This window comes from Armigeres subalbatus, unplaced genomic scaffold, assembly GCF_024139115.2.
Source record: "Armigeres subalbatus isolate Guangzhou_Male unplaced genomic scaffold, GZ_Asu_2 Contig1491, whole genome shotgun sequence".
Taxonomy (NCBI): Eukaryota; Metazoa; Arthropoda; class Insecta; order Diptera; family Culicidae; genus Armigeres; species Armigeres subalbatus.
The window spans coordinates 55914-200092 of NW_026942277.1; the positions used below are offsets into that span (position 1 = coordinate 55914).

The following is a 144179-nucleotide window of genomic DNA, read 5'->3' on the forward strand; positions in this document are numbered from 1 at the left end:
GAGACCGGCCGGCATTGGTATCGAGCCGAAACAAGTTGAAGAAAATCAAGAGAAAGAACTGCAATGTTCTTGGAGAAATCGCGTGTGTGTGTGTTTTGGTTTCGAGTAAAGAAACCCCCTCGGTCAACCAGTTCCCCGAAAGGAGTTAATTTTCGGCCCTTATCAGGGCCAAGAGAGTTAATAATAATTTTCGCAATTGGGTGGCATTCGTCACTGGTTCGTTGCATGCTGCATTAAAGCAAATCGCATTCCGCTGGTTCCATTGAAGAAACAGCACACGTCAAGCGGATACGCTGCATGAAGATAGCTTTGGTTTTGCGCTCCACCCAGGAGCACCCAGTATCAGCCTTACAGCCCGCTGCAACATGACGCAACAGATGGACATAGAAAATGTTTATTTTCAAAGCATACGGTTCTTCTGAGAGCCATTGATAGACTTACTAAAGAGTTTTTAAAAATTATAAAATACTCTAGAGATAAAATGTTATACGCGAATAGCAGATTTTCAAGATTTTTTCATAACCGTTACATAACAAGAACTGTGACATATAATGAAATAAATCACAAAAAATTCCACTATTAGATGAAAAATCGATTGAGAGCTTTTCTTTTTGAGATATTTTTTCCTATATTGCTCATGAAAATTGTTATAATAATGTTTGGGCTGTTATCGCTGATTTTTTATACAAATTAGGTGACGTGAGAGATTTGGATATATTATACATCTTCAAAGAAAAGATATTTTAGTTACTAGATAAAGATTGTCGCTTCGGTTCCCTTTGTTCTGCTGTCCGAAACATGTGTGGTACATACCTGTCAAATCGTATGGATTTTTGACATTTAGCTTCCCTATCCTCGCCAGCAAAAGATGTTCCGGGCAGCGACGACAGCGACAATCTTTATCTAGTAACTAAAATATCTTTTCTTCAAAGGCATGGTCAAGTCAAGTCCTACGTCCACTTCGCGGTTATGTCACAGACATTACCCACTGTTCGTTTTTTTCAACGGCTTGTGAAGTCGAAGGCGCTATGGAAGAGCGCCGGATTGATGCATCGGTTTCAACGGTTTTGGTCTTCATCGGTTTCGACTTATGAAAGTCCAAGGCACTCTGGAAGAGTGCCGGATTGATTGCAACGGTTTTGTTTTTTATCGGTTTCGACTTGTGAAGTCGAAGGTGCTCTGGAAGAGCACCGGATCAATTTCAACGGTTTCAACGGTTTTGTATTTTTATCGTTTTCGACTTGTGAAGCCGAAGGCGCACTGGAAGAGCGCCGGATTGATGCATCGGTGTCGACGGTTTTGGTCTTCATCGGTTTCGACTTATGAAGTCGAAGGCGCTCTGGAAGAGTGCCGGATTGATTGCAACGGTTTTGTTTTTCATCGGATTCGATTTTTGAAGTCGAAGGTGCTCTGGAAGAGCACCGGATTGTTTCCAACGGTTTCGACGGTTTTGTTTTTTTATTGTTTTCGACTCGTGAAGTCGCTCAGGAAGAGCGCCGAATTGATTGCAACGGTTTGGTCGATTTTGTTTTTCATCGGTTTCGACTTTTGAATTCCGAGGTGCTCAGAGCGCCGAATTGATGGTTTGGATTTTTTTTGGAGCTGGTTTTCAACTACGATGTGGATGACGCTTAGTAATAGCGGTGGAATGATTTTTGGTAGCAAATGACTCAATAACTTCTCAACTGACGGAATCTATAAATTTTCAATAGTAGTAGTACGCATGTTACACACAGAACTCATTCTAATGGATTTTTTCTTCTTATTTTTGATGAGAGAAGAAGGGGAATGTGAGGGTAAAATATATGTTGCAAAATGGGCAGTTCAACTGCTGTGTGTGTTTAGTTGACAGATGGAAGCTTCTCCCGTATAACGAAAGATTTCATGATGTTCGATCAGCCAACAGCAGGCCATGACTGGCCCTTCTTCATCATCGGACAACCAGCAGGTGCGGACGCGAGCAAGCACTCCACCAATGGAGCTATCCATGGCCAAACGAGGCCGCACAGCCTCTTACATGTATAATAGCTTGTTGACTTGTCCAGTGTGTCAACACCGCCTTTTGGCGAGTTATACATACATACCACTTTTGGCTTTTCCTTGCTTTGTGAGTTGTGTTTCAGCTCTCGTCTACTTGGCATGTACGTAGGGTCCGTAGACATAAGTAACACTGTTTTGATCTTTTTTTCAGTCCACGAAACAAGCATAAGCTTTTCTTCATGAAAACCGTAAATTACTGTTCCAGGCTGCTTAGATTTGCCTGGTAGAAACTCGGATGGAATTTCCTTTTTATTGGCCGCTAGTGTTCCAATCGCCATGAACCCCAAAGCAAGGAGCTGAATCATGAGGGCGAAGCTGGTGAAAAAGTTGTCAAAAGTAACACGACGGTTTGTGTTGTAGTATGGTTCCAAAAGCTGGATTACTACACGCTTTCCTTGCTGTTTCTCTGGCTTGTTATCAATTTTTCCTGCAAAAATATTAGACTCTTCATTCCAACTAAGGTGTAGTCGACCAGCAAAACCTACCGACATAAATATCAAAATTACACTGCACAGAATTTGCCGGATCAACGGCGCACCACAGTTTGATACCGTATCGACATGGCTTATTTTTCATATAAACCCTAAAGCAGCATCTACCTCGAAACGGTATCATGCGCTCGTCTACAGTTAGGTCCTTAGACGGCGTGTATGTTTTTAATATGTTTTGCCGCACACGTTCAGTAACCTGTCGAACAGTTTGTAAACGATCTCTTTTTGTTACACTTGAAGAGCTACCGGCGTTTTGTGGAGACCTAGATCGATGTTGTTGACATTGGCTACTCAGTTGAGCTTTTCTTACAGTCTTTGTCAAACGAGGTTGGCGTCGTGAAATAGAATCGTCAAATCTTAAATACCGATAAATCATCTCGAACGTACAATACACATGATATAACCATGCGGCATAAGTATTCGATTATTCATAAATCTCACCTAGATCTACTCATAGCAGCTGAATGGAATAGACGACTTGAAACTTCGTCAGTACTCCACATATCTTTATAGTTCGCTTTGGAGTCATGGTTCTTTCCTGCTGCTATAGCAATTGCATACCAAGCCCATATTTCATCTACGACAACGTCGTGGAAATTAGGGTCAGCATTTGTGTATTGACAAATATTACGTACAATGGAGTCATCGAAAAATACTCCGAATGAATCAAGGGGTGTTTTGATTTCCTTCAAATCGACATTGAAATGAGGATCAACGTAATTCGGACTTGCTTCGGCATTCGATTCAGGTGGATGTTGTGTCCAGTTCACTGTACCACATTTTGATAAAAATATATCCTCAAAATTACTTCCGAATAGAGATTCTTCAAATTCACATAAAATGTCATCCTCCAAATCGAAGGTATCCGGATCCAAGATACTGGAACATTCTGAATTATCTTCTTCACTTACGAAACTCATGCTAAAATTAATGTTTTTGTTTCAAGCTATTTTTTCAATTTCCATTTTTATACGCCATTGTATATGCTATTGACATAATTACCTGATATTCACACATGAAATCTCAAAATAACAATTTTAAAATATTTATCAACTATCAGAAATTTGAATCACGCAACGCAATCAATGCAATCTGCTTCCGGACAAAAAAGCACGCTTACAGAGACCTTACCCATATATAGACGTTCGTGCCGAAAATAAGTCCTGTTCAATAAGGCACCCGAGAAAACTAAAGTGTGTGTGTGCAAATGCAAGCAGAAACACAAAATATATCGGAAACAGATAAAAATCACGCAAACGGGAGATTGTTCTCTCTTCTCATAACATGAGTTAGTACTATCCCATTTTAATTGAACAATCGATTACAACCTTACAAATACGTATTTCGACTTCAATAGTAAGGCCGTATTGACGTGAATTTTATAGCTTAAACATTTTTTATTGATTTCAGTTTTTTGTGCTTATTAGATGATCAGTTAGAAATCGTTATAGTCCATGCTTATCCTGTTCAGAATTCCGAATATGAATCCAATTTTACAAAAAGAACAAAGAATTATATTCATTGGCGTAACTAATGAAAAATTCTAGGGGGGCTAACTTTTTTTTAACTTTTCAAAAGTTAAATTCTTGATAGGTTCAGAAAACCATAACACACTTACTTTTTCTATTTCGAGCTCGGAAAAATTGGGCGCCGCTGTAGCTCAGTAAATTTCTAAACTGAACTTCGGCAGAAAATTTCATTTATTACTGATTCTCAGCTAAATATTTGCTGTATCTCAGCAACCGAAACGTCACTTTTACTGAGATCTCGGCATAAATCATGTTTGCTGAAACTCAGCGGTGCCCACCTCGGGAAAATAAACAAAAAATGCTGATATCTCGGCAAAAAAAATAAGTGGTAGGTGTTGCGCTCGTCGTAAATAGAATGTGAAGCACGATCCTGATTTTAAAAGGATTTTTTGATTTGCTTCGAACCTAGAATACATTATAAAATAAATATTGGATAAATTAGTCGGTTAAACTCTTTGCGCCAGCTTTCTATTCAGTGGCCTGACAATTCCTACGAGTTTTCAAACGGCAATCTGACCACAACAAACTTACCTGTCTTTTCTGTTAGAATAACTTCTAGGATGATTTAAAAAAATCAGTTTCACATCACAATACAACTTCTTCTTCTTCTTCTAATTGGCATTACATCCCCCACTGGGACAGAGCCTCCTCGCAGCTTAGTGTTCATTAAGCACTTCCACAGTTATTAACTGCGAGGTTTCTAAGCCAGGTTACCATTTTTGCATTTGTATATCATGAGGCTAACAGGATGATACTTTTATGCCCAGGGAAGTCGAGACAATTTCCAATCCGAAAATTGCCTAGACCGGCACCGAGAATCGAACCCACCCACCCTCAGCATGGTCTTGCTTTGTAGCCGAGCGTCTTACCGAAGTAGCCTGTGCGGTATATAAGAGTCTTCTCCATTCGGCTCGGTCCATGGCTACACGTCGCCAACTACGCAGTCTACGGAGGGTCCGCAAGTCATCTTCTACCGGATCGATCCACCTTGCCCGCTGCGCACCTCGCCTTCTTGTGCCCGTCGGATCGTTGTCGAGAACCATTTTCACCGGATTACTGTCCGACATTCTGGCTACGTGCCCGGCCCACCGCAGTCGTCCAATTTTCGCGGTGTGAACGATTGATGGTTCTCCCAACAGCTGATGCAACTCGTGGTTCATTCGCCTCCTCCACGTACCGTCCGCCATCTGCACCCCACCATAGATGGTACGCAGCACTTTCCTTTCGAAAACTCCAAGTGCGCGTTGGTCCTCCACGAGCATCGTCTAGGTCTCGTGTCCGTAGAGGACTACCGGTCTAATGAGCGTTTTGTAGATTGTCAGTTTGGTACGGCGGCGAATTTCTCTGCTGGTGTCATTTTCGGCAGTCACCAGTGAGCCCAAGTACACAAATTCTTCTACCACCTTGATTTCGTCACCACCGATGCAAACTCGCGGTGGGTGGCTCACATTGTCGTCTCTTGAACCTCTTCCTATCATGTACTTTGTCTTCGACGTGTTGATGACTAATCTGATCCGCTTAGCTTCTCTCTTCAGTCTGAAGTAGGCTTCCTCCATCTTCTCAAAGTTACGTGCCATAATATATATGTCGTCGGCGAAGCAAAATAGCTGGACGGACTTATTGAAAATTGTACCACTCGTGTTAATCCCTGCTCTTCGTATTACCCCTTCCAAAGCGATGTTGAATAGCAGACACGAAAGACCATCACCTTGCCGTAACCCTCTGCGGGTTTCGAAGGGAATCGAGAATGCCCCTGAAACTCGGACTACGCACATCACCCGATCCATCGTCGCTTTGATCAACCGTGTCAGTTTATCCGGAAAACCGTGTTCGTGTATTCGCTGCCATAGCTGGTCTCGATCGATTGTATCATATGCGGCTTTGAAGTCGATGAATAGATGATGTGTGGGCACGTTGTATTCGCGGCATTTCTGCAGTACTTGGCGAATGGCGAACACCTGGTCCGTGGTGGAGCGTTCGCCCATAAAACCCGCCTGGTACTGCCCCACGAACTCCCTTGCAGTTGGTGCTAGTCGACGGCATAAAATTTGGGAGAGTACCTTGTAGGCGGCGTTCAGCAATGTGATTGCGCAGTCACATCTTGTCACATATTGATCACAATACAACTTATTGGTCGTTAATCTTCAATTTAGTTAAAAAAAATGCAAAAATTAACTTACAGGAGCACTTGTCATAAGACGAGTTAATACAATCCCATTGAATTCCACCACTTAATTGTATCTTGACAGATACGTATTTCGACCTCATTGGTTAGGAAGGCTAAGATCATACGCTCGATTTAGATAACAATTACTCACAAAACCTGGAAAAACTTGAAAATCTCAAGAAATTGTCCATTATCCATTAAGTACTTGTAATACTAATACATAATATATTTTTTAATTCACTTGATGATGAGGTGTTTCCTTTGGTATCATTAGTTATAACGTGTTTTGAGGGGTCCAGATTTTGTCGTGAGCAAGCCTTATAACAATAGCAATCGAAGTTCAAAAACTTGAGCGAATAGATTCAACGTGCTGTAGTGTTTCGAAGAGAGGGATTGGATCATGAAGACAATCCTTTCTCTGCATTTACCCGTATATAATCAGTGAACTAGATATGTGCAAGCCAGATCCTAGGTGGGGTAGTAACGCCAATGATTATATTTATTTGCAACAATCTTAGTACATATTCAACAGTTTAGGTATCTTGGCTAGAAAGAAAGCATGCAAAAATGATACGATTTGTATTTGTATTCATTTCATTTATTAGTTTACATCTAAACAGATAACACTTAACCCTCTAAGACCCGGGACGAACGGATTTTTTTCAAATGGCTCGCATTCAGCACCTGATCGTTGGAATTCCTCGCGGTTTCGTTTGTGCTCAATGGGAATAACTATATTTTTGCTCTAATACATTTTCAAATAAAAATTTTTGTTCAGGTCCGAATTATTGCTAAAATTAAGTGTGCGCGGGGGTGTTTTTTCTATAATTCAAACATCTCTTCAATATTCTGGACGTGTTCATGCCCAAAATTTATCAAATCACCCATCAAACCAACCCAAAAAGATATTTGTAACGATTTTCATTCGATTTCGATGTTTTCACCATTTGAGTAGGGCAGGATTGACTGAATTCAGGGCCGCATTCAGGGGTTATAATGGTAGAGTATGGGCTAAAAATTCAATTACAATGAAATTTGCATGAGCATGCGGCTGCACAAATTTTACAAATCAGGAGTTTTAAATATTTAATTTTCAATTGAAATTGACCTTCTGAAATTCTTATCAGGGCCGGATTTAGGGGTCGAAATGGGGGTGACCAGGGGCCATATCACCAATTGCAATGAAACTGGGCATGCGACTGCTCAAACTTCATGAAAACACATCAGGAGCTCAAAGAACTCTGTTTGAATTTGAAATTGACCTTCTGTAATTTTGACCAGGGCCGGCTTCAGGGGTCTAAATGGGGAGAGCAAGGGCCATATCACCAATTGCAATGAAACTGGGCATGCGACTGCTCAAACTTCATGAAAACACATCAGGAGCTCAAAGAACTCTGTTTGAATTTGAAATTGACCTTCTGAAATTTTGACCAGGGCCGGCTTCAGGGGTCCAAAAGGGAAAAGCAAGGGCCATGTCACCAAAAGCAATGAAACTGGGCATGCGACTGCTCAAACACCATGGAAACACATCAGGAGCTCAAAGAAATCTGTTTCAAATGGAAATTGATCTTCTGAAATTTCAACCAGGGCCGGATTTAGGAGTGAAAATGGGGAAGGCAGGGGCCATATCACCACTTGCAATGAAACTGGGCATGCGACTGCTCAAACTTCATGAAAACACATCAGGAGCACAAAGAACTCTGTTTGAATTTGAAATTGACCTTCTGAAATTTTGACCAGGGCCGGCTTCAGGGGTCCAAAAGGGAAGAGCAAGGGCCATGTCACCAAAAGCAATGAAACTGGGCATGCGACTGCTCAAACACCATGGAAACACATCAGGAGCTCAAAGAAATCTGTTTCAAATGGAAATTGACTTTCTGAAATTTCAACCAGGGCCGGGTTCAGGTGTGAAAACATGGAGAGCGAGCTGCTCAAACATCATGAAAATCCATCAGGAGCTCAAAGTATTCTGATTGAACTTGAAACTGCTCTGATACAAATTTCAGGAATTTCTCCGGAAAATACTCCAGGAATTGCTCTAGAAGTTCCTCCGGGAATTCCTCCAGGAATTTCTCCGGAAGTTCCTCCAGGATTTCCTCCGAAAGTTCCTCCAGGAATTCCTCCGGAAGTTCCTCCAGGAATTCCTCCGGAAGTTCCTCCAGGAATTCCTCCGGAAGTTCCTCCAGGAATTCCTCCGGAAATTCCTCCAGCAATTCTTCCGGAAGTTCTTTCAGGAAATGCTCCGGAAAATCCTCCAAGAATTTCTGCCGAAGTTCCTCCGGAAGTTCCTTCAGAAATTCCTTCGGAAATCCCTCCAGGAATTCATTCGGAAATTCCTCCAGGAATTCATTCGGAAGTTCCTCCAGGAAATCTTAGAGAAGTTCCTCCGGGAATTCCTCCGGAAGTTCCTCCAGGAATTCCTCCGGAAGATCTTTCAGGAAATCCTCCGGAAAATCCTCCAAGAATTTCTGCCGAAGTTCCTCCGGGAATTCCTCCGGAAGTTCCTTCAGGAATTCCTTCGGAAATTCCTCCAGCAATTCATTCGGAAATTCCTCCAGGAATTCATTCGGAAGTTCCTCCAGGAAATCCTATAGAAGTTCCTCCAGGAATTCATCCGGAAGTTCTTCCAGGAAACCCTACGGAAGTTCCTCCAGGAATTCCGCCATGAATTCCTCCGGAAATTCCTCCATGAATTCCTCCGGAAGTTCCTTCATAAATCCCTCGGGAAGTTCCGCCATGAATTTTTCCGAAAGTTCCTCCAGGAATTCATCCGGATGTTCCTACAAGAATTTCCCTCAAGTTCCTCCAGGAATTTCCCGGAAGTTCCTTCAGGAATTCCTTAGGAAGTTTCTCCAGGAATTCCTCCGGAAGTTCCTCCATAAATACTTCCGAAAGTTCCTCCAGGAATTCTCCGGAAGTTCCTCCAGGAATTTCTCCGGAAGTTCCTCCAGGAGGTTCCTCCAGGAGGTTCCTCCAGGAATTCCTCCGGAAGTTCCTCCAGGAATTCCTCCGGAAGTTCCTCCAGGAATTCCTCCGGAAGTTCCTCCAGGAATTCCTCCGGAAGTTTCTCCAGGAATTCCTCCGGAAGTTCCTCCAGGAATTCCTCCGGAAGTTCCTCCAGGAATTCCTCCGGAAGTTCCTCCAGGAATTCCTCCGGAAGTTCCTCCAGGAATTCCTCCGGAAGTTCCTCCAGGAATTCCTCCGGAAGTTCCTCCAGGAATTCCTCCGGAAGTTCCTCCAGGAATTCCTCCGGAAGTTCCTCCAGGAATTCCTCCGGAAGTTCCTCCAGGAATTCCTCCGGAAGTTCCTCCAGGAATTCCTCCGGAAGTTCCTCCAGGAATTCCTCCGGAAGTTCCTCCAGGAATTCCTCCAGGAATTCCTCCGGTAGTTCCTCCAGGAATTCCTCCGGAAGTTCCTCCAGGAATTCCTCCGGAAGTTCCTCCAGGAATTCCTCCGGAAGTTCCTCCAGGAATTCCTCCGGAAGTTCCTCCAGGAATTCCTCCGGAAGTTCCTCCAGGAATTCCTCTGGAAGTTCCTCCAGGAATTCCTCCGGAAGTTCCTCCAGGAATTCCTCCGGAAGTTCCTCCAGGAATTCCTCCGGAAGTTCCTCCAGGAATTCCTCCGGAAGTTCCTCCAGGAATTCCTCCGGAAGTTCCTCCAGGAATTCCTCCGGAAGCTCCTCCAGGAATTCCTCCGGAAGCTCCTCCAGGAATTCCTCCGGAAGTTCCTCCAGGAAGTTCCTCCAGGAAATTCCTCCAGGAAGTTCCTCCAGGAAGTTCTTCCAGGAAGTCCATCCAGGAAGTTCCTCCAGGAAGTTCCTCCAGGAATTCCTCCGGAAGTTCCTCCAGGAATTCGTCCGGAAGTGCCTCCAGGAATTCGTCTGGAAGTTCCACCAGGAATTTCTCCGGAAGTTCCTCCAGGAATTTATCCGGAAGTTCCTCCAGAAATTCCTCTGGAAGTTGCTCCAGGAATTCCTCCGGAAGTTCCTCTAGGAATTCCATTGCAAGTTCCTTCAGGAATTCCATAGGAAGTTCCTTCAGGAATTCCTTCGGAAATTCCACCAGGAATTCCTTCGGAAGTTCCACCAGGAATTCCTTCGGAAGTCAAAAAATCCTAGAGGATCTCTGAAAGTTCCGAAAGAATTCCTGAATTCGCGAAGTAACTTCTGCAGAAATTCCTGCATGAACTTCTGGAGGAATTCCAGGAGAAACTTCCGAAGGAATTCCTGGTGGAACTTCCAGAAGAATTACTGGTAGAACTTGCGAAGGAATTCCTGGTGGAACATAAGAAGGAATTCCTGGTGGAACTTCCGAAGGAATTCCTGGTGGAACTTCCGAAGGAACCCCTGGTGGAACTTCCGAAGGAATTCCTGGTGGAACTTAGGAAGGAATTTCTGGTGGAACTTCCTGGAGCACCTTCTGGAAAAATTCTTGAAAGAACTTCCGAAGAAATTCCTGGAGGAATTTCCGAAGGAATTCCTGAAGAAACTTCCGGTGGAATTCCTGGAGGAACTTCCGGAGAATTCCTGGAGGAACTTTCGGAAGTATTTATGGAGGAACTTCCGGAGGAATTTATGGAGGAACTTCCGGAGGAATTCCTGGAGAAACTTCCGAAGGAATTCCTGAAGGAACTTCCGGGAAATTCCTGGAGGAACTTCGAGGGAAATTCTTGTAGGAACTTCCGGAAGAATTCATGGCGGAACTTCCCGAGGGATTTATGAAGGAACTTCCGGAGGAATTCATGGAGGAACTTCCGGAGGAATTCATGGAGGAATTCATGGAGGAATTCCTGGAGGAACTTCCGTAGGGTTTCCTGGAAGAACTTCCGGATGAATTCCTGGAGGAACTTCTAATGCATTTCCTGGAGGAACTTCCGAATGAATTCCTGGAGGAATTTCCGAAGGAATTCCTGAAGGAACTTCCGGAGGAATTCCCGGAGGAACTTCGGCAGAAATTCTTGGAGGATATTCTGGAGGATTTCCTGAAAGATCTTCCGGAGGAATTCCTGGAGGAACTTCCGGAAGAATTCCCGGAGGAACTTCTATAAGATTTGCTTGAGGAACTTCCGAATGAATTCCTGGAGGTATTTCCGAATGAATTCCTGGAGGTATTTCCGAATGAATTCCTGGAGGGATTTCCGAAGGAATTTCTGAAGGAACTTCCGGAGGAACTTCGGCAGAAATTCTTGGAGGATTTTCCGGAGCATTTCCTGAAAGAACTTCCGGAGGAATTGCTGGAGGATCTTCCGGAGGAATTCCTGGAGGAACTTCGAGGGAAATTTTTGTAGGAACATCCGGATGAACTCCTGGAGGAACTTCCGGAAGAATTCATGGCGGAACTTCCCGAGGGATTTATGAAGGAACTTCCGGAGGAATTCATGGAGGAACTTCCGGAGGAATTCATGGAGGAATTCCTGGAGGAACTTCCGTAGGGTTTCCCGGAAGAACTTCCGGATGAATTCTTGGAGGAACTTCTATAGCATTTCCTGGAGGAACTTCCGAATGAATTCCTGGAGGAATTTCCGAATGAATTGCTGGAGGAATTTCCGAAGGAATTCCTGAAGGAACTTCCGGAGGAATTCCCGGAGGAACTGCGGCAGAAATTCTTGGAGAATTTTCTGGAGGATTTCCTGAAAGATCTTCCGGAGGAATTCTTGGAGGAACTTCCGAAAGAATTCCCGGAGAAACTTCTATAAGATTTCCAGGAGGAACTTCCGAATGAATTCTTGGAGGAATTTCCGAATGAATTCCTGGAGGGATTTCCGAAGGAATTTCTGAAGGAACTTCCGGAGGAACTTCCGGAGGAATTCTTGGAGGATTTTCCGGAGCATTTCTTGAAAGAACTTCCGGAGGAATTGCTGGAGGAACTTCCGGAGAAATTCCTGGAGGAACTTCAGGAGAAATTCCTGGAGGGATTCCCGGAGGAACTTCTAGAGGAATTCCTGGAGTATTTTCGGGAGAAATTCCTGAAATTTGTATCAGAGCAGTTTCAAGTTCAATCAGAATACTTTGAGCTCCTGATGTGTTTTCATGATGTTTGAGCAGCCCGCTCTCCATGTTTTCACCCCTGAATCCGGCCCTGGTTGAAATTTCAGAAAGTCAATTTCAAATTCAAACAGAGTTCCTTGAGATGCTGATGTGTTTCCATGAAGTGTGAGCAGTCGCATGCCCACTGCCCAGTTTTATTTCTATTGGTGATATGGCCTTTGCTCTCCCCATTTGGACCCCTGAAGCCGGCCCTGGTCAAAATTTCGGAAAGACAATTTGAAGTTCGAGCAGAATTCTTTGAGCTCCTGATGTGTTTTCATGAAGTTTGAGCAGTCGCATGCCCTGTTTCATTGCAAGTGGTGATATGGCCCCTGCCTTCCCCATTTTCACTCCTAAATCCGGCCCTGGTTGAAATTTCAGAAGATCAATTTCCATTTGAAACAGATTTCTTTGAGCTCCTGATGTGTTTCCATGGTGTTTGAGCAGTCGCATGCCCAGTTTCATTGCTTTTGGTGACATGGCCCTTGCTCTTCCCTTTTGGACCCCTGAAGCCGGCCCTGGTCAAAATTTCAGAAGGTCAATTTCAAATTCAAACAGAGTTCTTTGTGCTCCTGATGTGTTTTCATGAAATTTGAGCAGTCGCATGCCCAGTTTCATTGCAATTGGTAATATGGCCCTTGCTCTCCCCATTTAGACCCCTGAAGCCGGCCCTGGTCAAAATTTCAGAAGGTCAATTTCAAATTCAAACAGAGTTCTTTAAGCTCCTGATGTGTTTTCATGAAGTTTGAGCAGTCGCATGCCCAGTTTCATTGCAATTGGTGATATGGCCCCTGGTCACTCCCATTTCGACCCCTAAATCCGGCCCTGATAAGAATTTCAGAAGGTCAATTTCAATTGAAAATTAAATATTTAAAACTCCTGATTTGTAAACTTTGTGCAGCCGCATGCTCATGCAAATTTCATTGTACTTAATTGAATTTTAAGCCCATACTCTACCATTATAACCCCTGAATGCGGCCCTGAATTCAGTCAATCCTGCCCTACTCAAATGGTGAAAACATCGAAATCGAATGAAAATCGTTACAAATATCTTTTTGGGTTGGTTTGATGGGTGATTTGATAAATTTTGGGCATGAACACGTCCAGAATATTGAAGAGATGTTTGAATTATAGAAAAACACCCCCGCGCACACTTATTTTTAGCAATAACTCGGACCTGAACAAAAATTTTTATTTGAAAATGTATTAGAGCAAAAATATAGCTATTCCTATTGAGCACAAACGAAACCGCGAGGAATTCCGACGATCAGGTGCTGAATGCGAGCCATTTGAAAAAAATCCGTTCGTCCCGGGTCTTAGAGGGTTAACAATTTGACGCCACAATACACGGTTCGAGGCCGCATCTCTCCATCCTCGAATGCTCCCCACGCTCGCCAAGTCGTTTTGTATCTGGTCACCGAACCTCGCTCGTTGCCCTCCACCCCGTCTCGTACCTGCTGGATCGGAAGCGAACACCATCTTTGCAGGGTTGCTGTCCGACATTTTTGCAACATGCCCTGCCCATCGTACCCTTCCGGCTTTAGCTACATTCTGGATACTTGTTTCGCCGTAGAGCTTGGCGAGCTTGTGGTTCATTCTTCGCCGCCCCACACCACCAAAGATGGTCCTAAGAACCCGTCTCTGGAATACTCCGAGTGCTTGCAAGTCCTCCTTCTTTGTATTTGTATACATAACTTGTATACCCTACATATTTGTATAAGATTCTATCAATTCAAGTTTATACGCAGAATTGTAAGAAAACCTTGGACATGCCTCAAGGGCAAATGAAGTAAACAACATTATTAGTAATCAACTTAAACAAATATTGAAGCTTGATACGTTACATATTACGGTTCTATACAAGCCGATAAGTGGCCATTTCCCCACGAGATAAATCATTCTAGTCGGGTACATGCACACGTGTAAACAAACATAGGACATGTTGCACGAATGTCGGACACAACCCTTCAAAGATGGTGTTCCCTTCAATACAGGGTATTCAATAAGTTCGAATACAAATGTTTGATCATTGTGTTTGTAAGTCCAATGTACATATTCTGTATTAGTATTGATGTCAGCGTTTGCAGTATATATACGCTATCGGATGTGTATGGTGTTGACATTCTGTCACTTGTTTGTTTAGTGCGCGCGTTGAAAATGGATTGGGGTATCATAAATGGCCGTTTTGGAAAGTCAAAATCATGGCGGCGTACTACAAAACTGAGGTTTTGGGGACGATTGATGCCCCCAGTGGCCCGGTGCTTAGACGGAGATGAGCCTTACGTGTTCCAATAGGACGATAACCCTTTATACAAGGAAATTGCGATTTTAGCCTAATATGGGGACAATTTCATCGACATTTTGGACAAAACATTGCGACCTCTCAACTTCCCGGATTTGAACCATCTTAACTATTTTATTTGGTCCTTTATTGTGTTAAAGCTGTACGAATACAAGGTCAGTAACTTGGACCAGTTCAAGACGTAATTCTCAAACTCTGGAACGAAATGCCCATGCAGACCGTGCGTGCCGCTTGCGATGGGTTTTAGAAACGTTTGAAGCTCGTGAAGAAGTACAAAAAAGAGGTCACTCCAAAAGAAATGTTACAAACGTTCCTTATAAACAAATTTAATCTCAATTTTTAAACGTTTTTTGAAAGTGTATTCGAACTTATTGAACACCCTGTATGTGTATTGTGGTGTAAAATTGTTTATTCAGTGTTATCTGTTTAGATGAAGGCAAAATAAATGAAGATTGATATGTAGCATTCGCATAATATAGTATGGATCAGATTTTTAGGTAGTCACTTCCTTCAGAGCACCTAATCCGGAATATGTTCCAGTGAAAACAACCAGAATTTATTGCACGAAAAGACGACCACTGGTGCTACAAAACCTTGAAGTTCAATTAGTTAAACGACACAATTTAAATCAGATCGATATGTGCATGGGAATCTTTATGACGGTGTGCGAGGAAACGGTCTACAGTGGCGAGCGGTCATGAGCTCACCTAACTTTACGCCAAACCCACTTTTTAGAAGGTGACAGAAGCTGGAAGTATACTATGGGCAGGGCATGTTCAAAGAATGCTGGACAGTAATCATGTAAAGGTGGTCGCTTGATGCTGATAGGAACAAGAAAGTGTGGAGCGCAGCGGTAAATGTGGATGACTTAGGTACAAATTGATTTGGCAAGCTTGAGGCGCAACCTAAGATTGGTAGATCTTGAGCAATGTATTGTGGCATCAAACTGTCCACTGCCCTGCCCTGGTGGAAACATACACATAAACAGTGTACCAAATGACCAGCAATGAACCGATATTGCAAAATCTTGAAGTTTGATACGTCGCATGACATGGTTTGGATCAAATCGGTATGTGGCCACTTCCGTCAGGGCAGTAGGGCACCTAGTCTGGAACATGTCCAGGTGGATACAAACATAGAAATATAACACGAAATGGCCAGCGATAAACTGGTGTTGCAAAAGTGTTGAAGTTTGATACGTCGCATGACATAGTTTGGTTCTGATCGATGAGCGGCCACTTCCCCCAGGGCACCTTATCCCTAGTCTAACCAGGCGCTTCTAAAGGGGCCTGAATAAGCACAGGGACTATTTTTGCTCATTTCACATAATGTACTAGGATATGATTGAAAATTCTATTTTGTAATCATCAAACTTCTGTGAAAAGTTTGATTCTCCATACAAAAATAATTTATTACCCCAACGGAATCCGGAATATCTCCGGAACCATGAAACAGACCGTTTTCAGATTCCGGGAACAAAAACTATACGAATTTCTGGATCGAACGGTACGCGACCGCTTACATAAGGCAATCAAACTCATCAAATGCTTTAGCCAAGCAAGCCTTTGGCACAGCAGAGTGCGATTGATTCGCATTCTATACCATCCTGCCCAGTCCGTTGCTGGAGGGCATGGAGTGCGATCCTCTCGTTTAATAAACAATGTGCACTCGCTTGACTGTGGATATACAACAGTAAAGCACATGTGGAGATTGGACAAATCAAGCATCCGAAAGATATTCAATTTGTAAAAAAGAGAGCTAACCGCGGTGGAGGTTGGTACTCGGATTCTGATGGCTTTTCCGCAAAACGTGACCTCTAAGTGGTCTTGTTGTGTAGGGGTTATCACGCCTATCTAGAGAGTAGGAGGTTGAGGGTTCGAGTCCCTCCAAGACACTTTTTCGCAAATTTCATATCAATTTGTCCATTTCGAAACATATGCTGTGCATATGCACAGCCAAGATATTTATCAAAAAAATGGTTTTCGTACGGCCGAGTTGCCGAATAATATGCAATTAATTGTTAACGAATATAATAGTTTTATTCGCATGTAGTTACACTAGCACACTCTAGTGATGTCTAGCAACATTTTTGTCAATATTCAAAAGGACGAGACCAGTGGCATTCTAGCTAAAAATCCGCTGGAGGCCCTTTCAAATCTTTTCAACAATACTAGTACATCTGCTGGTGTAAATAGCGATATTGACACTATCAGGCATGAGGTGGCGATGCTGCGTATTTATATCAATGTGATTTTGCATATACAGCAGTGACAACTGTCGTTGAATGGCGTAAGTTATGAATGTTACTTTTGTACACTCTAGGTGGAGAGCAGTCATAAAGAAATTTAGTAAATAGTAGTAAATCGCTCGAGTTTAGTTTGGAGCTGTAATCAGATCTAATTTATTGTTAAAGTTGCAAAATGCAATGAGGGTATAAAAAATCAGAAAAATATTTGTAGCTTTTCTACCTAGGTCACATATCGCTGTGATGCGTAGTTAGTGAGAACGGGTGATTTGTCCATACAAGAAAATTAATTTTACTACAAATGTTGTGGCGCCATCTCTTTCAACCAGCACCTTTGGCCCTGTCCTATTACAGATCAAATAATCTTTTTGTTTTGTTTGAACTTGCGCGGAAAATAGAAGCACCATGGGTGGGAAAAGTAAAAAGATGAGTCCAAATGAAAAAAAAAACTTATTCTACGCCTGCATAATTAGTGCAAGTTGACTTATGACTTTTCAAGAAATATGGGTAGACCAAGGGTAGCAAGAATTCAACCATTTAATTAATGATTGATCGCATCAGAGCCACAAATTCTATCAAAACGAATAGCAGAGTGGTCGTCAGCAATGGTAAACCGATAACGATGAGCGATTTATTGTGCGAAAATAAAAATAAATCCTTAAAAACGAGTTCACCCATATAGACAAGTGAGTTGGAGAGAAGAAGTGCTCAGATATGAACTAATACGAACAGAAATACCTGTGAAAAGTATGGGTATAATGGGCGAGTATCACGGAAGAAAATTCAAGTGAACCATCAAATTATCAAAAACAGCTCGATTTCAGCTAAAAATATCGCTGCAAGAAGGATGACTTTCAGAATCAAGTTATGTTATCTGACGAAAGCACACACTTAACTCATTTCACCGTATTCGGTAAATTTTACCGAAATCTCAACAGCTGAACTGTTCGGTAATTTATTTTACAGATTTTTTGTAATTTTTTCCATTGCTCAACTGTCAAAATCACCGAAAATCGGTAAAATTATTTACCGAAAAGTTCTGCTGTTGAGTTTTCGGTAAAATTTACCGAATTCGGCGATTTATTTTAAGTGTGCAAGTACAGCATATTTGGATCAAATGGCCGATGTATGGTATGGCGGGAAATGAATATTGAGATACAGCCGCAGAATCTCTTTTGAGCAGTAAAGCATGGTGGGGCTCCGTCATGATCTCTGAGGTGCTTGAGCGCAACCGGTGCGGGAAAATTTCACATTATTGAAGGAATTATGAATCACAAAATGTTCATCCGCATTTTGAAAGAAAATTTGAACGCCAGGGCTGAAAAATTGGGCTTACAGGTAACATACATCTTTTGAGGTTACTAGATTCTATCTTTGACATTTTCTAGAAAACACACAGCTAGACGAATACTTTTTGGACTCACCGTATGCAATTTGTATGAAGCAGTGGGGCGACAACGGATTTTTTTCATATGGAATATTGGCAAGTATGACAGTAATCTCTTATTTGGCGCATAAATTTATACTCCAATGTCAAAATGCTCATATACTATCATAAATTGTGGTGGTAATTGTGAAAATGTGTATTGTTTACCGTTTTTACAAGAGAGAGTGGTGTCGAAAGCACATATTAAATTAAATATTGCAACGAACAAAAATACACCAAATCCGTAAAAATGTAGTGTTTTCACTTAATTCCTTACGCGTAATGTGCAGATAGGTAGCAGAAACTCTGTGCTGAGCAGAAAGAGTTGTTTCTTGCATTATCCAAACTTTGTGCGTTTTAGAATATTCTCACTCACGGCAGTGTTTTTTTTTCATAGACTACGGCGTAGTATTAGTGCCGTCGGCATTCGCTCGATTGGAGGCAACAAATATTTGACAGCTTAGCACCCGCCTGGTATGAAATGAAGGCACAACATGAGGGCTGGAACATGTAGCCTTTTTGCAATTGGAGTTTTTAAAACAGTTTTCATTTTTCTAAACTTCTTCACTTACAAATATGGTAAATATTTGGGAAATAAATTTTTCATATAATAGTAACCCGTAACGCTGGGTAGACACCTTTACGTGGTGAGTTACGGGGTAAGATCTACCACGGTTACATTGCCAGCTGCAGGCATTATCCAACTTCCTCATTATCCAACTCCGTGGTACTTATGAGGGTGTCGCTAAGTCGGTGGCCTCTCGTTAAGTAAGTACCACATCAACACTTCCTTTCTCTCCTTAGTTACGGTGAAGATGGGCGTGGCCTGGAGTAGTAATCCTCATGCTTATGTTATTTTTGTTTAAGATTGGAATCAAGGACCACTCCCCTTCTTGATTTCTGATAGCATTCTAGATAAGGATCTCAAAAGTAAAACATGAGTATCACTAGTGTCCAATCTACGAATTACACCGTAACAATGCTAATGCTAATGCTAATGCTAATAAATTTTTCATATAATAGTATTTTCGTTAGCATGTCCTTGGTAAGCGTGCTTTGGTACGGCAAATGCTGCGTAAAGCGTACCATTGGTCCTTCGCGTACCTGAAGGAATAAAATAGACCCCATCTCGCGGTCCTTAGCCTCTTACCCAGCAACTCCTATCCCTACCTCCCCACGGTGCTGGCCGGGATTCGAGCAACCTTAGAGAAGATCGGGTAACCAACCCCGGTGGGAACTATGGTCTCCGGAGGTGCAAATCTTATTGAGCGTCTGCTCTCCATGTCAGGATCGGCTCACAACTGCGTCTGTTCCCCATGTTAGGGGCGGCTGATCTTCGTCCGAGTGCCAGCGAGGGACTCTAAGTGAAACTGTGCACCATGATCCACCGGAAATAAGGAGGAATGGTCCTCCGGAAATTTAGGGGGTTTGGTTTCAGGCCCTGCAAGCCAGCCAAAAAAAACTCACGCAACGAACAATCAACAAGAGAGTATGGACCGGAACCATCGGCGAAGACCACTGTGGCGAAAAGGGACTAGCGAAAAGGACTAGCACATGCATACTCGCCGATGTGCTCAAGGACCGTGGATTCGGCATCGTAGCGCTGCAGGAGGTTTGTTGGAAGGGATCAATGGTGCGAACGTTTAGAGCAGAGGTTCCCAAACTTTTGGATATGCGACCCACCTAGCAGAATCCCATATTGCTTGCGACCCACCAGGTACCAAATGCATTGATTTTGTGAAATGAGATAAAAATGAGTTCGCGTTCTATTGGACAAATTATAATAAATTGCTTTATATCCCATCATTGTATTTGTCAAAAATTCGTCCACATCCAATCCATAATTTATTCAGATTAGGATTTGAATTGGATTTCGATTTGATTAGGTTTGGTTTTGAATTAGATTTGGATTTGATTTGAATTTTTTTTATTAAAGTGATTTTTAAATCATAATTATAATAAAATTAGATACAATTCGAATTGAATAAGGATTGGTTTTGGATTGGGTTCGATGCTTACATTTGGATTGTATAGGACTTCTTTCTACTTGCCCAAATATCGTATAACAATAAAAGCCGTTGACCTCGTTATGTTTGTTGTTCTTTAATCATCCAATCATTAGTAAGATCATAATTCAAAATATGGAATAGATTTGTGGGACAAAATAGTAACAAAGTCATGAATTAAGATTTGTCTTTCGCGACCCACCGCTGAATAGCTCAACGCCCCCCTTGGGGGTCGCGACCCACAGTTTGGGAACCTGTGGTTTAGAGGTAATCATACCATCTACCAGAGCTGCGGCAACACACACGAGCTGGGAACAGCTTTCATAGTGATTAGCGACATGCAAAGGCGCGTGATCAAGTGGTGGCTGATCAACGAGAGAATGCGCAGGTTGAGGATCAAAGGCCGGTTCTTCAACTTCAGCATGATCAACGTCCATAGCCCACACTCCGGAAGCACTGATGATGATAAGGACGCATTCTACGCGCTGCTGGACCGTGAGTACGACAGCTGCCCAAGCCACGACGTCAAAATCATCATAGGAGATTTGAACGCTCAGGTTGGCCAAGAGGAGGAGTTTAGACCGTTTATTGGGATGTTCAGTGTCCACCAGCTGACCAACGGAAATGGCCTACGACTAATTGATTTCGCCGCCTCCAAGAATATGGCCATTCGCAGCACCTACTTCCAACACAGCCTTCCGTATCGGTACACCTGGAGATCACCACTGCAGATAGAATCACAAATCGACCCAGTCCTGATTGATGGACGGCACTTCTCCGACATTATCGACGTCAGGACATATCGTGGCGTTAACATCGACTCTGACCACTATCTGGTGATGGTTAAACTGCGCCCAAAACTATCCGTCATCGGTCGTACCGCCGCGGTACGACCTAGAGCGACTGAAGCAACCTGATGTCGCCACTGCATACGCGCAGCATCTCGAGACAGCGTTGCCGGAAGAGGGTGAGCTCGATGGGGCCCCTCTTGAGGACTGCTGGAATACAGTTAAAGCAGCCATTAACGACGCAGCGGAGAACAACGTCGGGTATATGGGACGAAGTCGACGGAACGATTGGTTCGACGAAGAGTGCAGACAGATTCTGGAGGAGAAGGACGCAGCGCGGGCGGTCGCGCTGCAGCAAGGTACCCGGCAGAACGTGGAACGTTATAGACGGAAGCGGAGACAGCAGACCCGCCTTTTTCAGGAGAACAAACGCCGCCTGGAAGAAGCGGAGGGGAGGAGATGACTACGTCAGTTCAGCGGACGATGGAAGCCAACCAGCCCCCACCTTGAGGGAAGTTATGGATGCCATCCAACAGCTAAAAACCAATAATGCAGCTGGTAAGGATGGTATCGGAGCTGAGCTCATCAAGATGGGCCCGGAAAGACTAGCCGCTTGCCTGCACAAATTGATAGTCAGAATCTGGGAAACTAAACAGCTACCGGAGAAGTGGAAGGAAGGGGTTATATGCCCCATCTACAAGAGGGCGACAAACTGGAGTGTGAGAACTTTCGAGCGATCACCATCCTTAATGCCCCCTACAAAGTGATATCCCAGATCATCTTCAGTCGTCTGTCACCATTAGTGAATGAGTTCGTGGGAAGTTATCAGGCCGGCTTCGTTGACGGCCGCTTGGCAACGGACCAGATCTTCACTGTATGGCAATGGATGGTGGACATGGACATTCTCGGCCGAACATTTGCAAAGGTGGCAGAACTGTACACCCGCCTGAAACGTGAAGCAACAAAAGTTGGACTGGTGGTGAATACCTCAAAGACAAAGTACATGCTTGTGGGCGGAACCGAGCGCGACAGGGCCCGCCTGGGAAGCAGTGTTACGATAGACGGGGATATCTTCGAGGTGGTCGAGGAATTCGTCTACCTCGGATCCTTGCTAACGGCTGATAACAATGTCAGTCGTGAAATACGAAGGCACATCATCTGTAGAACTCGGGCCTACAACGGGCTCCAGAAGAAACTGCAGTCAAAAAAAATTCGCCACCGCACCAAATGTGTCATGTACAAGACGCTAAGGTGCCTGCCAGAGTAGACACGTCTACGCGACGTAGCGCGAAAATTACACGCAAAGGAATAACAGTCAATAATAAGGAGCTGTCAAATCGTATGGACGCTTCGCTTCGCACTTCGCGTCTACTCTGGCCGCACCCTAATAAGACCGGTTGTTCTCTACGGACATTAAACATAGACAATGCTCGAGGAGGACTTGCAAGCACTCGGAGCATTCAAGAGACGGGTGCTTAGGACCATCTTTGGCGGTGAACCATGAGCTCGCCCAACTCTACGGCGAACCCAGTATCCAGAAGGTAGCTAAAGCCGGAAGAGTACGATGGGCAGTAGGGTGGTTCAAAAAATCGATTTTGCTCCACAGTGCTCATCTGATTCTTTACCATGTTCTGAGTGTCCTCTGAAAATTTGAGCTCATTTGGATTAAAACTGATTTAGCACAAGCCGTTTCAAGTTTGCATGCAAATTAGTATGGGGAAATTTATTTTTTCATTATACTGTTAATGACGTTTCCCCATTAAGCGCAGGTTAAAAGAAAACCTACATAGCTAAAAGGGATACTCAACAGCTTGATTCAGTGTTATCTGTTTAGATGTAGACTAAATAAATGAATGAATGAAGCGTGCTATGGGGGGGATCTAAAATGCACTCTCACAATCAGTGTGGTAGTATTTTACACGGAACCAATTAGAATTCACGTTCAAAAAGATGATTTGATTTTCTCTATTTGTTTGCATGCTGCCTTTATTCAACGCATGTAAAATGACTGGTACTATAAACAGAAACCCATCTTTATCTTTCGTATGTTCGAAATTAACAATCACTCGTCCCAAGTGGGCTGAAAAATTATCCACCTGATAGGGACAAGGATGCCGACATTTTGTCCATTTCTCTTGAGACTTTCGCTGGTTTAAATGAGATATTGCGGACATTCATTGTCGTTTTTTGCTATTTGGCGTCAAAACCAAATGTAAGCAAGCCGGCTGGTGGAATAATTCTGGTTGGAAATGCAATATATGAAGATTTATAACGATAAATGTGCTCAACCGTAGCATAATGGGCCAAGGTTTGAGCCGTTACCCCTATGTTAAACTTATGTGGAATTATTAAACACTCATGGGTTAGCAGAAAAAAAACCTAATGGGTTTATTTGTTTAGTTTTTTTTTATTTGTTGTGAATCTCATGAATGTCACAGTTCTCCGTTCGGTCGAAATTTTAAAGCTCGCACTGAAAAAAAACTCACTTCAAAACAGCAACTTGAATTAAATAGTAGAACAAAATAATGATAATAAAACTGTAAAAGAGTAGAACAGGCGACAGATGTAGGAATTGAGACGGGTATGATATATATTTTTTTTTTCTTGAGCAAGGGTAAACGGAAATTTGCAACCAGACACCTGAGGAGGTACTCATGTAGTGTGGGGATGGGTATGTCATGTAACTCTTACCCGACCCACTAAAACCAAAACCCTTTCGCCAGTCCGTACCACCGGCCCGCAATTAAGCAATACATCAGGGGGGACTATTGAGAACGCTCACGCCTATGCTAACGCACTTGACGTCAATACACACAACATCGACTTCAAGGGTGGCTACCTCAACACCCGTCGATCGCAAGCTATGATAGTAATCTAACGGTCCGTATCATAATCTCACGTTGTAGACGAGCACCCCGACAACAACCACCGCGCGTGAACCGCAATGACCTCTATATCTACATACTGAGGTCCCCGCAGCCCACCCGCGACATGTTGGTTGTCGGGGTGAGCAAAGTGTTCACTGCATCACAGGTGCCCTTACTGCACACGTTGGTTTTGTTCAAGACGCCACCACCGCTGCAGTTTCGACATAATCGGTTGAGATGCTGTGTTCACCGCATTCCATATAGCTTCCTCCCGGCAAATCCTCTCGACGAGCAGCATGGCATTGCGTTCTATCTCGAATCGCGGGCATGCGAACATCACATGCTCTGCCGATTCTACCTCACCTACACATTCAGGACACTCCGCTGAATCTGCGAAGCCAAACCTGTGTAGGAATTTCTTAAAGCAGCCATGCTCAGACAACACCTGTGTTAGGTGGAAGTTGACTTAACCATGCTTCCTATCAACCCAGTTGGACACATCTGGAATCAGTCTGTGGGTCCAACGACCTTTGACTGCGGTGTCCCATGCTCTTTTCCATTTAAGCAACAAAGCTGCTCTCTTGACACGCACTTGCATTGCACCGAGTCCCTTTCGTTGTAGCACTCCACATCCTCCTCTAAGAGTATGTCGATCGGCATCATTCCAGCTATAACGCACACCGCCTCATATGATATGGTGCGATATGCGCTCGCGACACGTAAACACATCAGCCGGTGTACTCTGATCAATTTCTTTACATTGTACTCGGCTTTTAGTGCTACGGCCCATGCCGGCACGCCATAACGGATGATAGACAATGCTACGCCAGCTATCAGCCTACGCACTTGACTATGCACCGCCGATCTGTTGGACATCATTCGTGATAAAGATTTTATCGCCAATGAAGCCCGCTGACATGCATAATCGACGTGGCTCGTAAAATTGAGCTTATCATCGATCATCACGCCCAGATGCTTGAGAGACCTCACGGAGTTAACTGTGCAGGTCCCTACTCTTATCCTCGCCTGTTGCAGCCCATGACGGTTATGCACTACCACGACTTCCGTCTTGTGATGTGCAAGGGACAACCGCCTCGAGTTGAGCCATTCCTCCACTCTGCCAATCGCGTATGAAGCCTTCAGTTCGACTTCGACGAGAGTGTCACCTGCTACTTCTAGCATTACGTCATCCGCGAAGCCTTCTATCTTCACTCCGGCCGGAAGACTTAGGCGTAATACTCCATCGTACATAATATTCCACAGAACCGGTCCGAGGATCGATCCCTGTGGAACACCCGCGGACACTACGATCGACTTTTGACCGGCATCAGTGTTGTATAACAGCACCCTATTCTGAAAATAGCTTTTCAGTATCCTGCACAGGTAATCCGGAACTCTCAATCGGTGCAGGGAGTCAGCAATTGCTGCCCAGCTAGCATTGTTAAACGCGTTTTTTACATCAAGTGTAATCAACGCGCAGTACCTTATACCTCTTCTGTTTAAACCTCTCGCTATCTTGGCCGTATCCGTTACCGCTCGAATTGCTTCGATGGTAGAACGGCCCTTACGGAAGCCATACTGGTTGCTAGATAAGCCACCAGCACACTCTGTATAAGCCGACAATCTATTCAGAATGACCCTCTCTAGCAGCTTTCCAGCTGTGTCGAGTAGGTCTGTATGCCGAAGGATCCCCAGGCTGTTTGCCAGGCTTCGGTAATAGCACCAATTTCTGCCGTTTCCATCGATATGGGAAGTTTCCTTCGTCCATGCATCTCTGGAGGCAGCTCCTGAACATATCTGGATTGGCAAGAATGGCGTGTTTAAGGGCCAGGTTTGGAATACCATCCGGGCCTGGCGCCTTATTGAGCTTAAGTTTTCTTGGGGCTACGATAAGCTCTTCGTTAGTCACTAGCGGTACCACGTCAACTGACTCGTACGGAGTAGCGGGCCAGTTCGATGATTCATGCCTCGGAAACAACCCGTCGACTATTTTGGCCAACATCCCCGGAGATTTCTCAGGTGGCGTGGTATTGATCCTAGCCATCACCATCCTGTATGCATCCTGCACAGCCGCTCGAAGCAGGCTCTCTTACTACATTTGATCTCGTAGTTCAGAGCTCTGCTCGCTGTCTGGAACACCCTGCGTCTCTCGACCTTATCAGCGTCTGTTCTGGCACGTCGCAGCATTCTCTTTGCTCGAAGACAGGTTCTACGAAGGTCTGCAATTGTGTCAGTCCACCAGTACACAGGTTGCCGGTTTCCGGGAGGTTTGGTCCTCCTAGGCATCGTCACATCGCATGCACGTGTTAGTACATCGATTAACTCGTCGCCACTTAATCCCGTTGTTCGCGTCTCCCATCGTAGTGATTCCTCCAAGAGTTCTGGGTTGAACTGCGAGGTGCGCCATCCTAGATCGGCTTTGCCGATCCGCCTTGTGGTTGCTATGGGGGTATACCGGATCATAAAACGAATTTCCTGATGATCGCTAGAGGTATGCCCCTCATGAACCTCCCATTCTGGCTCCACCGTTCATCCCGCGCTGCAGAAGGTCACATCGATGCATGAATCACCGTTCGGTCCCCTGAACGTTGGCACTTGGCCTTCATTCAGCAGGACTACGTTCAATACCGCTAGCGACTCTAGCAGTGTATGACCTCTGGCGTTTGTGGACCGGGATCCCCAGTCCACTGCCCACGCATTGAAGTCGCCTGCTACAACTTATGGTTTTAAGCCAGTTAGTTTTGCTGCAAGAATATCTATTACCCTAGTAAACTGCACTATACTCCACCTGGGAGGACAGCAGCAGCTACAAAAGTAAACACCGTTTACCTTTGCTATAACGAAACCCTCATCATCAGGTGATGATACTATCTCCTGGATGGGATATCGCCCGCAAGTCCAGATGGCCACCATCTGAGACTTATCCGCAATCCAACTACCGTTACCGGCAGGGATGCGGTATGGATCGGACAGCAAAGCTACATCAGCTTTACACTCAGTAACCGACTGTTGTAGCAGCAATTGAGCCGCCTTGCAGTGGTTCAGATTCAGCTGTGTTACCTGCGTGTCTGGATCCTTCTAGAGGCCGGACAAGCCTGGACACCGGTGAGGTGTCTGTTGTCTGTACCCGGGGGACAGATCAGACACCTTGGTGCAGCCTGACAGGTGCGAGCTTGGTGGCCTTCAGCTCCACACCTACGGCATAGCTTACTGCGATCAGGTCCTTTACAGTCATAAGACTTATGACCGTTGCCAAGACACCTGAAACAGGTCTGAAGCGGTTGGTTTATACTTAGCGGACATACCGACCAACCCACTTTCAGTTTAGCCTTATCCATTACCTTTTTGGCCTCAGCCTGAGGTACTTGGAATGAGGCAACCTGCATTCCCGCGTAGCTTTGCGTAACCGAACCGTAGATTCCTGGATCTCGACATTGCACTGATCTCTCAGTGCGTCGACCAGGTCTCTAGCCTCGGTTACTTCATCCAGGCCCTTGCACTGGATGTTCGAAACTGGACATAGGGCTCTTACTTGAACCCCATCGCCCAGGACTTCCTCCGTCAACTTTTTGTACTCAGTACTCTTCTGAGCAGCATCCCGCTTCAAGACGAGAATCATCTCGCCTCTCCGCGTCCTTCGGATGCAGTTGACATCCTTTCCTAGGCCAGCGAGTTTGTCATTAACTCTCATGGCCTTCAAGACTTCGGCGTAGCTCTTGTCGTCAGTACTGACGATAATCGCCTCGCCTCTGTCTTTACGCTTATCACTGACATTGGAAGGCGCACCCGTCTCCTTCTGGGCTCTACCCTTCTTAACAGTGGCGCGTATCGCTCCGCCTGCCGCTTTCTCTGCCGCCTGCTGCCGTTGCCTTCTCGCCTTCTTGGGATTCACGACCTCCCTCCACGGTAGATCTTCCTCCCGGCGAGCTTTAGTGGTCCTCGATGGTGGAGGCACTGGGTTCACCAGCTTGGGATGGCCATCCTTCTGCTCGACCTTCTTCCTTTTCTCTGGCTTCGGGGCTGCGGACTTCTCGACAGCTGCTTTCAGGTTCGCCTCCTGCGTAACCTTACTCAGCTTCGGGGTCGCCCCTGTTACAGCCATCCTTTTGCAGAGTTCCTCGACCTGGCTCTCCGCCAGTCGTTTGCCCTCGGACAGGAGACGAATTTTCGATTCTGCCTCCTCTTTGTCCTTATCCGCCTGCTTCCGCTCCTTGACAAGTTTGCGGAGCTCTCTCTCCGCACTCTTGCTGGCCTCTAGTAGGGACCTCCACTCCGATTTGGCCTCAACTACTAGGGCACAGAGTGCCTGCACAGCAAGTTTCAGATCCTTGCTGTACTTAACCCGGTTGTCTAGGAACGACATAATCACGTCGGATACCTCCGTGACTACCTCCATCGTGTGACCACCGCGTTCTTCGTGGTTCGCCATCACAGATTTGATGACGCGGGTCAGGGTGGGGCCGTCCATCTTTACTTCAACCGGCAACTCCTCAGACCCTCCACGGGCTTCTCCTTCGCCTTCCCCCGGCGATCTTTGGGGAGACCTTTCAAGGCCGCTACGTCTGGTGAAAGGGTTCTCCTTACCACCATTCGCCTCACCTGCATCCCTCGACGTTTTGTGTTTTGTGTTGTTAGAATTCATCGCTGTTGGGTCCCCCTTGCGGCTGCTGTCGAATCCTGCTGGTGTAGTCGCCTTCGCGATCCCATTGTTATCTATACATACCTTGCGGCATGCAGGGAGGCCATGCGAGGGTTGACACTTTCGTGTTCAGAGCCAGATCAGCGCTAGTCAGGAAAGAGCATCTGAGCCTACTCCCACTCAGCTGCCAGCTGAGCGACAAGATTGTACCGCGTGCTACAAGGCCCGCCACGGTTTTAGGGGACGGAAGACAGCCTGGCCATTAGCCCATTCGCCGTTTCAGGTCGGTGCCGTCCGGCCTTACTAAGAGAATAGAATAACCAGACTACCAGCCCTCGCATTCACAATACCTCAACATCCAACAACACGACCAATAACATGCAACCAGTATACCATAATCAGGATCTTACTGGGATCAATCCTGATGTGCCAATGGCACTCCTGGGCTTGTGCTTTTGAAGCGGCACACAATCGCTTTGATAGAGTCTGCTTACGGGCGCTTGTGGTTTTTTGGGAGGGATTTTAGCAGAGCCCACTGCTAAATCCCACCACGCCCTAGGCAGTTCTCATTGACTCACAGACAGCTGGGGAGGGGTCGTCAAGCCCTTGGACATGGTCCCTGCTGCGGGTATGATATAAGAAATATAAACTGAATAAGAGGGCATATACATTGGACATGAGTGCCAGATGTGTGAGTGACAGATGAGCGGAGTTTGCCTTCAGTTTTGTGATGTATTTCGCGGGAAGAAGAAATACTTCCGAGCTGCTGAGGATCGGGCAGCAGCAAGAGATGGCTGATTCGGATGAAGCCGTCTCCTCCGAACACGACACCAGGCAAACAAACTTTTTCTTGGGAGACAACAACAAGAGGAAGGCATACGAAAGGGATTATCGACAGACATTGGAATGGATAACAAAACGACACATGATTCGAAGCTATAATTCATTTGTTATATTTTAATAACATTAGAAAATAATGTAGGTTTCGATACTTATAAATTTTACACAACTGTTAGCCAGACGCAGTAAAGAATTTTACAAAAAAAATAGTGTTGGAACGATGTATGCCCTACCACGGTGAAACCCAGAGAAAAACCAAAGATTCCTGGAAGCAGTCAGTATCTTCGTGAATCATGATTTGCTCTTGATGAAACACCATGAGCAAAGATTTGTCGTAAATCAATCGAATTATAATTAAAGCGTATGTTGATTGAGATTTCTATCAAACACTTAAGAAACCTGCAAAGTTGATTTTCTGGATTTTTCTGAAGATTAATGTAAACGAATGACTAAAATGAAATACATGTGATTGTTCTGCAAAATATTGTTAGACCTGCATTGGACTGCAGGTGCAGCGTGGCGCTTTCAACGGCAACCTGATAATTGGCGTTGGAGCTAGAACAAAATCGAAATTCTTCGCATGTTCTCCACTAAATTTCCTGTCATACTACGTAGGATTGTTTGATTATGTCGAAAATTAAAAAAAAATGACAGAGGTAACAGAGTGTTTCATTAACCGATCGGGTCATGCTTATGATAAAGTAGACACTTTTTTTAATTTTAAAATTCAGGCCACGAATAAAACAATCGCAACTTTGCAGAGTGTTCTTTTAATTGTTTGATATGTGTATGAAACTTTAGCTCGCGTTTCAAAAGCATCACATAAACTCCATCTGTTACCACTTGTTTTATTCATTCCCATGCTTTAGTTAGTTCTAGCAGTACTCCACTATACTGCGCTGTAGTGAAAGCTCTGAATGTGAACTTTTCGTCGATTTTTTACGCATGCGCCTCGTCCGTTCATCGATCCAACCGTTACCACGCGCCAAGAAACATATTCTACCCCACTCACATATTGGCGGTAAAGTTATAAATCAAATGTAAAGCAAAGCTAAGTGAAGTGTAGTGGATATGACCGCCAGCCCGTCCCAGGAGAAACTCATCCACTCGGACGATGGCTTCAACGTGTACCTTACGAAACAAACGACCTCGACCATCGGCTTCCGGTGGGACTTTTCCGCACCACTCGAATCGCCCTTCGATCTGTTCAAGGTGGAAAAATGCTACAGCTGCCGGCGCAACCAATGGCAAATGGTGCACTGGGGAACGGCGTGGTCTGTCACGGTTCGCAACCTGGAGCAGAACCTGTGCTACTCGTTCCGTATCACCGCGATGAAACATAATGAGGAAGAGGAGATGTTTGTGCACGTGAGAAAATCGAACATTTTTAAATCGTTCACTCTGCCGGACGTCCCGTCGACGATGTCGATTTTTCGGGCAGTGAAGAAAAGCCAACCGGCGTTGATACGGAAGCTTTTGAGCTTGAAGCCGGAACTGGTCAATGTTCCGGTCAATGGAGAGACGTTTCTTTATCAAGCGGTGAGAAACAATAATCTGGAGGTGATCGATTTGCTGTTTGAGTTTGGAGCGAATGTGAATCTTGGGGTGCCAAATAATTCGGAGACTCCGTTGCATGTGAGTATATTGAATGGGATAAATAATAATACGTCATTGACAATAATTGTACGATTTCAGTTGGCAGTCTACAACAAGAACATCAAGATCGCTCGTCATTTGCTCGAGCATGGAGCCGACATAAATGCGGCGAACTGCATTGGGATGACAGCTGGACACTATGCAGTAGATACGAACAACTTGCACATACTCAAGTACGTTTTGACCCACGGAGGAAGCACCGAGGCTCGCGATCGTTGCAGCTGGACGTTGATCTTTCGCGCAATCTACATGCACGCCAGTACCGAGATCATCAAATACCTGCTGGAGAAAAAATGTCGACTGAAGATTCGGGATAAGAATCGGCTGATGCCGCTGGACTACGCCCGTCTCACGGAACAACAGGAGGTCATCAATTTAATCAAGCGTAGGCTTAAGATCTGAGTGGAACGCCATCAAACGGCATATTTACTGATATTTACAGTTTGTTTGTAAAATTTCTAGCACAATTTTGTAGCTCACTTTTACACCGGTGTGCGTGTGTTTTTTTAAATAAAACTTAACTAACAATACTTAATCCAAATCATAGTGTTCAGGAGGGAAACACTGAGAGCTACCAAGGGGGGATTTCACGCTGCTCTCCGGAATAATACTAAAGGTGCAAATACAGAAAACAAGGTGGCCATCACCGCGGTTGACGCACTACTGACACCTTTGCGTTGCTCTTCCCAGCCATCATCGTGACTATCTCCGTGGTGGTCTGGATGGTGATGAGCTTCACGCTTCTTTCGGGACTCTTCCGGCTGTTCTTCGACTGGTTTGATGATGGACAGTTTCGTGGAAATAGGTTTCACGCTGAGATCTTTGTTGTCGTGCGCATTAATGCCACCGGGGACCAGGGGGTTGGCGTACTCTGAAACAGGCGACTGCACAGAATTGGGTCCACGAACTCCGTAGATTGGATGTGAGTCCGGTGCGACGTAATCAGAAATAGGAGGAATTTCTCCACGGAATGGCCCGAATTGAGGATTGTCTCTGATGAATTGCTCAGTTTTCGAGACCGATTTTATGGCTTCCTGTCGAACGTTGCTTGGCGAGTTCAACAGCGATACATCGAGTACAGCCTTTCCGTCGTACGACACGACAGATCCCTCCGGATAAACCTTTACTACATTTTGCGTCGCCGGTGGGAGGTAATACGAGTCAACTCGGTCGTCGGGCATTGCCATTTTGTCCTCACCCTCCTCAACGTTCATTTCCTTCAGGTCCCCTGTCAACCGTTCCATAGCGGCTTTGCGTTCTTCAACTTCCGCCGATTTCTGAGCCAAGGCCATACTGTCCAAGGGCGACGGAATGAACATTGGTTCGAAAGCCTGCCTTTGTGGTTCACCGCTGCCGATCATCAGTGCGTCGCTTTCGATGGCTTCGTCAATGTCGTAGTCCTGCCGCCGTTGGATCATATCGCCGTGATGGCGCAGTAGATCGTCGTACTCCGCATTCATCATACCGTTTCGGCGGTAGATTGGCTTGAAACCGCTTTCCACCACTACGGAGCTGGGTTCGAATCCGGTGCTCGATTGAGGGTCTATCGGGGTTTTGTTTTCGTGAACATCATAGGGGGCTTTGAAGATGGGTTTCACGTTTTGGGGTGGTTCCTTCATGATCGGCCGCTTGGTGAGACGGATCGGTAGAGTGATCGGCGCTGGTTCGATTTTCTTGAGACCCATGGTCAGATGGGGCGATACATCGGGGACCATGTAGGGTACAGTTTTCATTGGCTTCACCAGCATCATTTCGATTGGTTGAGGCGCCATCGATTGTAGTTGGGATAGCGGTGGCGGTGGAGGTGCTTTGCGGAATGGTTTGATCTCCGTTGGCTCTCCGAGAAGTAGGATTGGAGCTATGGCTTTCACGGGAAGCTTACTTTTGGGCATGAAAGGTCGCATCAGAGGGCTGACTGGTTTTTGATAATGGCTGATGATCATCGAGGGCTGTGGGATGTTGTATGGGCGGGAAGGTCGACCGTTGATGGGGCGTCGTTCAACGGCGATTGGACGCCGCATGGGAAGCTTCACGGGTCGGAACATTGGACCGTTGCTTGGAGGACGGAGATAGACCGGTAAACCAGATGAGGTAAGAATTGGCTTGCCATGGTGCATAATTTCCACATGGGACAGAGGTTGTTGTTCATTGGTGGTTTGGTTCACGTAAGTCTGGTTGTTTCGGAGTTTTTCTTCAAGGTCTTCAGCAGCTCGGATTCCTTCTTCAATGATTTTAGACATTTCTGGGTCATTTTCTAAGTCCAACTTGAAATGCTCGGTTGGTTGATCGGCAGTCATTTTATGATTTTTTATCACATCTTTGTCATTCTTGTGAACAAAATTTTCGTGCTGCTCCAGAAATGTTTCCGACGGAAGTAGTTTGGATTCGTGCCGGATTGAAGGTTCCGCATTGATGCTTTCATCACTGGGATCAACAAAGACCTCATCTATTTCACTTGAGGAGGCTACATCGCACGAGTCGTGAACATTGATGCGCCATCCAAGATATCGATGAGTGAAGCACTGATAGTAGACTGTATCAGGAGTATCGGCATCTGGCGTCCAGGTGATGACTCCAGGCTCTCCGGGGTCACATTTCAAAGTGAGACTTCTTTGGTAGGCACCAAACGAGGGATACGAATCGGCCGATGGACCGTCGGGATTTGGAGTCCAGTTGCAGATACGACCAACGCCTGTCGGCATCAGTTGTCCATTGCGGTTTTGATGAACTCCAGCAAAGATTCGAATGTTCTAGAAGAAATGAAAAATCTGTGTAATACTTTTATCAATCACAGCAGAGATTGCATGAATACCTTCCGAACATCTTCCTCTTGGTGTTCGTAGCCTCCAACGGAATCATCGGTGATGTAGAATGGATGGTACTTGGCGGGTGTTTCCGGATCGTTTCCTCCCTCGACTACAAATGTGTAGGTCTTGCCCCTTACCACATTGATTTCCGGAATAAGAAGACCATTGATATACCACGAGATTCCCCATCCGACATGACCTGAAGCAATATTAAAAATAATATTAATTAATACTATTATTTGAGGTTTATTTAAACTCACCGGTGATGGCTGGATAGCCTTGTTTTCCTCCAGTGGGACCCATTTGAGCATAGAACACTCCATCTTCCGGCTCGTAGCATTGAATTGGAGGAATCTCCCAGGCACCGGCCTTCGCAGGGGGACGCGCTGTGGCGGGCGCATTTGGTCGTTTCATGGAATCAGCTCGACGATTGGGTTCTACGCTTTGTAGCTTTTGTGGATTATCATGCTGCTTCTGTTGATCCGATTCCGGAGTTGGACAATTCCAGTACGGTTGACGCCCAAAGTCAACTTGTTTGGTATTTTTCAAATACTGTGAGTGGAATGATACCTCGTACCGTTGGTTTAGCGGTCCAATGGCCCAAACGATTGCTTGCGATCCGTTGGTGAAAATTGGTAGATCCAAATGATCTGAAGCCCGTAGTGGTCGTTGATAAGTCACTATCGAATAACCATTCACCATAGCAGCGTTCAACAGACGAATTGAGCTACTGTTCTCGTTGATCCTTGTATCCGGACAGCTTCCACGTGTTCCCGAACACTGCGATTTGGCATCCAAGTAATAGTCCTGCGCGTATCCCTTTCCGGTTGCTTTATCGACCCAAACGACCGCAACATCAGCTCCCACCATCACGCTGCGAGAATGATCCGGAGACACACCGAAGGACATGTATTCGCCATCCTCTGTAATAAATTATTTAGTGAATAAAAAAGAATACGACCCAGCATGTTTTCTTCATAATCGACATAAAAGTAGTATCAGTTAAGTAACAATTAGATAACCAGCACCTCTCGCCAACTGAAGTCAACGGACTTTAATTACAATGTCGTTATGCGCGTAGCTCTCGGCATTCTGCTTTTTTTCCCTTCCCTCCTCTGAATACAGGTCACCGGAGTGCATATAGCATTTAACGACAACGCGCTCACATGGCACTTGACTTGTTGGTTGGGCCAGCCAGCAGCGCGCGGGGGTAATAAATTTGCACTATGACTTGCACTTAGTGGAAGAAGAATGACATCGTTTTGATGTTTCGATTACGTTATACCGTCACTTTCTCAAGCTCGCTTCTCAACACTGACCCAGTGACCTTTCGGTAGTGACGCGGGACTTTCAGATCTTAGTCAAGTTGACAACCGCCGCCAGGTTGCGAAAGAGCTCGATCTCTCATTCATAAAACCGTTACCAACATGCACGCATGTCGGCTTTGAATTGCAGAGCATGATCTGAGGTCATTCGTTCTTCATATTTTTCTTTACGTGAAGCTTACTATCAAATGGGGAATCCATGCTAACTACTCACCTAGTTTGGCAACCAGTTGGATTACAATGCTCTCGCCGGCGACGGCCCATCGCACTTCGAATGCCAGGTCATCCAGCAGCACTTCGCAGTTCAGTTTGGACTGGTCGAGTCGAGTGTGGCCGGGTTCGGATTGGGAAGAAAGTGGAGCAGCATATGAGTAATGACATGCAAGGTGGCAGCGGAATCAAGGGAAATGTAGGGACGAGACTGGTGTCGCTGAAACCTGAGTTGATGGGAGGGGGGTGTAACAGTGAACCCATTCGCGACACAATCGGTTCGAAACCAACAAAAATCAAGGACAAACAAAATAATAAATTGCTAATCGAATGCTATGTAAAGTTTATTAGTGTGTGATTTTTACAAAATGAGTTTTCTTAGAAATAAAAATTAGTATCCTTCTGCCGGATGATATTAATTGGGAGAAACATGTTTAAGCTACAAGCAATATTTCTTACGGAGAATGAAGTAGCGCATTAATGACCAAAATGATTTCGCCAAGTTAACAAGCTTTTGAAGGGTGTTATTTTTTATAACTGAACTGAATCTGACCTATGACGGTACTCAATCGTAGTGCAAATATCATTTTTAGTTACGACGATAGACAACTGCATCTCTGATTGAAGTTGAGCAACGTGTGGAATAACAATAAGTACCTACATTATTAAACTTGGAATGTTATTTAAAGTTGCCACTACCGGCAAATAATTGGGCTTAATTGGGGTTCAAATGAAACAAGTTCATAATCCACGCAAGGGTTGAAGTTTCGTGAACTGAAGTAACATTTGCCGAAATCAAATTTATTTAATACGAGTTCATGAGTCATTGAGTTGAGCAAATACCATAAAAAGTTTGTAAGTATTTCAGGAAAGCTGCAAAGATAAATGAAAAATAGTGAAGATAACAGCGATCCATTGTTGTTCTCCGAAAGTCCGTAACCAGTCGATACTGTTCATTGAAATCCTTAAAGAATTTAAAACTTCCAAGAATAAAAAATAAACTTTGTGATCATACGAGTTGAGAAAAAATCGAACCTAGTTTTGAAGATCCACAATGATTCCTTGAACTATGTGGGAAAAGGTTCAAGAAAGTCCATAAGACTGCAGAATTATTCACGTATTCACGAGAAATATTAAATACTATCAATCTGAGCATTAATTATGCCCATTTATGGATAAAACCACAAATCGTTTCGAAAATCTCCCATAGTTTCCAAATAAAATCTATAAAATCTCCACAGTCCTAAATCTTTCATTGCACTTCTTATTTTTCAAAGAAGCTCTCAATCCTACTGAGAATCTCATAGACCTTAAACAATTCTACATAAGTATGGACACATTGATAATCCTCATAATGTCTTCAAAAAGTTCAAAGAATCTTTGAAATCATAAAACGATTTAACACTCTTGAAGGAATCTCCATTTGAAGCCCATAGTGATTTTTATAATATAAATAACATTGCATTTTCAAGCAACTCCCGAAATATTTATACAATTCGAGAGAAGGGGGCTGTCTCCGGTTGTGGGCTCTTGATACTTGACAGATAAGACAAATCTGAGCAATGTCAAACTTGTACTTTGACAGCACAAAATAGTCAGAGCCAAATCCAAAGCGTGACTTTTTTTCAGGCATTGCAAGTTATCCCATCATTCGATCTTCTGAGCAAAGATACTGATGATATGCTGGGATATCGATCTTAGTTATCTATCTGTTCAGTAATAAAAGCACAATGTTCGCCATGGAGAAACGTTTTTTCACTGCTTTTGTTGTAGCAACGCCCTCGCAACGTGAACAAACCCCGAATCGCGCTCGATATCAGGATCATCATCAAATGCTCTAATGATAATATCTTTCCAGAGTGCTCTTTGATTAGGGATAATATCTTTGCAGCAGCAAAGATGATATCCTGTGCTCAGATGATATTGCAATGCCTGCTTTTTTTTGTCGTTTTTTGAGTGCGGTAAATCGAAGCAAACATTGAAAACAGGTACGTTTTATACTTTGTCATTTGATACATTAAAGTATACCAGTTTCCACTGAAATGTGTATGTCTTCTAAATTTAGGGAAAGTGACCCCAAAACCGTGTTTACGGTGGCAGTAACAAAACAAGACCTAAACTTATTTAGGTTAGACGAAAAAAGTGCTAAAATAATAGATGAGAAGGTAGGCAAAATTCGAATTTTTTTACATTTTGATGAAGCATCTAACATTTCGGCGAGACAAAACGCCATAGCGGGACTATCCTACAATGAACCAGAATTCTGCTTCGCCGAAGCGTGGTGCGTTGTTCCCCTAAAGCTGCCAGTTGAAAGGCGTTTTGCCTCATGACTTTCCGGCAACGAAATATTATCACTTTTTTAAAATATGAATGTTATCAATATTATTGAGATTTTCTCAAATTTTATGATGACATCGGCTGGTTATATTGTTTAACTCTTGCATGAGGAAAAAATTTCCATGAAAATCGTTACTGCTAAGGCATTGAAGCAGTCTTTCCTTAGGTATGGCATATTGCCCCCCTTCCCCTATGTCTACCATTTATGCCACTGCAAACTGAATCCGTTGCAATGGTTGCGTTCTTCCCGTGCATTTGAAGTGCGCATTCATGGGAATTAGCTTTTTCACATTCAGAAATACTTTTCTCCATTTTGTTCCTGAAAGCCATTATTTTTTTTCTCGATTTTTTGTCATTGCAGGTTCCAAAAATAAATTACCGTTCTTTCTTAATCTATTCAAGGGCCTTTTAGTACATACTTTTCCATTATTAGCGACATATAAACGTGGCCCACAAACGGGTACAAAAAGTTGTTTGGCCAAAAATAAACACTTCATACAAGCAGCTGTATTTTTTTAAAAGTTTGGGCGATTTGTCCGAATGCCGATTGTCCTAATGCCCAAACAGTTAACATATTGAACCTCGAATTACAAGTTGTGAATGAGCATTAGCATTGCATTAGCTTAATCATTGAACAATTCGCACAAATTCGTAGGTGGTAAGCCTGGATTATTGTATGAGAGTAGCATCACTTTCATCCTTTACCACAGATATTGATTTCGGACTAATCACTGTCTCTTAGATGAAAGCAATGCACTCCCCCAATAGTCGAGATCTGTCCTGATCACTTCCTTGCGAATGCTGAGGAATGGGAAGAATGGTTAGTTGGACACCTAATTAAGAAAGATGCAGAGAACTCGACGACTTCTCATAGGAGCCACGGAAGGTTTTTTTTTTTTAAATTTTGATACTTTATTCCTGTGATTTTTTTTGCAATTGTTAGTTTGAAAGATTATAACAGTAGGAATCTTTTTGGTGTAACGTGAAACACAGAAAGAACTAAGATGAAAATACATAGTAGAAAAGGGGCGAACCTGGAATTGAACCTACGACCTGCGTATAAGGTAGAAGCGGTAACCACTTAAATGGTTAATGGTTACTGCTTCTACCTTATAAGCAGGTTGTGGTCAACTCGATATCTCTCTATCTCGATGTGTTCTGATCATATTTTGCTCAGGATTCACTCTCCTTATGTCGATGTGCTTTAAAATTTTAGGCTACTAGACCATCTTTGGACAATAACAAACACATCAACAACAGGAAACGACATTTGTTTTGTTGTCGTTTTTCATAGCAAAGAGCTTTTTTGGATCTAGTACCCAATTCAATTTTCCTTCCATTCCTCGATCTCTCCCTATCTCGATGGTCCCTTCAATATCGAGATGTGGAGAGGCGACTGTAAATATAAAATTTCCACAAATAAAACAAAATTTCCATAAACAATTAAAATTTTTCCACAAAACAAAAATTAATAAGCACTTTTAAAAGCAAAATTTGCAATTATAAAAGAAGAATTTTCCTTAAAAAAAAAAATGTTCCACTGAAAAAATACCAAATTTCCATAAATAAATCAAAAGCAATAAAAAATTACAACATTTTCCACAAAATAAATATATTTTTTACAATTACAATTACAATTTTCCACAAAATGATCAATAAAGAGCAATAAAAAATAAGAAAATTTCCATAAAGAAATATAAAAAAGCAATCAAACTGTGCTTTGTTCCATAGATGATCCCTTCTTTAAAAGCGTTTAAAGTTCATGTAAAATTTCATCAGCTTTATTGCTTTCTTGTATGTTGGAAATTTTCTTATTTTTTATTGGTCTTTATTGATTATTTTGTGGAACATTTTTAATTTTTTGTAAAAAAAGAATATTTATTTTGTGGAAAATTTTGTAATTGTTTATTGCTAATAGGGTTTCTTACCCCATTCCCGGCCTAACATGCGCACGACTGCATTATTTAATTGATATTTATGACTAGGAGCTACTTTTCCTGAATTTTGTGGGCCGTGTAATATTGCGATGGGGTTCACCTCTGCTTAAAAAATAGTTATTCTTGCTAAAAACCGCTCGGAAAAGCTTTTATTTGATTTAAATTAACATGGTCCAGCACTCATTTCAGTCATAGGCGATTGCTTATCCGGCATACGCAAGTCTCTTCGGCATACGCAATATTTTACTCAATCTCTCAACATCTTACTCTCATTCTCTCTCTCGGGACGGTAGAAAATGCGACGTAAACAAAAATATGCACGTTCCACGATAACGTGATGCCAGATGGTATTATTAATAATAATTTTTATTTGGTTGAGAAGATATATGCACTCATCCAAATTCTTTCCAAATACTTGAAAAAATATTGTTTTTAGTCTTTGAAATTGGGATAATTATAAATAACATAAAAGCGTAAACGTTTTAGACAGTTTTCCTATTAACGACGAGGGATTATCTTCATACTAAAATAAGACTAATGGCCTTTTGGCAGCACTGTACAGCTAGAAGCTCTTGGGCCGAGGTGATTTTTTGTTCGGTTTGAGGATACATTTTTAAATGTATTCTAATATGTTTATATAAGATCTAGTGATAAGAACAATTAGAAAAGATTGAAATGCGTGATTTTAGCATTATTGTGTGGTGATAACCAGCCTGAAGCAATGGTTGTATCGAGCACTGTGACGATTTTCAGGTAGGTGTTTATTTGATGATACCGTTTTGTAAAAGTGGAAAGAATCACTCCGGCTCAGTGGTGTTGCAACAAAGAGCAAAAGTTTGAAATCTACATTTTTATTTTCTATAATTGGATCGATTAGGAGTGAAATAAATGGTTGAAAAATATTGAGTATCGTGCGCGATAAATAGGAGACTTTTTAAAAATTATCAATCATAAGCCTACAGCTACCAAACAGTATAAATCATTAGTTTTCTGTGCAGTGAGCCGGGAATGGGGTCCATAGGCCCAAGTAGTGATTTACCCTATTGATTTATTTATGGAAATTTTGTATTTTTTTCGTGGGACATTTTCATATCTTTATGGAAAATTCTTCTTTTATAATTGCTATTTTTGCTTTCAAAAGTGCTTATTTATTTTTGTTTTGTGGAAAATTCTTAATTTTTGGGAATTTTGTTTTATTTGTGGAAATTTTATATTTATTTATTGCTCATACCCTGATTTCTTTATTGGCAATTTCCTAATTGTTTATGGAAAATTTCTAATTTTTAATGGAAATTTTATTTTGCTGTCAACGGTCAGCCGGTCACCGAAATTTTATTCAGCTTTGTGCGGTATTTAATTAAAATTATTAGTTTAATTTTCATCGATCAAACTACACGCAATACACGGCATACCGTTAACCCAAATGAACCATGCCACACTATCCAACATCCCGGTGATTTTTCGTGGAAGTGCAAATAACTCGTCGGCTTCTATCAAAGTGAGAATCATGTCAACATTTTCCTATCCATTCCTCAATTGCGCTACATTTGGACACGGCCGGCGCTGGTATTGCTTATTTTTAGGTCATAAGTTTTTGCTATGTCTTTTTTTTTTTCAAATATATTTGTTTATTAAGTTTCATCGCAATAGTTCATAATAATAATAAGATAATAATACATGGCAGATTGACAGCTTGTAATTTGAACATTTCCTACTGAACCTATGTTCTTCTAAAGGTTTGTTCGCTACTAAACTATAAACAATTTTAGGGGAAAGAATACAGATCACTTAATTTCATTCAGAGACTACTAGTTAATTATCGTATTTCTATAGTTATTACATATGTGTTGTTTGAAATGTTGCTTAAAGATAGCAAGACTGGGAGAATTTTTAATGTTTTCGGGAATTTTGTTATATAAACTTGGTCCTAAGTTGGAAAATCTTCGTCGTCCCCTCTCAGTTCTAAATCCGGGTCGCTGAAGATGATGCGCGTTACGTGTACTATGTCGATGAGAAGCGTTAGTGAATGACCAGTTATGATGAATGTCTAGTCGATTGATAATTTTGTACATAGAAGTACAAACATGCAGCTCATGTATACCTGCTGCTGGTAGAGTAAAGTTCACTTGTTGGGAAAAGGTAAGGTAGCTTAAAGACTGCTTTGATACATCGGTTTTGCTGGATTTGTAAGGGTTTCAAATGCGTTTTATTACTAGTACCCCAGGTGGAAATGCCGTATTGGTAGCGACTGTGGATGAACGAATGATATATTTTCATCAGCGCATGAGTTGGGGTAAACTTGGAAAGTTTCCGTAGCATTCCGCAGAGTGAGGAGCATTTGGATATAACTTTCTGGATATGCACATCCCAATTTATGCGGTCATCTATGTGTATTCCCAGATACTCATACTCAGATACTCTTTCGATTATAGAACCATTGACTATTAAATTTGGACATGTAGCTTTATCGCGTTTGAGCAAACTGAATATCATCATTTTAGATTTTTTCAGATTGAGGGCCAATAGGTTGTTTTCCAGATAAGCAGAGATAAGCTTCATGTCTTGTACCATATCTTGAACCACTTTTTCCGCGTTAGGGCCTTTCAAGGAAATAGCGGTGTCATCCGCAAATAATCTAGGTTTGCCTATAAGTGGAAGCTTGGACATGTCGTTTATATATATGAGGAAAAATAATGGTCCAAGGTTACTGCCTTGCGGAACGCCGCAGCTTATACTACATGACTTGCTCTTCACTCCTTCGATTACCACTTGTTGATTCCTTTCTGACAAATAGCTTTTTATTAAACGGAAGGGAACTCCTCGAACGCCATATGCGGATAATTTTTTTAACAGCATCCCGTGATTAATCGTATCAAACGCTTTGGACAAGTCCAGGAAAATAGTTCCTGCACAGTTCTTTTGATCCATAGTACACGAAATTTCATCAATTAGCTCTAGTACCGCAACCTCAGTTGAAGCTCCTCGTCTGAATCCGAACTGATGTTGATAGAGCATGCCAGTAGAATCAAGAAAGTTGTTGAGTCGCATGTATAATACCTTTTCAAATACCTTATTAATAGCAGGTAATACTGAGATGGGTCTATAGTTTTGGTTGCATCCATGGGATCTCCTCCTTTAAAGATGGGATAAACCAGCGAACGTTTCAGACAATCTGGGTAGTTCGTTCCGCAGATGCTGTCGTTGATGCATTGAGCTAACACACCAGAAAGAACTAGAGAATGTTTCTTCAAAGCTGCAACAGGAAATCCGTCAATTCCTGTTGCCTTTGTTGTATCCAGGTTGCTTATTATAGTAACGATCTCCGCTGCAGATGTTGGTCTGAGGAACATCGAAATGCTACAGCTCCCTATTGTGTTGAACTTATGTATATCGCCATCAGTTTTCAAGCTGCGTGCTAGATGCTCCCCGACCGTCGAGAAAAATGTGTTAAACGCATCGCCTACCTTCGCAGGATCCTTATGTTCTGTTCCATTGATTCGCAGTTGAATATTGTTACATTTCTTTACTTTGTTTCCGATCAGCTCATTAATTTTTTTCCAGAGATCTTTTGGATTATTTGTTGATAGAATCTTATAATAATACGCTGACTTGGCCTTCCTTTTACAATCAGCTAGTTCCTTATTAGAATGGTCCAGTAGCAGTTTCAAATGTTGGTCATGACGATTCCGCTTCCATTTCTTATAAAGCTTGTTTGACTTTCTACTCAGATCTTTTATTTCTACATTGAACCACGGACAGCAGTTATTTTTAACTTTGATTTCAACAGATATAGTTGTTGAATTCATCTGACGAAGGTTAGCGTAATGATCCGTTATTGCTAGTAGGCGATCATTGGGGGACATCACATCAAAATCCGTTGAATTTAGGAACAATACAAACTGTTCATCCAGACGATGATAATCTGTAAGCACTTTGGTGAATACCCGTGTTTCTTTGCTTACTTTAGCTTGGAATAGTGTCAGAATATATCGATGATCACTTAAGTTGCAGTCCAGGGTATAATTGTGAATTTGGTTACAATGTTCCGAATTAACGATTACATGGTCTAATACGTTGTTACTTCTCTAGCAGCACACATGTTCTACCTAGGTTACTGCAACTCATATATGACCAGATTCAGTCGCAATCAAGTTGCTGCAACTATTTTTGCCTGAATTGTGCTACTCGGGTTATTGGTCGAGTCACATCAGTGTTAGACACTACCATATTGTATGATGCAAGGAGCTGCAGATATGCTTGAACCCCTCTTGAAGCTGTATTATTTATCGGTAGATTCATGTCCCCCAATACGAATTGTGGTGTCAATGGATCTGAAGAAGCAATAATGGTTTCCAACCATGTGACTAAACGACAAAATTCGTAATCTGGCGGTCTATAAAATCCATGTATAAAGAATTTATTAGCTTCGACAATCAGCTTTAGACCTATGTGATGGCATCCCTCGTCAATTGAATTTCCTGTCACTTCATACTACAGCTTTTTCTTGACAAAAACAGAAAGTCCTCCAGCAGACGAAGTACGGCATGAATGTATGCTATCATATCCTCTAATATTGTAAAATGTAGACCGATCTTTCTTTATCCAGGTTTCTCCAACAATCAACACGTCGACCACCACCGGTAAATTTTGCACGAATTCGCATAGTTCGTCGAACTTTTCCAGACGATTTAAGCCACGAACGTTAATTTGTAACAGGCTCAATCCCTTAAATGAAGATGGTAATGCTATATCATCCGTCGAATCCAAAAGGACGTTGGTTGCTCGCTTGATTTCTATAGTTGTATGATAGGATACTTTTTACCGATGTTCGTGAGGAAAAATCTTAGATTCCCCTGATCAAATTATTCAAATCTTCTCTGGACCTTACTGCTATTGGTTTAGACTGTTCATGGTATTTAAGAAAAATAATACCGTTCCTACCAGGCCAGATGTAGCGAATTTTCAAGGCTGCTTGGTGCTTTTTAAGTGCATGCCATATTTCCAATGGTAGGGGCGATAAATCATCCCGAATTATAACTTTATGAGTCTTTATCAAGGAGATTTTCAGCCCAAGGCTGGCTCGTCTCGTGAATGGTCATAGGTTCTTACACATTGAAGATGATATTAGTCCCAAACTTCATCCGTTTGTTATCTGTGTAATTACAGCTGACCTGAAGTAGCAACCGTGGGCGGTCAATCATGCTCATGCTCATGCTACCTTCTTCCTTCTTTTTTCATTCTTCTTCCTTCTTCCTTCTTTTTTCTTCCTTTTGGCTTTTTTTTTCTTTCCTCCATCTTACTTCCTCTTTCCTTCTTCCTTCCTCTATTTTCCTTCTTCTTTCTTGCTTCTTCCTCCTTCTTTCGTCCTTTTGCCTTCTTCCTTTTTCTTCTGTCTACTTCCATCTTACTTCTTTCATCATTCATCTTCCTTCTTACACCCTCCTTCTTCCTTGTTCTTTCTTTCATTTTTCTTCTTCTGCCTTTCATATTTCTTCTTCTTTCTTTCTTTTTTCTTTTTCCTACTTTATTCTTCCTTCCTCCTGTTTCTTCATTTCTTCTGCCTTTTTGCATTTTCGTTTTTCCTTCTTCCTCCTGTTTCCACCTTTCTTCTGCCTTCTCGCTTTCTCCTGTTTTCATCTTTCATCTTACTTTTTCTTTCTTCCTCTCTCATGTTTAATTCTTTCTTCTTTCTTTTTACTTATTCCTTCTTCCTTCTTTCTTCTTCCTTCATCCTTCCACCTGTTGTCATCTACATTATTCTATGCTTTTCCTTCTTCTTTCTTCCTTCTTTATTCTTCCCTCCTCCTGTTTCCATCTTTCTTCTTCCTTCATCTTTCATACATCGTCCTTCTTGTGGGCTTCGTGGCCGTGCGGTTAGCGACGTCAATCGTCTAGACGCACGTGCTGTGGAGTGTGGGTTCGATTCCCGCCCCGGTAAGGAGAAAACTCTTCGTAAAGCGAAAAAGTTTTCCACTGGTCCACTGGGTGTTGTGTGAATGTCCTGTCCGTTGTCTCATGCTAGATGTTAAGTGTTCAGTCTGTGTGACCTCTGGTCGAAGACGGTGATTCTGTCTTTTTCCTCCTGTCTCCTCCCCATTTCCTTCTTCCTTCATCCTTCTTCTTTCGTTCTTTTTCTCCCTTCTTCCATCATATTTCTATTTATTTTTCCTGTATCCTTCCGCCTGTTTCCATCTTTCTTTTTCCTTCTTCCACCATCCTACGTTCTTCTTCCTTCGTTTTTCTACCTTCGTTCTTCTTCCTTCTTTGTTCTTTCTTCTTTCTTTTTCCTTTTTTATTCTTCATTCTCACCTCTCGCTTTGTATTTCTTACTACTCGCTCCCCTCTAATTACTTCTCACATATCAAATCTCACTTCACAATATGCATTTCGCATTTTTTTATTTGTCACGTATTACTTCCCACTACTCACTAATTACTTCGAACACCTCACCTCGCTCTTCTACTTTTCACTACTCACTAATAATTTCTCACTTCGAACATCTCATTTCTCACTTAAAACACTTAATCAATCAATATCTCTCATGAGCGAATAATGAACTTGAAAAAAGTATTGAGTGATAAACGCAGCCTGGCCCAAACCCCCTATTATTGAAAGTTATGAAATTAATTTTAAACTCTTCAAGGACTTTCCAAACAATAATCAGAATCATTTAGCAGTAATCTTTTAACATGGATGAACGAGAACATCTTTTCCGGGAAGTTTACCAAACTGCTAAAAGTAACGATTTGCAAATTTGTGAGTAAATTTTGAATCTCGTTGGGGACTATGACAAGATGATGGACTTTCGTGTTTAATATTGCACTAGCAATCCAGGCAAATTGTTTGCTTCGCAAATGGTATGGACATGGAGAAACCCGCTGGAAACGTGAGGCTAAAAAAGTTGAGCTGGTTAGGACTTGCAAGCACTCGGCGTATTGTCTTTATTAGCGAGACTTTCAGCCCAAGGCTGGCTCGTCTCGTAAACGACGTCAAATTGTTGATCCAAGGTTATCTGTTCAGATCAGTACTATAATTTATCATTTTCAATGAGAGATGTCACGCGATGTTTACATATCTGCTTTTTTCAATATCTATAGAAACGTGAAGGATGAATGGCATGCTACAAAAATCTCAAAAAATATTTGTTCCGTGACAGGGCATGAAAGTGTGCAATATCTGCTTTATTTTTGTGTTCATTACCCCTTTCACATCGGTGAATTAAAAAACATGATTAATTTATCGATTAGTCACTATTTTTTGCATATATCTATTAAAATAACTTGGAAATTTTAATTTCAAAATAAAGAACAACGTCCTTTCATGACTGCCTTTCATGCGAAATTGATCAAAGAACCCACGATTCTTTCATTTGGTCGCCTGAAATAGAAAAAGGTGCTTTGCTCTCTGTCTTATGACGATCACGACCTATTCCAGTACTGGTTCAGATGTAAGCAAAATAAATTGAATGAATATAACAGACACCGTAATTGGGCACCCCTTTTGATCTGTGGAATAAGACGTTTGGCCGAAGAAGCCAAGAACATTTAATCATTTGGCAGAAAGCAAGGTTTGGCGGCGCAGATCATTCGTTCAAAAATGTCATTTGGGTAAAAATGACTTCCGTCGAATGGATCATACGACCAAATATGTCGTTTTGCCGATCGGATCATTTGGCCGTAAATGACGCTCAGCCCTGAAGGTATCCGTAACGCGTTGTTAGTATGCTGAAAATGATGATTAATATTTGGCACATCTTACTCTTAGCGCTAATGTATATCACAAATTACTGTTTAGCGTAAGCATCGATTTTTCGCTTAACTTTTCAAAAGGACCTAAGTAACATTTTTCATAATTTAATTTGAGTACTGCAATTAATATCTTTCATGTCGTTCTGTTGATTGCGCTATTCAAATTAATTCTTGAAAAAAATGTTACTGAGGTCCTTTTGAAAAGTTAAGCGAGATTTTACCACATGGTTCAGGGGCGTGTGGCTGAATACCCTTTCACCAACATTGTTAAAAATTCTTTCAAATTGTGAGAATTGCTAAACGGGTTGTGATTATTGTGATAAGTGATTTGTCTCAAGTCCCACTTTCATTTCAAATTGCACAGCGAGAATTGCAATGTGAGAAATGAGGAGTGTCACATTCATTCATTCATTTATTCAGACTAAGGCCGAAGTGGCCTATGCGGTATATAAGAGTCTTTTCCATTCGGCTCGGTCAAGTCATCTTCCACCTGATCGATCCACCTTACCCGCTGCGCACCTCGCCTTCTTGTGCCCGTCGGATCGTTGTCGAGAACCATTTTCACCGGGTTACTGTCCGACATTCTGGCTACGTGCCCGGCCCACCGCAGTCGTCCGATTTTCGCGGTGTGAACGATGGATGGTTCTCCCAACAGCTGATGCAACTCGTGGTTCATTCGCCTCCTCCACGTACCGTCCGCCATCTGCACCCCACCATAGATGGTACGCAGCACTTTCCTTTCGAAAACTCCAAGTGTGCGTTGGTCCTCCACAAGCATCGTCCAGGTCTCGTGTCCGTAGAGGACTACCGGTCTAATGAGCGTTTTGTAGATTGTCAGTTTGGTACGGCAACGAACTCTATTCGATCGGAGCGTCTTGCGGAGTCCAAAGTATGTACGATCTCCAGCCACTATGCGTCTCCGAATTTCTCTGCTGTCATCATTTTCGGCAGTCACCAGTGAGCCAAAGTACAAAAATTCTTCTACCACCTCGATTTCGTCACCACCGATAGAAACTCGCGGTGGGTGGCGGTGGGTGGCGGTGGGTGTCTTCTCTCGAACCTCTTCCTATCATGTACTTTTCGTATTACCTCTTCCAAAGCGAGGTTGAATAGTAGACACGAAAGACCATCATCTTGCCGTAACCCTCTGCGGGTTTCGAAGGGACTCGAGAATGCCCCTGAAACTCGAACTACGCACATCACCCGATCCATCGTCGCTTTGATCAACCGTGTCAGTTTATCCGGAAATCCGTGTTCGTGCATTAGCTACCATAGCTGGTCCCGATCGATTGTATCATATGCGGCTTTGAAGTCGATGAATAGATGATGTGTGGGCACGTTGTATTCGCGGCATTTCTGCAGTACTTGGCGAATGGCGAACACCTGGTCTGAGGAAAGTCACGCTGAAAGCTATTTAAGCTGGCGGCGTGGATTGGCGTGGCGACTTTTTTTCTTACGTTCGTTTCTCAAAGATTCTTTCCAGATTTTTTCGGGATATGTTCAAAATATCAAAGGGAGAATTTTTTTGAATTTTGCCGGAAAAATCTATTAAACCTCTCCAGGATATTCTTCCAAGTTGTCCTAAAATAATAATTTGGACTTTTTCATATTTCCCACGAGAAATAGTTCAAAGCTCCTATACTTTCAAGTTACCAAAGAAATTATATGGAGGTTCCAGGGAAAGCTTTGTGCAATTCTCAAGGAAAGTTTTACGGAATTTCCAAATGAACATGTTTATAATAAATAAATTATTTGGAATTTCTGCCGAAAGTTTTGTGGAATTGTCATGGGAAATTCTTCAGCATTTTTACAAAAGACTGTTCCGAGTTTCTTCGTTTTTTTTATTTCAGAATTTCCGCATATTGTACATTCCGTTCTTTGAAGTTTCCGTGGGAAATGTATTAAAAAGTGGGTTTCAATGGGAAATTTATCAAAATTTATAAAGGTAATATTGTTTAAAAAAGGGAAGGATCGTTTTACCGAATGCTATACGGCGGAAAGCCGTTTAGCCAAAAGACATCTAGTCCAGCGGTTTCCAACCTTTTCCTTGAGAGGTACTTCTTCGAACTTTTACATTCATTGAGGTACCCCTATTTTTTCGTTGTAAATAAAAATAACCATAGCCCATGAGATATATGTAAAACGGTTCTGAAAACTAATAGGATATAGGTTCTCCAAAAAGTTGTCTGAAACTTTTTTGAGTTCAAATTAAGTTGAAATATCAAATTTCCTTTAGACTTTCCATTCTGCTGAATTTGACGTTTGGATGTAACGATTATTGGGTCAAAAACGGTTTGGTCTAAAATCACATAACATATGGGCTTCTTTGCCATGAAATGTGGTTCTTCCATGATTTTAAAACGCTAGCGAACCTCGCGTTAGAAGTGTTTTTATGTCTCTATCTTTTGCCTTGGAGTGTCGTTCGTAAATTGTAGATATACAAAGAGTCAACATTGAAATATGCAGTTTGTTCTATGGTGCCTATCTGTTTTGTGCTAAAATGTTATAAGGCCGAAAGTGACCCTTTCGCCGAATTGGTCAAACAGCCGACAATGTCGATTGGATGAACTGTTCTTTTGGCCGAAAAAGCCGTTTGAGCTGAAATATTTGGCTGAACATGTCAACCAACGGCCAAATGTCATTTTCCGCCAATAACTCTTTCAGGCAGACGACCATTTCAGGCAAATGGCCTTTTTGGGCAAACGATTTTTTCGGCCAAAGGTCCAAATCGGTCTAGGAAAATTTTCAGCCAAATGTACATTACGGTTAAATTATATTTTTTAGCTTAAATGCCCTTTCTGTAATACGGCCATTTCAGCCAAAGGTATCTCGGCCAAACGATATGATTGTCCAGATGAATTTCTGTCTAATGGATCGTTCGGCCAAATATCATATTCGGCCAAATGACATATGCTGGCCCTCTCTGTGGGTTGGCCGAAAGACAATTGTAGGACTGTCTTTTTGGCTGAATGACACGTTAAGCCGAAAGTCATGCAGCCAGAGCTTTAAATAATCGAATGATTTTGGTGAAGCTCATTGGCCTTCTTTGTCACTATCACTTCGTAACACATTCATATTCGGCAGAACACTGACAATTATCGATCAAGTATCAGATTTCGAAAACTAATAAATTATTGTCAAACTGAACACTTGAATGATGATTTAAACAATTCTCGCTTAACTTTTCAAAAGGACCTAAGTAACATTTTTTTCATGAATTACTTTGAATAGCGCAATCAATAGCTTTCATGTTTTTCTGTTGATTGCGCTATTCAAATTAATTAATGAAAAAATGTTACTTAGGTCCTTTTGAAAAGTTAAGCGAGAATTGTCCACATAGAGCTGACCCCAACGTTCGACACATTTTTAGCGCCAAATGTCAATAAAACTGAGGCCAATTATGTTTTCATCGAACGCAGTGACCATTTTCATTACCAATCAAATGAACGAATCTGTGAAGAAGAAAACTGAGTAAGCCATTCTATGTGTTGAATAGTTATGCGACGTTTGTCGAAATTCGGGTCAAAGTTACTTCGTGAAGGTAAATATGTTAGGGTAAAATGCCCAATAGTGGACCCCCTAGTAGCGAAATTTTGCTCTTCCTGGTATAAGGAATGGAAATTTTCCAAATATTAATTCTGCGTGATATCTAATATCAAGCTCTGCATCTCCTCTTCACGATACATACATGAAACACGCAAATACTCGACGTTATTCGTTGAAATTAACATTTTAAAGTCTGACTGAATTCGGCCTATGTAGACCCCCTGGGGGTCCATAATAGGAAATTGCTTCCCTATAGTCGACTCTTCATTTGATTTTTATGTTCCGTTTCGGGACGTTCTTCTTCCCTATTATGGACCCCCAAAAATATTCCTATGATGGACACTCTCGTGTTTATTTTTTATAGAATTGTAAAAAATCATCTATTTTTACTTTCCATAGCATTTCCAATGCATGTAATCAAATCATAGAACTGTAAGGTAGGTTCTCCCGATGGAATTTCATAGCAAAATGTTTACATTGTGCTGTAATAATGCAAAAATGGCTGGAGGGTCCACTATTGGTTGGGGGTCCACTATTGGGCACTTTACCCTATTTGCTGATAAAGCAATACGGTCATTTGGCCGAAATTTTTTGGGTTACCAATCGAATTTTTACTTCGTTTTAGATATTTCCATCAGGGTTTTAAATAATCGTTTTTATTTCACGAATTCCAAGCGGATACTCACTGAATGATCTTCATCCATAAAATAACTTCCTATAGATTACCTTCTCATCTAAACAACTATCCCTTTCCTGTAGCGCTCACGGAGATGCCGAGGATTCCTCGGTCTCTTGTAGCAATGAGTGTCGTACTAATTTACCTCCCTAAATCCTTAATTGACAGTGAAGATGTGACCGGCATTGTTATTGGCCTTGAATTTTTTAAATAACTCCAAAGCATGTACAGTGAGAATAGTTTTCTAATCCCAAGAAGGCTATTCAATTGCTGAGCTGTGCAAATGCTCGGTCAATCACGACTAGCAACTACGAAGTAAGCAGCCAATCAAGATAATTTTAGCTAAGCTAAGCTAAATTAACAGTCGATAAAATCATACCATTTTGCGTAGATTTTTTGACGTTAACTACGTCTAAAGGGAAGCCTTGGATACAGGGTGCAAAATGAAAATTTACAAATTGGGGACCGTCACGAAATCATGTAAGATTTCAAACGGTAATGGCGACTTTATCTTTCGACGGATTTTCGAGATTTTGTTATTAATAGATCCGGAAACTTTCCACCAATTTGCTAATTGTATTAAAACTATTCATTATCAACGGCAAACTGTTGAAAATGTTATTTCTTTCCAAACCGGGTGAAAAATTCAAAAATAATCAATCCCGTTCATAAATCCCCAACACGGACATCAGATTGCAGAAAGGTACGGGCCATTTGATCCACTGCTTCGTTTTTCTTGTGTATGAAAAGCCCCGTGTATCGCGTGCGCGCGTTATTTTCATTCTGGATTTCATGGAAAGCGGACCAAGGCGTCCAGAAGCGGTCCTAGCGACAACGGCTGTGGTGGTGCGGATGAAAATTTTTCGTTCGATAGTGGTGGCGGCCGTGGCAACAGCGGTACATCTTTACATCCGTGTTACAAGCAGCATTTTTGGATCTGGCAATTAACGGCGTGCGTAGAGCCGAATCATCAGATGGCTGTCGCGCAGTCCAGTAGTTGTTGTTGGTGAGGTACATAATTGGGAATGAATCGGATCTTTTCAGAACCACCATTATGTTTGGGAGGATGGTTGAGTTGAAATAATTTGTCTATAGTGCAACCGCTAGGAACTAGAAAAAATTTCAGTGAAATATTCTAGCGTGATTCTGAGCTCAATTATATGATGTTAGTCTAGCACCTAACTACTCTTCTTGCTGTGGATTTAATTTTGAACAATGCTTCAGTGATTGATAAGTGATTGAAAAAGTTGATATAAGACGAACTTTTTTCATAGATCAAAGCATAATTGTTCGGTATCGGTAGCGGAATCATAGCATTATTGCCGGTTAGGGTGGCTCAAATTAGTATGGGAAAAACTTTTTTCAATTTTTTTGATAGGCCACCATCTTATTTATTCGGTTCTATTTGATGCCCTGATGCTCTGGACAAATTTTCAGCCAAATCGGTCAACGTTTGGGCGATGCTAAACTCGTTGGAAGTTCATATGCAAAAATGTATGCAGAAACATCCAAAAACAGTAAATTGCAGTTGGACGGCAATACTTACGATGAATAACTATGATGCTCGTTCAGATCTTCAAGAATTTAATACAGAATGTTATGCAGAAAACCGCGAGAAGATTAGAGTTTGCCCGGCTAAGTTATTAGCATTTCTCTGAAGTGGCGTTTGAGTAAATTTCGCTTCTTTTACTTTTGAAAAGAAATAAATTCACCCCTACTACACTCCAGTAAAATACTAATATCTTTGCGTAATAAACTCTAATCTTCTCGCGGTTTTCAGCATAACATTCTGTATTTAATTCTACAAGAACTGAATGAGTATCATGGTTCTTGATCGTAAATTGTGCCGTCCAACTGCAAATCACTGTTTTTGGATAGTAAAATAGAACCGAATAAGAGGGCGGCCCATCAAAAAATTTTAAAGTGTTTTTTGAGCCACCCTACTGCCGGTCCGAGCGCGCGTCAGGAGAAGCTGCAAATATGTATTCGCATGGATGGAAATAGAACCTTAAACAAGTAGCAGGCTACCTACTAGAATTATAATCTTGATGGGAAATTTCACTTGACTGTTACTGCTATCCACGCGAATAATTATCGGCAGCGTCTTTTTATAACGCGCGCCTATGATTCTGCTACCGATGGAAAACAATCTGCCATCACCAAGCAATTAAGTTTTACTTTGAACAAAATTCATCTCGCCTCAAGTTGTGACTTAAGAGCTATTTTCTCTGATGGTAGCCAATCATAAGTACTTCAGACAAGAAAATTTAATCTGAGCGCGAACGACCGCATGAACCACACCATCGATGAGAATGAAATTTCCGGTAGCAGCTCCGGCGAAGCCGATGGTGGGACTACGATCTGCTTTTCGCGACATCTCGAACGGAAGAGCTGCTTTCTTGTAATCAATAAAGTTAAACCTGTAGCCACGCCCCTTTAGTAAGTGTGTGACGGGTACACAATTTTTGCAGCCATACCGGAGAACAGAGGCGGGACTAATAAATTTCGATTACTTCGATTAATCGATTATTTGTTGTGATAATCGATTAATTTTTAAATCGATTACTTCCCAAAGATTAATCGATTCAATAATCGACAAGAATCGAGAGTAATCGATTAATCAGGATTTTACGACAACTATTAGATTTCGATTACTTCAATTAATCGATTCATCGTTATGATAATCGATTAATTTTGATGCGATTACTACTCAACGATGAATCGATTCAATAATCGTCAAGAATCGAGAGTAATCGATTAGTTACTAATCGATTAATCGAGATTTTACGACATTTTATTCCAAATACTTATGGGATATTGGAAAATTCGGTTCTTCTCAGGCCTTCCATTCTATACAAAGGAAGATTGGGGCGAGGCGAACTTTTTTCAAAGTGCAAATTAACCGCTTGGAGACGCCATAAAGTTGCCTGGCGTCCGTAGCAGAATCACGAGCGCGCGTCGTAGGGAGATGCTACAAATATGTATTCGCATGGATGGCTTCAGTGGCAGTCAAGTTTAATTCTTTCAAGATTCTTATTTGTGTTTGTTATTCCAGCCAGCCACCCACGTCATGGTCGTGTGGTCGTTAGTGATTATTGGGAATTAATCGATTCTTCTCATGGACACCATTTTAAACATAGGAAGATTGAGGCGAGACGAATTTGTTCAAAGTACAACGTCGTAGCAGAATTACGTTGCCGTTCGTAGCAGAATAACGAGCGCGTATTGTAGAGAGCTGCTGCAAATATGTATTCTTGCACTGGCACTAGATTCTTCATTTCACCAAACTGTTTTACGTAGTTTACGTCGGGCGGTCGTGTCTTGTACAAAACCCTTATGATTTTTGTCGATAGAATGATAGATACGCAGTTGAAATTTTCAACAATTATTAGAAAATAATGTCATGATCATCTGGCTGGGTTTCTGCCAAATCGCAACAAGCGCCAACAATTTTTTTTTCGATTTTTCTGTCCAAGCTGAAGATATCCTAAAACAAAAGTACGTATAAATTGATATGAAATGGTTTCCGTTATCCTTTTACGAACAAACTATCTCAAGTCAGTCAAAAAGAATTCCGACCCTCTATTCAAAAGACAAATATAGAAAGAAGAAGGGTGAAACATCTATCAAAGGCGGCCCGTCGTCGGTAACTTGTCGTGCTAATAGAAGTTCCACTGCCCATAAAGAATGATTTGAAACGTGAAATCAAAACAATTTGTTGCTCTATACACTTCTCTGCATCGCTAATAACAAAAAATAAGAATTAGAATATTTGGAGTAATGAAACTCAATAAGTGATTCTAGAAAGCTTCGTACGTTTCATACAACCGACAAAAATAAAATTCTGCCAAAAATGATATGATTATGACCTTACAAGGTATAAACCACCACCACCCCCTCCTCCCTTAGCGTACAAAAAATACTTTTCTCAATTTCTGAACATTTCATTTTATATTCTGAGCGATTTGATTTATTTTGAATGCCTTTTGTTTTAGAAAAAAAGGCTCGAGGCAAGACTTGCAATGCATAGAAAAGCTGCGGGGAAAGGTCGTTTGGCGGAAGCTCATTCGGCTGAAAGCGAATAGGTCATCCGGCCTAATAGGTCATTTGGCTGAATATGACTTTTGACCCAATATGACATTTAGCCAAATAGGTCATTTGGCCGGATAGGACATTTGGCCGAAAGGGCATTTGGCCGAATAGGACATTTGGTCAATAGGTTGAATGACCCATTCAGCATAATGATCTGTTTGGCAAAATAACATATTCGGACAAATGTTCCATTCCGCCAAATGTCCAATTTGGCTAAATGTCCTTTTCGGACTAATGGCCTATTCGGCCAAATGTCCTTTTCGGCCAAATTACCTTTTTGGTCAAATGTCCTTTTCGGCCAAATAGCCTATTCGACCAAACAGCTTTCGGCCTAGTGACCTTCGGCCAAATGGCATTCAGCCGAACGGTATTCGGCCAAACAACCCGTCCTCCAAAATAAGATTCCGTTACGTTACGTCATTCACGTGGATTGAAACGAAAAAACATAAGCCGCGACCCCCAACATCGTAATTTTGTCGTGCCACCAAACAATCTCGGAATTTCGTCAATCAAACAATTGTCTACCAGATTATTTATATAGCCTGTAGCCATTGTGACGCATGAGCACCGGGATCTTTCGAACTTGAATTGGTTTTTCTCGGTGAAATAAAACCGGGATGTTTTCTTCTACGATTATGTGGAGCAGCGTTGATTAATGTTTATGATAATGACTTTAACCGTTTTATTTTGTTATTTTCACAAATGTTTCAAGCTACAGATAATATACCTTGCTTTATTAAGTTTGTATGATTTAACTTTTATAACAACGTTCATTCGCTCTTGCTCTAGGATAGACCAGGGCTAGACTACCATTCGAGAGCGTACTAGGCGGTAGATGTGTTTGACATAAATGCGACTCTTTCAAATGTACCTAAGTTAGTATTCCATTGAAACATAAGACTATTTTCTAATACAGCAGTCGGTAGAATGTCGAATTTACATGAATATAAACTACGATGACCCACTTCCGAACCTCCACCACCGAATGCAAATCTAGGAAAGCCGCATTTGAATACTTACAAAGCCCCGAAAAATGTACAGCCAATCCACTACACGACGAGCGCGCACCGGTCAGTAGGCAGATAGAATATGTTTGTGAGTTGTGATGCTGTCCAGCGAGAATGGCGTTCTCACCGCTGTCATTCAATGAGAGATCCCAACAGCAGCAGCGGCGGCGCAGCACCAGCAGCAGATTGTAGGCAGAGCAGTATGGTCAGCGTGGAGGTAGTGGGCTATCTAAAGGCTGCTAAATGAATGGGTCTCGTTAAGTACTCAACAGCTGTGAAATGCCGACCATGCATACCGAAAAAAAATACGCGAATCTAACCTCTGTTGACTGTTTGGCGCGTTCGCGTTCGTTAATTGTCTGTTAATGGTTGTCATCGTGTACTAACTGAGCTGTGCAACGCGGGTTGAAGTCGTTTGTCGGTCAGCCAATTATTTATCTCTCCCCTGTTAATTACCGTCATCAATGAATGCGCGGCGGCGCGTGTCACAATCGGGCTTCACGTTCGAATTGTGTTGAATTGAATGTTTACATGTGACAATAATAATCGAACAATGCACCACCGTTTGCCGTTTGCTGTCACATTAAAAGTTGGTGCATTGTCAAGCAGGCAGTCCAAGTGATATCCTTCAGTAGTGCACAGTAGACGAAATGTCGGATAAAACCATCATGCTGTTGAGCCGCGTTTTGAAACTGATTTTTTGAACGAACATCGGATTGAAGCGATTAGTTGATATGCTTTACCTGCACGTGTGTATGCAAAGAAGGTTTTATCCGACTTTCAGTCATAAGTCGGCCACTATCGGTCGTGTAAGCACCCAGCCTATGTGCGAATGGTTTCATCCATTGTTGGTTATGATGCGATGCATTGGTTTAGTTACAAATGGCGCTATTTGGGTGGATTGATGCTTCCGTTGATGTCGTTCGCTGGCAGTAGTCGACAGTCGAGTGCAAATTATCATGATCGTTGGTTATGCGGTTGGATTGGTTAATTGAGGGTACTGTGCTTTGTGTACAAGTGAGAAGGTGAAGTGATTTCGATTTACAACATGATACCATTAGAGCAATAAAAACGAGCCTTTTCTTGGTACACGAAATCGTACAAGAACTGTTTATTTACTTCACTGTCATGAATTTCCTTGCTGTTTTAATGTGTTCAGGAGAGTTATAAAAATGTCACTTTCAAATGCTTACAACGCTAGGATTGGTATTAAAATGGTTACTAAAATGAGACTCGATGTGAATTGTTTACAAGCTATTTACAATTGATCGTGCTGAGATTGTGTGTTGCGATTTGTTGCTCTGCCAGTTTCGCGGTTTCTTTTCCTTTCTAGCCAACAGCTGCATGGCTGTTGTATGTTCACCTCTTTTCCCATCCTAAAAAAACTACAAACTAATAGTGTAATTACCGCTAGTATTTATCGTAATCTATTTAATTGATTAATGGTACCACTTTAAGACATTTTTTTCCGTAGAGAGCGAAGCTGAACGAAAGTTGGCCCTGCCGTAGGCAATTAATCAATCTCAGCCGTCGTCGACCGTTAGTGGAGATTGATTTCAACGCTATTACCTACAACGGAAACGATCGAACATGGGGAAGTGATACCAGAGTTGAGCTCATAGTCGCCGTTTCCGATCGCCATCTACTTCAATCAATAGAACAGTGATCCGACGTACTCCAAGACTCCCGGATCGTTATTTTGTTGCTGCTGTTGTGCGGCCGGTTGACGGCGCCGATTGACGTTGCTGTTGTTATTGTTAGGATTCTTTACCTGGGGGCTGATGCCCAGCATCTTCAGCGAAGGAGGCACGTTGACCTGGTCCGGGATGCGTACGTGCCCGAAGTCGACGGTGAACGCTTCGCACCACACGCCGAAATGTCCGATGTCGAACACGGTCAGGTCCCCGGGTAGAGTTAGGACGATTGTCTTTTTATCGTAGCGACGCAGCGGTGTTTCCTTGCCGTTTTCGTCTGGAATTCGGATACCCTGAGAGGTGGGCTTTGGGCCACGGCCAACCCAAAATTTTGCGTCTGTTGATGAGATGAAAAAAAGTTACACAATGGAACAATTCGAAAAAAAAATTAAATATATGAAATTCATGACATTGCACTGTTCGACCGTATCAAAATTATACTGAACGGAATTTTTAATAAGCCTCTGTATTTTTCACACGCCATAAAAGCTATATGTCAGCTATTAGCAATTGCAACAGTGTAAACGACGAAGTAGGTTCTTTTGCAATTATAATTTTTAGGCTGAAATTAGATTCCTAATTTTTATCGTTTTTTCTTAGATGGTTAATAAGTTAATAAGTTAATAAGTAAAAACAATGGTTGATAGAATTCTTTTCGAAAAACTTCATTTTCCTACAATTCCTATTGGATAGACATAGGGTGCCAATGGAATGTATGAAATTGTCATCGAATTTCAAAAAACGACATTGTTCACGAGTTCCATTACCCCAAAATTTAGGGGTGCTCAAAATTAAAACCTTGTTTTTTCCCCATTCTAGCTTTTCTTATTATACCAGTATTTATTTGAACTTCTGAAGTGAAAACGGTCAGACTGTTTATTTTTTTTTTCATAAAATGGAGGATATTCTGTTTGTTGGGGAATATTTGCCATTGTTTCCCAAGTCATCTAATTTGTCGTTGTATGGTGAAGTTCTTCGTAAGTTCATATTTCATTTGCGAGCTGAGAAACAAACTGCTAAACAAAGTGCGCAAATAACAACAGAAACGTTGATAGCTGTATGGACAGGAAAATAAATTAATAAAGTGATTAATAATAGGGCAATTGAATTTGAAATTTTGTGTTACCATAAAAATTGGAGAGATCTACAGAAAAATAGGCTGCTAATGTCGACAACTTGAGAAGAGGCAATACTTTTCTGATTCGATGGGAAATTAATTCGACATTTGCAAGAAGTGTAAAGCGAAGAGCAAATTGGAAAAGCAAGCAATGCGCTACTTGCAAGAACAGCGACAGCGGACCAACAATCAAGAAACGAATACACGTGGACCCACAGATACTATTTCATGCAGTTACTTTGAGGAGGCAGATGAGAATCCTGGAGACACGAATGAACTGTACCTTACAGAAACTATCTCGACCAGTACCTTCGAAGAAAAACAAATCAAACAAACAAAATTTGACGTGGAAAATGTATCAGATCCAACCAAAGCTTGTGAGAAAAGCCAACAAAGAGGCTTTAATGTATTAACAGCAAGTGCTTTTGAATCTTCGTCACAAACTGAAACACAAAGCGAGTCCGTCCCTTCAGTTTGTACTAGTGGAGAAAGTTTACAGATGTTATAGCAAGTTTTGCTGATTTTATGATTTTAATTGAATTATAATTCTATTATAAATACAAAGCATTCATGCAAACAGTTTTCTCTATTTTCTTTGTGCTTTTCTTATATGTGTTTTTAGGTCTTTCAAAATCAACCCGAAGTACTGAACAACAGTGAAAAGATGTAGTCACGATCGAGGTTGCTGCTTTGGACCGTTGCAAAGTTAGTGACCGAAATGCAGTTTTTTTAATTTCGTTCATCGCTAAATCCTTGGGACATGACGTTTCGACATTATTGTTGAACAAAGAGTCTGTCAGAAAATCAAGGAAAGAAATTCGTTTTTTTACGTCGATCTTTTCCAATGTAAATCAAAAACCGCGTAAAAATAAACCACGTCGTTTAAAAAAACGGCATGTTATTTCAAAAATCCGCTAAAAAAATTCATTAAAATAAAGTTCCGCTATGATATGAATCGTGTCTCTACATAATCAGTTTACTTTAGGTATACTCGTTGTATTTTGAATTCATGCGGTACCGACTACCGCGTAATAATAACAGCGTGGAAATAAACCTCAGTGTAATAAACATTGCCTAGCAATCTGATAATTTTCTCCGTAAATCTGATCTAAAAAGTTTTCAAAGTTACAGAAGATTCAAAATTTTGATAGCAAGATTTTGAGCATCCCTAAATCATGTCCGATGGAACTCAAATTTTTCATAGGGCCATATTTTAGAGCTAGGAAAATGTTTGCGTAACGTCCGGTTTTAAATTCGATGAAAAATTGTTTCCGCTATAAGATTTTTTTCGAAGTCCCAAAACAGTCGATTCCTTTTAAAAAAAATAATTATCAAAGTTTCATGCATTTTAAGTCCTTTTGGCATCAAAAAACAAAAAAAATATTTTCCCCTTTGTGAGAATAAAAGTAAAGATTTGATTAATTTTGAGCAACCCTAAAACATGTCCGATTTAGCTCAAATTTTGCTTGGGGTCATATTTTGGGGTAATGAAACTTTTTTGAAATTCGAAAATGTCATTTTCATTAGGCACCCTAATAAACATATTCACTGCCGCTGTTCAAAGAGAATTTGCTAATCCATATGATCTTACCATGCCAAAGCCTATGAAACTTTTTTTTTGTGGCGGCAGGTTGATGGGTTTCATAAAATTGGATTACTTTTTTAATAATGACTATAAATTCATTTTTCTCGGACTAAGGACTTTTCAGTCTGACGAAGGACTCGAGAAGCCAAGTTTTTTTTAATTTCCAACAGTTCGGCCTGTGGTCTTGGCCTTCTTCAGGAAGTCAAAAGAGTACTGTCTCTCGTACAGTGAAACAAGCCTTGCAAATTTTGTCATTTATCGATTTTTGTCATACAGGGTATAGTAACCAGTCATACGGTTGCGTTGGTGGATACATTATTTTTTATGTTATACACTTATTCAGGTCTACCACATTCTACACTTCAAAATGGACACTGGTTTATCTGATAATCCAATTTTGTGCTAATGGCCCCTAAATCACCGGAGCTGCGGCCGATCCGAGGATACTGGGAATTAAGATTAGAGCTTTGAAGGCATTGGTTTCGCGTGGTAACATTTTTTATTGGCCAATAATATCAACGTCAACATTTTTAATTCTTTGACTAATTTCAGGTAAGTTTTCCGAGGCCCAATCTGTTTTGTCACTTGCTGTCACAAAAAAGTGCTGAAACATAATTTTGGACTGATATTCGTCTAATTTCGGGAGAGCATCAATTTAATGGTTCATGCCGATTCACGCTGCAGCACTTTTTTGATTTTCAAAATATTTAGAAGCGTTTAAATGTGGGTTCTTTGGAAAAGTTGACCTTAATAAAGTCAAAAAATCGACTGCGACAATAAAATGAGTTAATTTGTTTGTTACGGACGATTTAAAGCGGAAAAAGTTGGTTAGGGCTCCATCCTTGAATGCTCGCCAAGTCGTTTTGTACCTGCTGGATCGGAGCCATTCACCACCAGTCCAACTTTTGTTGCTTCACGTTTCAGGCGGGTGTAAAGTTCTGCCACCTTTGCAAATGTTCGGCCGATAATGTCCATGTCATCCACGAAACAAATAAATTGACTGGATTTGTTGAAAATCGTCGGCTTTTACACCAGGCTCTCCGCATGACACCTTCTAGCGCAATGTTGAATAACAGGAACGAAAGTCCATCACCTTGTCTTGGCCCCCGGCGCGAATCAAACGAACTGGAGTGTTCGCCCGAAATCTTCGTACAGTTTTGCACACCATCCACCGTTGTTTTCATCAGTCAAGTTCCCAGGGAAGCTCTTTTCGTCCATAATTTTGCCTAGCTCTACGCGGTCTATACTGTCGCCTTGAAATCAATGAACCGATGGTGCGGACCTGGTATTCACGGCATTTTTGAAGGATTTGCCGTACAGTAAGCGGCCGTTTACAAGAGTCCGTTTTTGAACGGCCGTCAACGAAGCCGGATTGATAACTTCCCACGAACTCATTCACTAATGGTGACAGACGACGGAAGATGATCTTGGATAACATTTTGTAGGCGGCATTAAGGATGGTGATCGCTCGAAAATTCTCACACTCCACACTTTTTCCACTCCTCCGGTAGCTGTTCAGCTTCCCAGATTCTGACTATCAGTTTGTGCAGGCAAATGGCCACCTATTCCAGGACCATCTAGATGAGCTCAGCTCCGATACTATCCTTACCAGCTGTTTTATTGGTCTTTATCTCTTAGATAGCATCATTAGCTCCCCTCAAGATGGGGGCCGATTGGCTTCCATCGTCCGCTGAACTGATGTAGTCCTCTCCCCCTCTGCCTGTACTCTCAGCGCCATTCAAATGTTCCTCGTAGTGCTGCTTCCACCTTACGATCACCACACGTTCGTCCGTTAAGATGCTCCCATCCTTATCCCTGCACATTTCGGCTCGCGGCACGAAGCCTTTGCGGGATGCGTTGAGCTTCTGATATAACTTGCGTGTTTCTTGAGAACGGCACAGCTATTCCATCACAGTCCGCTTCTGCATGGCAACGTTTATTCTCCTGAAAAGGCGGGTCTGCTGTCTCCGCTTCCGTCTATAACGTTCCACGTTCTACGGTGCCCCTGGCTGCAGCGCGACCGCCCGCGCTGCTCCCTTCTCCTTCAGAATCTGTCGGCACTCTTCGTCGAACCAATCGTTCCATCGACTTCGCCCCACATAGCCGTTAAAGCGTCGTTAATGGCTACTTTGACTGTATTACAGCAGTCCTCAAGAGGGGCCCCATCAAGCTCGCCATCTTCCACCAACGCTGCCTCGAGATACTGCGCGTTTGCAGTGGTGACATCAGGTTGATTCAGTCATTCTAGGTCGTACAGCGGCGGTCGTCGGTACCGAACATTATTGATGACGGATAGTTTTGGGCGCAGTTTAACCATCACCAGATAGTGGTCAGAGTATATGTTAGCGCCACGATATGTCCTGACGTAATGTCGGAGAAGTGCCGTCCATCAATCAGGACGTGGTCGACTTGTGATTCTGTCTGCAGTGGTGATCTCCAGGTGTACCGATACGGGAGGCTGTGTTGGAAGTAGGTGCTGCGACTAGCCATATTCTTGGAGCTGGCAAAATCAATTAGTCGTAGGCCGTTTTCGCTCGTCAGCCGGTGAGCGCTGAACTTCCCAATAGTCGGTCTAAAATCCTCCTCTTGGCCAACCTGAGCGTTCAAATCTCCTATGATGATTTTGACATCGTGGCTTGGGCAGCTGTCGTTTTCACGTTCCAGATGCGTTTAGAATGCGTCCTTATCATCATCAGTGCTTCTGGAGTGTGGGCTATGGACGTTGATTATGGTGAAGTTGAAGAACCGACCTTTGAACCTCAACCTGCAAATTCTCTCATTGATCGACCACCACACCACCCGATCATATTACCCATCACTATGAAAGTTTTTTCATACTGCTACTTACCTGGTACCTGGTTGGCTATAGCGTCGATACACCTATACCTGGCGTATTGTAGAACTTCATAATTGTCGATCTTGGTCTCCAGGTTCGATTCCACCGCGTGTAGCCAGCGTCTTCGTGGCCTGCCTTCCTGCCAACACGTGAAGTTCTGCGAAAGTGACATTTGTTCAGGGAATATGGCCAATCCCGTATCGTTTTCACGGAAATGGCCATATCTCTGCGTATACCTAACGGATTTTTGATCTGCAGCCAGCATTGGTCAGCATATTAGTTCTAGTTTCTGGGGAAAGTATAAAACATGATGGCAGTAAACGTCATATGAAATGACAAGCAGCAGAAAAAATGCATTTTTAACATACCCTCGGAAAATCCGGAACACCCCCGGTGGCCATGGACCAATCAGAGGTTTTGCATAAGGCCAGTATACTAGAAGAGTTTCCGCGTCCGATGGTCCCAGTTTGATCAAAATCGGATCATTCTACGCAAAGTTATGCTGATTTGAACTTTGACAAATTTTTGCCTATCTCAACCTTTTTATCAAACCCCTGTAGATCTAGGCTATTCGGGGCTATAATGACTATTTTGACTGAAGTTGAGATATTTCTTGCATTTTATCATATCAAAGTAAGGGAATTAACCTTTCCCGTCAAAAATTGTATCTCGTTTTATTGACGACGGCATTTTTTTGGCTCTATCAATCTTAATGATAAGCTAAAACGGGTTTTGCGTCAACTATCTGACGTTTCGGTGTTTATTACACCTTCTTCAGGGATTTAGAGGCTGCGTTTTGTTGTACTTATGTGTGTCATGCTCAGTTCGACTCAGTTCGACAAATTGGGGTGATATCTGTGTGTGCGTAAAGTCCGAATATGGTTTTCCTGCGAAACTGATTAGACTGATACGTGCAACGCTGGATGGCTCGAAATCAAGTATCCGGATTGCGGAGGAAGTGTCAACCTCGTGTGTGACCTTAAACGGATTGAAGCAGGGTGATGCACTTTCGAATTTATTGTTCAACATTGCACTCGAAGGCGTTATTGGGAGATCTGGCATGCAGAGGAACGGCACTATCATCACACGGTCGCATATGCTCCTGGGCTTGGCGGAAGACATCGACATGATTGGAATCGATCGCAGAGTAGTAGTGGAGGCTTTTGTCCCACTGAAGAGGGAGACGGCGAGGATAAGCTTAACCATTAACTGTACCAAGACAAAGTACATGGTGGCAAGTAGATATAGGGGAAGACCTAGTGGTGTTGGTGCAGAGGTAGTGCTTAATGGGGATGTGTTTGAAGTTGTTGAAGGATTTGTTTACCTTGGAACGCTTGTAACATGTGACAATGACGTTTCCCGTGAAGTGAAAAGACGCATTGCTGCTGCGAATAGGGCCTTTTACGGATTGTGTAACCAGCTTAGGAGCCGCAACATGCAGACGGAAACGAAATTTCTTAATACAAAACTCTGATTCTGCCAGTGGCCCTTTATGGACATGAAGCATTTACATTAAAAGACGCTGTAGCCAACCAGGTATCCAGATAGGTATCTTCCGTATTCTGTTTGCATTCTGTCAATCTGTGATGGTAGTGAAGTAGTTAAGTAACTGTGGCAAAATGTCGAAATCGGAGAAGAAGCTGGCCGAGTATATGATGGAGCGGTAGGCGTCCACCATCCATAACCCAACCACCATCAGTTCATGAATCCGTGAAAGGCTTTATCAAAATTTCTTTTGATAAAGCGGCCATCCGATCCAAATCAAACCTTGTTGAACTCCTCGATGATGGCTGACCAGAAGCAGGTTTCGCCAGGTTTTCTTCCACGGTTGCCCAAGATTTACTTATCAAGCGGCTCCTGAAGCGTCAGCTGTTCCGTGCCATGTACGACCTCGCATCACTCAAGAGGGAGTCACCGGAAGAACTGCACGATCTTGTTGATGACTACCAAAGGCATGTGAGAGCACTTTAAAATCTGGATGAACTAGTAATTCAATGGGATACCTCGTGAATCAACCTACTTAGCCACAAGCTGGATCCAATGACCCTCCGGGCCTGGGAGGAGAGAACAAGCGGCTTGGACACTCTATCCTACCCGGAGTTTATCGATTTTTGTATCAACGGGTCCGAATGTTAAAGTCCGTAGTATCCGATCTGCAACTGCGCTCCAGTCAGTCAGGCCAAGTCAAAGTGCCCGGTCCCACACAAGTTTCGAAGAAGTTTGTCAAGATGGCATTCAATTCTGCCAAGACCGAATCCAAATTGTACGCTCAGAGCTGTATAGCTTGTCCAGAAAACCACTCCCTATTCCAATGTCCAGCATTCTCCAAGATGTCCGTTCGCCAGCGCTGTGAGCTGGTATCCCAGAAGCGTTTGTGCTGAAAATGCTTCCGTACTGGACACCAAGGCAGAAATCGTACATCTAAGTACGACTGCCGAAGCTGCCATTAAAAACACCACACTCTCTTGCACCGCACAATTTTCCTCCACCCTGTTGCTGTACCTGGTCAACTGTCCCAGCAACCGAATCCAGCCATATCGAACACCGACGACGTAGTCCCTGGATCAGCGAATCCGAACTCCCAAGTTAGTATGTCGGTAGAGTCGTACCAATCCAGCGTCCAGCTGGAAAAGGTTACTATTCTTGTTATAGACCAGAATAAAAAATATTGTATTGTATATTGTTATAAATCTTAAAAATGTCATTTTTTGCCTTTCTCGTACAACAAAGTTGTACCGAAAGGCTATATGATTGCTTCATAAAAGAACTTTTGATAGAAGGCCCGGAGACCCATAGTGTTATATACCGATCAACTCAGCTCGACGAACTGAGGTGATGTCTGTATGTGTGTATGTATGTATGTGTGTGTGTATGTGAGTATGTGTACAAATTTTGTAGACACACTTTTTAAAACTTAGCATTATCCGATATACTCGCAACAAGTTGCATTCGACGGGGAATGCGGTCCCATTGTTTGCTATTAAAAATGGTTTCGATCGGACATTGCATTTCGGAATTATTAAAAAATCATTGTTTTTTCCCAAGGGTCCCCCCTTGGAAAAAAAAAAATTCAAAAACGAAAAAAAAATTTTTTTCCGTAGATGGTGGCAATACATTTTAACTAATGCAAAAACATGCAAAATTATCGAAAAAATGTGATCTATTCTCCTAAAGAGCTTTTTTGACCTTTCTAATGTGATTTTTTCAATATGTTTTATAAAGCACGAGAAAGGCATCATCACTGCTAGGTGGATTAATCTGGGTTTTTTTTTTAATATTAGATTGAAGCTGAAACGTTCGATATAATTATTTAATACTAGCAGACCCGACGAACTTCGTTTCGCCTATAACTGATTTATTTTCTGATTAATTCTCGAGCTATGAAGAAATTGATGTTTCATTTGTATGGACGCCCCCCTTTTAAAGGGGTGAGGGGTCTCGAACCATCTTAAGAACCTTCCCAGGCCCCAAAAACCTCTGCATAAAAATTTTCACGCTGATCGGTTCAGCAGTTTCGGAGTCTATAAGATTCAAACAGACAGAAACTCTTTTTTATGTATATAGATTTAAAACATGTAATGAAATCAATAAATTAAAGCTGAAAAATGAAATGATCTCGCATTCAATGACGGAATCATTTATATAGGGGAACAGACGGCTTTTGCAGGTTTTGTTTTATTATTGGCAGGGGGGTTTTGTCGATCGAATCTTATGAAATTTGGCCACAATATTCTTTGATATGCAAAGAATGTTTGGGCCAAATTTGAGCATAATCAGTCATAAAAAAACCCCTGACAATAATTGAACAAAACCGGCCAAACCCGTCATTACTCCTTCTTTTATTTGAATATTTTTATTGCTGTTTTAAGTGAAATAATTGGATAGTTTTCTTCCCAAACGACTAGAAGATATCACACACAAGGTTTCTTATTTTCAAAACTTTCTCCAAGGAAGGAAAAGCTTGGTTCAAGTCAAGATTATGAAGAATACAAATGTACAAAGTACACCCGATTCTGTTTTTACACGGATTTTTTTTTACACGGCCGTGTAAAAAAATCCCATACAAAATTTTTGCAAAGTTGCTCCATTTTGCATGATTTGTCGAGGAATCATAAAACTTTTTTCACACGGATTTTTTAATTTTGAACTGAAAACTTTTTTTACACGGAACGCATCCCCCGTGTAAAAAAGAATCGGGTGTATACAGTTGCAATAAAAGTTGTACGTTTGTCATTCAAATTAATTGATTTTTTCCAAATTCAACTTTTTTTCAAAAATATTCCATAATTGTGGATGTTCCAAATAAAATTATTTGTCTTAGCACATGTACAGCCAGTATTTAGCAAGCAAGTCTTTTGATACGAACATTATTTCAAAAGACGAGTTTGTACTATCCCATTTAATTCCACCACTTAGGTCAAGTAAGAAAACCAATAACGGCCTTACTGTTGAAGTCGAAATACGTAACTGTGAAGTAAGAATTAAGTAATGGAATTAAATGGAATAGTATTAACTAGTTTTATGGCAAGTGAGATCATCTTTGTTGTGAAACAATCTGTTTTCAAAATCCGAATTTAGCAGTAGAATGAAAGCATTTACTATTCACAGAGATGCCTAAAACGGCTGTATATTGCCAAAGTAGTGCTATTAACACTCACGTTCAAGTCTGTATGTGACAAAAACCATCAAAATACCATAATACAAACATAAGGGATATTTTTTGGGACATTTTGAGGTTTTGGTCGACCTTTGTTGTGGAGCGAACCACTGTGCCGTGACGCCGACTGGGGTACGCCAGCCTTTTTAGGAAAGATCGGGTAACCAACCCCGGTGGGACCTTTGGAGGCGCGTATGCAGACAGGGAAGGGGGCTTTCGTCCGGTTAGATTTCCAGAAAATAAATCTACCCATATGGAGTTACGAAACAGAATAATATTGACCATGTGATTGCCTGAGGAAGGCAACCCAACTGGAGCTGTTCCTTTGGCGAAATGTGAGCGACCAGTGGCCGGAATTGCAAGTGCAAGAGCGGGATTCCAGCCGGGATGAACCCGAAGAGCTACCGCCGAACAGAAGACGCAGCCATCGAAATCACAATAACAACGCTGCGCCCGTGGGAAGTGTTGCGATTGGCCGCCGTCAATCGTACACGCTTACGGGCGCCGGATCATGTGGACGTCTGAAATGAATCGATTCGTGATTCGCGCCTACTACATCTGTACATCTCTAGAGACGGACATGAGCGGAAGGCCTCGCATCGTTGAAATGTTTGACGAGGCGTTTCCACAGTTCGCCGGGAGAGTCGGACTCAATGCAATGAACGCAAGAAGGAGGGCAATCATGCGTAACAACATGCTCTCCCAAGCCGAAATTGATGAAATTCGACAAGAGGTGGAAACGGAACTACGAAGAAGGGATATGAGAGCAAGCGATGTGTCAAGACGAAGCTCAGCAATGTTCAATGCTACTAGTGCGCGGAGGGGGGGGGGAGCCATATTTTGTAGCATCAGTGGAGCCACCTGTACAAGTACCCAACACGCCAGAAGACTCACAGCTTGATCAGCAGCTATTACGATTACGTGATCTATATGGACGAAGCATTAACGCAATTTCGTGACACAGACTCTTTGTCACGTCACAGAATACCGAAGATGCAGTACTCCCGCAAGTTAACGGATGCAGTAAAAATCATGAACATTCACGTTCTCCCACTGCATCTGGAGACGGTTCAGCACCTAGAGGACTTGCATTGCATAGTATACTGTGCTGCAATTGCAATTGCCAGGAGTCTCGGTCTCCGCATAACGCCAAGAAGCGAAGTGTCTCAAGAAATTCCAGAAAGACAACATCAGCCATGGAAAAGGAGACTATAATGACGAATCGAGACTAAAAGAGTCAATATTGGAAGTTTAATTGCGTACAGAAATGGCGGAAGATCGTCAAAGTTATGCCGTCAAGTAGCTGCCATCATGGATCTGATTGAGCTTAGACAGCTGGAAGCTCACCAGCTTACCGAGAAAATTGACACATTAGTACAGCAGCTGAGTGTTTTATCAAAGAGGATGCGCCGTTAAACTGCATCGTAGAAACGGCGTCGCCAAAAGCGGATGTTCAGTGACATCGAAAAAGCCTTCTATGAGCACATCAGCCACGAAAAGCCCCACTACAGTGAAGGTCTACCAGAAATTAACCATATCACTAATTTTTGGTCTGAGATCTGGGAAACCCCAGTACAACACCGCATCGGACAACCGTGGCTAAGGAGAGAGGAGGAAAACTGTGACGACATCGAGAAATGCAAGCCGTTGTCGTTCAAGGGGAAGACGTTTGCGAAGCAACGAGGTATCCGATAAACTGGGCAGCCCCAGGACCTGATGGAGTTCAAAATGTCTGGCTAAAGAAGCTATCAGCAGTGCATCTGAAGATGGCGGATTGCTTCATGAAGGTATTACGTGAGCCTCACACGCTACCAGAGTTCGTCACCCGAGGCACCACTTACCTCATCCCAAAGGACAGCAATACAGCAGATCCATCCAAGTACAGGCCAATTACTTGCCTTTCAAGCCTTAACAAGACCTTGAGTAACATCACTGCTAAAATATCCGCTCACTGCCCAAGTAACCAAAAGTTCCATTAAGAGTACGTTTTTCGCTTAAGCAGCTCTGTTAAGATGATTAAGCGAGTAATGTACTCTTATAGGAACTTTTGGTTACTTGGGTGTGAGCGCAACAATTTCTTCACCGAGGAGCAGAAAGGATGCAAAATAAAAAAGTTATTGTAGGACAAGCAGTGTATAACCAGCGAAACCTCAGCATGGCCTTCATCGATTACAAGAAAGCATATGACTCAGTACCCCATTCGTTTCTTCTGGATGTACTGAAGTTGTATAAAGTAGACTTGCCGGTGGTGAGGTTCCTGGAAAGTGCGATGGGTCACTGGAGCACTACGCTCCAAATAAGTGATGGGAAAACTGTGTTACGCTCTAGAATGCTTCGCATTCGGCGAGGGATATTTCAGGGTGATTCATTCAGTCCACTCTGGTTTTGCCTTTCGCTGAACCCTCTCAGCAGAACGCTCAACCGAAATGGTCACGGTTTCAAAATAAGGTATGGAAGTGATGAGCACGAGGAAATCACTCATACTTTTTTCTTCGACGATCTCAAGGTTTTTCTGGTTTACTCTGATAACACAGAACGACTAGGAATAGCCATCAACACCATTGAAAGGATCAGTAGCGACATCGGCATGCAACTAGGGCTGGATAAATGCCGATCAGTCCAGCTACACAAAGGCCAGCTAGTGCAGTCAGGTGGTTATGAGGTCTGTGAAGGGGAGATGATATCAAGATAGAGCTGCGAGATAAGTTCTTGAATCGCGTGAACTGTGTTCTTGTCTAAATGCAGGAAACATGATCCGGGCAGTGAACACATTTGCCATTTCTCTTTTGACCTATAGTTTTGGAGTTGTCAAATGAAGCAAAACTGACCTAGAAAACCTTGAAAGAAAGTTGAGGAAAGCGTTTCGAGAAGCAGGTATGCGCCATCCTCAAGCAGCGCTAGAGAGATTCACCCTTCCACGTGAAGAGGGAGGGACTGGAGTACTTGACATCCAGACACTGTGTATCGAACAGGTTCGACAGCTGAGGAGTTACTTCGTAGAAAACAGTACACGACACGGAGTATATCGAGCAGCTTGTTGTGTTGATAGGTGATACAGTGCTCTGCATCTTGCACAGGAGAATTACAGCATCCACTGCAACTTACAGACTGTGGTAGAGAAGATAGTGTGAAACTAGTATTCTACAGGGAAGAACCGCTCCACAGGCTTTACTGACACACAACCTCACTGGACGACCTCCCGATAGAGAAAGAGGCAGAAACGTCAACTGCTGCCTGCTTGACTTGTCGATGGAGTGTGTATGCAGTGCTCCCAATAACATTTACAGAGTGCTCGCGTTACGCTTATAACACCAATCACAACTAAACATTCATCTTACATCAAGAGACACTTTGTGTATCCCACATCCTCCGTATTTAGGAACCGACTCACAAAAGGCACGTTAACGAACCAATACTAAACTTATAGAAAAAATAGTGTGCCTCTGTCTTAACAGAGCATCCTACACTGTTTTCGTTTTTAAACTACTAACAAATAAAACCATGCTTTTCTTGGGATGCTTTTGCATTTCAAATGTCAAATATTGCAGCACCACGCTCACAATATGTGTGCATTCCTAACCCTTAAATGCACAATGTTGTTTAAAAACAACAAACTGAAAATGCGGTTAATGTTAATGATTTCAATGGTTCTTCTTCTTCTTATTCTTCTTCTTCTTCTTATTGGCATTACATCCCCTCACTGGGACAGAGCCGCCTCGCAGCTTAGTGTTCATTAAGCACTTCCACAGTTATTGACTGCGAGGTTTCTAAGCCAGGTTACCATTTTTGCATTCGTATATCATGAGGCTAGCACGACGATACTTTTATGCCCAGGGAAGTCGAGACAATTTCCAATCCGAAAATTGTCTAGACCGGTACCGGGAATCGAACCCAGCCACCCTCAGCATGGTCTTGCTTTGTAGCCGCGCGTCTTACCGCACGGCTAAGGAGGGCCCCAATGGTTCAATGGTTATTTACGTTAAAAATATTTTCGATGATTTCTAAAAATAATGCCTTGCGCCTTTAAGGATTAACTATTCGCCAGTTTTTTTTTTGCATTGATTTTGAACAGTTATTTCATCATTCATGTCATTTTTTAGTAACATATACACACAGCTCATTTTGAAAATAATCGAATCAGGCGACAATCATCGGACCGGGTGCCAATCCCTTTTCAAGTGTACAGAAAACTGTCGCTAATTCAGTTATCGCTACTAGTTCTTACTAGTTCTTTTTACCATTTAACCTGTGCCATCGTGAAAGTCGCACATCAGCAAAAACTCAATCGACCAAGGAATTTGCAAGTGTTTAAAATTATCTAGTATAACATGTAGCATTGATTCCCTTTCTTTTTCGATGTGCCGATTTAAAAGCCGCTTGTCAGCAAATCAACGGCATTGGACAGTGAGTGCGACATTTGCTCTAGCAAAACAATCTGCACTGTTATCCGATGTGATATTTGCGCAGCGGCTCAAGAGCCGCACTACAGCAAAACACCCAACAACGATCAGGGAATCCGTCAGTGCGCCATTTGCTCTAGCCATAAAATCTGCACTGCTTCCCTTTCTTTTCCGATGTGACATTTGCGTAACGGCTCAAAAACCGCACGTCAGCAAAACACCCAACAACGATCATGGAATCCGTCATTGCGCCATTTGCTCTAGCAAAACAATCTGCACTGCTTCCCTTTCTTTTCCGATGTGACATTTGCGCAGCGGCTCAAAAGCCGCACGACAGCAAAACACCCAACAACGATCAGGCGACAATCCGTCAGTGCACCATTTTTTCTAGCAAAACAATCTGCACTGCTTCCCTTTCTTTTCCGATGTGACATTTGCGCAGCGGCTCAAAAGCCGCACGACAGCAAAACAACAACATCGATCAGGGAATCCGTCAGTGCGCCATTTGCTCTAGCAAAACAATCTTCACTGTTTCCCTTTCTTATCCGCTGTGACATTTGCGCAGCGGCTCAAAAGCCGCACGACAGCAAAACACCCAACAACGATCAGGGAATCCGTCAGTGCGCCATTTGCTCTTGCAAATCAATCTGCACTGCTTCCTGTTTCCCGTCAAACCAATCTGCACTGTTTCCCTTTCTTTTACGATTAGACATTTGCGCAGCGGCTCAGAAGCCGCCCGTCGGCAAAACAACAACATCGTAAAAATTGATTAATGCCAATATCAATAAATTTACCTGTTGGATTCTGCACATTTTTGGTTGGATTGCAACCTTGATTGCATTTTGGAAAACCCTTTCTGGACAACCTACTCACTCACTTCGATGGTACAAAACACACTGGTTTGTTGGGTATGGAAAATGGAGCGGTTCTTCCGCAAAGCAAAAACAGCCAGGTAATTAATCTTTTCCTTGATTTGGTTTCAAAGAAAAGACTGGCAGGATCGCCATTATGTGAAACTAGTATTCTACAGGGAAGAACCGCTCCACAGGCTTTACTGACACACAACCTCACTGGACGACCTCCCGATAGAGAAAGAGGCAGAAACGTCAACTGCTGCCTGCTTGACTTGTCGATGGAGTGTGTATGCAGTGCTCCCAATAACATTTACAGAGTGCTCGCGTTACGCTTATAACACCAATCACAACTAAACATTCATCTTACATCAAGAAACACTTTGTGTATCCCACAGATAGCAGCATGGAAAGCGAAAGAAGTGCACGGTGCCCACCCTCACCAACTTGAACAAGAGCAAATTAATAAAGCCGCATCAAACATGTGGCTGATCCGAGGTGAACTCTCGGCGGTAATCGAAGGATTGTGCACCAACAGCTGACGTTGCAATGTGGTCTTTTTGAGCAGTTTGAATCAAATTACCGGTACCGTCCAGACCCTGTTCTTGAAAACGATCGTTACGAGCTGTATTGGGATCGTACCATATTGACGGATCTAATTATTCACCACAACCGCCCAGATATTATGGTTTACGACTAAGTTTGGAAGAAAGTGGTCATCATAGACATCGCCATTCCACTAAACCGTAACCTGAAGGAAACTCATGGCCGAAAAATTGCCAAGTATCACCCGTTGGCCGTTGAGTTGAAGTATTTATGGGGATTGATAGAGGTCCCGAAGATTAACCCTGTAGTTATATCAATCACTGGAATTGTACTTGTGTATATTACGTGTAACTGTATCTTGTAATTGTATATTGTTATGTATAAACCAACAAATGTGAATTAAAAAAAAGACCAGAATAACATGGATCACTCCGCTAGTGTACTACTCGGTTCAGGTTCGATGTGTAACTTCATTACCAATAAATTGGCCGATGCACTTAACCTCCACCATGCGAAGGCAGACCTTTCCGAGTTTGGAATCTGCGAATTCCCCAAGCAGATCAAACGCAAATTTATTGCTACAATCAACTCCAAGTTGCCTTCGTGCAATACCACGCTCGAGTTACTAATCCTGGAAAGGCCCACCGGTAGTAACCGAAAAAGACTTTTGTAAGTGATGCTATTCATGGGATGGAATTATTTTATTATGAAAAGTAAACGCTCCACATTTTTGCTAATTCACGTTTTCGGGATTTTGAGCCTCCTGATACGACTCAGATTTACCGGACGTTCTGAACAAAAACACGATCAAGCGCGTACTAATTAATTTGCTTAATTACCGCAACCGAGCATAACAAAGTATTCCGGATCTCGCCAATACATGCTAATCAAAACTGCGATCAACGCACGCACAATTTATCAGAATTTCACATGCGTTGTCATCAAAATCATAAAAGCTGGTCTTTACTTAGGCAAAGGCGTGAGAGTAGAATGTAGATACGTAGTGGAATACATAATTAGCGAAGATATTTTGCCTATTTAAACAGGCTGAATATTATGTCATCTTTTAGGCCGATGCTAATAGTGTTTGTGCGTCTCTTAACTTTGCCAAAAAATGTTCAATTAAAAAAATAATTGAAATTTTGTTTTGGCTCTACTCCAGTTGAGCATTCATTCTGCTAGATCTATCAAGGTTCGTGTCTAGAATTTCTCCAAGAAATATTTAAAAAAAAATTTTCGTCTAAAATGTCATGAATTTCAACAGTATTATGTTTATTCCCCATAAATCCATACCTGGCGCTTCTCCATCGTAGTTGAAGTTCGGTATCAGCAGCGTCTGCGCATCGACGATCACAATGTTGTCCGAACTGACGTCGTGCACTCCACCCAACTGTCCGATCTTGGTCGGCCTAGGAAAATCCAAATCGTTCCGAATGACGACATCGCCGAAGTTGACACTAAAATCGTCGCACCAAATCGAGAACCACCGGATGTCCCGAAGGGTTTTGCCCTCCGGCAGCGACAGGGTGATGTCTTCGTTGCGGTACTTTCGCAGCACCCCGGAACGACCGCGCTCATCCCGCAAACGGTGGGCCCCTTTGTTGCTGGGTGCACGAGTGTTTCCCACGTAGAAGTACGCAGCTTAGGAAGTGATTAAGATGACTTATTTGATTTGACTATCTTACGACTGGTTGGGAACTTACCTGGGCCTTCACCGTCGTAATTGAAATTCTTCAGAAATATGGTTCGCGCATCGACGGCGTACACTGAGCCTGATACTCCATGATGCAGCTGGGTTAGATCACCGATTTTGGTGCCGTAATATCCCTGGAGGGCATCTACGCTGGACACGATACCACCTGTGAAATAGAGAAAGCGTTTTCGTGAGATAGTTTCTGTTTCCTCAATTAAACATCTACTGGTTTACGAAAATTATCGAATTCCAAGTTACATTCTCTCCTTTCACTTTTTCATGATCTACATAAGTTGCTCTACGCAACATGACAACATACACAGGCATTCGTGCTCGGTCCCCAAAAAAAATAACACTCTTGCCTAATTTAGTGTAAACATAGGGTTCGGGCTCCAACGATGCTAATAAAAACGACAAGGTTAACGACTTCCAGCAATCAGCTACTAGCAGACCCGTCGGAGACAGTCAGTCGTCTGGTGAGAGTGTGAACAAAGCAGGGCGACAGCGAATTCAGTTTGAAGACCCCAAAGCGCCACCGCACTCACGCCTTGTTGATTATGGGACAGCGCAGCGCTCGCTTCGAAGCAATTAGTCACGTGAGGTATGATGAACGATCCACCACCACCACCACCAGAGGGAATCACAAAAGAGTCAACCCTGGAGAATGCATGCTCGGAGGGGTGTGGAGGAAATGCAGGCTTTCGCTGATTTTCCGCTTCGGAAAGGAACCCAGTCTAGCGGAAAAGAGATGCAACCAATTGAAATAGGAAATGGGGTTCGACAATAATCACACGTTGGATAGTACGTGTTTGTGGAAAAAAATTTGACTGGGAGCCTTCAAATGAGTACGTAACGCGTAATTCACGGAGGAGAATTTTTGAAAAAAAAAAAATCCGGCGTTTGGTGTTTACGCAAACGTTTTTGAATTCTTCGAACCACATTTGTATGTAATTCATAGTCGGGGTACTTATAATTTATGTTTCAGAGCACTATGGAAACATGGGTGCAATAGAGGAAAAAATAATAATGCATGGCTACATATTGACCGACAAGTGGTGAGAAGAATAAATTGGCTAATGTTAATCGCTTGGAGTGATTGATTGTGGCGAATAATCAGTTAGCGAGTTGTTGATTGATGCGATGTTTGTATGGATTGGCTATGGATATGATTGGATATAGCTTGTAAGAGTATATTTGATTGTTGTTATGTAGGTAATACAACACCTACGATAATTAACTGCATTCAAATCAAAGTGAAAATCGTGCGAATTGCACACGACGATTGTAAAAGGAACGTATTGGACAGGGTAATTGAAAACTAGCAATAAGTATTGCCAGCGCTTGTGGATTTTGGAATACGAGACGTGAGAAATTTCATCTTCAAGAGGTGCACATTGGGACTTACACGGTCGTGAACTCTTCTCCATAAATATTGCGCCACATGTTTTCCAAACGAGAATAGTGAACTCCACTTTGCACACCGAAATTGCATAATTAATGATCACGAACAACACCGAAAGCGGTGAATTTCGGTCACCATCACGCCCGTCATACATTCGTTCAATCCGTTTCCATCGCACCGTGACCAACCGACACCATTTCCATTCCGAGTATGGTGCCGCGAACGCAATTGCCGAAATTCTGTCCTCCGCCCATCATCATCCGGCGGCAGAACTGGATTCCGAACCGGTTTCGCATTCTCGCCAGCATAGCAGTCAGTGTGGGATCAACAACGCCAACGGTAGACAAAATGACGCGACCGCAAAACTGAAATTCGAAGTGAATCTGGTAGACCTTGACTTTTGCGGCCCGAAACGGTGACTAGTGAGGCGGTTGTTGTTGACGGTTTATCAAAAGGATGAGCCGATCGATCTTGGATGGTAAGCGCAGCCAATCCTCTGTTATTGGATCGCATGCGCGTAGATTGGACAGCTGAGCTGATGCGGGGTAGGAGTCGGCTACTTTGTAGTTAAAACGATAGTTGATAATTATCATAATGGAGCCGGGAGCGTTTGAGGGATTAGCTTTTATTTAATGGAAAGTTGTTCAGAATCTAACAGGTTTGTATGGTTTGTGTTTTCTTCACACCCTTTTATCTATTTAATGCTATTTTCGCGTTTATTTCAGTATTTCAATTTTAACTAGTTTCTCAGAAATTCGCCGCTTTATGACCTCTGGATATTATTTTAATCCCTGGGGACAATTTCAGCAAATGTGCAATTTGTAAACACCACGATTGAAAGGCCTCGTCAATTTAACATTTTTACATTTGAATTCCAGTCTATCCTACTCAGTAAAAGATGTTCTGGTAATGATGAGAATAATAATTCACTGATCTTCCTTCTTGGTTAATCTTTTAATTCGATTTATCTTTTTTGTTTTCGAATTGAATCTATGAATCGGTAATCGAAATTTGATCTAAAAACTCTAATTCCACATCAATTATCAAAATACGATTTTCCATCCACAGTCACCAAATTAGAATCTAATAAGTTTCAAGATTGGGTTACGATCCAGTTGTTCGGTTAAAAGCTAATCTTTTCAGCATAAAATCCCTCCTAACTGTGCTCACAGGTGAATCCAATTAGTGAGCTGTTAATAATAAGGGTATGCGATAATACATTTTTTTCTGACGAAAAGAAACGAAACGAAATTAGTAATGTTATTGTTGATTCGAAACGAAACGAAACGAAATTCAGATTTACTTCCGAGACTTCGAAACGAAACGAAATCGAGGTCCATTTGATTCAAAATTTTACGAAACGAAACGAAATTTAACTTTTTTTCCTCGGATTTTTTATTGAATAGTTTTTTGTTTTGCATTATAACATAATGCCAAAAACGAATAAAAAAAATCCGCGGAAAAAATAAATTTTGTTTAATATTTTAGAGTCAAATAAGGCCGATACATATATTTAAAAAGAATCGTCTCCCCCTCCCCCGGATTTTTTCGCCCTAAAATAATATTTTAAAGGGGCAACAAAAAAATCGGGAAACTATAAGGATTCTTTATCAAATCCGAGAAGTTTTTTGATTTTTTTTCGTTTTTATTAGCCCCCACCCCCTTGACCTTTCCGGGATCAGTAAGACATAATTTTTATTAAATTTTGTAACGGCCCAATTGTTATCCATATACCATAAGAACTAGGGAGAATCTAACTTAATTTTACCAAAGGACATAACTAATCATAGATCAGTTTGGCCCTGTTCACCATTTTCGAAAGTATTATTATTATTATTATTATTATTTATTCAGACTAAGGCCGAAGTGGCCTGTGCGGTATATAAGAGTCTTCTCCATTCGGCTCGGTCCATGGCTGCACTTCGCCAACCACGCAGTCTACGGAGGGTCCGCAAGTCATCTTCCACCTGATCGATCCACCTTGCGCACCTCGCCTTCTTGGGCCCGTCGGATCGTTGTCGAAAACCATTTTCACCGGGTTACTGTCCGACATTCTGGCTACGTGCCCAGCCCACCGCAGTCGTCCGATTTTCGCGGTGTGAACGATGGATGGTTCTCCCAACAGCTGATGCAACTCGTGGTTTATTTGCCTCCTCCACGTACCGTCCGCCATCTGCACCCCACCATAGATGATACGCAGCACTTTCCTTTCGAAAACTCCAAGTGCGCGTTGGTTCTCCACGAGCATCGTCCAGGTCTCGTGTCCGTAGAGGACTACCGGTCTAATGAGCGTTTTGTAGATTGTCAGTTTGGTACAGCGGCGAACTCTATTCGATCGGAGCGTCTTGCGGAGTCCAAAGTACGTACGATTTCCAGCCACTATGCGTCTCCGAATTTCTCTGCTGGTGTCATTTTCGGCAGTCACCAGTGAGCCCAAGCACACAAATTCTTCTACCACCTCTTTTTTTTTTAATCTTTATTTAGGTGTTTTTTTAATTCTAGATTAAGTTCAACACCGCTTCTACCACCTCGATTTCGTCACCACCGATGCAAACTCGCGGTGGGTGGCTCACATTGTCGTCTCTTGAACCTCTTCCTATCATGTACTTTGTCTTCGACGTGATGATGACTAGTCCGATCCGCTTAGCTTCCCTCTTCAGTCTGATGTAGGCTTCCTCCATCTTCTTAAAGTACGTGCCATAATATCTATGTCGTCGGCGAAGCCAAATAGCTGGACGGACTTATTGAAAATTGTACCACTCGTGCTAATCCTTGCTCTTCGTATTACCCCTTCCAAAACGATGTTGAATAGCAGACACGAAAGACCATCACCTTGCCGTAACCCTCTGCGAGTTTCGAAGGGACTCGAGAATGCCCCTGAAACTCGAACTACGCACATCACCCGATCCATCGTCGCTTTGATCAACCGTGTCAGTTTATCCGGAAAACCGTGTTCGTGCATTAGCTGCCATAGCTGGTCCCGATCGATTGTATCATATGCGGCTTTGAAGTCGATGAATAGGGCACGTTGTATTCGCGGCACTTCTGCAGTACTTGGCGAATGGCGAACACCTGGTCCGTGGTGGAGCGTTCGCCCATAAAACCCGCCTGGTACTGCCCCACGAACTCCCTTGCAGTTGGTGCTAGTCGACGGCATAAAATTTGGGAGAGTACCTTGTAGGCGGCGTTCAGCAATGTGATTGCGCGGTAGTTGCTACAATCCAGCTTATCGCCATTTTGTAGATGGGACACACGACACCTTCCATCCACTACTGCGGCAAAACTTCCTCCTCCCAAACCTTGGTAATTACCCAGTGCAGCGCTCTAGCCAGTGCCTCACCATCGTGTTTAAATAGCTCTCCTGGTAGTTGGTCAACCCCTAGGGGCTTTGTTGTTCTTCAGCCCGCCAATCTCCTCCTGGATTTCCTGGAGATCCGGAGCCGGTAAAATTGAGTCCTGCGCGCGTTCTCCCAGGTCCATCCCTATACCGCCATCTTCGTCTGCCACATCGCCATTCAGGTGTTCTTGGTAGTGCTGCCGCCACCTTTGGATCACGTCACGCTCGTTCGTAAGAAGGTTCTCGGTTATGTCCTTACACATATCAGGCTGCGGCACGTGGCCCTTACGTGAACGGTTTAACTTCTCATAGAGCTTTCATGTGTTATTAACGCGGTACAGTTGCCCCGTCTCTTCCCGGTTTCGATCTGACGCTACTGACGCTTTTTCCTCCGGAAAATCGAGTTTTGTCTGTTCCGCGCCTGTTTATGTCGTGCTTCGTTCGCCCTCGTGCGGTGTTGCAGCAATTACGCCCATACTACATTATTCTCTTCTACTAACTGCTCACATTCGCCGTCATACCAGTCGTTTCTCAGATCCGGGGGCACCATGCCAAGTGCAGCGGTTGCGGTGCTTCCAATGGAGGATCGAATATCTCTCCAGCCATTTTCAAGAGACGCTGCGCCTAGCTGCTCTTCCGTTAGGAGTGCCACTTCCAGCAGCTGCGCATATTCTTGGGCTAGTCTACCATCTTGTAGCCGCCCAATGTTAAACCGCGCCGTCCGACTTCGACGCGTGTTGTTCACCGTCGACAGTTTTGAGCGCAGGTATACTGCAAAGAGCTAATGGTCGGATTCAATATTTGCGGTAAGTGCGGACGTTTGTGATGTCGGAGAAGAATTTACCGTCTATTAGAACGTGGTTGATTTGGTTTCCTGTTTATTGGTTAGGTGATCTCCTTGTGGCCTTGTGGATATTTTTGCGCGGAAAGAAGGTGCTTCGGACTACCATTCCGCGGGAGGCTGAGAAGTTTATGCATCGTTGGCCGTTGTCATTCGATACGTTGTGCAGACTATCCGATCCGATGACCGGTCTATATACATTTCCTCCCTTCCTACCTGTGCGTTCATGTCACCGATGACAATTTTGACGTCCCGCTGTAGGCATCCATCGTATGTCTGCTCCAGCTTTGCCTAGAACGCTTCTTTCTCGTCGTCGGGTTTCTCTTCGTGTGGGCAGTGCACGTTGATGATGATATAGTTGAAAAAACGGCCTTCAATCCTCAGCTTGCACATCCTTGCGTTGATTGGATGCCACCCAATCACACGATGGCGCATCTTACCCAGCACTATGAAGCCGGGTCCCAGCTCGTTGATGGTGCCACAGCTTTAGTAGAAGGTAGCCGATCGATGCCCTCTTTTCCACACTTTCTGTCCTGTCCAGCAAATCTCCTGCAGCGCCACGACGTCAAAGTTCCGGGGATGTAATTCATCGTAGATTTTTATGTCGCAACCTGCGAAACCTAGCGACTTACAGTTCCATGTTCCAAGCTTCCAATTCGTCGCCTAGATCTTTACCGATTATATCGAGTCGCATTATCTCTTATATTGTTCGTAATCATTAGTTTTCCAGGCGGCTTATTGGACCTGCGCAAACCTCCTGTCTCGTCGGAGGGTCGTCGTGTTAGGGCTGTTTAGCGTCCCACCTAACACCAGGACTTGGGCTTGCGCGCTTTGAGCGGCACACGGTCGCTTTGGTGGGGCCTACTTGCGGATACATGCAGCTTTTTATAGAGGTTTAACAGGGCCCACTGTCAAACCCCACCACATCCTAGGCAGGCGCCACAACTCGCAGATGGCCTGGGGAGGGATCGTCAAGCTCTTGGACATAGTCCTTGCTGCCCAGATGGGATATAATACGTTAATTTAGATATTATTGCATTTGACTCGACCTTGTTCGAGATAATATCACTAATGGCTAGATACCATCGCGTGTTCCCGTCGTTCATTCAATGTTTGTATACTAATTAGCTTGCATCGTGCTTTATAAGACGGGAGTGGAAGTTGAGTCCACCCCAACTTGCGTAGTGCATATAATAAAAAATGCTTGTATCATCATGCATGACTGTGTAAGGTGACCAAACTATGCTGCAATATTCAAGTATCGATCTGACATAAGCAATATATAATGTTTTTATAGTGTAAGGATCGTGGAAGTTGTAGCCAAACCTTTTTTTTATGAATCCTGACATATTATAAGTTTTGTTTATAATAGTATTGTAATGGTCAATGAACGTAATCTTGCCTAATTTCGTAAACTTTCGTTTTACACCCTGTATCCGAGCCTATAGAGCCTGTATCCATAAACTTAGTTTGCGTTAAAAATTTTGTAGGATCTTGAATATTATGCGGCGACATACAGCTTTACATAGCACACATACAACTTTTTGGAAAATATAGCAAGAAATAAAGAAAGAAATGAAAGCAAGCTTCACATGGGTCATACTTCATTGCCAAATAAAAACAAAAAAGGCATACTACAGCATCTAAAACAAAAGTTAATCTTTTGCTGTTCATTGAAAGCGTCAACTGGTAAAAATGTAAATACTCTACTCATACATGCGGAGGTCAAGTAGACATTAGTTTTCATTAATAATAACAATAAATCCGATCACTATTTTATGATGCATAATGTTTTGCTAGCCAAGATTTTGCACAGTAATTTCACTTTACCTACTACAATCACACTAAACTTTTACTTTCTAACAACTTGGCTCGCTGAAAATGTAAAACATGCGCACAATAAATGCATCGGATGAATAACGGCCAATGATGACCATTCACTTGCTACCGCGCAGTTGCTCAACAGGTCCTGTCACTCGTAAAGCTTCCCACCAAACCGTCGTCGTGAGAATCATCCAACATGGGGCTTAACCTTTTGACAAATCACTTTTTCTCGCCGATCTACAGCCACCAAGGCTCTATTGCATCCACACGTAGTAGGATAGTCATCATCATGTCGTGTGGGCCGCACGGTCACCACCGTGTGTGCGCGATCATAAAATATTCTTCTTTCTGGCTGAAGGCAACTACTCGCTATCATTTGGTTTATCGACGGTCGACTAGCGCCAACTGGCTTTGCGGCTGCACTTTACTGCTGCTCGGCAAACTGGTTTGGTTTGATTGCAACTCCCACCGGGGGTCGGTTTGAGTCAATGCAGTGTGGATAAGGCGATTGTGGTTTTCACGGATTACGAATGATAAAGGGAATCTAAAGGGTGAATGTGCATTCCAATGTATTATGCTTGCAGTTAAAAGCCGATGTCATCACTTACGAAATTTACGCTGCTAAAACAATTCGCAGCATTCTGCGAAATTTCACAGATTTTAAACAGAATTGTTCAATAAATAGTTTTGGAGATTTTCGTTGATTCAGACAGTTGAAAAATAGGAAGATGGCAGAAAATACCGAATATATCTCCTGTTGAGAATTCGATAAAAAATGCTCAGCAAAAAAGAACTTTCATAATTTGCTTCGGACAGTCGGACTGCGTAAAACACACATACTAAAAATCGCCCTAAGTCAGTTGCTTTGTCAATCCGCTTTGGAGTTTGACATACACAAATAATTCAGTACTCACATACATTAATTCGCAGATTTCTCAAACATTTTATGATTCGTTCCAACCGTCAATCAATCCAAACCAAACGAAAATAACGAGCGACACCGTGGTATGAGGAAACGGAGGAAACCGCTCTCCCACAATGCTCAATTCCGCTGAAGTAAAGAAGCCACAACTGAAGCCGATAGAAACGTGAAAAATATGGGTCAGATTTTCCTTTCGTTTTTGGAATGCTGCCGCTCAACAACCGTTTGCGATGGTACAGCCAGACTACGCACACCATAACGATCGCATTATTGGACGACTTGGAACGCGGTAGCCTCGTCGATTCCAGATGCGGAAAGAAGAACCGATAATAGCCCACAAAAGTTGAAGCAGCAAATTGATCTTTTATTCAAATTTTTCGTAACTCTTAATTTCTCTAAGCGGGCATAACCAGGGTTGTAGCTTTCGACAGCAATAAACATTACATTCGATTGCTCCCATGTGTGATAAAATTCAGCAACCAAGACTAACTTCGTAAAATATTTTGGCACTGGGACACATCTCCCCACACCGAGTTATAAAAATCAGCTAGTTCGATAGGATCATTCGGTGATTGTTTGGCGCTACATCTTCATCCGTCCGGGAGCAATGCTTCCGACAACAACCGACAGCGGCAGCAGCGATTACATGTGTGGTAGGGGTCCATGAAAAAATCATAAGCGAATGAGAAAAAAAAGCTCTGAAGCGGTATAAGGAACAGATAATGATGCACTCGGTCTACCAGTTTCCGATCGGACTACTAATGAGAGAGGAGAAAAGATAAAAAGTTGACTTAACCTCGATTTGTTTTGATGGTTGGTTTAGCGAAACCAGTAGGGGAAAAGGCTCTAAAATGTAACTATTCCTAGTGTACAATAGTTCGATATGTACATCGAATGGCCTAAGTAAAGTACAACCCGTTGAGTAAAGCTCAATGATTTTCCGTTTTTCGGCATACTCATAAATTTAAATCCATTCGCTGAGATAAGCATTCGATGCAGCGCCATATCTGCATGTTGATTTGATTGCGTCTTGCGGGACGGGATTGAGAAAGCAAAGCTTGGAGGTGCATTTTGAACCATCTTCTCCAAAGTGCGTTTTACAACACAGGCGATACGTATTAGTGCAGAGTATTTTCGTTCGGGCCTTACGTTTATGTTTGATATTGTGTATTTTTAAGCAGAGTAGATAGTGAATTAACTACAATTTGGATAAGCAGGTCAGGAAAGCGAAAAAGTCATGTTATCGATAGGAGGGTATGTGTGTATTTTTTATCAACGTTTTTCGCCAACTTTTTAAGATGTTTGCTCAGACGAGCTCTGAGCAAATATAATTTTGCCAACAAACGTCATTGGCGCCATCAGGAATTAGATTAGATGCGGCACAACACAATGCCAAAACAAAATGTTGTGTGATGGCTCCTATGGCGATTGAAGAAGTGTGTGAACTGTGGATTAGGCCACAATTATTGACGTTAACATGTTGAGCTAACCTTCGTTATCGTATTGCGCAGAAATCGGCAGATTTTGACCGGCTGCTTCTTTATTGGGATAATCGCCGCCTTGCACTTTAGTGCTCATTAAGTACAAGCACTTATATAATGATTAACTGCGAGGTTTTGAGCCAAGTTATCTGTATTCCGTGATTCTGGAATCATATCTCAAGATTTTGAAATCAGAATTTGAAAAAAAAAAAAAATATTTGCTGTGTTGCTATATTCGAAATGATCATCTCTCTTAGTTTTGATACAACCCCAGACATAATAATCAGGATCGAAATCTCCATTTCTGACGATTAGAATTGAGGACATTTCAAAGTGATCTTCGACGATTAGTCGTATGGACATTTCGTCGAAAATTATTTGCAGCAAAGATTTTGTATTCGTTTTATGTATTCTCTTTCTTTGACTATTCACACAATGAGCAATTAATTAAGCATACAATTCACTTCCAACCATAATTCGTTAATGATCAGACGAAAACTTTTTTTGGTCGTTTGATCTAGTCCCTTCTACGCAATATCCTTTCGATCGGGGAAGAGCCGTTTCGTCGAAACTTTTTCGGCCGATAATAATTTAGCGGAAGTCCACTATGACCAAAGTTTTCTAACCGAATATTCAATTTGATCGAATGAGCCATTAGGTCGCAACCAAACTGTCCGAAGGCTATTTGATCGAAAATGTCGTTTCAACGTAATGGACATACAAAATCGTATATGATGCAACATAAGATTCTGAAGTGGAGGCGATATACGTACATATTGTATGGGGAAGTACATATATGGCCTCCACTCAGGGCCGAATTTAGCCGGAAAGGGGCCCAGGGGCCGACAGCTTGTAGGGACCCCAAAATGTACAAAATAGGTTGGTTTTAGTACACAAGATTTGTGGGGGCCCGGGGCCGCGGCCCCCCAGGCTCCCCCTAAATCCGGGCCTGCCTCCACTTTAGCATCTTATGTGACATCATATACGATCTTGTGTTGGCTGGGACAGTCAAATACAGGCATACCTCGATAGTACGTACCCTCGATTGTACGTACAATTTATCTCGATAGTACGTACAACGAAAAAAAAATTGTTTTTGTTTAGTTTTCAGCACAATTTTAATAAAAATTTTATTATGTTTTAATCTTTGCACGCACATGCGTGGGGCCCTTCATAAGCTACGTAATAATTTTACATCTGATTTAACCCTTTCGGGACGTTTGAGTCATATATGCCCAGCGTTTTAGATTGGCTGTGAAACATCACAGATGAAACTAAGTCCCCACTTTCTTCAGCAAAAATGCATACCAGGCTTTACAGGAAAAATATCAGAGGCCAAGTTTGATCATACAACTCCGTCACTCTTTCGTTCTAGAAATTGGTTCGGTATGCCCGAAGGAGCTCAAAATTGCAACAAAGGTGGTTGATATGTTAAATGTTAAAGATCAATTCCCCAGAACATTATACGATTATTAAATAAACTTTTATATAGTTTTTGGTTGATGCATTGGGAGTTGGATTGAGAAATTTGGAATTCATTGAATGCCATGAAAAACATGCGCATGCAATCAAAGGTGTCTGTGATGTGTGGTTTGGCGCGCGCTCAAACATATGTAAATACACACGCGAGTTCCTCCAGGATTTTTTCCGCAAGTTCTCCCAGGAATTCCTCCGCTAGTTACTCCAAAAATTCGACTAGGACTCATAGGAGTTACTCCAGAAATTTCTCCGTTAATTATTTCGTATATACTCAAAAAAATCTTGATTTTTTCAACAATTCACTTAGGCAATCCTTTAAAAATTTACACGTCTGCTTTTCCAGAACTTCCATCAGAAAATCATTCAGAAATTCTCTCTGAAGGACTCTTTCGGAATATCCTCCAAAAATTCCATTGAAATTCCTCAGGAAATTATTTATAAAATTCTCCCAGAAGATCCTGCCGGAATTCACAATATTTCAGCCGGCACTTCCCCAAAAATATCCATTCAAAAACCCTTCAGGATTTTACGAGATTTTTTTTAAGTAGTTAACAACAATATCTCAAAACAATTACCCCGAAAATTCTTCTAGAAACTCTCACCCTTTTCTTTTATTTTCTCCCCCTACCTCAAGAATTCCTCCAGAAATCTCTTTAGAAAGTTTCTTCAAGAATTCATTGAAGAATTTATTCAATTTCCTGAAATAATTCTTGAAGGAGTTTGCGATGGAGAAACTTCTAGAAGAATATCTGAAACAAAACTATGAGAAAACTAATTTTTAAAGGAAAATATTTTTGAATTTCCAAACAAATTTTAAATAATAATAATAATTTCAGACAAAAGAAACTCTAGTATTTCAGGAGGCATTCAAGGGGCAATTCCTTAGTTTCCTGAATAACAATTCCAACATTTTCAGAAAAAATATCTTTATGTTTGGCCAAGAATATGTTTAATAGAAAGGGATCTAGTGGCCATGTTGCCAAACATAAAACTGGGTCCTATTGGTCTGTTGTGTACTATATGAAATACAAATTTGTTTGGAGTACAGAGCCTACTATCAAAATTTTTGCTTCCGGGTGGTTCTATAAACATTCTGCTATTTCTTAATAAACAAAAAGGCAAAAAAATATTTTCTGATTTTTTTGCTTCGATAGTACGTACGCTTCGATAGTACCAAAGATGGCAAGAAGCAACAAGATACCCGACTTCTATGATTTTACGGAGACACGATAAGCGCCGCAAGTGGACAAAAACCGAACTATTACACTGTTAATTTAAACGATGCTCTTTTGAAGAAATGTCAATAAAATAAATCAATAACATCTGAGCCATTGCACCATACATCCATCTTATTTTCATTTGATGAAGTGCGTATATTAAATTATGTTTAGGGATGTGAAACCCTGGAGCGAGCTTGGCAAAACCGGATATCAATGAGAACAGTCAAATCTGCTCAAACATTTCGCCAACTCTGATTTAACAAATAACAGAAATAAATCTCAAGGGTATGTTTATGAGAACAATGATAACAAAGTCCAGCTATCAAATCAATTTTAGTTCAAGACATTTCGCAGCTCCATCGCTTTTACCGGCTAATCCAGCAGCAATAATATCATCGATCGTTGTTTGTTTCATGTTTCATCGATCGAAGATGCAAATCCTTTGGATTTTGACCACGAATATGAGGGTAACGAAACTGATGTTGTTGGAGAAGTTGAATTGGGAAATGTCGATGATCAGCAAATACACCTAACTAACTAAAATCCAAGGAAAATTCGCGAAAAGCATTTGGCCCATGATCATGATTACGCATTGGGTGTGGAGCGAGTTATTAATTCTATGGAGCGACTTGATATCGTGGAGGAGGAGAACAGAATTTTAAGCTATCAGAAAAATCTGTCTAAACAGATGTCAGGAATCAATCTCGTTTTTTGAAAAAAAAAAAAAAACAACAAATACAGATGGTGTTGCCGAGTAACTGTTACTGGCGTTTGTGTTCTTTTTTAATTTACATTCTTGATACACGATAAACAAAAACCTTCAAAAATAGTATTGATGGTTGAGCTTTTGTGCAAGAGATGGAAGCACTTTCATTGATTTCAGTGTCTCCGTTGAGATGTATGAAAAGTTTTGAACTCGGTTATCTTGTTGCTTCTTGCCATCTTTGATAGTAGGTACACTAAAATTTCTCAGGTGTTCGTACTATCGAGGTATGACTGTATATCGTCCGTCAGAACTGTTCATTTGGCCAAAAAGTCAATAGCCAAATTGATCATTTGCCCGAATATGCCATTTGGTTAAAATGGTCGTTTAGTGGAAAAGGCTATTTGACATAAAATGTCCTGAAAACTCAGCAACTTAGCGGCTACTGAATGAGCCCGAGATTCCCAAATTGGACGTATAGTTGCATAGTCGCATAGTCGCATAGTCATTTGGTCGAACGGGTCATTAGGCCGAAAGGATCATTTGCCCGAAAGGGTCATTTGGCCGAAAGGGTCGTTTGACCGAAATGATCATTTGCCCAAAAGGGTCATATGGCCGAATAGGACATTTGGCCGAATAAGACTTTTGGCAAAATAGGTCATTCGAAAAGTGAAAAATTAGGAGTAAGAAGAGACCCGAGCAGGAGAAATTACCTCAATAATACCTCATTATGTTATTGATACCATACTCTATTATGAACCAGCCTTGTATAAGAGGTAAAATACCAAAAATTAATATGCACAATACTTTAGGCATAACATACTCTGTTATTACAATACCAAACGCATCACAATACCAAATTCTTCACATTGATTTTTGGAATTAATTTTTGGTATTTTACCTCTTATGCAAGGCTAGTTCATAACAGAGTATGGTATCGCGGTAGTTGCTCCTGCTCGGAGTGACGTCTTTATAATCATTCTTCATTTCTCACTTCTCACTGTAAAAAAATGACGTCTCACTACTCACTTCGCGCTTCTAACTTTTTACAGCAAGAAGTGATAAATGAGGAATGAGAAGAGAGACGTCTTACTTCACACTCTTCATTTATCTCTTCTCACTGAAAAAATGAGAAGCGCGAAATGAGTGATGAGACGTCTCACTACCCACTTCGCACTACTTACTTTGGACAATAAGATGTGATAAATGGAAAGTGGCCACGACTCTTTGGCCAAATAAAACTTTCAGCCTTATGACCCTTTCGGCAAAATGACCCTTTCGGTCTAACGACCCTTTCGGCTAAATTACCCTTTCGGCCAAATGACCCTTTCGACCAAATGACTCTTTCGATCAAATGACCCTTTCGGCCAAATTACTCTTTAGGCCAAACGGCCTTTCTGGCCAAATGACCCTTTCGGCCAAATGACCCATTCGGCCAAATGGCCGTTTTGGCCAAATGACCCTTTCGGCCTTATGAACCTTTCGGAAAAATGACCCTTTCGGAAAAATGACCCTTTCGGTCTAATGACTCTTTCGGCTAAATTACGTTTTCGGCCAATTGACCCTTTCGGCCAAAGACCCTTTCGGCCAAATGACCCTTTCGGCCAAATGACTCTTTCGGCCAAATTACCCTTTCGGCCTAGGGACTCTTTCGGCCAAATGGCCCTTTCGGCCAAATGACCCTTTCGACCAAATGACTCTTTCAGTCAAATGACCCTTTCGCCCAAACGAGTCTTTCGGCCAAATTAGTCTTTCGGCCAAACGGCCCTTCTGGCAAAATGACCCTTGCGGCCTAATGACCCTTTCGGCCAAATTACCCTTTCGGCCAAATGACTCTTTAGACCAAATGGCCCTTTCGGCCAAATGACCCTTTCGGCCAAACGACCCTTCCGTCCAAATGACCTTTTCGGCCAAATGACCATTTCGACCAAACGACCCGTTCGGCCAGATGGGTTTCGGCCTAATGGTTTTCTCGGCCCAGTGACATTCGGCCAAATGGCTTTCGGCCGAAAGGGTTTCGGCCAAACGACCCTTCCCCGAAAGTGTCGTTTGTTCGAAAATATGGTGTTTGTGCAAAAGTAATGTATATTGTCACACCTAGATGTCCGTACTATACTTGTCCTTATACATGTTAAGAAAATAAATTAGTGTATTCTGAGCTATTGCCGTGGCAAGATGGCATCACATATTAATCGTCTTTTATTTAACACAAAGTAGGAAGAAAAGTCCTGCCCGTGCGCGAACATATGGTTTGTTCGAAAACGTAGTTTTGCCGAATAGGTCATTGGGCCAAAAAAGTCGTTTGGCTGAATTGGTCATTTAGCCGAAAATGTCGTTTGGCCAAAGTTTTCTCCCTTCTCACTCTTCATATCTCACTTCGCACTGCGAAAATTAGGAAGCGAGAGGTGACAAATGGTGAGTTAGATGTGAGACGATTTATTTCTCACTTTTCACTGAGAAATGAGAAGTGAAAAAAGGCGTGGATTGACTTCCTCAAGATGAATACATACATGTGTTGCAGTATGCCAATTTCATGATTCAGCCATCTTGGAGTTTTGTATGGGACAGTCACCGAGTTTGTTTACGTTGTTTGCAATTAAAATTAGTTTTTCACACCCGCGCTAACCTTCCCATTTACTGTTGAAGTAAGTGAGCGCTGATATAAGAATTCTTGACTTCTTACATCTTACTCATTTCTCGCTTTTCACTCTTTACTTTTCAAATCTCATTTTTTGCAGTAAACAGTGAAATATAAAGAGGGATTGATCCTATTTCCCAATTATAGTTCTGCATTTCACTCTTCTCATTTCTAAACCATCATAACAACTGCATAACTCAGCAGGGAAGAAGAAGCAGAAGCAGAAAATCCGTTCGACCTTATGGCATTTGCTTATATATTACCGAATCGTCTGAACGATATTCTCGAACATATTACCGATTTGGCAAAATGTACATTTTCGGTCAAATAACATGTCCTGTCAAACGACATTTTTGACCATACGATCTGTAGGGTCAAATAACATTAAATACAGAATGAGTCTTACGATTAAAAGTCATTTTCGGCCAAATGGCCGATTCTGCCAAACGATTTGCCATATCGCCAAATGGTATTTTCGGCCGAGCGACTTTTTCGGCGAGTATGCTCTTCAGCAAAATGATCTTTTTATTATTCAAAAATGGTATCCATCCGGCGCAGCTACAGGATGAGAAAGAGACTTTAACACCTATGTATGCTAAGCTATTTCAAACAAGTCGGAGTTTACCGGAGTCGGAGTAAAGCCAATAAATAAGATAAATTATGACCTGAATATTTTAGGCTGATAAGTTTGTCGTCTATAATGATAAAAACTATTGGAAAAAATAATTGTTGAACATTTCAAATCATCATATTTAATCCCAAATTCTTTAAACAAACATCAACTTGCTTATCAGGAGGGTTAATCGTCAGTGACTGCATTACATTATTAAGTTTCAAAAATGGAAAGATCTTTTGAAGCAAAAGAAATTTCGCTTGCTGTTTTTCCAAGAAATAGAAGGAGCGTTTGACAAAACTTTTTTTCAATTGTCCACCTTTCTCCCCCACACCAACTACCTCAGCTGTTCTATCCATCTCTTACTAAATTAATAATAAGATGATATTGATTGTACATATCACAAAGAAACGTAGCTCCGTAAATTGTTATACACGCCTGAGCCTACCAAATGAACAAATCTGAAAAAAACTACTAAAATTATTAGCTTGTCTTGTTGCATGGATTTCATAGAATTCTCTAACTAAAGCTATGGCGACTCGTGACTTTTACAAATACATTACAAATATCGAATGGATGAAGACAATGTTGGCGAACAGTTATCATATTAACAAAAGGTTAAATTCCCTAGTAACATTTTGGTTTCATGCTGGTTTTATAACACTCTTTTAGAGTAAATTATGGTCTTAAAGAGCGTTATAAAACTTAAAATGTTACTTGGGTTGTGTTCCCCCTGTGTTAGCAACTATCTCAACAACTGGTACAATGAGAAGTACACTATCAAAAGCGTTAGATTTCTTCATTTTTGTACTTCTTTTGCATCAATTCATACAGTTTGAAGCGAAAAAGAGTGCTTTAAAGTTTCGGCTATCAACGAACCTCTTTGAAAGTGACCTCTGAGTATTCTCAACATTATTAGAGTAAACCTGCTAGTAATAAACAATACAGTTGGTAAAAAAATATAACTTTGAATGTTTATTGCAGGTAATAAATCCCGAGCGTAGTTCTTGAAAAAATGGCGGTCTAGATGTAAATGGTTAAAAGATTTTTCCATCTATGTAAAAAGGTTAAACAACTAAGCAGGAGCCCAGGGGCAACAAACTCAATCTCCATGAGTAAACGACGTACTGTGTTTTAAGCTGAAATCCAAACTATTTTGCTATGCTCCAATTTGTGTCTGCGATTCTAATACGTCCACAAGTTACTTTAAATTGGGTTCCTGGTGGGTAAGAGCCGATAAATCAGCACAATAATTTTTTGTGAACTAGAACCATTTTGCGCGTTAAATGTGTGTTAAAAATAGCAACAAATTGAAAATACACTACTAATGCTGTCATAAGGTTCATTATACCGTAATCCGGGGAAATTTTTTTATTGTTTTGTAACTATTTCCCCCGTAAGCGAAATCATAGTTTTTTTTTAATATTTTAAAATGAGTACTTCTATATGTAGAACGTAGGCTGTTGTTTTTGATTCTTTGATAATTTTAAACTTGTTTTAAAAATGTTATTTGCCGAGTTTTTTTATTAGTCAGTTCGGGGTAACTTTGATCAATCATTTATCTATAGAGAAAACGTATGCAAACGCCTTAAGGTAGGCAATTACAGTTTGAATCTCTTACGCTGAAGCGATGAGCATCGATTGTTTCGAGAAAGGCATCATCAACGCTAGTAGAATTATTTGGTTTTTCAGCAATATCAAAATTTCGAAACAGCTTTCTGTGAGTTGAAAAATTAATGCTGGTTTTATTGTTCAAATTTAGGCGAACTATAATTGCATATTCGTCCGAAGTTTATATCATTCAGCAGCAAATTTAGTCAAGATTAAGATAGGAAATAATGTTTCATTCATTTCTTAAAAATGGTGAAACTGATCAATGTTACCCCGGTGATAAATGATCTCCCGGATTACGGTACCTACAATTTCTGCAACCTGAAAATCACAAATAACGGTGAGTTTCGAAATCTGCGTGAAGGAATATTCCAACGTACCAGGGACAATCTAGATTCCCTGTTAGGAGGTCTAAAAATAATCTCTACAATTTTAGGTGTCTTGCGTGAGGAGTCATCAACTTTCAACGACTTGGATAGCTTGGGAGGTTAACAGGGTCGTTCCAAGGTAGCTGTCTCAATGCAAACCTTATATATCAATAAGCAGTAGCGGAGAAGTTTGCTCAACTAAATCGACGATCTCAGGGAGAGTGGTAAATATTAGATCGAGAACTATTCCATTTATATTTACAATTTAGCTTAAGCCATTGCTTCCGCGAAGATGAGCTCGGTGTCAGTGGAAACGTTGGAAGGGACGTACCCGTTGATATCGACATCCATATTCCAGCGCAAAGATGGGAGGTTTTAGTCACTAATCGATAGAACTATACCAGACAAGCCCAAGACTACGCGCAGCAGCTGGAAGTGGCACTCCCAACGGAAGAGCAGGTAGGCGCAGCGTCCCTGAATGGCTATGTTGCAGAGAACGATGGCGGCATAATGGCCGACTTAAAAACAACAGAGCCCCTGGGGTGACCAACTACAAGGAGAGTTATTCAAACACGGTGGTGAGGCACCGAGCGTTGCACTTGATAATTACCATGGTTTGGGAGGATGAGGCCATGCCGCAGAAATGGATGGAACGTCTTATGTGCACCATCTACAAAAAGTGCCCATAGCAGCGAGTTGGCAACGGAGCCACCTGAACGGGGACATCGAAGATTGCTGATGACAACTCTCGGGTGGATGGCAACAAAAAGTGCATATGAACTGTAGTATTTTACGCACCTCATTTTCTATATTCGCACCCGAATTAGCATCGCTGTCGTCTGTTTTCTTGCTTAAAACGTCCAATCTATTTTGCAGGTTATGCGTCTCACTATCCGTCGTGGACAACTTGTTTTCCATGTCCTTACAATTCTTCCTCTTATTATGTAAGTCACTTTTGCGTGATTTGGTCCGATCTCGAAGTTCATTTCTCTAAAATTCGCTGGCTTGCTGTTCTCGCAACACGGCCAGCGTATGGTGATTGCTGTTGTTGCTCAGTTTCCTCACTGGCAGAATCTATTGCAAATTCTGTAGCCTACATAAGCCGCGTCTTATTTTCTATTTCCATTTTCGTAAATTCCTTCTTGACCTTTTCGTGTTCGTTTTGTTCTGCTCGGAGCTTCCAGACTTCACTACGCAACGTTGAAATAACGCAATCCAGGCCTTCGATCGTTCCTTGTAGCGATGCTATTTTCTTTTTCACCTTATTGCGTTCACCTTTGTGAGATTCTTCTGCCTTCTGCAAACGTTTTAGTCTCATGCCCTTGTCTGTTGAAATATGAAATTATATTGTCAAGATTTTGCAGCAGCATTGTCACGATTGTCTTCAATTGTGACATCGTTTAAGTAGAGCTTGGTCAAATCCTTGGCAATACATTTGTTGCGACATTCCGGACATTATTTGGATCGCTCCAGTCACTGAAGAATGCACTTGTTTCACCGTGATTAATCGTCGCGAAAGTTTCGTCGTCCACGTTCCAGCGAAGCGTTTTTCTTCTGGGTTAGCAGTTCGTTTTTTCCTGTGCTCGGTTTGACGATCAGACACTTTCTGCCTTTCCTTTTCCTAGCCGACTCTCCACTACTGTTTTCTTCCCGTTTTCCTCTTTCCTCCTCTTCTCTCACTCACTCTGCTCTTTCCATTCTACCTTATTTCCGGAACTGTCATTGGAGGCAAGGTTGCCACTCTCGTACAGATACACTCAGAAATAAAGAAAATTTATGTTAGAATAAAATTTAACATATGTTGACATTTCAGCAATTTGTGCTATCAATATATTAAAATTTATACGATCTAACATTTAAACTAAATCTATTGATGATTTGTATCCAAATATATTGTTAATAAATTCTTTGTGATTGGCACTCAACTTTTTTGCAAACATGTAAAGTGTTCCTAAAGATATCGCTGAGAGTTTTAAATTGTTCTTTCGTAACTCTAAAGCTTACCGGATACATAAAATAAATGGTTTAAGAGAACTGGAAACCTCAAGTTCACCTTTTAAAAATATTCCAATACGAAAATTGCGTGAAAGTGCAGAGATGTACACATTTCCTGATTTCACCGCTCCATTTGCCGAAGCTGGCGACCAGGCGTCGAGCTGCTTTACGGACATGGACAAATGAAAAATCCTTCTTAAAGTGGTAAGTTACCATACTTCTGACATAGACCTGTACCATATAAAAATGCATTAAATTAAGATATTATTTTAAATTGTGAAATTCGATTACGGTTACATGAACATTACAGTAAAGGAAATTCAAGACATGCTTACTGAAGGAATGACGATGATTTTCAAAATATGGCCCGCGGAATTTACCAGAAAAAAAAACAAACAAATCATCAGCTGCTGAGATGGATATGATATGCGATTCCAAAACTTTACGGACATGGACAAATGAAAAATCCTTCTTAAAGTGGTAAGTTACCATACTTCTGACATAGACCTGTACCATATAAAAATGCATTAAATTAAGATATTATTTTAAATTGTGAAATTCGATTACGGTTACATGAACATTACAGTAAAGGAAATTCAAGACATGCTTACTGAAGGAATGACGATGATTTTCAAAATATGGCCCGCGGAATTTACCAGAAAAAAACAAACAAATCATCAGCTGCTGAGATGGATAGGATATGCGATTCCAAAACTTCGTACTCACTAACTGGAGACAAAAATTATTTTTTGGCAACTTAACCATAAATGTAATCGCGAATTAAACACGATAATCACCCAAGGGGCCATCCACAAAGTACGTCACGATTCTAGTGGGGAGGAGGGGCTCCGAGAAGCGTGACGAGTTATACAAAAATTTGAGTGGTTTAATACAAAAAGTGTGACGAGGGGGGGAGGGGTAGGATATCGCCATTTTTTGCTTTTTTGCGTACGTACGGATCTTCCCCAAGTAGTCTCCGGAACGCTGACAATAATAATTAATAACTAATTACCAAGCTAATTACGTCACATTTTCTTATGATAAGGATAACAAAAATATATGTGTATTTTATTTATTTCCATCATTCTCTTTTTCTTCCAAGCAAAACAACACATTTCTCTGCAGAATCCATCTACATTAAGAAAAAGGTGTGGCCTCAAAGTATACTATGTCATAATAACTCAAAGTTCTACTAAGCTAGTTTATGTGACACGAAAGATATTTTAGTTACAAGATAAACATTGTCGCTGTCATCGCTTTTCGGAACATCTTTTGCTGACGAGGATATGGGATCTAAATGTCAATGAAGGAAAAATACATACGATTTGACAGTTAGGTACCACACATGTTTCTGACAGCAGAACGAAAGGAACCAAAGCGACAATTTTTATCTGGTAACTAAAATATCTTTTTGTAACACTTATACAAAATCGGGGTCAACCAGGCGAATAGCCAGTTAGAATGACGTTTAATCTATTTAGTATAGATTTTTCTCAGAGTGTTCAATGTTCTAATATTTAGTGAAGATGTGAGGAGTACAGACTCATTTTCTTTCAAAGGCGTAGCAAGGGATAAGTGTCATATAAATTGAACTTCAATTACATCATTACCTCAATACTAACAATTTATTGTCACTCCATAACGTAGGTTTAATTACATTGGTTCCGATTGGTCGGTAACACCACACCTCATCAATTCATCGACTTTAAAGCCGCATATGATACGATCGAAATCAGCTATGGCAACCAATGCACGAACACGGATTTCCGGATAAACTGAAACGGTTGGTCAAGGCTGGCATTGAGTGATGTGCGTAGTTGAAGTTTTAAGAGCATTCTATAGTTCGTTCAAAACGCGCAGAGGTTTACGGCAAGGTGATGGTATTTCGTGCCTTATATTCAATATCGTACTTGGAGTTTTCGAGAGGGAAGTGTTTATGGAAAATGGAATACGGTACATGGAGGAGGCGAATGAACCACGAATAGAAACAGTTGTTGAGAGAACCATCCACGGTTCGCACCGTGGAAATTGGAAGACTGCGGTGGACCGGGCACGTGGCAAGAATCCGACGGTCACAAGAAGGCGAGGTGCGCAGCGGACAAGGTGGATCATAAGGTGGAAGTCGATTTGCGGACCCTCCGCAGACTGCGTGGCTGACAGCCATGGTCCGAATTGAATTGAGAAGATCTTGTTTTGCAAAATCAAGGAATTTGAGATGTCTCAAGTGAGGTTTTATAAAAGATTGAAAACGACAATTTTTCCGAAGGAAGCCATACCGAAAGTTTCCGGAACATGTCCAACTTGTCCAAAATCCCCCAAAATCTTCTATTGCAAAAATATGCAGTTTGGGAAGTCTCAAGCAAGGGTTTTTGATTGATAAAAAATATCTATCACCCCGAAGGACCAGAACTCCGGAAAATTCCAGGACATGCCCTACCGGTCTGATAGCTTGAACTTGTTTCAATCATGAAGTTTGGTATGTCACCACACGTTGCCTTACAGAAGTGTTAAATAAGTGTTCCTACGGGTGGCAAAGAATCTACCCCAGTGCACCCAGGAATATCTCCGGAACCAAGTGGTCAATCTAGAATATTATCCCATTTCCAGAAGCTCTGAGCGATTGTTTTGAGGTGTGGATTGTCCAAATTGATTGAGAAATACAGAAGTTATGATTTTTTTTAGTGATTACGTGAAGCGTTAATCGTACATTTGGCATAGTCATCGCTGCAAGATCGCAGTGTGCCGTGTTCAAGAATTTCAACAGGCTAAAACATCAACAGTTCGATTGGATTCTATTGTTGATTTTAAATAAATGTGCTCCGGGCATCGTTTATTATTTTTATTTATTCAGACTAAGGCCGAAGTGGCCTGTGCGGTATATAAGAGTCTTCTCCATTCGGCTCGGTCCATGGCTACACGTCGCCAACCACGCAGTCTACGGAGGGTCCGCAAGTCATCTTCCACCTGATCGATCCACCTTGCCCGCTGCGCACCTCGCCTTCTTGTGCCCGTCGGATCGTTGTCGAGAACCATTTTCACCGGGTTACTGTCCGACATTCTGGCTACGTGCCCGGCCCATCGCAGTCGTCCGATTTTCGCGGTGTGAACGATGGATGGTTCTCCCAACAGCTGATGCAATTCGTGGTTCATTCGCCTCCTCCACGTACCGTCCGCCATCTGCACCCCACCATAGATGGTACGCAGCACTTTCCTTTCGAAAACTCCAAGTGCGCGTTGGTCCTCCACGAGCATCGTCCAGGTCTCGTGTCCGTAGAGGACTACCGGTCTAATTAGCGTTTTGTAGATTGTCAGTTTGGTACGGCGGCGAACTCTATTCGATCGGAGCGTCTTGCGGAGTCCAAAGTACGTACGATTTCCAGCCACTATGCGTCTCCGAGTTTCTCTGCTGGTGTCATTTTCGGCAGTCACCAGTGAGCCCAAGTACACAAATTCTTCTACCACCTCGATTTCGTCACCACCGATGCAAACTCGCGGTGGGTGGCTCACATTGTCTTCTCTTGAACCTCTTCCTATCATGTACTTCGTCTTCGACGTGTTGATGACTAGTCCGATCCGCTTAGCTTCCCTCTTCAGTCTGATGTAGGCTTCCTCCATCTTCTCAAAGTTACGTGCCATAATATCTATGTCGTCAGCGAAACCAAATAGCTGGACGGACTTATTGAAAATTGTACCACTCGTGTTAATCCCTGCTCTTCGTATTACCCCTTCCAAAGCGATGTTGAATAGCAGACACGAAAGACCATCACCTTGCCGTAACCCTCTGCGGGTTTCGAAGGGACTCAAGAATGCCCTGAAACTCGAACTATGCACATCACCCGATCCATCGTTGCTTTGATCAACCGTGTCAGTTTATCCGGAAAACCGTGTGCGTGCATTAGCTGCCATAGGTGGTCCCGATCGATTGTATCATATGCGGCTTTGAAGTCGATGAATAGATGATGTGTGGGCACGTTGTATTCGCGGCATTTCTGCAGTACTTGGCGAATGGCGAACACCTGGTCCGTGGTGGAGCGTTCGCCCATAAAACCCGAAATCCCTTGCAGTTGGTGCTATAGTCGACGGCATAAAATTTGGGAGAGTACCTTGTAGGCGGCGTTCAGCAATGTGATTGCGCGGTGGTTGCTACAATCCAGCTTATCGCCCTTTTGTAGATGGGACACGACACCTTCCATCCACTCCTGCGGCAAAACTTCCTCCTCCCAAATCTTGGTAATGACCCAGTGCAGCGCTCTAGCCAGTGCCTCACCACCGTGTTTAAATAGCTCTCCTGGTAGTTGGTCAACCCCAGGGGCTTTGTTGTTCTTCAGCCGGCCAATCTCCTCCTGGATTTCCTGGAGATCCGGAGCCGGTAGAATTCTGTCCTGCGCGCGTTCTCCCAGGTCCATCACCATACCACCATCTTCGTCTGCCACATCGCCATTCAGGTGTTCTTCGTAGTGCTGCCGCCACCTTTGGATTACCTCACGCTCGTTCGTAAGAAGGTTCCCGTTTATGTCCTTACACATATCAGGCTGTGGCACGTGGCCCTTACGTGAACGGTTTAACTTCTCATAGAACTTTCGTGTGTTATTAGCGCGGTACAGTTGCTCCGTTTCTTCACGGTCTCGATCTTCCTGCTGGCGCTTTTTCCTCCGGAAAATCGAGTTTTGTCTGTTCCGCGCCTGTTTATATCGTGCTTCGTTCGCCCTCGTGCGGTGTTGCAGCAATCTCGCCCATGCTGCATTCTTCTCTTCCACTAACTGCTCACATTCGCCGTCATACCAGTCGTTTCTCTGATCCGAGGGCACCGTGCCAAGTGCAGCGGTTGCGGTGCTACCAATGGCGGATCGAATATCTCTCCAGCCATCTTCAAGAGACGCTGCGCCTAGCTGCTCTTCCGTTGGAAGTGCCACCTCCAGCTGCTGCGCGTATTCTTGGGCTAGTCTACCGTCTTGTAGCCGCCCAATGTTAAGCCGCGGCGTCCGACTTCGACGCGTGTTGTACACCGTCGAGAGTTTTGAGCACAGGCATACTGCAACGAGGTAGTGGTCGGATTCAATATTCGCACTGCGGTAAGTGCGGACGTTCGTGATGTCGGAGAAGAATTTACCGTCGATTAGAACGTGGTCGATTTGGTTTTCCGTTTCTTGGTTAGGTGATCTCCATGTGGCCTTGTGGATATTTTTGCGGGGAAAGAAGGTGCTTCGGACTACCATTCCGCGGGAGGCTGCGAAGTTTATGCATCGTTGGCCGTTGTCATTCGATACGGTGTGCAGACTATCCGGTCCGATGACCGGTCTATACATTTCCTCCCTTCCTACCTGTGCGTTCATGTCACCGATGACGATTTTAACGTCCCGCAGTGGGCATCCATCGTATGTCTGCTCCAGCTGTGCGTAGAACGGGCATCGTTTATGTGTACTAGAATTGGTTCGCGATTTTGGAGTGGGCTGCAAGTGAATCCTCGGATCGATCGGTAAATCATCTAAAATCTAAAAACACAGAATACTGAAGTTTTTTGTTACAAGTGGTGTAATTTTTTATATTATTTTATGTTTCAACAACATCCTTCACCATGTTTCTAACACATTTTGTTATAGAAATTTAGCATAACATAACGATATATGTTGATATAATTTTGATATGCCCTTCTACTCGGGATATAATTTATGTAACAACGGACATTTGGCGTGACGGACGTTTTGCATATTTTTTGTGTTCACTAAAATATGTATTTGACTGTTTGGCAGAAAGAGCCGTTTGGCCCGAAAATGTACTTTCTGCAAAACAACTGAACAGCTTATTTTTTGTCAAAATGACCAATTCAGTCGAACAACACTTTTCTTTCTTTTTATTTATTTATTTATTGTTGCTACATCGACAGACTAATTTGTCCCAATGATGGTGTGATAAAAAAACTATTTGGGCGAATATAAAACAAAACTAAAAGTTATACATTTAAAACGATTTACAAAAACATATCAGTCCTCACGTAGTCAGTTCTTAGCATTGCGCCAATTCGTAGTGCTCTGGGACGGACGTTGATGCTAATTTGATCCAGGATAGAGCTACAGTCAATTCGGCCTTGTAAGATGTCAGCAATTAAAAGAGATCGGGTTGTCTCCCTACGGTGTCGAAACGGTTCCAAATGTATGAACTGACATCGCGATTCATTGTTTGGAAGACGTTGTGGATCCCTCCATGGAAGTGTACGTAGTGCGAAACGTAGGAATCGGCGTTGCACCGACTCGATTCTGTCGGAACCGTTGTTATAGTTCGGGTTCCACACTGCGGAGCCGTATTCCAGTATAGAACGTACCAGCGAGGAGTACAAGGACTTCAGACAATAAATATCGGAAAAGTCCTTTGTAGTGCGAAAGATAAATCCTAACATTCTGGAAGCCTTGTGCACGACATATGAGATGTGCCGCTTGTACGTGAGTTGGGAGTCGAGGATAACCCCCAAATCTTTCACCTGCGTCCTCCGTTCAATCGTAGAGTCAAGTAGCTTATAATAGAAATTAATTGGTTCTTTTTTCCGGGAGAACGTAATCACAAAGCATTTTATCGGGTTGACCACCATTCGGTTGATGGAACACCAGTCAGAAAATAATAGTAGTTGATTCTGCAAAAAGCGACAATCGTTTATCGAGTTGATCCGGAGTAACATCTTCAAATCGTCAGCATATGAAAGCCTTGGACATTTGATTATGAAGTTCACGTCATTGAAGTATAATAAGAAAATCAGCGGTCCTAGGTGGCTTCCTTGTGGTATTTTCGATGAAGCAGGGAAATCGTCGGATGTGCATTCGCCGAACGAGACCGACAGCCGGCGTCCAGTCATGTATGTACGGAGCCATTCTAAGAAAGAACCACATATTCCAAGCCTTTGGAGTTTTGCTATACTGCCCTTCTACGCATAGTTGTCCCTTGTTAGTTTTTGTGGATTTTGACTTTTCACCATAGAGCAGTCTGTTTTGATGTATACTTTTAGAAAACTCTAACAGATTTCGAACTTTGTTTGGAAAATCATTGAAAACAACATCAAGTCTATTTGTCCCATTGTTTCATTTCTACGAATAATTGTCTCGCGGTCATTGTGGCGGATTCTGTTATTTGATGGAGCAACACACATTGAAATAGCATTTTCTCTTTAGATCTTGCAATCTTAGCCTGTTGCACTGGTTTACTGTGGGCAATTTGTACAATACTCATTCTAAGCGACATAATCAATTAAACCACGTGGAAGGTTCACTTCCATAGATAAAGCATGTGGAGACATACACTACCCGCCAAAAGTATGGAAGCGCAAAAATAAGTATTGCAACACCTACTTTGAATATTGCAACACCCCCAAAAAAGTTTAGCATCACTTCAGAACTCCCATATTCCCATCGGATCTTTTCCATTTAGAATAATGGGACCTTCAACAAAATTGTTCACGACGATAAGTGCATTAGGCCGGACGTCAATTTAGCTCCCTGGGTGCCTTGGCCACCGGGTGAACATCCGGATGCTCCGGATTCTGGAACACGTGTGAAGTCACAATTTAATAAATGCATTCATTCCAGCGAGATGCGGTTTTCATCATCTTCCGTAATCGCAATATGACAGGAAAATCAATGCTGACTGACGTTTGCTTGACCAGTTAGTGGTAGCCTCCCACTGATTCTCCGGGAGTTCCGGAACATCCAGTAAAGTGGTAAATTATTAATATTCGTCCCAGAAAGCTGCGATTTTTTCTAAACGGTTTGTGGAGGCATTGTGAGAGAAAAATCAATGAAAGCATCACTAATTGACCCCAGGTGGTCTCCAAGTTTTCCTCCGGAAGATCCAGAATATCCGGTAAAGTGGTCAATTATTTAAATTCGTCCCAAAACGCTGCGATTTTTTCTAAACGGTCGGTGGAAGCATTGTCAGAGAAAAATCAATCCAAGCATTACTAATTGACCCCAGGTGGTCTCCCAGTATTCCTTCGGAAGATCCGGAACATCCGGAACATCCGGTAAAGTGGCCAATTATTTAAATTCGTCCCAGAAAGCTGCGATTTTTTCTAAACGGTTTGTAGAAGCATTTTCAGAGAAAAATCAGAGCAAGCATCACTAATTGACCTTAAGTGGTCTCCCAGTGTTCTTCCGGAAGATCCGGAACATCCGGTAAAGTGGTCAATTTTTAAATTACGTCCCAGCAAGCTGCGAGTTTTTCTAAAACGTCTGTGGTAGCATTGTGAGAGCAAAATCAATGCAAGCACCACTCATTGACCAGTGGATAATCCAGTGAAGTGGTCATATTTAATGGTTTTATAATGCATCCCAGAAAACTGCGATTTTTCCTATACCGTTTGTACAGGCAAACCTCAATGAGTCGATAATGAAGACTCGTTTAAATATCGAGACATGGAATAGAGAATCATTGAAAATCTGTTTGAAGGGACCATCACAGTAACCCTGAATATTTTTTTCAATATGGCATATTTTGCCTCCATGAGTCGATATCGAGTCATAGAACATCAACTCATAGAGGTTTGACTGTAATAGTAATGCCAGAGTTAAATCAATGCGAGCATCTCCCATTGACGCCTGGTGGCCACCTAGTAATCCTCCGGGAGCTTTAGAATATCCGGAGAAGTGGTAAATTTCTGTAATTCAACTCAGAAAGCTGCAATATTCTGAAAATCGCTTGTTGTAAAAATGTCAGAACTAATTCAATATAACAACCAGTCGTTCTCCTCGGATGGTCCTCTAGAAGTTCTGGAACATTCGGTGAAGTGGTCCATTCTTTTAAATTCGTCTTAGTAATCCTCCCTCGTAAGTTAGATGTAGCAACATGAAAGCAAAATTTCACTGAGTGGTCCTCAGGAATAGACATGTGCGCCGCCACCATCAAAATGAATTGTATGAAAATTTACCACGTCCAAATATTTTTTACAACGCCGATGGCTATTGTAGGCAGTAGGATTATGGATTTCGAACTTTTTTCCAAAAGAGCATTAACAGTAAAGTCAAGTTCAGTTTTCCAGTTTCGTCTAACTCCTGTCAGAAATACATATTTTCCACCATGTTCATATGACATTTTTCCACTTCTAATGATGCAGAATATAATCTCATTTCCGATATAGTTTATAAATCGGAATCACCCAAAATTATTTCAAACAATTTTGTAAAAATTTCTTCAGATTCAAATCAGGAATATCTTTGAGAATTTCTTAAGAACGTTGTTACAAAAATCCTTCAGGAATTTCGTTATGAATTCTTTTAGGAAGTCCTTCAGATATTCGCATAAAAATTCTATCGTAAAATCTTTCTGGAAGGGAATTCCCGGAGCTATTCCTGGATTTTTCTTGAGAACACTGGGAGAAATTTTTGGGGGAATTTCGAAACGAATCTATAAAGGGATATCTGGAACAATTCTCCACGTAATTTCCGCAGAAATTTCTGGTCATTTTTTGGCAGAATTCCTTGTGGAATACAAGCCCCTCCTTGTGGAAGAAAAAGTGGGAGCATTTCTGGGAGTATTTTCAGGTTAACTTCTTTATAATATTGCAAGAGTATTTCCTGAAAATAAATCGTGAACGGTTTTCTGGGTGATTTCTGGGGAATTCCTGAAAGAACTTCTAAAAAAAATTCCAAACGGTTTTCTGGCGGAATGCGGAATGCGAAATTTCAGGAAAAAATGTCGGAAATCGGAGATAGGTGGGCTTAAAAGAATTCCATGTGTATTTAGAAACAAATTCAGAGGAAATTTCTGTATAGTTCTCAAAGCAATTTATGTAGAGATTTTGGGGGATTTCTGGAGTAGGTCCTAGTGGAATTTTCGTACTCCAGTGGAATTTCCGGAGGAATTCCTGCAAAAAAATTCAAGGGGATTTCTTGGAAGAACGGACGGAAAAACATTTGGAGGAATTCCTGGAGAAACTTCCGGTACACTTCCTGAAAAACTCCCGGAGGTATTCTTGGAGGAAATTCTTGAGTAGTTCATGGAGGAACTTCTTAAGGAATTTTCCGGAGGAATTCGGAGGGACTTCTGGAGGAATTCCTAGAGGAACTTCTTGAGGAATTCCTAGAGGAACTTCTTGAGGAATTCCTGGAGAAACTTTCGGAAGCAGTCCTGGAAGGTGAAGAATCTTCCGGAAAAATTCCTGGAAAGAATTTCTGGAGGAACTTCCGAATGAATTTCTGGAGGAGCTTCCTGAGGAATTTCTGGAGGAACTTCCGAATGAATTTCTGGAGGAGCTTCCTGAGGAATTTCTGGAAGAGCTTCCGAAGGAATTCCTGGAGGAACTTCCGAAGGAATTCCTGGAGGAACTTCCGAAGGAATTCCTGGAGGAACTTCAGAAGGAATTCCTGGAGGAACTTCCGAAGGAATTCCTGGAGGAACTTCCGAAGGAATTCCTGGAGAAACTTCCGAAGGAATTCCTGGAGGAACTTCCGAAGGAATTCCTGGAGGAACTTGCGAAGGAATTCCTGGAGGAATTTCCGAAGGAATTCCTGGAGGAACTTCCGAAGGAATTCCTGGAGGAACTTCCGAAGGAATTCCTGGAGGAACTTCCGAAGGAATTCCTGGAGGAACTTCCGAAGGAATTCCTGGAGGAACTTCCGAAGGAATTCCTGGCAGCTTCCGAAGGAATTCCTGGAGGAACTTCCGAAGGAATTCCTGGAGGAACTTCCGAAGGAATTCCTGGAGGAACTTCCGAATGAATTCCTGGAATTCCTGGGAGGTCTTCCGAAGGAATTCCTGGAGGAACTTCCGAAGGAATTCCTGGAGGAACTTCCGAAGGAATTCCTGGAGGAACTTCCGAAGGAATTCCTGGAGGAACGGAGCTTCCGAAGGAATTCCTGGAGGAACTTCCGAATGAATTCCTGGAATTCCTGGGAGGTCTTCCGAAGGAATTCCTGGAAGGTGTTCCGAAGGAATTCCTGGTAGTCTTTCGCAAGAATTCTTAGAAGGACTTCCGGAGGAATTCCTACAATTTTACCACAATCGGCTTAGAAAAAGTCGCAGCTTTTTAGGACGAGATTCAAGAATTGGCCTCTTCACCGGATGTCCCGGATCTTCCGGAGGAACAATACGAGGCCACTTGGGATCAATTAGTGATGCTTGCATTGATTTTTCTCTGGCAATGCTCCCTCAAACCGTTTAGAAAAAGTCGCAGCTTCCTGGAGCGAATTTTAAAAATTGACCACTTCATCGGATGTTCCGGAATTTGCGGAGGACCACTGGGAGGCCATCTGGGGTCAATGAGTGATGCTTGCATTGATTTTGCTCTGATAATTCTGCCACAATCGGCTTTGAAAAAGTCGCAGCTTTCTGTGACGAATTTCAAAATTTAACCACTTTACCTAATGTGACCAGTAAGCGTCCTGCGAAACGCGGGACGCCTATCTGGATTGCGTCACTGGCTTGAAAATTGAACCTCCAAAAATGCATTTCCCATAGATTTTGGCCCAAAAAAAATTGGAAAAATATTTGTAAGGCTGTATGAATTGTAATGAATTCGTAAAACGAATTTGAAAAACGCAGCGTCCCGCGAAACGCGGGACGTCTGGTCACATTAACTTTACCGGATGTTCCGAAACTCCCGGAGGACCACTGGGAGGACGCCAAGGGTCAAGCAAGCGTCAATCAGCATTGATTTTTCTGTCATATTGCGATTACGAAAGATGATGAACATTTGGCATGTCGCTAGAATGAATAGATGTATTAGGCGGTGACTTCACACGTGGTTCAGAATCCGGATAATCCGCGGTCTACCTGGTGGCCAAGGCACTCCAAAGAGCTAAATTGTCCTCTTTCGCAATGCACTTATCGCCGTGATAAATTTTGTAGAAGGTTCCACCATTCTAAATGTAAAGGATCCGACGATAAATCTTCACGAATATGTTAATTCCGGAGTGATGCTAAACTTTTCGGAGTGTTGCAATATTCAAAGCAGGTGTTGCAATACTTATTTTTGCGCTTCCATACTTTTGGCGGGTAGTGTATATCAGTCGCAGTAGTCATTCACGAAATCATGCATTGAACGGGGCTGATATGCGTAGAAACCATAAAACAAGTGCTTTATTTCTCGGCATAACTGTCCCGCAAAACTATTTTCATGATCGTTGTCGCAAATTCTATTTGTGAGTAAAAAATAAGAATGATTTCAATGAAATTAAGTCTTCTGAATGGTTCTGTGATGTAATAATCTTATATTGCATTACGGTTATACGCCAGCAATGAAAATTAGTGTTCAATTTTCAAATGCCATTTTCTCATTTGTCGTTTTTTGAATTTGGTACAAGCATGCGTAGAACGGCAGTATAGCGATAGAGTGGTTCAGCTTGTCGAAGGCGGCGGATAAGTCGGTATATATTACGTCCGTTTGGGCCCTGTCATTCATGCATTCCGTAACATATGAAGTGAGGCACAACAATTTAGAGGTGGTGGAGCGGCCGATCGTAAACCCATGTTGGTCTTCGGACAAATAATGTTTGCAGTGAGAAAGCAGAGGTTCCATGATTACAAGTTGGTAAAGCTTTGAAATGGAGCTCAGAGATGTTATTCCTCTATAGTTATCCACGTCTCGTCTATTTCGCTTTTTGTGAACAGGAAACATGTTAGCAGTTTTCCAGTCATGAAGGAAAGTGGCCATTGGAGATAGATAGCCTAAACAGAGCAAGCAGAGGTGTTAGCAAACTAGAAATGTGTTTCTTCAGGAATGCAGATGGGACACCATCGGGGCCGGGGTTAAATGAAAGCTTGAGTCGTGAAGCTGCAGTCGAGATCATTTCGGCGTCGATATTGCTCAGTGCTTGGCCAAACAGTGGGACGTTATTCGCTGCGAGAGTAACTTCGGCATCGGACAGCTGCTCGTCGATGAAAACGTCAGAGAACTTCAACGAAAAAAAGACGGCAAATGTACTTAGGAGTTGAAGCGGTCGTACCGTGTAACGTCATTGTCGAAGGAAGACCAGATTCTTTCCGTTGTTTGTTCACAAAATTCCAAAAAGTCTTCGAATGCGATTTATGTTTCGATTGCACGTTTCTTAGGTATTGCGAGTAGCATAAACGACTGAGTCGCCTAAAATCATAGTTCAATCTCACATAGTAGGATTTAAGTAGAAGTGTACGATGTTTCGTGTATTTTCTAAGAGCAGTTATTTTGGTTGTTTTTAGTTTTCTTAGCTCCTTTGTTTGCCAGGAGGGATGAGAATCTCTATTGTTGATCTTTTTAGGAACGTGCCTGTCGATTACGTAGGCCAAGACGTGCGAAAAAGTAAGAGCAGCATTCTCGATGTCGTTGGAGAATATCGAACTCCAGTCCATACTTCCCAACACTTCGACGATACTTTCGTGGTCGGCTTTCCGGTAGTCGTACGCTACGGGAACAGGAAAATCGTCGAAGTCATTTTCCAAGTTCTCCGGAATAGAGACAACTAAAGGTGGATGATGCGGGACGAGTTTGACCAAAGGAGCAGGGGTCATGTAGATGCATGAAGTGACTCTTTCTGCTACACGACCTTTTCGAACAATTGGGCTATTCGGCCAACTGTTTTTTTTTCAACCGGAGGAAACTGCATCACTGCCCATAATTTTATAGTTGACGTAACAACCATTGCACTTTCGCATGTATTTCGAATGATTTAAGGTCAAACATGGCAAATTTTAAACATTTCAACCCGCAAACAATTAAATGAGGTTTGGAACATGCAAGGTATCGATGTTGAAGCGGTTGAATTATTCTAATAAATGCGTAATAGGGGAAATGGCGGCTTTGGCAGGTTTTGTTCTATTATTGTCAGGGGGGTTTTTGTTGACCAAATTTTATGAAATTTGGCCACAATATTCTTCGATATGCAAAGAATGTTTAGGTCAAATTTGAGCATAATTAGTTATGGTTAGCCCTGAAAATAATAGAACAAAACCTGCCAAAGAGGTCATTCCCCCTACGTCAAATTCGCTGAAATTGTGAATGGTTGATACGTCAACTATGAAATCATGGTCAGTTCAGCACATATTAGGTAAACAACTTTCAGCCTTACCAACAAAGAAATTTAGCTATTTAAGCTATAGAGAACTATTTTGGTCATATAAGCGCTTTATTTTTCTCCAATGTTTGTTGTGTTGTGGCCTTCGGCAAAATGTCTTTCTGATAAACGAGCTTCTCTGTTCAAAAATTCTATTGCAACGAGATTTTTTTTATTTCAAAGGGAAATCCTTTAAAATTCACACTCCAATTTTTTCTTAGTTTTTTTTAAATTTCGAAGGGAAATTGTATGGAATGTTCAAGAAAATCATTGTTATTTCCATGAAAAATTCTTTGGATTCTCGGCGGCGGCGCACACCTCTAGATGTGATCCCTTCGTCGGAAGTTCTTCCGTTTCGTTCGTTCGCATTTATTTATCTCTTTTATCTATGTGAAAAAATATATCAAAACTCGCCTTACTTTTCAAAAGGCTCTAAGTAACATTTTTTTCATGAATTAATTTGAATAGCGCAATCAACAGAACAACATGAAAGCTTTTGATTGCAGTACTCAAATTAATTAATGAAAAAATGTTACTTAGGTCCTTTTGTAAAGTTAAGCGAGAAATAACCCTTTCTCTTTCTAGTTCCGAATAATGCCAAATGGCGTTATGCCAAATCATTTTATGCCGAAGCAGTCTTTAAAAAATCACACTCTGGGAGCTACTGCGATTCAAAAATTGGTAGAGAGATCAATCCCAATCACGCAAATGATCCCAATCCAGACATGCATTGTCTTTGCCACTTCGTATGGGAGGATTGAATCCTGGGATTTAATCCCAAAACATCATCCCAAGAAGATTATCCAATTGATAAACTGTGATGAGATGATGAGACACTACGATGTGTACAGTTAATCAAGCTAAGGTATTCATAATTTGCATAACCGTGGGCATATCTAGATCTTCGCATGGAATTTGCAAAAAAAAATCCAGAACGGGTTGAACGATCAATCAGATTGCTGAAGATTCTTTAAAAATGATTGTTTTCAGCTCATACTGACCAAAACAGCTGTTCCTTGCACTTAATTGAAGTCGGTTGATAATGAAAATTTGGCATCAATTTTCGCATGTCTCATATACACAAACACATATACAAGGACAAACAGAAACAGCTCAGTTCGTCGAGATTATGGGTCTCCGAGGATTATATAAAAAGTTTTTCTTAGGTAGGCCTTTTGGTGCAACTTTTTATATGAGAAATGAAGAATTATTTCTTCATACCTGCCATAAAAACTTTATGATCTCATTTGTAAGATACATATTTTTTACTTTTTAGAAAGGTACGCAGGATAGTGCACAGGAATGTATGCTATTATTAATTCTCTATCTCCATATACGCCTGGCAGATGTGAATACACAAAAGTATTGGTTGGTTAGATTTAGGCTAATACCTTAAAGCCACACTGATGAGACAATATGAATCACATAATCCTAATAATTCTCAAGTGAAATAAGGTTTTTAACAGAATTTGAATCTATGTACGATAAATCCCACAATTTCTATATTTTAATATACTTTTTGATATAAAACCGAACTGATATGAAATTAAACAGATTCGGGAGTACACACTCCACGATGACTTCGTTTAAAAGCGGCACAAATACTGGGGTATTGCCATATCGCCAATGTAATATAAACGGGAACGCGGTAGTTATCATTCCCTGCTTCTTCTGTTATTATAAATCTCTTGGTGGCAAGATAGTTATTTGACTACAAAAAGTGAAATCAGAATTGCATACATAAAGTAAAACCAATTCAATAAAAATTCCGCGGGAAAAAAAATAAAATTTCGTTTCGTTTCGTAAAATTTCGTATCGTTTCGAAGTCTCGAAAGTAAATCTATATTTTGTTTCCTTCCGTATCGAATCAACATAGACATTTTTAATTTCGTTTTGTTTCGTTTCGTTTCGAAAAAATGTGTTATCGCATACCCTTACAAAGAATGCAGTGCTCTTATTTGATTTCAGAATAGTGATTGACTTTTTTTTCAACCCACGCCACCCGTTTGCATTAGGCCTTCTATGGCTTAACTGCTATAAGGGCGATGATATGATGTCCACTACTTTTTGAGATGTTTCAACCTTTCCCCCTTCAAACTATGTTCCAAGAAAATCGGTATTTTTTGACAACCCTGGCGATTGTCAACATTTCGTTTCTGGCTAAAGGGAAGAAAAACGGAGGCCTTTCCACGGGGAGCTGAGCTCCAGTTAGTGCCGGTACAGTGGACGATTGGTTTTAACACACCCTATCGGTCTAACCCGAACATGGAAGGGTGGATGATCAAACATTACTTCGAGCAACAGGATGGTGCAGTTCAGTCATGCATAACCAATATTTAAACGTATTTTCAGGCTCATCAGCTCTATAGAGCTCTGTATCCTTCGAATTCCACCATGGATAGCATGTATGTATACATGCTATCCATGGTGAAAATTCGAAGGATACAGATTTGTCGTCTTCTATAGTATTTGAATAAAAGCATCAAAAATATCTTTTAAATTCCGACTTTAGTTGGAATCTTAATTGAGCAAGAAAGTTCCCCAAAGATTTAAATCTAGGATTGATTCTGGGCATCAGTCATACATGCTGATATTAGAAAAAATAAGGATTTGAAGCAAGGGGCAACTAACTCTAAACTTTCGACAGTATCCAAAAATACTAACAAATACTAGAGAAAAACCACCGTCGTATCTACGGTAAATTGATCGAAGAGCCCTGGTTGGAAAAGCATGAAACACAACGCCGCCCAGTCGATACAGTCCACCCAGTTTTAGGCAACACATGATTTCAGTCTCCTTTAAATTCTTAAAAAATCTTTGAACAACAATTTCTACTATTATTATTATTTTTTGAGCAATCCTTAGGACTTACGCTTTGGTTTGATGCCATTCGTAATATAAAATGCGATTTGAAAGTTTTCTAGAATCTGTAGAAGGTAGATCTCAGGTGTTTCCAACATGGAGGAGCACTGTGTTTCATCAAGTAACTAACAAACACCATAACAACCGAACTAGCAACCGTTTGTTTGTTTGATGGAAATCGTGGATACTAGAAATATCACGAAATACTATTGCAAGACAATGAGTAATATTTTCGCAAAGTTTAGAGTTACTTGCCCCTTGATTTGAAGCAATCTTGAAAATAAGGATTATTTCAAAGCATGCTTGTTTCAATCTGAGAATAAAAGGATGCTCTTGAAACACTGTGCCGAAGAAAACAGATTCCCCTGAAAATGACATTTTCTCGAAAATAATATTTCCCGAAAATAACATTTCAAAGGAACCTTTTTCCCTGCAAATATCATTTAGATTACAACAAACAAAATATTAAGTTGACTAATCGGTTTTATCATTTTCCGAATGTAAAAAAAATGGCAATTCCAGGCAAGGCCGGGTACATATAGCAAGTATTTACCAGTACTATTAGATTCAAAGCCAAATAATCGGGTAGGAGAAAAATTCGTCGATGCACTGCTAGAATCCAGTAAATGGGAATCCAGCAAAATTGCTCAACGCTAAAAAGGCTAGATGGAGAAAGAAGATCGCCTTTTATGTAGATCGCGCTGGCTGCTAAGAGAACGCCACCACCAGATTGTTTAGTGCTATTGTGGAGCGACCGTTCTAGTCTAGTGTTATCGTGAAGCCTGCGTTAGGTGAATATGGAAAGATCAAAGGTTTCCCAGGAGCAAGCGAGAGTACAATTATTTATTTGAGATTAGGCAGCGAGCTAGCTAGAGTTTATCTGGCGAAGTTATTGAAATGTTGACAAAATCTTTGCCGCATATACCTCTTCTTGCCGCTTTCAGCATTCGAATGTGTTTTAAATTTTGTATGAGCTAGGTGGCTTTCATAGCTCTTTATCGTAAATAACGCTAGTTAGCTTAAAACACATAGATATCCAATATTCCTTTATACAGGTTCCAAACAAACTACAAGTGAGTTTAGCATCGCCCAAACGTTGACCGATTACAAATGATACAAGCTATTATCCTAACGAGGGTCCGAAGCTTGTGTACGTTTGAAATATGAATTAGCTCAGCTCCGTGAGTTTATAAAACAATCCAATTCTGGGGGTAATCAAGGGTTTCGCTCTGTTCTTAATTGTCTCATCCTCACCCTTAACCCTCGTCTTCTCGATAATTTTCAAGACAGAAGTATGGTAAAATGTATTAAAACTAAAGTCAATAGATATAAAGTCTGGCAAAGACACTGACAGGTCACCAATCGAACAGTCATTTGTGAGATCCAATCGAACATGACGCTTCAAACAGGCTTGAATCAATATTGAGATAATGCTGATAAATATTTTGGAAAATTATTCCAAAAATATAAAATGCTAGAGTTCAAAGAAAAGGGTAAAGGCATTTGGTCTGGGATTTACTAGGTGACCAACATTTTATTTGATTTTTCACGAATATAATGTGAAAAAAGTGTTTTTGCTTTGTGAAAGCAACTTCCAAAAGCTAATAATTGTAAGGCAGCTTGAAATTTCTCAAAGGTTGCAAAAACCTAACAATTTTTTTTTCCTGATTAGAAAATCAAACCGTTTTCACTCCGCCAGACTTTATATCTAGTGACTTTTTATTAAAACTAATTAAAACTATATGAATAATAACAATCGGATCCACACTAAGTCAATTTATTGTTGGATTAGAGTACATAAGGAACGATGAAACGATCCTGTTTTATCAGTTGATGATCTTAATAGTTGAATGATAATCCGTTTTCCATTCGATCCAATTCGATGGTGCAAACCTGCACCCCAGAGAGTGTCTGGAAGTATCTGACTGAATGACAGAAACAAATAGAAAGCTTCGTCATACAAGCTACAACTAGTGACCATTAAATATTAATATTAAATATATTTCATCTGGAACAAATTGCATTCTAATTTATAAAAGATCCCTAAGTTGCAATTTTCAAGAACTTTCTACTACCAACTGTACCAATGCCGAATATGTATAAATTGTAAATATCGACCCACATAAAGTGAAGGAATATTTTCTTTTTCCTAATGCACCTTTTCATAAAAATCTCGTTAGTATGTATGGAAAAACAAAGACTGAATGGCCAACGGCAAAACACAGAAAATTGAAAAATCAAATCATCTTCTACTTACAGATCGCCAGTGCTCCAACGATAAACCCTCGTCCGGACAGCATCTTAACGGTTTCGTGCCGTTCCGTCCTACTCTAGTTCTTCTCGACTTCACCACTCGGTTTCACTCCACTACACTCCACCAGCGGAGATAACTTCGCGTCCAGCGTCCACTTGGACAAGACAACTCTGCTCCCGAGTTGGAGAGAAAAAAAGCACCACTGTCACTTTTCTAGCCAGACTTTCACGGTGAATTTTCAAATCCAGAATCTCACTTTCAATCGAGAGCCCGAGCAATCGTTGACCCTACTGGTCATAAACCACTAATCCACACAGCCTTGCACTACAAATCCAGCCTTTCACCCGCGGCTCGTCTGTGCCACTATTTGTCACGCGCTAGTTTGCTGCACAGCAAGAGAAACCCATCCAGAAGACCTCTTCCTTGGGGCCTTCAAGTCCCGTTTGAATTCCTTCCACGCGCCACCACTCCAAGACACTTTTCTGTACTTTACACTGCTGAAACGACGACAGCCTCGGTCCACCGACTAGGCCAAGAGAGAAGATCCGCACCGTTCGAAAGCTCGCCACAGACTAAATCCATCCGTGGGGTTGCTGGAAAATATGTACACTCTGGCGGCCCACACTGCACCACAGCCACAGACGGGCTCCAGCCAATCCGTTCGGCTCGGTTTCGATCGCACAGCCAAAAGCTCCGATCATGACCGAGCAGCACAGCGTGCGATCGGGATGTTTCGCCTCACGCAGCCTCCAGAATCCACACTCCGCGATCAGGTTATTGTTAAATGAGAATAATGATGGGGTTCGTCACTTGCTGATGAGTTTGTCAGAGTCCAAGTTCGCAGCAGGGTTCTAGCAGCAGCAGCAGCGCCATGGCTTAGCGTGGGTACAAGTTGATAAGACCCAAGCATGATCAATCAAGAAGAGGCACTTGATCGTGACCTTATGAGCAGCGCCGGAGGAAAAAGTTGATTTGCTGCTGGCTGCCTTTTACGGTTCTGCTGTGCATGAATGGCTGGGTGGAATACAAGACAGGATAAAATGCAGAAAAAATATAACAATCGTTCGCTGCATTTATTTTTAGCGATATAATATGTCAAGTTTAACGATGGCCGTGACTGGTCGTAGCACATTATGATGTAAGAGTTGTTTCGGAAGTGCGGCTTTAAGAGGAAAAAATAATTCGGGGATGCACCAAGGTCCCGGATGTTGTTTCTTTAACTGTATAACATTAGTAAGAGGTAGATATAAATATGAACTGAAACGAAATAACGAAGCTGACTTTTTTTAACTGAATTTTATGCCACTTGTCATAAGTGGAACTATCCCACTCAATTCCACCACTTGATTGTAATTTTACAGACACGTAGGAATTTCGATCAGCTACAGGATTTCGGAAAAAAATTGACGTAGTTTCGGTAAAAGAATTACTGAATATCAGTGTACATTTTTAACAAGATTTCAGCTGTTAGATTATGCGAAAAAAAATTCTGAGGTCGGCAAAATAATTTAGGAGTAAGTATAAATTCTTATTCTATGGGGTTGCATGGAATATGATAATAATTCCGGCATGAGGCAACCCAACAAACAATTTAAGCTGAATAAGCCCTCCTTAGCCGTGCAGTAAGACGCGCGGCTACAAAGCAAGACCATGCTGAGGGTGGCTGGGTTCGATTCCCGGTGCCAGTCAAGGCAATTTACGGATTGGAAATTGTCTCGACTTCCCTGGACATAAAAGTATCATCGTGCTAGCCTCATGCTATACGAATGCAAAAATGGTGTCCTGGATTAGAAACCTTGCAGTTAATAACTGTGGAAATGCTTAATGAACACTTAGCTGCGAGGCGTCTCTGTCCCAGTGTGGGGATGTAATGCCAATAAGAAGAAGAAGAAGAAGCTAGTTTTTTAGCTAAAGAAGACTGTTTTTGGTTGAATAAGCGCATTATGAGCTCCCAATGTTTGTTGGTAACTCATTCCATAAGGTTTTGTTTTTGATAAATAGTATACTCATTTTACGGCTACGCAGTCTTTAATTGTAGAAACGAGTTTATTCGTTGCACAACGTTTCGAAACGGAGATTGTGACGAAACGTTGGGCAACGAATAAACTCGTTTCTACAATTAAAGACTGCGTAGCCGTAAAATAAATATAAAAATTACAGTCGATCCCACATCAACAGATAAATAGAATGTGAGCTGTTTTTATTTACTTCTCACTTAGACTACTCACTTAATCTACATTAATCTCATTGCGAAAAAAAAATATAGCATCAATCTCGTCACATATTTTTGCTTATTACTAAAAAATAACAGAAATAAGAAAAAAAAACAAATTATTTTACATTGCTTTGTTTTTAGTCAGGTTCTGCCAAAACGCACCAAGGGGCTTTTTGGCTGACTTTGATATCTTGATCGTAAAAGGAAGCCTCCTTTCAAGAGGCTCGGAAGCCTCCTTTCAAGAGGCTCGGAAGCCTCCTTTCAAGAGGCTCGGAAGCCTCCTTTCAAGAGGCTCGGAAGCCTCCTTTCAAGAGGCTCGGAAGCCTCCTTTCAAGAGGCCTCAGCCTCCTTTCAAGAGGCTCAGGCCTCCTTTCAAGAGGCTCGGAAGCCTCCTTTCAAGAGGCTCAGAAGCCTCCTTTCAAGAGGCCTGGAAGCCTCCTTCAAGAGGCCTGGAAGCCTCCTTTCAAGAGGCTCGGAAGCCTCCTTTCAAGAGGCTCAGAAGCCTCCTTTCAAGAGGCTCCAGCCTCCTTCAAGAGGCTCAGAGCCTCCTTTCAAGAGGCTCAGAAGCCTCCTTTCAAGAGGCTCAGAGCCTCCTTTCAAGAGGCTCAGAGCCTCCTTTCAAGAGGCTCAGAGCCTCCTTTCAAGAGGCTGGAAGCCTCCTTTCAAGAGGCTCAGAGCCTCCTTTCAAGAGGCTCAGAGCCTCCTTTCAAGAGGCCTGGAAGCCTCCTTTCAAGAGGCTCTGAAGCCTCATTTCAAGAGGCTCAGCGCCTTCTTTCAAGAGGCCTCAGAGCCTCCTTCAAGAGGCTCAGAAGCCTCCTTTCAAGAGGCTCAGAAGCCTCCTTTCAAGAGGCTCAGGAAGCCTCCTTTCAAGAGGCTCAGCCTCCTTTCAAGAGGCTCAGAGCCTCCTTTCAAGAGGCTCAAGCCTCCTTTCAAGAGGCCTGGAAGCCTTCTTTCAAGAGGCTCAGAAGCCTCCCTTCAAGAGGCTCAGGCCTCCTTTCAAGAGGCCTGGAAGCCTTCTTTCAAGAGGCCTGGAAGCCTCCTTTCAAGAGGCTCAGGCTTCCTTTCAAGAGGCCTGATGCCTCCTTCAAGAGGCTCAGAGCCTCCTTTCAAGAGGCTCAGAGCCTCCTTTCAAGAGGCTGGAAGCCTCCTTTCAAGAGGCTCAGAGCCTCCTTTCAAGAGGCTCAGAGCCTCCTTCAAGAGGCCTCAGGCCTCCTTTCAAGAGGCCTGGAAGCCGCCTTTCAAGAGGCCTGGAAGCCGCCTTTCAAGAGGCTCAGGCCTCCTTTCAAGAGGCTCAGGCCTCCTTTCAAGAGGCTCAGAAGCCTCCTTTCAAGAGGCTCAAGCCTCCTTTCAAGAGGCTCAGAAGCCTCCTTTCAAGAGGCCTGGAAGCCTCCTTTCAAGAGGCCTCAAGCCTCCTTTCAAGAGGCTCAAGCCTCCTTTCAAGAGGCCTGGAAGCCTCCTTTCAAGAGGCCTCAAGCCTCCTTTCAAGAGGCCTCAAGCCTCCTTTCAAGAGGCTCAGAGCCTCCTTTCAAGAGGCTCAGAGCCTCCTTTCAAGAGGCCTCAGGCCTCCTTTCAAGAGGCTAAGCCTCCTTTCAAGAGGCTCAGAAGCCTCCTTTCAAGAGGCTCGGAAGCCTTCTTTCAAGAGGCTCGGAAGCCTCCTTTCAAGAGGCTCGGAAGCCTCCTTTCAAGAGGCTCGGAAGCCTCCTTTCAAGAGGCTCGGAAGCCTCCTTTCAAGAAGCTCGGAAGCCTCCTTTCAAGAGGCTCGGAAGCCTCCTTTCAAGAGGCTCGGAAGCCTCCTTTTTTGTCTTTCCAAGCTTTTGACCGTTAGTCCTTTCGACCTCTTGTCCTTCCGACCTTTTGTCCTTCGACCTTTTGACAAAGATTCGAAGTGAATATATAGCCTTTTCGTTACACTTAGGCAAAAAGAAAACGGAAAAAATGAAATTAAAAAGAAAACAATATAGAAAACAAAAGGGGGGAAAACAAACTGAGAAAAAGAAGAAAGGTAAATGGAAACAGGAAATAGAAAAAAAGAAAGGAAAACTGGGAATTAGTGAATGAATTATTGGCAGTGGCTGATTTTCTACCCGCCGCTGTCACATCCAGGCGCTATAGTATATGAGCAAAATAGCCAGCATGAGTTAACCGCCAGAAATTTGTATGGCGAAAGACATCTAACGCGGATTTTCTCAAATTTAGAAACTTTTCATGAAAAACTATTTGGTACGGGTTATGAAGGAAGGTGTCCACTACTACGCCTACCAAATATTTTTTCGATGAAGGTGCTTGATTTTGAGAAATCGGGACTTAGATGCCTTTCGCCATACTAATTTCAGAAAGTTAACTCCTAATGTGCCGCTGTAAGCACGCTCAAAGCAGGTGATTCATTAGAAAAGTAAAATTCAAAGACGAAGAAGAAAACAATAATTAGATGGAAGAGGAGAAAAAAAGATAAAATACATGAAAAACAAGAAAAATATATATTTAGGAGGGAAAACGGAAAAATGCGAACGACTTTTTTTTAAAGGTGAAGGAAAATTGGGAAAAGGAAATACGTCAAAGAATGGAGCAATGAAGCAAAAATATGTGGAATAGAAAAGCTTCGAGAAAGGAGATAAGGTAAACCGAGAAAAAATTCAATAGAGGAAAGAAAAAGTTATTAAGGAGAAAGTAATTGGTTAAAAGAAAAAATAATCAAAAAAGAGGAGAGAGAAACAAAAACTAAAAAGCAGAACAGGATGAAGACAGAAACTCGAATGGGAAGTAGAAGAAAAGAAAAAGTGAAAAGATAACAATGAAATGAATAACGAAAAAAAGGCTAAGAAAATAAGAAAATTGAAAAGTAAGGAAATTTAAAATAAGAACTAAGACGTAAGAAAAAAAGATACACACAAAAGGAAAAGGAAAAGAGCAAAATGAAAAAGTTCAAAGCGAATTGGGAAATAGAAATGATAAGGAGAATAGAGGAAGAAAAAATGCAGGAGAGAAAAATTAAAATAAATCAGAGGGAAAAGAAAAACGGGATACGGAAATTGAAAAGAGAAATAAGAGAAAAAACAAAAAATAGAACGAGAGAAAACAAAATGGAAAAAGTAAACAGTAAAAAGGAATTGGAAAAATTGTAATAGAAAGTTGAGAGAAGGAAAAGGCATGAAACAAAAACAGATGTAAAAAGGGAAAAGTAGATAATGAGAACTTTAAACGAGAAAAGCAAAAACATGAGAAAAAGAAAATAAGAAAACAGAAGAAAAAAGGAAAATAATAACAAAGGGTAAAACGGAAAAACGGAATAAAAGAATATCAGAAAAGGACATTTTTTTAGCAAACATTAAGTGAAAGAAAGACCTAGGAAAAAGTAGAATGTGGAAAAGAAAAGAGGGAAAAGAAGTAACGAAAAAAGGAGGAAATGTAACTCCGAGAAAAACAAAATTAAAAAAGAAGAAGGAAAAAAATACCTTATCAGGCAGGAAAACCACAAGCTTAAAATTATTTTCTTTTCGAACAGAAAAATGAAAAAAAAAGAATTAACAGAAAAGAAGCGTGAAGATGACATCAAGAAGGGGTTAGAGAGAAATGAGAGAAGCAGAAAACGAAGAAAATGTGCTTTTGATCATATTGAGTAAATCTTTGATTATTTCATCTAGTCGTATTGGTGCCTAGTATTTTTGCCATAACTTGCCATAACCGTATTGCGATCTAACCTATTTTGCATGATCCCAATATGAAACAAAGGGACAAGATTCCCCGTCGAGTTGTTGCGAGCGATTCGGTTAAGGATAAGTGCCTAAAAATTAGTGAGTGCTTTGCGCACATACATTCACACGCACAGTGATACATCATCTCATTTCGTCGAGCTGAGTCGATTGGTATATACCACTATGGGTCTCCGATGCTTCTAGATAAAGTTCATTTTCGAAGTGAAATAATAGCCTTTCGGTACAACTTTGTTGTACGAGAAAGGCAAAAAAAGAAAGCGAGAAAATATAGTAGGAGAAAATTGAAAAAAAGGAAATAAGCATACAGTAAAAACAAAAGATAAAAAAGTCAGTTTTGAAAAACGAAAGAAAAAATGATAACGCTAATTATGCGAAATTGAAAAAGAGAAAGAAAAATCGGATTAGGGAAAAAGTAATTGAGGAAAAAAAACAGGAGAACGAAAAAACAACAAATCAAAAAAACCAAGAAAGGTAAAAAAAAAGAAATAAGTAGAAGGAAAATAGAAATACATAGCAAAAACGAAACAGAGCAAATAATATCAAAGAGAAAGAGAAATATAGCAGCAATGAGTATGAGAAACGAAGACGGAGAAAAGTGTAAGTAAAAAATTAAATTGAAATAAAAAAAAAATAAAAATGTGTTAGAAATGAAAACAAAGGAGTGAAAAAAATGAAAACAAAAAAAAAAGAAAATGGTTATTCATAGATGAACTGATTATGAACAAATGTATCCTGCATTTTTACCATACCTTTTGATTCAATAATTTAAGCCTGTCAATTTGGACATTTCTTTAAAGAAAAAGTAATTAAGAATGAAGAATGATGAAAAATTTAGAATGATGTTTGAGAAGTGAAGGTTATCTTCAGTGACTTGTACTTAGGAGGAAGAAAGGAGGAGGGAAGAGGGAAAAGGAGGGAAGAAAACGTATAATAAAGAATGATTTTGATTTTAAACTTCTATGTACATTCGCATTTAAATAATGTTTGTTTTTTTTTTTCTTTCTCATTGCACTGTGTATTGTTATGGTTGTTAACAGACGTGATTATTCAACACGGTATATTTCTCATTGATTTACTTAATATTTGTATCGAGTACTTCGATAGTACGACGCAATAGCCACATGTCGATTAGAAAGCCGGGTCATGAAGCTTCTGATTCTTACAATTTGCTATGACTCTCATTTCCATTGACTCTTCACGCTCATTCCTAGGAATCTATAAAATAACATCGTGCGCATCAGATTTATCATTTTACGTTACTTGTTCATCGGTGATCGTGGCCATGACCTCACACCATCCAGCAACGGAGGCAGCTTAGCTGCGGGGAACCGTTTCCGTTGCATCAGCACCCCCGTAGTCTGAAGGAACTCGCGTTCATCAACTAGCGGTTATATCAATTCGTCGGACGAGGCACGCTAATGCATGCATTTAAAATAGATGTTTAGAATGTAGTCTAGCCGAAGTGTTTATATCGTTGATGGCGACCGTAGATCGTGATAGGTGGCGTGTCGCACCTATTAAAGATCACCTGTCGGTAGATTCGCAACGGTTGCCCCCGGAGGGAGCAGTTGTTCTCCGCGAAGATGATTCGATGCGATGTCTAATGATATTTAAATTAGGTGTGTTTCAGCGTACGTCTCCGGCTGCCGGGTGGTGTAGTCTAGCGGTTGCATAAACCTCGACTCAGAATGGTGCTGCTGGAGTCTGATTGAAGATTCACAGCTGTAGCCATTCAATGCAAATTGAACACTCGCAGTTGCTCTAGTGTGGTTCCTGTTCGTATAGACTGTTACCGTTGCTGTTTGGCTAAAGTTCATAGTGCGTCTGTTGAGATTTCAATTCACCTTGCTAATTAGACATAATTGGATCTCGGGGCGAGGGCTGGTCTTTGTCTCTCCCAGCTCAAAGCAATATTCTAATATTATAACCGTACAAGTAAATAAACAAACAATTCCACACAAAGTTATTGTACCCAAGAAGCTTCTTCCCCATGAAACCATGAGAGTCTAAAACTGCATGCCACCATATCTTCCGCTTCTCACGTTGTTTTTAAATCACGGCAGTCATATTATGGGCCACCTAGACCTTCATCAAGAGCGGTTAGATTACTGCACCAATTCGTATTGTCTGTTTTGGTTTTAATTTTCTTCCGTGGCCCAAGGTAGCGGTTCCTAAATTTATGTTCAGACCGCAAGGCTATTAGCTTTCTCAGGGATAAAAATTTGTATGTACAGTCAATGTGGGAGAGTGTTATACCGTACCCCGATTAACTTAGTTCAAAGCAGTTTGTTTGGAAAACATAACTTAGCTTATGTATGTTGAACAGAGCAAAGCGTTACTTCTTTCAAGCTTAGAGAATCGCACTAATAATGGGGCACTTATAAGAAGAAATAGAGACATTGATTTGAAAAGAATCACACACAATGTTATCGAATATAATTAGAACATGGGCTTGAAGTGGCAAAAATTGAAGGCAAGTCAACAAGGGAGAGTTTCTCGCGCCAAAGGAAATTAAACTGACTTACAAGAAATTTCCAACCAATTAATCTGCTACTCACTGAAAAGTTTGTTCGGCACCCGTCTGGTGAACATGAGCCAAAGTATGGGAACAAATATAACCCAAGCCATCCAAATAAGCCAACTTACGCCCTTAGTCATACGGCAGCGGAAACCGTTGTCTGAAATTGACTTCATCCGGCGGCCGCCGATGCCCGCCCAGCGACTCGAGACTCGAAGAGACTCGGTTGCAAATTTGACCGGCTGGACGAGCGGACACAGCGCAAATCTAGGCCACTAGCCAAGCCATCCATCACAAAAGTCTAGTCGGATAAGTAACCTTCCAGAGTGCAAACCCCTCAGAGGCGAACGAGAATCGCCGTCATCTACTGGTGGCAAACAAACGAATCGAACTAAGCGTACCTCCTCCAAAAACCGCTAGCCTTCTCTACTAAAGGCTAGGGTCTAGAACATCAACCAGCATCAATTGAAATTCTGTGATTTAACTCTGACGCTAGCCGTGGAGAACGCGATCCTTGAATTGTGATTTTCTATTATTGTTAATCAAACCATGATTGAAGCTGATCGCTCGATGGTACGGCTCTTCCTTATTAGCAAAATTGGCGGGGTTGCGGGGAGCTTAGGATGGATTACCCTCGTAATCACTTCATTGCCAACAACAATCGATAACTGCTTCGGGGCAGAAGTGCTATCGCGGTTCTAGCGAGGAAGCACCACTCGAGATGACTCGGAATAATTCTGCTTGTTGTTTGTCTTATTAACGCGACGAGGAAGAAGCTTTCCGGGGAAGGAGATATAAATTATACGAAAGATGATCTGACACGATTCGGATCCACCGGAATGATGGCACTTTATAATGGAGGAGTGTGTGCAGTCCTCTTCTGGTTTAGGTAAACTAATTAGAAATGCCCGAAAACTGGTTTCTAAAGACGTGCACCTCAAGCCGACTGACTGCGACTGCGGCATGTGCTACCCCATGCAGCTGCGATCATGAAACACAGAATGAGGCTTTGCCGAAAGGTCATTGGATTAGATCGAGATCGGATTGTCAAGAAGGTGAGTCTATCATTTTAAGTCGAGATATCACTTTATCGTCGGTCATGAAAAACGGCAGCCATCAACTATATGCATCCAATTATATAACTTTTGGAAAGAAAAACCAAATAAGCTAATTCACACAACGAGAATACATTAAATTTTGTTTTGATGAATCTCATTTCCAACACAGGCTCATAAACTAATGTTATTTTGCTTCTACCACGATTATGTATGCAGACTGGAGAACTATTGGTGCAGCTAAATTAACTGCCAAAGTCCAGTTTAAATTACCAAATTACCAGCATCAAAAACGCGTCAAAACCTCTTGTTAAATCATAGCGTAAAAAGAGGGAGAGTTATTTCGAATTTAGAGCGTAAAAAATTTCACAACTTCTTTCGCGAAAGAAAAAAACATCGTGTCTCCTCAACTAAATATTATTTCGGACGATTTTCATATAGTGGTCATTCTATGAAGATTTTGTGTTTCTGAAGATAGTTTGACGTTGAAGCGCTACGGGACCAAGGTTTGTAAATCGCTTGTGTTGACAGAACGAGTAGCACTCGAATGATTTGTGGCCCATCGGAAAAAAGAATGACGAACGAATTGGGTGGAGGCATTCATAGGATTGATTGCATGGTTAGCGTTTGGATGTCCAATTCGATGGATTTTTACCAATTTGCAGTCCTCTACATTTATTCAAACTAAGGTCGAAGTGTACAGTGTCGTACCTCAAATATTTCAACATACCACTCGGTCTACGAAGTCTATAAAGGGCCCGCAATTCACACTCTACTGTTGCTGGTAAAGTTCAAACCCAAGATTAAAGGTCATCCCTGGAATAACTGATTATCATTTGATTTTATTTTATTAGTTTTTCTCTACTATTTGAGGGGGTTAGAAGTAGAGGGCGATAATATCTAATATATTAATATCTACTGAAGTGCTTAGGTGTACGGATTTCAATGCCCCACGGTTTTGAACAATTATTTTTATTCACTTCTTTCTAAGCTTTATTACAGCGAATTTAATTTTGTATTTATGTATATTCTCATCCTTTAGCCTAGACACCTGTTTTATTTATGTTTATAAGTGCTTACTTCATACTAGATAGAGTGTGTGCTTGTGTGTCCTTCATCCTCTATCCCTCACCCAGACGGGGGCATTTGGACAGGCTTTTGGACAGAAGATCGAAACACAAAACGTCGAAGAGCAAAACGTCGACGAAGAAAAGGTCGGGAGGACAAAATGTCGAAGGGACAAAAGAGCGAAAGGATATAAAGTCGACGGGACAAAAGGTCGAATGTAAAAAATAAAAAATCCTTAATGTACAGCGTGTCAGGCTCTTTGACCGAATGTCGTTTGGCTGAACGCTATTTGGCCGAATGCCGTTTGGCCTCACAGGTTGTTTGGATTAATGCCGTTTGACCGAATAGTTAAAGAGTTTGATCTCAGATTACGACTAGTGAAAAGTGAGAATTGAGAAGTGAGTAATAAGAAGCAGGAAAAAAAAAAGAAAACTGGAAAACTTTTCCGTGTTCTATTTTCCGTCTTCCTTCTTCCTTCATCATTCGTTATTCTTCTTTTTTTTGCTTCTTATTGTTTCTTTTTTTTCTTTCTTCCTTTTTCCTATATTCCTTCTTCCTTGTTCCTTCTTCCTTGTTTCTTGATGATTCTTCCTTTTTCATTCTTCCTTCTTCCTCCTTCATTCTTCATTCTTCCTTCTTCCTACTTCCTTCTTCATTCTTCCTTCTTCCTTCTTCCTTCTTCCTTCTTCCTTCTTCCTTCTTCCTTCTTCCTTCTTCCTTCTTCCTTCTTCCTTCTTCCTTCTTCCTTCTTCCTTCTTCCTTCTTCCTTCTTCCTTCTTCCTTCTTCCTTCTCCCTTCTTCCTTCTTCCTTCTTCCTTCTTCCTTATTCCTTCTTCATTCTTTCTTCTTCCTTATTCCTGCTTCCTTCTTCCTTCCTCCTTCTTCCTTCTTCCTTCTTACTTCTTGCTTCTTTCTTCTTCCTTCTTTCTTCTTCCTTATTCCTTCTGCATACTTCCTTCTTCCTTCCTCCTTTCTCCTTCTTCCTTCTTCCTTCTCCCTTCTTCCTTCTTCCGAGTTTCTCCTTTCCCCATCTTCCTTCTTCTTTATTATTCTTTATTCTTCTTCCTTTTTACTTCCTTTTTTCTTTCTTCTTTCTTCCTTCGTTCTTCTTACTCTTATCTTTTTCCTTCTTTCTTCTTTTTTCTTCTTTCTTCCTTCTTCTTCCTGTTTACTTATTCTTCCTTCTTTCTCCCATCTTCCTCATTTTTTTTATTTAATTTATTCTTCCTTTTTTCTTTCTTCCTTCTTCCTTTTCTGTCTTTCTTAGTCCTTCTACCTGATTCCTTCTTTCTTATTTTCTTCTTCCTTTTTTCTTTCTTTTTTCTTTATATTTTCTCCTTTTGGCTTCCTTCTTCCTCTACCATCTTTATTCTTCTTTCTTCCTTCTTCTTTCTTCCGTCTTACTTCTTTCTTTTTCCTTTTTATCTTCTCATTCTTTCTTCTTCCTTCTTTCTTCTTCCTTCTTTGTTCTTCCTTCTAGCTTCTTCTTTCTTCTTTCTTCCTTGTTCCTTACTCCTTCTACCTTATTTCTTCTTTCTTATTTCTTCTTCCTTCTTTCTTTTTGTTTCTTCCTAGCTTTTTTTCCTTCTTCTTTCTTCTCACTTTTATCCTTCTTCTTTCTTCTTTCTTCTTCCATCTTCCATCTTCTTTATTTCTTCTTCCTTCTTCCTTTTTCTTTTTTACTTCTTGCTTCTTCCTTCTTCCTTCTTCCTTGTTCCTTGTTCTTTCTTCCTATAGTTTCTGCTTTCTCCATCTTCCGTCTTCTTTTCTGCTTCTTCTTCCTCTTTCTTCTTCTTTCTTCCTTTTTTTCCTTCTTCTTTCTTATATCATCCTTCGTTCTTCTTCCTTCTTTTCTTTTATCCTTTTTTTTCTGTTTACTTCCTTCTTTTTTTCTTTATTCTTCTTTTTTCCTCCTTCCTTCTTCTTTTTTCCTTTTTCCTTCTTCCTTCTAGATTCTTTCTTCTTCCTTCTTATTTCTTCCTTGATTCTTCTTCTTTCTTGTCTCTTTCTTATTTCTTCTTTTGTCTTCCTCTTCTTTCTCTGTCTTCCTTCTTCTCTTTTCCTTCCCCCTTTTTTTCTTCTTCATCCTTATTTTTTTCTTCTTTCGTCTTCCTCCTTCTTTCTTCATTTGTAGATGATATTGCTTCGTAATGCCAGCTACTGGCTATGTCCCTGATCACTTCTCACCTATTACATCTCACTTCTCACTACCCATTTCTCTTTTGTCATTTCTTACTTCTTGCTTGCCACCACAAACACTTTATTCTGAATTGAATTGAATTATCTTTGTTTGCGAGATTTTCGGCCCTAGGCCGGTTCATCTCGTTCTTCTTACTTTTCACTACTCAATACTCTCTTCTCACTTAATATAAGTACTTAATAACATTCGGCCAAATGACCCTAAGTCATGTACAGAAACCACTGCGCGACCATTGTATGAAGCGTGCAATATAATATGTAATCGCGTATTAGTGTATTGCGCAAACACGGTGTAAGACTTGGGGTATTAGAATCAGGAATGTGGTTCGGTTTGGTTTGGTCTAACGCCATTAAGCCGAATGCCGTTTGACCGGATAGTTAAGTGTGTGAAGTAAGAATTAAGTAGTGAGTAGTGGAAAGAAGAATGATTAATTATTTGCGAGCGTCTTGGAGACTATTTTCCTCCTTTTACTTCCACTAATTAAGCTCTCACCTTTTACTTTTTACTTTCACTAATTAATCCAGCCGAAGGATTTGCGAGTAAGTAATTAAGACAGCGGAGTAATCGCCCTTCCTCCGGCTGCAAAACATCCACTTTGTGGGTGACAAAAGATCGTGAACAAATTAAAAAGTGATCTTTATTTTTGTCAATGAGGCCTGAAGCATTCTACAAGAACCCGAACAGGACAAATCTCCGTAAGAAAGTAGCGGTAATTAACAAATTGACTGCCATCGAGCCCTGAAGAAGATCCCATCCCTGGATCGAAACGTCGGCGATGAAGTAAAACTGTCGACGCTATTACCCATGACTGAAAGCCAATTCGAAAATTGAGTTACGAAGCAAGAACTTCTCTAAAAGAAGAATAAACACAGAAAAAGGAAGGAGGAAGAAGAAATAATCAAGAAAAAAGATGGTAAAATAAAGAAGCAAGAGAAAAGAAGAGAAAAGGAAGAAGGGAGAAAGAAGAAGGGAGAAAGAAGAAGGAAGAAGGAAGTAGGAAGTAGGAAGAAGGAAGAAGGAAGAAAGAAGAAGGAAGTAGGAAGAAGGAAAAAGGAAGAAAACAAAGAAAGAAGAAGGAAGAAGGAAGAAGGAATAAGGAAGAAGAAAGAAAGAAGAAGGAAATAAGGAAAACCGATTAAGGAAGGGAAAATGGAATAATGAAGAAGACAGAAGGGAGAAGTAAAATGAAATAAGAAAGAAGAAAGAAAGCGAAGGGAAGAAAAAAGAAGTATGAAGTAAAAAGAAAGAAGGAAGAAAGAAGAAGGTAGAAGGAAGATGAAGGATGGACTAAGAAGGAAGCAGGAAGTCAGAATAAAAAAAGAATACAGAATGAAGAAGAAGGAACAAGGACTAAGAAAGAAAGAAGAAGGAGGAAGGAAGAAGCAAGCAGCAAGAAGTAAGAAGGAATAAGGAAGAAAGAAGAAGGAAAAAAGGAAAATCGATTAAGGAAGGGAAAATGGAATAGTGAAGAAGAAAGAAGGGAGAAGTAAAACGAAATAAGAAAGAAGAAAAAATGTGAAGGGAAGAAGAAAGAACTTCGGAAAAGGAAGAAGGAAGAAAGAAGAAGGTAGTAGGAAGATGAAGGAAGCACTAAGAAGGAAGCAGGAAGAAAGAGTAAAAAAAAAAGAATGAAGAAGAAGGACTAAGAAAGAAATAAGAAGGAAGAAGAAAATAGGAAGGAGCTTGAGCTTGATTGACTGCTCGTAGTTGCTACTCCATTATGACCAGATCAGCTGTTCTTGCACAGGGAACCAACAGATGTTTGCTTGGGACTAGCACACATCTTCAATGTACAAGTACTGGTGATCTCATTTGTTAGGTCATACTAGCGCCTGCCACGTCAGAATGCAAATCAATGTAGGGAAGGGGGAGGAAATGATGATGCAATCACTCGCCCACTGCAAGCCGTATATACATTAGGGTGGTTCACAAAATCGATTTTGCTCCACAGTGCTTATCTGATTCTTTATCATGTTCTGAGTGTCCCCTGAAAATTTGAGCTCATTTGGATTAAAACTGATTTAGCACAAGCCGTTTCAAGTTTGCATGCAAATTAGTATGGGGAAATTTATTTTTTCATTGTACTGTTAATGACGCTTCTCCATTAGGCGCAGGTTAAAAGAAAACCTACATAGCTAAAAGGAATACTTAACACCTTTCACCCAGTGAAAACCGCATCTCAATTAATCTTTCCAATAATTAGTAATCGAATTTAATCTATACCGTGGTTTTCTGGAGCTAATTGCATAACTCCTCAACAGGCAACATTGCTGCTCGTGGCGCGAAAGATAGCACACACAAATTCAGGCTACTATGTTGCACTGCATATTTCAGTGATGCCCTCAAAGAAGTTTAACGATCATGACTAAAGATTCGCATCCTGTCTTAAAATCGATTACTAATTATTGGGGCAATTAATCAACATGCGATTTCCGTTGGGTGAAAGCTGTTGAGTATTCCTTCTAGCTATGTAGGTTTTCTTTTAACCTGCGCTCAATGGAGAAGCGTCATTAACAGTATAATGAAAAATAAATTTCCCCTTACTAATTTGCATGCAAACTTGAAACGGCTTGTGCTAAATCAGTTTTAATCCAAATGAGCTCAAATTTTCAGGGGACACTCAGAACATGATAAAGAATCAGATAAGCACTGTGGAGCAAAATCGATTTTTTGAACCACCCTAATATACATACCTCTGCACTTGCCACGAGTTCATGCGGAATTTATTGGAATTTTTGAATTAGGCTCGAGAGGCAGAGGTCCGTCTTGGTTAACGAGCTGCCAATGTGATAGATAGGAGAAGGCAATTTATGAAATTTCCAATTGGATGCAGGAAACGAGCTCTAATAGTTCATTTCCAATTCTAGCAGATTACTGTTAGAATACTGAAGTTGAAGGTATAGGAATAGTAATGGAAACGGTATGGAAGTCCATTTCCAGTTCTAGCGATTGCTAGAACATGAGAAATATAGAGAAATATCAAAGATTTTAAAGTACAAGATAGTCCACTCTTCAATCCTCCATACATGTTAATAGCGAACAGCTTTTTGTGAGTCCAGCGCCAACTTATTGCGAAAAGTCGGACTATTACAGTGAAAAAGGTCAAGTCTACATTGACTTTGAGTTGTTATTAAAATGTCATTTACATTGCTATATTTTAGTGTTTTAGCGGCTGATTTTTTTCTAATCTGCATTTGAGTGTAGTTGACGTTATAAGTACAAAGCATATCTGGGTATGTAGGAGTTTGTTCATATCACTCCCACACTAGCTAATGCATTTTACATGGGATTGCAGAACAGATATCGCCAGGAAGCATTGGCGTAAATAAGGGGGGGCCGGGGGGGCCTGGCCCCCTCCAGACCTACTTGTGCCCCCCCCCCCAGAAAATTTTGAAAAGTAATTCCAACTTAGTCAGTTTTAATTTCATTTACATATTTCTTAATTTTGATTATGAATTCTATAAACATATTTTTTGTTGCGTTATCACATCTATGACCATTTGTTCAGCAAAGCATCGAAATATTTAAGTTGGACCCCCGCGAACATTTTCTCGATTTTTAAGCTAAAATCAATGCCGCTTCTAATTCAGTTGCTAGCTTAAAATAATAAATTTGTTCTGCATTTGTTTGACTAGTTTCCTGGTCGCAGAAACATAAAAACATAATTGTATTAAGATATAAATATTTCTGTTCTATTAAACTACCATCCGCTTCAAAAAAACTGAAGCAACTACATCAAAATGAGCACATGTACACAAATCCGGTCAATGAAATTTCGAACGACCATTCTTTCGAAAATCTTCGAGTTAATCGCAAGGTATGCCGCAAAACAGCTGATCAAATTCCTATGGAGCGTTTTGCTCTCGCTATATAATTCTGGCACAGAAAGATATAAAATTATAAAACTTAAGAATCTTTGTTACAATGACAGAAAAATCAACAACGCATACCATTGAAAGTATTAGGACAAAACTTAGGCAACCTTCGCACTCACAACAGAGATTGCATTAAAGAAATATTTTTATAATCCTCAAAAGATCTTGTTCCACTTAATTTTTTGGCGATTTCATAAGGATCATCGGAAAACTCTTTTGTACCTGCTTTAGTTAGAATTTGTTTTTTAGGATAAAAAAATAGATTTAGAAACCAGCTCGTATCAGAAAACATTTCTTTTGCAGCACAATTCAGATCGATTTGGTTGCTTCTCAAGTCTCTTTGATTTTTGCAGAGAAATCTCTCACCTATTCAGAAAACCATAATAAAGCCTCTTCCTAACGTCAGTAACTACAAAAACCCTATGTTATTCTGGAATTGGATTTATGACTCATAATTTTATGACTCATGGAATTTATGACTCATAAAAAACACTTTAGGATTCCAAATTTGTCATCATCGGTACTTAACTATTTCAGCACATAGCATACATTTTGGAATTGCATGAATACTTATATTGATTATGACAAAATTTCGTGGAATTTATTCAACATCTTAAGAGTTTCAAAAATTTCAAGTTTAAAACAAAATCGAGATCTTTATGCATTAAGTAATCATGGAAATGCTTGAAAACTTTCAGAAATATACTCATATCAAATTTAATTTATAGATAATTCGAAGAAGATTCTTAAATCTTAGATAACACACTTATCCACATTTAGTAACATGGAGAAGACAAGTTGACACAGACACAGCGTTTTGAAGCAATCACAGCATCATTGGAAATCAATTGTATTATTCGCGATTTTTTTTATGTTAGTTCTAGGACGAATGAGCGATAAACTTAGTCAAACAATTTCTATTGCAATCCATGCGCACAGTGCTTTAAATCGCCTTTGAAAATTACATCCCACCAGCTGGTGCCATGGCCCCCCCTAGACCGAGACTCTAGTTACGCCTATGCCAGGAAGGATGTTTTGCAAACTGACGAAGGATCCGCAGTCGCAAAAACACATACATTTTTAACAGTTGATGGAATTTGCGCTGCTTAAAACGGCGGATTTGTTAATAAGTGTATGATTAAAGAACACATGATGAGCATTTTATAACATTTTGTTTCTTTTGTGGATATGTCTGATACCCCACACAGACAAAATCTCAGTATTTGGTTGGTACTTCCGATATTATAAATGGTAGTCACATTTACGCTTGTTAATCTCTATGTAACAAATAATAAAGTTCGTGTATTCACAATAAAATACTAAAAATAGAAAATAGAACATTTTATTTTCTATTTTCGCTAATACCGTTAAAACACCGAATATGAGTCATAATCCGAACACTAGGTTTTCAACACCATAAACACAAATATTTCAATAGTTCTCAGCTGGTGGATCAAGACCCAATTTTATTCAAGATCCTGTAAAATGGATAACACAAGTGTTCAAAATATGAACAAGGCGCTTGGTATGAATCAAAACGATATGTCCTTTTTTTGGATACAGGTTTGAGACGAATGATTCAGTTTCTATTTTTAGAATCATAATTGTCTATGGAGTTACGCACGTCTCTCATTCCAGATGTAGTCCAACCATCGAACGTTTTTCGATTTAGCTCAACCATCATAGTCCAACTATCGAACGTTTATTGATTTAGTTCTGTGGCGTACTATAGGATTTGTCTCTATTCCAAAGAGCGACCAGCGATCATTTCCTGCTATACCTATCAGTGAAACACTAACTACTAGCGACCCGTGAATATTTCCATTCAAAATTTTGACTTCAGAAACAATTTAACAAAGAACGAGTGATTTCAACATATTATTTATAAAATGCACAGATTATCCGAAGTCTAGTTGAAAATATGCGATAAGCTGAAAAATTTAGGCAGATTAGAAAAACAAGTGTTTCATATGTTTATACCGTTTATAAGGGTTATTTTGAACAACCATGGAAGCACAAAATGGAAGTTATTCTGCAAATGGATTTGGTCAGTAAATCGAGTCATTATGACGTTTGCAACTTCGCTTTGTTCGGATTGTTATGGAAGCGACGATACGCCTTGACACATCGCAACGATTTTACCAAAGTAACGTGTTGCTTCGATTAAATAGTTCGACCACTATCCGTAAAAGCGCTTTGGTCGCGTTCGCCTGTTTTTGGCAGGAGTGGGCTATATTGTTAATATACTATATTTGTAAAGATACAAAGTAAGATAATGGAACGGACCTGGGATTGAACCCACGACCTCCTCTGCGTATGAGGCAGAAGCAGTAGCCATATGACTACCAAGCCCGTTAGGAAGAAGAAAATAGGAAGGAGAAAGAAGAAAAAAGAAGGAAGAAAGAAGAAGGAAAAAGAAAGTGAAAAATAGAATAAGGATGAAGGAAGAAGGTGAAATAAAGAAGGAAAACGACATTCGGCCAAATGGCCTGATACCTGAATTAGTGTCTTACAATGAACTATTTCGCTGCTTACCAAGGCTTCTTATAGTTTACTTTCCCAACTAACCCAAATTTCTTTTCCAATGTCAATCCAGAGATGCAGAAGGTTGTCGGTCTCTTGTGGTTATGAGTGTCACATTTATTTGCTTCTCCTTTCCTGTATTAGATGTGGCATCCTTATTGGTTTTAATTAGAAGATAAACAGCAATTACCGTAAGAATGGCCTTTCAATCCCAAGAAGACTATTTTATTGGTGTACTGTGCATAACACAATTAATCGCATTAATTACTCGGTGATTCAACTGTATGAACAATAATGCTAATTAATGATCATGGTTGTGCATATCCATATTGCATATTGGTGGTAGGGGTTTGTGTATATGATGTGAATCGTTCTTATGAGCAGTCTGTATGTCGTCAGACATATAAATCGCTCGGAAAGATATTTTATGTTATAGTTTTCTTGTCCTTAGATACATTAGTTCCATAATAAATACCTGCTTAGTTGTTAAAAACGTGTCCCATTCTTATCCCGTTTTGGCCCATCGTCATTCCCGATCTTTTGTCCTTTCGACTTGTGTTGGAGATTCGTTGGACAAGTAATATTACGAATAACTTTATCAAATCTCATGCTCCGTAATGGCGACCTTTATTGTCATGAACGCCAGTAATATAAAAAGGATTCACATCTTAAGAACGAACAGTGTCTTCAGAATGTGTAGGGGATTGGTATGTGCTAGTTGCTTATAAAAGGTACAGCAAAACATCACAAGGACACCTATTTCGCACTAACTACTCAGGGAATAGAAGATCGAGAAGAGCCACCGTTGCTAACTAAAGCGTGAACCTGGGACTCCGACAATATCCGTGGCAATAGCAGCAAACGATGGTGATGCCTTGAGCGTATTTAGTTTTTAATAATATTTGTGTTATTGAACCTCTAAAGGATGCATACCTTCAACACGATACGAAAATGCTGGTATTTCGGATTTTCCTTTTGGGAGCAGCATTTCCACTAACTAAAGAAACCCCGTTAGCACCACTATTTTTAAAAATAATAATTCAGGGGTTTATTTTATTTATTTGGAAATCTTTTTTTCGACGGACGGAAAAAGGGGCTTTTTTCTAGCCTAGCTTTCTTCGATCTTTTTGTTTTGTTGCTTCATACTAGATAGTGATAAATATTATTTATTATTTGAATAGCCTTCCGGGACTCGATGTAAAAAGTACAACACCTTCGAATAATGCTCGCATGTCGATCATAACTGCGTGAGCGATCCAGGATCATGCGAGTTTCGGAAGGTTAATAATATCCAGAAGCTTTTGCGCGTCATATTCCTTGGAAGAGTATTCTTTTGGTATTCTGTAACATTTCGCGATGAAAAGTTTTTCATATAGCCAGTTTTAGCGTGTATATGCTCTTATCTCCCATTGATCACAACAATACTCACCGCTCTCTGGGGGGTTGCCATCAGCTGTGCACCCACCGACTTCACACACGCTAGAAGTAATTTACACACTGTATGCACATATAATTGAAACCCCTTCTTGACTGAATCGCAATCTGAATGAAAATTGTTTGTGAGACTTATACAGTCGCTGAGTACTGCTTTTGATATACAGGTATTATCATTATTCTTTTTGTTCATCAAAACAATTGCAAAATCCCTGAAACGGTATGAAAATGATTTCTAACGCTGCACTTCAGCTGGAACCTCATTTCTATGAAGTGAGTTTCAATTTCCGACTGCTCTCTTACTAAAAATGGAAAATGAATTCTTCAAAATGTGGCACATAATGTGTGTTTGGCCATTTTGTGTTAATCACTTTTAGCGTGCATCGTCGACCGGCATGTGGCGTGTGCGTCGCTCTCGACAAGTCTGCTGAGTGCCGCAATGTATAATAACGATCGTATCGTTTGAATCCGGTGCAGTGTGCTTCGAGAATTACAAGACGATCATTTACGGGAAAACCGTACGCGTGTTCTGTTCTGCAACTGATACGGGTGCCATCTAGAGAAGCTACGAATCGGCAACAACAATTTAAAAGTGATAAGCCGCGCAGTGGCAAGCAAATACGCAGTTCAAGTTCATTTGATAATACTTAGTTGACTACGGGCGGTGCGATAGTCTGTGATAAGAACGATTTTAGAGGAGAATTCTTGAATCGCCTGTAAGCCATGAGGAACCAATTGATCAGTCAGGTGAGATCATGCATTAAAATATTCGGTTGATTGTCGACTTCATTTTTAGTAAGGTTCAACCGTCGGTGTTTGACTCATGTGAGGAAAATGCAATTTTGTAATCCGGTGGAAATTTTGTTGGCTATTTACGGTGATGTGCTCGTCGTGAATCAGCCAGTCGATGTGTATCTTTTTCGGGCACTTTCCTTCGGGTTCCTCGTTCCACAGCTAAGTGGAATGACGTGTGCAACTAGTTTAGAGTGGCGAGCTGAATGAGTGGATGTGGATTGAAGAACAACAATTGCTGATATTGACTGTTAGTGGGTGAGAACATATTTTCCCATTTCCACAAATTTATGCGTAAGTGGCTGGTGAAGATGTTACTCTTTCTGTTCGAAAAAGTATTGATTCGACAACTATTTGATTTTCTCGTTTCGTTTTATTTTTGAAATTCACATCTTGGCAGTAAGATACAATGCTGGTCTGGGTAATGTTCAAGGCACATAACTGAGAAGCTTGTCTTAACTGCGAAGCATATTTAATTAGGGAAAGACTGGTTAAGGTTTTTCGTTTCAAATTCGTTTGGCGGTTGATCATTTGAAGCCAAAACTTTGTCAAAGGTGAATTTACTCGAATTTTGGCTGCAGAGCTTGGTCGCGAGGTGCTGTCAACATGTCTACCTATATCCATTCGCATCATCGCCAACGGCACCGGACAGTTCGCGGTTTATTTTTAGAATTATTGTATTTTTATGCGATGAAATACACCATTCGAATGCCATGCTAATTGGGAAATTTGCACACCTTTGCTTAACCCAGCTTTCGGAAACAGAGGTAGGAAATTGTTAATTTGAATTGTTTATTGAACACTTCAGGGGAGCGTTGATTTCTTTGTTCACGTGAGAAATGCACCAGTTGATTCAGATGATTTGTATTATATGGCCATTTAATAATTGACAATTGGTTGTTGTACAAACAATGATTTAATTATTACAAATAAACAAGTTTTCTAGTGCATTTTTCGTGTTGTGTTAGCGTGATCATCAATATGATTGTTGGCATTACATTCCTTACTGCAACATTGCAACTTTACTGCTTGGTGTGCATTAAGTAATTCGAAAGTTATTAGCTGTGATGTATCTAAGTCAAGTAATTATGTTTGCATTCGTATATTCTGAGTAAATAGGATGATATTCTTATGCCCAGGAAGGTCGATAGAATTTCTAGTCCCAAACATTTTATGAGCAGACCGATAAACAAACCCAGTGGACTAGGACTCAGATACCATTGCGTTAATGCGTATTAATTTCATGCGAGCTGACTACCGGTACACTTTTAGCCACATGTTTTCGGACAAGTTTCCCTAAATGGAAACAGTTCGCTCGACGCTGTCCGTTTCTCCACCGAGATTGTTATTGCCTACTCACCAACCGCATTTCGGTATTCATACATATATGGCATTATTGCTGAGTGACTGACGATTCGGCCATCCGAGTCTTGGACGGTACCACCTTCCATTTAGCCAGTCGCAGGCCGCCGGGCATTGGGCTTAGTCCGGCTGATTGTAATTTTTAATTACATATCACTTGAGCAAACTGCATGGCACTGGGGCATGACCGGTCAACCAGCACACCTACTAGCATGCCACACCGGTTAAGCTACTTTATAAACTTATTTTAATTTCAGGAGTCTGAAGTTAATGCTTCGCTTGGGAATATGAATATATTATTTTAGTTAATTGAAATGCAAATATATTTATGATTGAAACATGTTGGTGGTGCAGAGTGAAGTCTATAACCAACGAAACCTCTAAAAACTTTCAAATTTTTGCTAAACCATTCCTGAATCGGCCAGCATTCGGAGACATCCGGCGCTAGTATTGCTTAATTTTGGGTCACCACGACATTTATAGACGTATGACGAATTCAGCCGAATGACATTGTTGTCCAAATGACCTGGTTTATCGAACAAAATTTTCGGCTGTATGTATGGCCTTTTATCGGTCAATTTTCTCGACTTCCTTGGTCATCGTCAAGTATCATCGTGTTAGCCTCATTATAAAAAATGCAAAAATGATAACTTGGCTTAGAAACCTTGCAGTTAATAACTGTAAAAGTGCGACACTAAGCTGCAAGGCGACAATGTCCCCTGAAAAAAAAATAAGAAAAAAAAGAATTCGACGAAGAGTGCAGACAGATTCTGTACGAGAGGGACGCAGCGCAGGCGGTCTCGCTGCAGCAAGGTACCCGTCAGAACGTGGAACGTTATAGACGTAAGCGGAGACAGCAGACCCGCCTTTTTCAGGAGAAGAAACGCCGCCTGGAAGAAGCGGAGTGCGAGCAAATAGAACAGCTGTGGCGTTCTCAAGAAACACGCAAGTTCTATAAGAAGCTCAACGCAAAGGATTCGTGCCGTGAGCCGAAATGTGCCGGGAAAAGGATGGGAGCATCTTGACGGACGAACGTGTGGAAGCAGCACTACGAGGAACATTTGAATGGCGCTGATAGTGCAGGCAGTGAAAGTCAAGGCAGCGGAAGAGATGACTACGTCAGTTCAGCGGACGATGGAAGCCAACCAGCCTCCGCCTTGAGGGAAGTTAAGGATGCCATCCAACAGCTAAGACCAATAAAGCAGCTGGTAAGGATGGTATCGGAGCTGAGCTCATCAAGATGGGCCCAGAAAAGCTAGCCACTTGCCTGCACAAATTGATAGTCAGAATCTGGGAAACTGAACAGCTACCGAAGGAGTGGAAGGAAGGGGTTATATGCCCCATCTACGAGAAAAGCGACAAGCTGGAGTGAAAGAACTTTCGAGCGATCACCATCCTTATTGCCGCCTACAAAGTGATATCCCAGATCATCTTCCGTCGTCTGTCACCATTAGTGAATGAGTTCGTGGGAAGTTATCAAGCCGGCTTCGTCAGCCCGTAACGCTGGGTAGACACCTTTACATGCTGTGTTACGGGGTACGATCTACCACGGTCACATTGCCAGCTACAGGCAAATCCTGACCCAACGAATACCTTCCTCATTATCCAACTCCGTGGTACTAATGAGGGTGTCGCTAAGTCGGTGGCCTCTCGTTAAGTAAGTACTACATCAACACTTCCTTCCTCTCCCTAGTTACGGTGAAGATGGGGGTGGCCAGGAGTAGTAATCCTCATGTTTTTGTTATTTTTGTTTAAGACTGGAATCAAGGACCACTCCCCTTCTTGATTTCTGATAGCATTCTAGATAAGGATCTTAAAAGTAAAACATGAGTATCACTAGTGTTCAATCTACGAATTACACCGTAACAATGCTAATGCTAATGCTAAAAGTTATCAAGCCGGCATCGTCGACGGTCGCTCGACAACGGACCAGATCTTTACTGTACGGCAAATTCTTCAAAAATGCCGTGAATACCAGGTCCCAACGCACCATATCTGTTCGTTGATTTCAAGGCGGCATACGACAGTATAGACCGCGTAGAGATATTGAAAATTATGGACGAGAACAGCTTCCCTGGGAAGCTTACCAGACTGATCAAAGCAACGATGGATGGTGTGCAAAACTGTGTGAAGATTTCGGGCGAACACTCCAATTCGTTCGAATCGCGCCAGAGACTAAGACAAGGTGATGTGCCTGTTATCACAAAACAGATAGACATCATAGAACAAACTGCAAATTTCAAAGTAGGCTCTTTGTGTATCAACAATCGACGAACGGCACTCCCGTATATCCAGAGCGACAGAAAGAGAAAGCAAAGCATGCGATGCTGCTCTGTCTAATGTGCGCTTTTTAGTAAAGCTTGACTTCCACCGCTAGGTTCGCTAGCGTTCCAAAATCATCGAAGGACCACATTACACGGCAAAGATGCCTATATGTTATGTGCTGTTATTCAACATTGCGCTAGAAGGTGTCATGCGGAGAGCCGGGTGTAACAGCCGGGGTACAATTTTCAATAGATCCAGTCAATTTATTTGTTTCGCGGATGACATGGACATTGTCGGCCGAACATTTGCAAAGGTAGCAGAACTGTACACCCTTCTGAAACGTGAAGCAACAAAAGTTGAACTGATGGTGAATGCGTCAAAGACAAAGTACATGCTTGTGGGCGGAACCGAGCGCGACAGGGTCCGCCTGTGAAGCAGTGTTACGATAGACGGGGATACCTTCGAGGTGGTCGAGGAATTCGTCTACCTCGGATCCTTGCTAACGGCTGATAACAATGTTAGTCGTGAAATACGAAGGCGCATCATCTGTGGAAGTCGGGCCTACTACGGGATTCAGAAGAAACTGCGGTCAAAAAAACATTCGCCACCGCACCAAATGGTCATGTACAAGACGCTAATAAGGCCAGTTGTCCTCTACGGACATGAAACATGGATAAAGCTTGAGGAGAACTTTCAAGCACTCGGAGTATTCGAGGGACGGGTGCTTAGGACCATCTTTGGCGGTGTGCAAGAAGACGGTGTGTGGCGGCGAAGAATGAACCACGAGCTCGCCCAGCTCTACGGCGAACCCAGTATCCAAAAGGTAGCTAAAGCCGAAGGGTACGATGGGCAGGACATGTTGCAAGAATGCCGGACAGCAAACCTGCAAATATGGTGTTCGCTTCCAATCTGGCAGGTACGAGACGGCGTGGAGTGCAGCGAGCGAGGTGGGCAGACCAGGTGCAAAACGACTTGGCGAGCGTGGGGCGTATTCGAGGATGGAGAGATGCGGTCTCCAACCGTGTATTGTGGCGTCAAATTGTTGATTTAGTGCTATCTGTTTAGATGTAGACTAAATAAATGAATGAAGATAATGAACAACGATAAAAGAGAGGCGAAAACCTTTTCGAATCATAACAAGCCATGAAAACAAAACCACCGAGGGGGTTTGATAAAAACGTTTTTCTCGCTCATTTTATGTTGAGGACCATATTTTTTCGCACAGCTGTGTAAAACAGATGTAAATGCATCATGAGAACCGGTGCCCTCCGCAATTGGGGCTTATTAAAAGAAAATTTCTTTTAATTTATCATGGGTTGCAGCCCCCCGCATCAGTTCATTATCGTAACAGCTACCGAAAAACGTCTCTCACGGTGTGCTACCTTTCGAGAGCGTATACAGACATGATAAGTGAATCATTTGTTTGAGAAACTGCATAAGTCCATTTTACAAAATTCAGAGAAAACAACAAAAAACTATTTTTGAACAAATTGGCACCAATTATTTCGATTTCTTCGATACAGATCAATAGTTTTTGGCAAAACTCAACACTGTGGGACACTTCCAGTTCGAAAACTGTATGCAGTACTCCATAATTGCTCATCAAAGTTCGTGCACATATGTAGTTTCTAAAACAAACGAAAAAAAAAATCATACATTCCTGAAAAAAAAATTTTTTTTTTTGGTCTTTTGCCAGGGTACGTATTTTTTGACGAGGGTTCTGAATATATAAAAATCTCATTTTGGCCAAAAATGGTACATATGCAGTTTCTCAAACAAACGGTTCAAGTGGTTTTCTGGTTTCTCTTCGAAATCACCCCAGAATTATTCCAGAAATTCCCTTGTTTTATGTTTTTCTTGTACTCCAATGTGTAACGAAAAGGCTATACATTCACGCCAAAGACGATTTTGTGATAAAAGGCCCGGAGACCTGGATACCTGGAGTTATATCTGCAATCCACTCAGCTCGACGAATTGAGATGATGTTTGTCTGTGTGTGTATGTGCGCAAAATAAAACTCACTCATTTTTAGGTGCTTACCTTGAATCGATTTCCTGGCAACAAGTTGCATTCGACTGGGAATCGTTTCCCATTGTTTTTTTTTATTGTAAATTGGCCGGATCGAAATTTGCGATTTTGATAGATAAAACACGCAAAGAAAATCTGATTCATTTTTTTAGTATATCAGGATTTTTTTTTAGTGCGCGGGAAAGGTACAAACACCGCTAGGAGGTTTTATTCATGAGCTCCTACAAGAATTCGTCCTGGAATATGCTCAAGAATCATTTTCAATTCTTCTGTCCCCCCGTAAGCTTCTCCAAAAACTCCTCCGGAAATTATTTCCAAAATTTGCTTAGACATTCGTTGAGGTGTTCTCTATAAAATTCCCCACAATCTGGTCTTAGAAATTTCTCTTTAAGGAAGAACTTCCGAAACAATTTTTGTGGGGCTACCCGAAAGAGTTCTTATGAGTTATCCCGAATCAATTCTTAAAGGATTTCTTGGGAAAATTTCTCAAGTAATACACCAAGGGTAAAGGAGTTTCCCCTAAATTCATGAAAAAAAACTTTAAAAATAGGCAAAACCACTTTGTTGCCCCCAAAAAGGATCCAAATATTAGTAAAACATTGATAGGGTAAATTCTGGTAAACAAATAATATTGGACTGAACTATTTATATTTGAATTAAAAAGTCAAATCCGGGTGAGACGCCACACCTCAATCGGCGGAGATTGCTTCTGTCAGGGCCTTTGCAGTCCCATTGCTTGTGCCCCGGTTCCAGGCACTTGAAGCAAACTTCGGGTTGCTCGTATATGCCCACAGGGCATACCGACCATCCCACCTTGACGCTCCCTAACTTGACTACCTTGGAGGCGTCCGCTGCAGATAGCCGAACCAATGCTACCTGCGTCCCTGCCGGATCTTTCCGTAGCCGAACGGCTGCGGTGGGCGTCTCCACTTCACACTGTCGCCTCAGTGCCGTGACGAGCTCTTCGACTTCGGTGATCTCGTCCAGGTCTTTAACCCTTAGATTCACCTCCGTAGTGCCCTCACCTTGACCGTCTCGCCTAGAACTTCCTCCGCCAACTTCTCGTAGGCGGCGCCCTTTTGCGAGACGCCCCGCTTCAGCTCGAGGATCATCTCGCCCATCCGGGTACGTCTTATTCGACGTACGTCTGCGCCGAGTTCACCGAGCTTGACGTCACTCCTCATCGCCTTCAAAACGTCCGAGTACTTAGCCTCGTCCGCCGTGATGACTAAGGCATCACCCCTGGAGCGATTGGCGCCTACCTTAGACTTCTTGCTATCCTCATTCGCCTGGGCCTTCTTTTCGGCCCTTGACGTCTTCGTTTTCCTCTTGTTCTTGACCAGGGTCCAGGAGGCGTCATCCCCCTCTATTTCCCTGGTCTGGTGCGGCTGAGAACTTTCAGCCTGCCGTAACCCCTTGCCACCGTCTTTCCTGAGTGGACGGACATTTCCAGGTCCTTCCTCCCCCGGTTTTGGAGGTACCTGGCCGGG

General features: G+C 41.5%; 2 protein-coding genes across 3 annotated transcripts; one reads left to right on the plus strand and one right to left on the minus strand.

Moving 5' to 3' along the window:
• The first annotated feature begins 30404 nt into the window (after nucleotides 1–30404).
• LOC134202879 (putative ankyrin repeat protein RF_0580) lies at nucleotides 30405–31425 on the plus strand. Its single transcript, XM_062677867.1, has 2 exons — nucleotides 30405–31000; nucleotides 31061–31425. The coding sequence occupies exons 1-2, from the start codon at nucleotides 30437–30439 to the stop codon at nucleotides 31421–31423; spliced, it is 927 nt and encodes a 308-aa protein (XP_062533851.1). The 5' UTR covers nucleotides 30405–30436; the 3' UTR covers nucleotides 31424–31425.
• On the minus strand, nucleotides 31419–116237 carry LOC134202878 (protein Skeletor, isoforms B/C-like). 2 transcript variants are annotated; one of them, XM_062677865.1, is made up of 8 exons: nucleotides 115645–116237; nucleotides 76096–76251; nucleotides 75686–76033; nucleotides 58478–58737; nucleotides 35368–35467; nucleotides 34089–34751; nucleotides 33834–34027; nucleotides 31419–33771 (listed from the first exon to the last, which is right to left on the minus strand). In XM_062677865.1, the coding sequence occupies exons 1-8, from the start codon at nucleotides 115685–115687 to the stop codon at nucleotides 31609–31611; spliced, it is 3927 nt and encodes a 1308-aa protein (XP_062533849.1). In that variant the 5' UTR covers nucleotides 115688–116237; the 3' UTR covers nucleotides 31419–31608. The 2 variants fall into 2 exon arrangements, with proteins under 2 accessions (XP_062533849.1, XP_062533850.1); XM_062677866.1 differs by lacking the exons at nucleotides 31419–33771; nucleotides 33834–34027; nucleotides 34089–34751; nucleotides 35368–35467 and having other exon boundaries at nucleotides 56819–58737; nucleotides 115645–116235.
• Between the last annotated feature and the right edge of the window lie 27942 nt (nucleotides 116238–144179).

What these genes read in the sequence shown, in the direction of transcription:
- LOC134202878 (XM_062677865.1), bottom strand. Translation starts at nt 115,687, where the DNA reads ATGCTGTCCGGACGAGGGTTTATCGTTGGAGCACTGGCGATCT. An exon ending in CGTTGGAGCACTGGCGATCT is followed by an intron (nt 76,252 to 115,644) that starts GTAAGTAGAAGA and finishes TCTATTTCACAG; the next exon opens with GTGGTATCGTGTCCAGCGTA. An exon ending in TTACGACGGTGAAGGCCCAG is followed by an intron (nt 76,034 to 76,095) that starts GTAAGTTCCCAA and finishes TCACTTCCTAAG; the next exon opens with CTGCGTACTTCTACGTGGGA.
- LOC134202879 (XM_062677867.1), top strand. Translation starts at nt 30,437, where the DNA reads ATGACCGCCAGCCCGTCCCAGGAGAAACTCATCCACTCGGACGATGGC. An exon ending in ATTCGGAGACTCCGTTGCAT is followed by an intron (nt 31,001 to 31,060) that starts GTGAGTATATTG and finishes GTACGATTTCAG; the next exon opens with TTGGCAGTCTACAACAAGAA.